Source organism: Anabrus simplex, chromosome X, assembly GCF_040414725.1.
Source record: "Anabrus simplex isolate iqAnaSimp1 chromosome X, ASM4041472v1, whole genome shotgun sequence".
Lineage (NCBI taxonomy): Eukaryota > Metazoa > Arthropoda > Insecta > Orthoptera > Tettigoniidae > Anabrus > Anabrus simplex.
Window position 1 is genome coordinate 12506974 of NC_090279.1, and position 121896 is coordinate 12628869.

A 121896-nucleotide genomic window follows, 5' to 3' on the forward strand; every position below is an offset into this window, starting at 1 on the left:
GCAAAAAAGCTAGCATTAAGTAAGGGCTGTTGATGGGGACGTTAAACCTTATGCAGACTCCTTCGAAGATTGTGAGTACAAGAGTGTTGAGGGTGATTCATTTGTCGGATGGAGGCGTTAAGCCTTGTGCAGGCTTCTTCGGTAGGAGTAGGCTATGTGCCGGCACCGGGTTTTACCCTCTCCCTACGGTAGTATATTACATTCTTAGGTAGTTTCGAGGGCGTGCAAAAAAGCCAGCATTAAGTAAGGGCTGTTGATGGAGGGGTGTTAAACCTTGTGCAGGCTCCTTCAACAGGGGTAGCGTACATGCCGGCACCGTGCAGGCTCTTTCGATAGGAGTGAGCTATATGCTGGTACTGTGTTTTAACCTCTCCGTACAATCACAATATGTTAGGAGCTTACATGGGCTGAATGCTACTCAGCTAAGAAGACGTTCGTGAGCTACAAGTCGCTTATCAGCACACCGTGTCTTCGTTCAAGGTTACACAAGCCGGAAGATACGTGTACAATTTCAGCCAACACATGCATTCCGCAACTCGCTCTGAATGACTGCGCCGATACAACTTCAAAGACTGTGGAACAAAAAAAATGTAACCCATAGCCTACAGTTTAGTTTAGTGTGCATAGCTCTCACCCGACAGTCTCGGGTTCGATTCTCTTGGGATTAAAAATGTGTTTTACAGATTTTAAATCGCAAGAATTAGTTTTAAGCCTAGTTACCCTTCCTGATGCAAAACTAGCAGTATCTAGCCTCTTACATCATTCACTATGGTTTTCGACCGGTTGCCCTTCCTGACGTCAAAGAACTAGGATTAAGAATCTGTTTTGTTTTAAGACTAGTTGCCCTTCCTGACGCAAAACTGGTAGTATCTAAGCTCTTACATCATACACTATTGTTTTCGACCGGTTGCCCTTCCTCACGTCAAAGAACTCGCATTAAGAATCTGTTTTACAACTTCTAACACGTGAATCGGTGATTTACAGCTAGATGCTCTTCTTAAATTTTAAATCGCTGTATCACGAATTATTGTTTTACAGCCGGATGCCCTTCCTGACGCAAAACTAAGAGTTTAAATCGCAAGAATTTGTTTTAAGACTAGTTACCCTTCCTGACGCAAAACTGGCAGTATCTACCCTCTTACATCATACACTATGGTTTTCGACCGGTTGCCCTTCCTGACGTCAATGAACTCGGATTAAGAAACCGTTTGACAACATCTAACACGAGAATCGGGGATTTACAGCTAAATGCTCTTCTTAGACTTTAAATCACTGTATCACGAACTATTGTTTTACAGCCGGATGCCCTCCCTGACGCAAAACTAAGATTTTAAATCGCAAGAATTTGTTTTAAGACTAGTTGCCCTTCCTGACGCAAAACTGGCAGTATCTAGCCTCTTACGTCATACACTATTGTTTTCGACCGGTTACCCTTCCTGACGTCAAAGAACTCGGATTAAGAATCTGTTTTACAACTTCTAACACGAGAATCGGGGATTTACAGCTAGATGCTCTTCTTAGATTTTAATTCGCTGTATCATGAACTATTGTTTTACAGCCGGATGCCCTTCCTGACGCAAAATTAAGATTTTAAATCGCAAGAATTTGTTTTAAGACCAGTCACCCTTCCTGATACAAAACTGGCAGTATCTAGCCTCTTACATCATACACTATTGTTTTCAACCGGTTGCCCTTCCTGACGACAAAGAACTCGGATTAAGAAACTGTTTTCAAACTTCTAACACGAGAATCGGTGATTTACAGCTAGATGCTCTTCTTACATTTTAAATCACTGTATCACGAACTATTGTTTTACAGCCGGATGCCCTTCCTGACGCAAAACTAAGATTTTAAATCGCAAGAATTTGTTTTAAGACTAGTTGCCCTTCCTAAAGCAAAACTGGCAGTATCTAGCCTCTTACATCATACACTATTGTTTTCGACCGGTTGCCCTTCCTGACGTCAAAGAACTCGGATTAAGAATCTGTTTTACAACTTCTAACACGAGAATCGGGGATTTACAGCTAGATGTTCTTCTTAGATTTTAAATCGCTGTATCATGAACTATTGTTTTACAGCCGGATGCCCTTCCTGACGCAAAACTAAGAGTTTAAATCGCAAGAATTTGTTTTAAGACTAGTTACCCTTCCTGACACAAAACTGGCAGTATCTAGCCTCTTACATCATACACTATTGTTTTCGACCGGTTGCCCTTCCTGACGTCAAAGAACTCGGATTAAGAATCTGTTTTACAACTTCTAACACGAGAATCGGGGATTTACAGCTAGATGCTCTTCTTACATTTTAAATCACTGTATCACGAACTATTGTTTTACAGCTGGATGCCCTTCATGACGCAAAACTAAGAGTTTAAATCGCAAGAATTTGTTTTAAGACTAGTTACCCTTCCTGACGCAAAACTAGCAGTATCTAGCCTCTTATATCATACACTATTGTTTTCGACCGGTTGCCCTTCCTGACGTCAAAGAACTCGGATTAAGAATCTGTTTTACAACTTCTAACACGAGAATCGGGGATTTAGAGCTAGATGCACTTCTTAGATTTTAAATCGCTGTATCACGAACTATTGTTTTACAGCCGGATGCCCTTCCTGACGCAAAACTAAGATTTTAAATCGCAAGAGTTTGTTTTAAGACTAGTTGCCCTTCCTGACGCAAAACTGGCAGTATCTAGCCTCTTACATCATACACTATTGTTTTCGACGGGTTGCTCTTCCTGACGCCAAAGAACTGGGATTAAGAATGTTTTACAAGAAGTTGCCTTTTCTAACATGAGAATCGGGGATTTACAGCTAGATGCTCGCCGGATGCCCTTCCTGACGGCATAAGTTGCCAGGATTTGAATCGCGGTATCCATTATTGTGTCTGACTTGCAAGCTCACGCGTATTTTCTTTTTTTTGCTGAGATATCATGCTACTTCCGTTCGCCAGCTAGAGCGGAAACTCGCAGTACTGCGTCTATTTCGTCTTACAACTTGGAGGAGACAACATGTATACATATAATTTATGATCTTTCATCCCCCAGTATATTTTTTTAACATGTAAGTATGTAGTATCTCGCAACATTCTTATCCGTGTGTGTATCAGTGTTCTAGTCGTGTTGCAATTACTAAGCGAGTGACCGAGCGAGTTGGCTACGAAGTATGCTTTCTTGATTTTCGTATGACATATATCAGTGTATTTGCAATTACTAAGCGTCTTAGCAGTGCGATGAACGAGTTAGCTACGCGGTATAGATTTTTTATTTTCGTACTAAGCAAATCATTTGAAGTGTTGCCGAGTTAGCTATGCGATATGTGCACAGTGTGTTTTTGATTTTCATACTAGGCAAGTGATAGGCGAGATAGCTATGCGATATGTGCACAGTGTGTGTGTTTTACACTAGGTAAATCATTGAAGTTGTACTTTTGCTCTGAACACATCAAACAATGTTCTTACAGTGTTCGATTCTAGTCTTGCTATGATTCAATCAAATTTTCCTAGGACAAAGGTATCCCCCTTACATGTTGTATCGGATCACATGTTAAGGTTAACGACATCGAGTGCAGTGTTCGATTCTAGTCTTGTTAGTTTCAATCTAATTTTCTTAGAACAAAGGTATCCCCTAACATGTTGTACAGTGTTCGGTTCTACTTGTTTAGTGATCTGAACACATCAATCAATGTTCTGATTACATGTTGTATCGAGTGCAGTGTTCAATTCTAGTCTTGTTATGTTTCAAGCTGATCTTCTTAGAACAAAGCTATCCCCTAACATGTTGTACAGTGTTCGGTTCTACTTGTTTAGTGATCTGAACACATCAATCAATGTTCTGATCACATGTTAAGGTTAACGACATCGAGTCCAGTGTTCAATTCTAGTCTTGTTATGTTTCAATTTGATCTTCTTAGAACAAAGGTATCCCCTAACATGTCGTACAGTGTTCGGTTCTACTTGTTTAGTGATCTGAACACATCATTCAATGTTCTGTTCACATGTAACGACATCGAGTGCAGTGTTCAATTCTAGTCTTGTTATGTTTCAATCTGATCTTCTTAGAACAAAGGTATCCCCTAACATGTTGTACAGTGTTCGGTTCTACTTGTTTAGTGATCTGAACACATCAATCAATGTTCTGATCACATGTTAAGGTTAACGACATCGAGTGCAGTGTTCGATTCTAGTCTTGTTATGTTTCAATCTAATTTTCTTAGAACAAAGGTATCCCCTAACATGTTGCACAGTGTTCGGTTCTACTTGTTTAGTGATCTGAACACATCAATCAATGTTCTGTTCACATGTAACGACATCGAGTGCAGTGTTCAATTCTAGTCTTGTTATGTTTCAATCTGATCTTCTTAGAACAAAGGTATCCCCTAACATGTTGTACAGCGTTCGATTCTACTTATGTAGTGTTCTGAACACACCAAACAATGTTTTAATCACATGTTGAAGTTAACGACATCGAGTACAGTGTTCGATTCTACTTATTTTGTGTTCTGAACACATCAATCAATGTTCTGATCACATGTTGTATCGAGTACTGGCTGTCTCATAAGGAGCTATGTATAGCCGCCATCTTGCGTCCGCCATCTTGCGCAAGCATCCTTAGGGAGTCTCTAGCCATCTTGTGCAAGGATCCTTAAGCCGCCTCATAAGAGCAACCACCATCTTGCGCAAGCATCCCTAGGGTGTCTCATAACGAGCCTTGTATAACCGCCATCTTGCGCAAGCATCCCAAGGGCGTCTCATAAGAAACTATGTATAGCGATCATCTCGCATAAGCACCTTTAAGGAGTCATGTATAGCCACCATCTTGCGCAATTAGCGTAAGAGATGGCTGCTGTAGAATTTTTCTTTCTAAATTATCCGCCACCATTTTCCAACTAAAGAGTGTAGCACTGAGGTTTGCGATGTAAGATGGCGGGTGATTGCTGACAAAAAGCGCGTGAGTTTGTTTACTAAACAAGAGCACGTAGAATTTTCCGCCACCACCTAAAGATAGCAGCACGGTGCTCTCTTGATTAAAGATGGCGGATGACAGCTAACAGAACTTTTCAAATTACCCGCTACTACAGAGAGCAGCACGGTGCTCTGTTCATTAAAGATGGTGGATGACAGCTAACGAAATTGCCCCGCATGAGGGCAGCACGGTGCTCTGTTCATTAAAGATGTCGGATGACAGCTAACGTAATTGCCCGCATGATAGCAGCATAGTGCTCTGTTGGTTAAATATGGCGGGTGGCAGCTGTCAAAAGAGCATGTGGCTTTGTTTCCAAACAAGAGCACGTGGAATTTGCCGCCACAACAAAGAGGGCAGCACAGTGCTCTGTAGTTTAAAGATGGTGGATGATGGCTGTCAATAAAAGCGCGTGGGTTTGTAAAGCATGTAGAATTTGCCGCCACCACATAGAGGGTAGCACGGTGCTCAAAGATAGCTGCTGTCAAAAAGCATTTTTCAAATTATCCGCCACCACGTTTCAAAGGTATCTAGCTAAAGATGGCAGCACGGTGCTCTCTTGATTAAAGATGGCGGATGATAGCTAACAGAACTTTTCAAATTGCCCGCTACTACGTGCTTAAGGTAGTAGCCATAAAGAGGGCAGCACGGTGTTCTGTGGATTAAAGATGGCGGACGGCAACTGACAAAATTGCCCGCAGCACGGTGCTCTGTTGATTAAAGATGGTGGATGACAAAAAAGCACATGGCTTTGTTTACCTCGAGCTAGTGAGGTTAAGTTGGTAGCACTAAGGTTTAGACCCGTCAAGATGGCAGCACTGCGGATGACAGGTGACGAATTTGCAGCTACTGCGATAAAGAGGGCAGCACAGTGCTCTGTAGTTTAAAGATGGCGGATGACAGCTGTCAAAAAAGCACGTGGCTGTCAAAAAACACGTGGCTTTGTTTATCTCGCGCTAGTTAGGTTATGTTGGCACTACTGAGGTTTAGGCCCGTCAAGATGGCAGTACTGAGGTTAGCGATGCGTTGTTGTCTGTCAAAAAGCACGTGGCTGTCAAAAAACACGTGGCTTTGTTTACCTCACTCTAGTTAGGTTAAGTTGGTACCACTGAGGTTTAGGCCCGTCAAGATGGCAGCAGTGAGGTTAGCGATGCGTTGTTGGCGATGACAGCTGTCAAAAGCACGTGGCTTTGTTTACAAATGCAAATCTCGCGCCAAAATTCAAATTTCGCGCCAGAATTCAAATTTCCCGCGGGAGGAGGCGGCAGAACCCGCTTATTATACTACTAATACCGATCTTGGGCTGTTCTGAGATTTAATTAATCATTTTATAATTAATTATTGAAGTTAATCCACTCACTTAGACTAATAGATACCGCATGATTTTGCAACTGGATTAGGTAAGTTATACATAAAATACATATTTTTAAATGTTCTTAAATTTCGTTAATCATTTTATAATTATTCAAATTAGTTACTGTTTTAGTGTGCATTTAACGGCAAATTTGATTCCTTTTATTACCAATGTAAGCGCTTAGGGAAGAAGGAAACGCTGTTTATTACCGGTACTATATACTGGTACTATTATATTGTGCATCATACATTTATCATACTGTACGTTGTACATTTGCTCATTAAATATTTCACGAACCTCATATTTTATCTGTATCAGGACGTCGAATATTTTAGTCAGTGAATTGGAAGCGTGGTTCAAGTTCGGTCACGCCAACGCGAAGCACTGTTTCTCTTGCATTCCGAGACGGAAGTGCGCCGTGTGTCGACACACTGCTTCCAAAAATGCACTGCACCGTGTGGATGTTTCGAAACATTCAGCAGTTACAGTTAGGCCTTGTCTATTATTAAAACAGTATTTAAGCCACACGAGGCGGAATAATTCAGGTTTATCACATGCTACGTTGGACAGGATTTTTGCCTTGGCGTTGATGCATTGATACTTGCAAAGAGTGTCATTAGATACTCAAGTGTATCAATGTGTTCCAGTAAATTTCCCAATCACTTCACCTGCAACTTTAAAGATGCTCCTTTATTCCTCACGTGAAAAGCATGTGCCTGGGTGTTTGATGGATTTGGTTTGAAATTATTATTCTCTAAATGTATAAACCACTTCAGTAGCTTATAATTTCGAATGACATGACCAAAGTACTCTACTTTATAATATTGTACATGAATACTGTAGCCCCACATCTCGAAGGATGGTGTTCAGACCTCATACAGGACATACACAACACCGAAGTAAACAGGGGTGGAGAACATGAAGTCATTGTGACAGAGGATTTAAATCATTCTCTTGAAAGCAGTTCTTGGAACCTAGATTAGACAGGACTGCTCAAGCTATGATCAAGTAAGCAGGTGAGAGACCTAAAGCACTGGACTTGCTTCAGTGATGTGCCAGCTACGTCAAGTTCATAGGTTGAATTACATGTTTTATTACGACCATTAAATAGTCTTTTTCGTGTTTAAACGCAGAACTGTGTTTGACCACACAGTTCGCTAATATCTGTGGACCTTCAGCACTTATTGCAAACAGAAAAGTATCATATGCATATGACAGGTTATTTATTACGATTCCAGTAAATTTCCCAATCACTTCACCTGCGACTTTAAAGATGCTTCTTTATTCCTCACATGAAAAGCATGTTTCTGGGTGTTTGATGGATTTGGTTTGAAATTATTATTCTCTAAACGTATAAACCACGTCACTAGCTCATAATTTCGAATGACATGACCAAAGTACTCTACGTTATGATATTGTACATGAATATGTAGCCCCACAGATATCCTGTTTCCCTTGCAGTGCTTTAGAAAAAAACACCCTTTCACAGCAATTATTGAAGAGGAGTGGAGTTATAGCACAGCCTTGCCTCATCTCTCACTTTATTTCTAAAGCACAGATGTTGGTGTTATCAACGTTAACAGATGCGGACAGATTCTAATATAGGTTGGCAACGGTTCGTTTGTCTTTTCCATCAAGACCAATACCATATAGTATAGTCAGTTTACCATGTAAACCAAAAAGTCTCTAGACAACCGGGAATAAAACAACACCAAGATGAATTAGTCTCTTCTGCAAGGAAACAACCTGCCTTTCATGAACAATGATAACTTGATCATGACCATTGGTTTCTAGTTTAATGTGGAATCCGAACCAAAGGCTGTTTTCTTCATCTCATAACTCACATATTCCGTGGCCGCAACTCCAACCGCAGCCAGCTCAGCGACAATGATTGTAGACTATCATGTCCCCTGATCTTTATCGTCAGATTAGGTCAGCAATACCCTTATGATAGAAACATCGGTCCTGGTCGGAATTGGCCTGTACTTTGTGTCGAACTTGGATGTCATCATCTAAGGCACCATTTGGATGGTCCACTGACAGAACACTAGAGAGGGAGATGTGGAGCTATAGGCAAGAGACCAAGAGAATTTAGAGTTTTGGTAAACGTGTTGTAAGGAAGACATTTTAATATGTCCTTGTGACGCGGGTGGTCACTTCAGCACAGCCCGCTCCTTAGGCTCGAGAGCTTCCTCAGCTCTTTGAGATTGTCGTTTAGTCTTTCACGGCCGGTATCTTCGCTGTAAGCCATGGTCGAATTGCGTTAGTAGCTGCCAATGTTTCGCCCGAAACTGAGCGAGGCATTCTCAGGAATCCACTCTGTATGAAGGTCTGTAGCGTACTGAAGGTGTGGCATCCAGTAAATGGAAGAGCAAGCCGAAGTGCAAGAAATGTCTCTGAAAGGAAACTTAAAACACTTTGTTGGTGTAGCTCTGACGATGTAGCAGAATGAAACTGCCGTGAAAGTGCGAATCTGGCAACGCTTGTGGCCGTCGAGTGGAATGGACGTGTTCCTACAAGCTGTGGCTAAGCTAACCTCGCCCGTCCGTTATATATAACAGAGGAAGGACTGTTCAGAACCCGGCCATGTGTAGATATTTCAAACTGCACTCAACGTATAACAGCCACACCCAAAAATCTCCTGAGCTGTATAGTGATTACTTTTCCCATGACTGAACTACAACGTGTGTAACAATCAGCCAAGTTTACTCCAACAATTCGATGTAAAAAGATTTAAAAGTCCAAAAATTCATCCTCTGACCAGAATTCAAATCTTGATTGTGAATAATGAATGGATGAAACGAATGTAAGATAATCAGCGGATCGAAATCACAATATTCAAAATTTTAAAAAAATCCAAAATCAATCCTCAGACTAGAATTAACAAGCACGACGATGAACAGCGATTATGAACATAAAACGATCAGCGGAACCGATACGCAATGGCCCACCTTCCCTGATGCCAACTTATAACAATGGTATGCACTAACCAAGGGGCTGCCTCCAAGGCACAGCCCTGAATCAAAGATTCTTTTTGTCTAAAGAGGTAAAATCCAGGTCAACGGCCCCTCATGAATGTCCGCATCGATAGTAAAGCAGAACCATGTTAATTCTCACGTAGCGGTACTAATTACAAGTAACGTAGACTCACGGTGTTTTATAAACATAAGGGCGCAACCCAAAGGCAACGCAAACCAATGGCTTCCCCAGATACGGGTACGAATCTCAGGGACGCGTACTAAAGCGTGGTGTTCCTCACATTGTGGGTACTCATCACAGGTACCAGTATCATCCCGCGGTGTTCCTCGCATAAGGGTACAAATCTCAGGGACCGGTAGAATCCCGTGGTGTTTCTCACATAGTGAGTACTAATCACAGTAACCTGTACTATCGAGTAGATGTTCATCACATAGCGGGTACTAATCACAGTAACCCATACTATTCCGCGGTGTTCCTCACATTGTCAGTACTATCCACAGTAACCCGTACTATCCCGTGGTGTCCCTCGCATTGTGGGTAATAATCTGTCCCAGAGGGGACAAGTTTTAAGCCTTTCCCTTCAACATTATAGACCTGGGCAATTCGCCACTGAAATGTGTATCACTTTGGGATCTTATTCGTACTCTGTCGTAATTTTTTTTGGTGCAACTTAGGTCGCTAATTGTAACTGCCATCGTTTATATGCGATGTGTTTCCTTTTTTCTTCCCTGATTTTACGTCTTTTGTTTACTTGTCTGATCTCAGGCCGGGTAGAGAGCGAGTCTGCTCTGTTGGTGTACCTCGCCTTGTCGGGAGCCATGCTGTTTGCCGTCGCTCTTGACAAGAGCAATTGCCTGGGTAACATGTAATAAAGTGCCTTATTCTTTTAATTTACTATTATCTTCTTCAAAGGAGTGGACGTGCATTATTTAACTTGTTTTGAGCTCTTCAAGAAGGTAAGTAAGCTGCTTTTCTATCTGACGTCATGCATTAGCTGGGCTTCAAAGACCAAATGTAAGTTATGTTACTCAAATATATTTTATTTAATTTTCCACTGGGGCTGGACTGAATCGTCTCGAAACCCAAACTTAATTCGTGGACATTACTAGGTTATACGATCCCCTATTCTGGTAATCCTTCATTTCGAGCCTCTTGGCATAAAGAAACTTTCGGCTTAATGACTGCTCGGTTAAAACCGCATCTGTGTGGGAGTTACACCTTTCGGCTAAGTGTTTATCGGACTAAAAGACTTTTCTGTTTCAACGGTGTTAAATAAGTCTGGAGTTATGAAAATTTTATTTTAAAAAAATTATGTAATGCTATCATTTATATAGTATGAGATTGCAAGATTATCTCTGTGGATCGGAATCTGTTTTTGCTTAAATTTTTTTACCTTATTTTCTCTTGGTGTTAATTTTCCTTATTGCTGGGTAAACGCTCTATCTTGTTTACGTTCCTACGGTTATTGTCGCCCATAGGAACTATTGCTCGAGATAATTGAAAAATGTTTGATTATTATGGCCCTTGAATATTAATTGGTGATGTGCGCGTATTTATGTTGAGAGCTGTGGGCTATTTATTCTTCTTCCTAAGTGAGCTGTGATTTAATTACGGGAGCTTTTCCTGGTGGATTGAGCTGCCTGGCGTTTAATGCCAGTGGAATACTGTGTACAAGGATACTGACTGAAGGGTGATTGGGGATTTAAATGAGACTATGGAGTGGGTATGTGGGAAACTGGGAGTGAAATTTCTAGATCCTAATGGGTGGGTAGGAGATAGGGATCTGCGCTCAGATGGCCTTCATTTAAACCGCAGTGGTACATATAAGTTAGGAAATTTGTTTGGAATGGTAATAGGGAGGTACATTCAGGGAAACGGGATGGCCTAGGGAGCGGTGATAAGGGAACAGGGAACTGGAAATCAAGTAGGGATGACGTAAAATTGTTAGTGTTGAACTGTAGAAGTATTGTAAGGAAAGGAATAGAATTAAGTAATTTAATAGATATATATTTACCAGATATTGTAATAGGAGTTGAATCATGGCTAAGATATTATATAATGGATGCAGAAATTTTCTCACGGCACTGGAGTGTGTATCGTAGTGATATGATAGGAAGGGATGGGAGGGGGAGTGTTCATTCTGGTGAAAGAATAATTTGTAAGCTACGAAAAAGTTAAAGATGAGACACATGAAATTCTAGGTGTAAGGCTCATTTCTAAAGATAATAGGCAACTTGATATATTTGGAGTGTACAGATCGGGAAAAGGTAGCACTGACGCGGATTCGGAATTATTTGATAGGATAGTCAGCTATGTGCGAAACGACATGGAAAGAAATGTGATTGTAGGGGGAGATCTGAATTTGCCAGATGTCAATTGGGAAGGAAATGCGAACGACAGGAAGCATGACCAACAAATGACAAATAAGTTAATATGGGGAGGACAGCTGATTCAGAAAGTGATGGAACCAACCAGAGGGAAAAATATCCTGGATGTCGTGCTGGTAAAACCAGATGAGCTCTATAGGGAATCGAAGTAATAGATGGTATTAGTGATCATGAAGCTGTTTTTGTGGTAGTTAAAAATAAATGTGATAGAAAGGAAGGTCTTAAAAGTAGGACTGTTAGGCAGTACCATATGGCTGAGAAAGCAGGCATGTGGCAGTTTCTAAAAAGTAACTATGATCGGTGGAAAACGGTAAATAAAAATGTAAACAGACTCTGGGATGGGTTTAAAGAAATTGTTGAAGAATGCGAAAACAGGTTTGTACCATTAAGGGTGGTAAGGAATGGTAAAGACCCACCTTATTATAATAGAGAAATAAAGAGACTAAGAAGGAGGTGCAGACTGGAAAGAAATAGAGTTAGAAATGGCTGTGGAATTGAGGAGAAATTGAAGGAACTTACTAGAAAATTGAATCTAGCAAAGAAGGCAGCTAAGGATAACATGATGGCAAGCATAATTGGCAGTCATACGAATTTCAGTGAAAAATGGAAGGGTATGTATAGGTATTTTAAGGCAGAAACAGGTTCCAAGAAGGACATTCCAGGAATAATTAATGAACAAGGGGAGTGTGTATGTGAGGATCATCAAAAGGCAGAAGTATTCAGGCAGCAGTATGTAAAGATTGTTGGTTACAAGGATAATGTCAAGATAGAGGAGGAGACTAAGGCCAAAGAAGTAATAAAATTTACATATGATAACAATGACATTTACAATAAGATACAAAAGTTGAAAACTAGAAAAGCGGCTGGAATTGATCAGATTTCTGGGGATATACTAAAGACAATGGGTTCGGATATAGTACCATATCTGAAGTACTTATTTGATTATTGTTTGGTCGGAGGAGCTATATCAGATGAATGGAGAGTTGCTATAGTAGCCCTGTGTATAAAGGAAAGGGTGATAGACATAAAGCTGAAAATTACAGGCCACTAAGTTTGACATGCATTGTATGTAAGCTTTGGGAAGGCATTCTTTCTGATTATATTAGACATGTTTGTGAAATAAATAACTGGTTCGATGGAAGGCAATTCGGTTTTAGGAAAGGTTATTCCACTGAAGTTCAACTTGTAGGATTCCAGCAATATATAGCAGATATCTTGGATTCTGAAGGTCAAATGGACTGTATCGCGATGGACCTGTCTAAAGCATTTGATAGGGTGGATCATGGGAGACTACTGGCAAAAATGAGTGCAATTGGACTAGACAAAAGAGTGACTGAATGGGTTGCTATATTTTTAGAAAATAGATCTCAGAGAATTAGAGTAGGTGAAGCTTTATCTGACCCTGTAATAATTAAGAGGGGAATTCCTCAAGGCAGTATTATCGGACCTTTATGTTTTCTTATACATATATAAATGATATGAGTAAAGGAGTGGAATCGGAGGTAAGGCTTTTTGCGGATGATGTTATTCTCTATAGAGTGATAAATAAGTTACAAGATTGTGAGCAACTGCAACGTGACCTCGAAAATGTTGTGAGATGGACAGCAGGCAATGGTATGTTGATAAACGGGGTTAAAAGTCAGGTTGTGAGTTTCACAAATATGAAAAGTCCTCTCAGTTTTAATTACTGCATTGATGGGGTGAAAGTTCCTTTGGGGATCATTGTAAGTATCTAGGTGTTAATATAAGGAAAGATCTTCATTGGGGTAATCACATAAATGGGATTGTAAATAAAGGGTACAGATATCTGCTCATGGTTATGAGGGTGTTTAGGGGTTGTAGTAAGGATGTAAAGTAGAGTGCAAGTCTCTGGTAAGACCCCAACTAGAGTATGGTTCCAGTGTATGGGACCCTCACCAGGATTACCTGATTCAAGAACTGGAAAAAATCCAAAGAAAAGCAGCTCGATTTGTTCTGGGTGATTTCCGACAAAAGAGTAGCGTTACAAAAATGTTGCAAGAAGAGCTGCTCGACTAAGTGGTATGTTCCGAGCTGTCAGCGGAGAGATGGCGTGGAATGACATTAGTAGACGAATAAGTTTGAATGGCGTTTATAAAAGTAGGAAAGATCACAATATGAAGATACAGTTGGAATTCAAGAGGACAAACTGGGGCAAATATTCATTTATAGGAAGGGGAGTTAGGGATTTGAATAACTTAGCAAGGGAGATGTTCAATAAATTTCCAATTTCTTTGAAATCATTTAGGAAAAGGCTAGGAAAGCAACAGATAGGGAATCTGCCACCTGGGCGACTGCCCTAAATGCAGATCAGTATTGATTGATTGATTGATTGATTGACTGATGCCCATTTGATTTAATGTGTGCTCACTCTGTTATGATTTGAGCTGCTCGCCCTGTGAAATGACGTTTGAACTCTGATTTGGTGGGCGCGTTATCCACCTGGGTGATATCTTCTCCTATTTTGAAGTGTGGTGGATTTTTAGAGGTCATTTTTGTGCCCTGTTTCGTGGCTATTTGGTTTGAAGTGTGCCTTCCGATTTGGATATGCCTTCCGGGCGTGTTAATTCTGTTTTCCACTTGTATCCGTTGTGAACCCGTTTAAGAGAAGTATCTCGCGGTCTCACCTTACCATATTTCACCTGATGTACAAATAATTCCTGGAGAAAGAGTTTTTTTATTTATTAATTTTCATGTAAATCCTTGTAAGTGCAAGGTACCTTCTTGAGCACTTCTGACGATCAGTAATAGATGTGACCATGGACATTCTTGACTTTTAACTACCTTGTACTTGATTTTCTTTCAAGTTTACCTTTAATTCATTTTGAAATCTAAAGGCGTCCCTCTACTGCAGGTACCTATTGATTTTTCAAATCTAATCTATTTGGTTAAAACAATTTATTGTTACATTAATTCAGTTCAAAGTTTATTTTATTAATCTATTGACCCTTAGGCAATTAATTCGATAGTGTTTTAGAGTTAGTCAATGTAGGTTTGTTCTTTTATCATGTGTTAATGTTTTTAAATCACAGCAATTAAATAATCTATTTTTAAAAGAAATTAAGCAGTGTTTTTCTTTCATTCTTCTATTATTTACCACCGCGAAAACCGCTAGGTTACGATCCGACTTGCCTCTGTTTTGCGGTCCCGTTGCTGCATTTTGGTGAGTATTGACGATTCCTGTTTAAATATTTTTCCTGGTTGTGCTATTTCATGGCCTTGTTTACTTGTACCAGTGAGTGCCGGTACGAGCTGGTAAAAACCACATTCACCCGTACTATGCAGTGGTGTTCCTCTCATTGTGGGTATTAATCACTGTCACTCGTACTACCCAGTGGTGTTCCTCACATAATGGGTACTAATCAAGGGACCAGTACTTTCCCGAGGTGTTGCTCACATAGTGGGAACTAATGACAGGCAAACCCCAGACCCGTGAAGTTCCCGGGAACGCAAACCCATGGTATTCCTCACATGGTGGTACTAATCACAGGGACCTGTACTATCCAGTGGTGTTACTCAATAATGGGTACTAGTCGCAGTCACCCGTACTATCCAGTGGTGTTCCTCACATAATGGGTACCAATCGAGTGACCCGTACTATCCCGTGGTGTTCCTCACATAGTGGTACTAATCACAGAGACCCGTATTATCGCCTGGTATTCCTCACAAATATTAATCAAGGGATCCGTCCTATCTCGTAGTGTTGCTCGCATGGTGGGTACTAATCAAAGAGACCCGTACTGTCGCGTGGTGTTCCTCACATAGTGGGAACTAATGACAGGCAAACCCCAGACTCGCGAAGTTCCTCAGAACGAAAACTCATGGTGATCCTCACATGGTGGTACTAATCACAGGGACCTGGTGTTCCTCACAGTGGGGACTAATCGCAGGTAAAACCCAGAACCGTGGGGTTCCTTGGAACTCGGTCCCATGTTGCTCCTCACATACTGGTAATAATCACATGGAGCCGTACTATCCAGTGGTGTTCCTCAGAGAAGGGTACTAATCAAAGGGGGGCGTACTATCCCGTGTTGCACCTAACATAGTGGGTACTAATCACAGGGACCCGTACTATCCCGTGGTGTTCCATGGAACAAAAAACCATGGTGTACCTCACATAGTTGCACAAATCTCAGGGATCCGTACTCTACCGTGGAGTTTCTGACATAGTGTGTACTAACGACTGATAATCCCCAGAATTCTTATGTTCCTCGGAACGAAAAACCAAGTTGTTCCTCACATAGTGGTATTAATCACAGGGGCACATGCTATACCGTGGTGCTCATCACAGAAGGGTACTAATCAAAGGGGCGTGTACTATCCCGTGGTGTTCATCACATCGTGGTACTGACAGGTAAACCCCGACCCATGGTGTTGCTCGGAATGCAAACCCATGGTGTCCGTCACATAGTTATACACGTCTCAGGGACCCCTGCTATACCGTGGTTTTCCTCACATAGTGGTACTAATCATAGGGACCCGTAATATCCAGTGGTGTTCCTCGAAACGACAATCCATGGTGTTCGTCACATAGCTGTACAAATCTCAAGGACTCATACTATCCCGTGGTGTTCCTCACATATGGGTACTAATGACAGGTAAAACGTAGACCAGTAAATTTCCTCGGAACGCAAACCCGTGGTGTTCCTCACATAGTAGTACTAATCACGGGGACCCGTACCCTGGTGTTCCTCATATAGTTGTACATGTCTCAGTGACCCGTTCTGTACCGTGGTGTTGCTCATATAGTGGTACTAATCACAGGGACCCGTACTATCCTGTGGTGTTTCTCACATCGATCTACAACTCGCAGTGACCCGTACTATCCCGTGGTGTTCCTCATATCGTTGTACACGTCTCAGGCACCCATACTATACTGTAGTGTTCCTCACATAGTGGTACCTATCACAGGGAGCCGTACAATCCCGTGGTGTTCCTCACATAGTGTTACAAATCTCAGCGACGTGTACTATCCCGTTGTGTTCCTCGGAAGGCGGACCCATGGTGTTCCTCACGTAGTTGTAGAAATTTCAGGGACCCGTATTATCCCGTGGTGTTCCTCGGAACGGAGACCCATGATGTTCACAGACGATGCTGAAACACACGAGCGAGATTAGCCAACCTAATGCGGGCAAAGGGATAGCCTCCGTCATTATGGTGCGAACTATACACTGGCACATTAAACAAATAGTCATCCCCCAACAGACCAATGGTATTCGTCTCTTTGTGGTACTAATCACAAGGATGATGGATCAAAACACAGGTAATTCGGTTCAAAATTCAGCATGCCTTGGTGTCTTCTAACACCCACAGGTGTTTGTGTGTTTGGTCCACGAGAGCTATTTTATTTCGCTCATGTCGGCCGGAATACCAGGTGGGACACCCTACACGTCACCTGGGACGGAGCTCGAGGGAGTCACAGCTCTCCCCCTGCTACGACACCCTAGCAGGTTCCCTCATTCTCGTCCTGCCTCGACCCCCCATCTTCTTTGAAACCTTGTGCGATTGTACGGTATTAGGTATTTAAAATTTACACCTGACTTGTAATGAACTTAACTATCGCTTGTTCATTCTCACTGTTGCTTCTTTTGAATTGTGTTACTCATTCAGTTAAATTTATATCACTTATTAACGATTTGACATAAGAGTTTCCACGTCTATGCATCTGTATTAACTATATAACGTTTTAAAACCTAACACGTACCATACATTCTCAATATTTGTCCCAGTATCCATCGAATTATATTTGTTATACATTGTACCCGCTGGTCGGTTGTGTACACACGCGTATATCTATTCTAGTGAAAGGTTGTTGTTATGATTATTGAAATGATCTTTTCATTTAGTTGTATACCTTATCACCATCCTGTATGCCCCGGTTCCCTCTAGGCTGTATTCCACTGCGCACAAAAGTGTTTAATTATTATGAATATTATCAGCAATGTTAAACCTGTACTCTGTCACTGAGCAATAGCACCTGTATAACATACGGTCATCACATGGTGCCAGAATACCAATATAACCTAGTAACAAATGATAACGTACTAACAGTTTATAAGAACATGAAAAGGAACAACAACTACGAAATGTAACATGGTAGCAGGGATTCACTAAATCAAAACTCATTTCTTTGCTTCGCTGTAATTTCCATCGTACTTAACCTCACATTACCTTACGAAATATTTTAAATCAATCACTTTTCCGACGACTTCGTCAATTGTTTGACATTAATAACACTCAACCCCGGCAATTACCTCAAGGTCAATCGTTACCTAACCTCATATTAATCGAACATAATTTCCCTCATGAGTTAAATACTCCCTCCACCTATGACAACGATCGCTAATCTAATTTGCTCTTTCTGATCGCCAGGCATTCGTTCCTATTCTGCGTCTTTTTCCCTCTTTCATATTTTCGACTGTTAAGAGTAAGCACAACCTTGATAAACTAACACATTTCCTTACACATTTTCCACAGTTACTTACTTTCTATCTATTTGCGCCTCCTTATTTTGTGCTTGTTACCTTTGACTCGAGGTTCTGTGTTTTTTGACTGGGCAGTGATTGCCGGTTTAGGTTAGGTTCTCGTATATTAAGAGTGATAATAGTAGTATAATACAGGGATTCTGCGGCCACCACCTCCTCCGGCTCCCAGAAGCCACCTCCACCACCACCACCACCACAGGCTCCCAGATGCCTCCTCCTCCACCACCACCACCACCACAGGCTCCCAGATGCCTCCTCCACCACCACCACCACCACCACCACCACCACCACAGGCTCCTAGAGGCCACCTCCACCACCACCACAGCCAGAGGCCTCCCAGATGCCATCTCCACCACCACCACAGCCAGAGGCCTCCCAGATGCCTCCTCCACCATCAGTACAGCCAGAGGCCTCCCAGAGGTCTCCTCCACCACCCGCGGGAAATTTGAATTTGTAAACAAAGCCACGTGCTTTTTGACAGCTGTCATCGACAACAACGCATCGCTAACCTCAGTACTGCCATCTTGACGGGCCTAAACCTCAGTAGTGCCAACTTAACCTAACTAGCACGAGATAAACAAAGCCACGTGTTTTTGACAGCCACGTGCTTTTTGACAGACAACGCATCGCTAACCTCAGTACTGCCATCTTGACGGGCCTAAACCTCAGTAGTACCAACTTAACCTAACTAGCGTGTGGTAAACAAAGCCACGTGCTTTTTGACAGCCACGTGCTTATTTGACAGCTGTCATCCGCCATCTTTAAACCACAGAGCACTGTGCTGCCCTCTTTATCGTAGTAGATGTAAATTCGTCACCTGTCATCGGCAGTGCTGCTATCTTGGCGGGCCTAAACCTTAGTGCTACCAACTTAACCTCACTAGCGTGAGATAAACAAATCCACGTGCAGCTGTCATCCGCCATCTTTAATCCATAGAGCACAGTGCTGCCATCTTTAGCTACTTACCTTTGAAATGTAGTACGTCACAGCTGTCATCCGCCATCTTGCATCCGAAACCTCAGTGCTGCACTCTTTAGCTAGATACCTTTGAAATGTAGTGGCGGCAATTTGAAAAATTCTTTATGCTCCTGTTTGGAAACAAACCTATGCGCTTTTTTGTCAGCTATCATCCGCCATCTTTAATCTAGAGAGCACCGTGCTGCCCTCTATGTGGTGGTGGTAAATTCTACACGCTCTTGTTTGGAAACAAACACATGTCCTTTTCTGACAGCTGTCAACCGCCAGAGAGCACCGTGCTGCCCTCATTATGCCGGTGGCAAATTCCACGTGCTTTACAAACTCACGTGCTTTTTGACAGCTGTCATCCGCCATCTTTAATCAAGAGAGCACTGTGCTGCTATCATGCGGGTAATTTCGTTAGCCGTCATCCACCATCTTTAATCTACAGAGCGCCGTGCAGCTCTCTGTAGTAGCGGGCAATTTGAAAAGTTCTGTTACTAGTCATCCGTCATCTTTAAACAACAAAGCATCATACTGCTATCTTTAGCTACATACATTTAACATGTGGTGGCGGATAATATGAAAAAAACTTCCGTTAGCTATCATCCACTATCTTTATTCAACAGAGCATCGTGCTTTTATCTCTAGCTACATACATTTAACATGTGGTGACGGCAATTTGAAATTCTATCTAGATGCCATCTTTAATCAACAGAGCACCGTGCTGCTATCCCTTTGAATTGTGGTGACGGATAATTTGAAATTCCGTTAGCTATCATCATTAAACATTAGTGCATTCGCTAACCTAACCTCTCATCTACTATCTTGAAGGAGACTATACGACACCTCCTCTACCTCCTCCTCCTCCTCCTCCCCTACCACCCCCGCCTCCTCCACCTCTGTCAAGGCATAACTTTATCGAACACGCATCGCGAAGGCAAGAGTGTGCAGCGATATGCATGTTTAGACTTGCGGATTACGAAAGAAACATAACAAGACTTGAATCAAACACTGCACTCGATGTCGATAACTTCAACATGTGATTAAAACATTGTCTGGTGTGTTCAGAACACTACATAAGTGATCAAGACTAGAATCGAACGCGGTACTTAATACAACATGTTAGGGGATACCTTTGTTCTAAGAAGATCAGATTGAAACATAACAAGACTAGAATTGAACACTGCACTCGATGTCGTTAACCTTAACATGTGATCAGAACATTGATTGATGTGTTCAGATCACTAAACAAGTAGAACCGAACACTGTACAACATGTTAGGGGATACCTTTGTTCTAAGAAAATTAGATTGCAAAATAACAAGACTAGAATCGAACACTACACTCGATGTCGTTAACCTTAACATGTGATCAGAACATTGATCGATGTGTTCAGGTCACTAAACAAGTAGAACCGAACACTGTACAACATGTCAGGGGATACCTTTGTTCTAAGAAAATTAGATTGAAACATAACAAGACTAGAACCGAACACTGTACTCGATACAACATGTTAGGGGATACCTTTGTTCTAAGAAGATCAGATTGAAACATAACAAGACTAGAATTGAACACTGCACTCGATGTCGTTAACCTTAACATGTGATCAGAACATTGATTGATGTGTTCAGATCACTAAACAAGTAGAACCGAACACTGTACAACATGTTAGGGGATACCTATGTTCTAAGAAAATTAGATTGAAACATAACAAGACTAGAATCGAACACTGCACTCGATGTCGTTAACCTTAACATGTGATCCGATACAACATGTTAGGGGATAACTTTGTTCTAAGAAAATTAGATTGAAACATAGCAAGACTAGAATCGAACACTGTAAGAAAATTGTTTGATGTGTTCAGAGCAAAAGTACAACTTCAATGATTTACCTAGTGTAAAAATCAAAAACACACACTGTGCACATATCGCATAGCTATCTCGCCTATCACTTGCCTAGTATGAAAATCAAAAACACACTGTGAACATATTGCATAGCTAACTCGGCTACACTTCAAATGATTTGCTTAGTACGAAAATAAAAAATCTATACCGCGTAGCTAACTCGTTCATCGCACTGCTAAGACGCTTAGTAATTGCAAATACACTGATATATGTCATACGAAAATCAAGAAAGCACACTGCGTAGCCAACTCGCTCGGTCACTCGCTTAGTAATTGCAACACAACTAGAACACTGATACACGTTACTCTGTTTTTTCTCGAAACACACACACACACACACACGCACGGATAAGAATGTTGCGAGATACTACATACTTACATGTTTTTTTAAAAAAAATAGGGGGATGAAAGATCATAAATTATATGTACACATGTTGTCTCCTCCAAGTTGTAAGACGAAATAGACGCAGTACTGCGAGTTTCCGCTATAGTTGGCGAACGGAAGTAGCATGATATCTCAGCAAAAAAAAAAAATACGCGTGAGCTTGCATACACCCAAGTCAGACACAATGATGGATACCGCGATTCAAATCCTGACAACTTATGCCGACAGGAAGGGCATCCGGCGAGCATCTAGCTGTAAATCCCCGATTCTCATGTTAGAAAGGGCAACTTGTTGTAAAACATTCTTAATCCCAGTTCTTTGACGTCAGGAAGGGCAACCGGTCGAAAACAATAGTGTATGATGTAAGAGGCTAGATACTGCCAGTTCTGCGTCAGGAAGGGCAACTAGCCTTAAAACAAATTCTGATTTAATATCTTAGTTTTGCGTCAGGAAGGGCATCCGGCTGTAAAACAATAGTTCATGATACAGCGATTTAAAATCTTAGTTCCTGCACTAAGAAGAGCATCTAGCTGTAAATCCCCGATTCTCGTGTTAGAAAGGGCAAGTAGTTGTAAAACAGATTCTTAATCCGAGTTCTTTGACCTCAGGAAGGGCAACCGGTCGAAAACAATAGTGTATGATGTAAGAGGCTAGATACTGCCAGTTTTGCGTCAGGAAAGGCAACTAGTCTTAAAACAAATTCTTGCGATTTAAAATCTTAGTTTTGCGTCAGGAAGGGCATCCGGCTGTAAAACAATAGTTCGTGATACAGCGATTTAAAATCTAAGAAGTGCATCTAGCTGTAAATCCCCGATTCTCGTGTTAGAAAGGGCAAGTAGTTGTAAAACAGATTCTTAATCCGAGTTCTTTGACGTCAGGAAGGGCAACGGGCCGTAAAAAATAGTATATGATGTAAGAGGCTAGATACTGCCAGTTTTGCGTCAGGAAGGGCAACTAGTCTTAAAACAAATTCTTGCGATTTAAAATCTTAGTTTTGCGTCAGGAAGGGCATCCGGCTGTAAAACAATAGTTCGTGATACAGCGATTTAAAATCTAAGAAGAGCATCTAGCAGTAAATCCCCGATTCTCGTGTTAGAAAGGGTAACTAGTTGTAAAACAAATTCTTAATCCTAGTTGTTTGACGTCAGGAAGGGCTACCGGTCGAAGACAATAGTGTATGATGTAAGAGGTTGGATACTGCCAGTTTTGCGTCAGGAAGGGCAACTAGTCTTAAAACAAATTCTTGCGATTTAAAATCTTAGTTTTGCATCAGGAAGGGCATCCGGCTGTAAAACAATAGTTCGTGATACAGAAATTTAAAATCTTAGTTCCTGCATTAAGAAGAGCATCTAGCTGTAAATCCCCGATTCTCGTGTTAGAAAGGGTAACTAGTTTTAAAACAAATTCTTAATCCTAGTTCTTTGACGTCAGGAAGGGCAACCGGTCGAAAACAATAGTGTATGATGTAAGAGGTTAGATACTGCCAGTTTTGCGTCAGGAAGGGCAACTAGTCTTAAAACAAATTCTTGCGATTTAAAATCATAGTTTTGCGTCAGGAAGGGAATCCGGCTGTAAAACAATAGTTCGTGATACAGAGATTTAAAATCTTAGTTCCTGCACTAAGAAGAGCATCTAGCTGTAAATCCCCGATTCTCGTGTTAGAAAGGGTAACTAGTTGTAAAACAGATTCTTAATCCTAGTTCTTTGACGTCAGGAAGGGTAACCGGTCGAAAACAATAGTGTATGATGAAGGAGGCTAGATACTGCCACTTTTGCGTCAGGAAGGGCAACTAGTCATAAAACAAATTCTTGTGATTTAAAATCTTATTTTGCGTCAGGAAGGGCATCCGGCTGTAAAACAATAGTTCGTGATACAGCGATTTAAAATCTAAGAAGTGCATCTAGCAGTAAATCCCCGATTCTCGTGTTAGAAAGGGTAACTAGTTGTAAAACAGTTTCTTAATCCTAGTTCTTTGACGTCAGGAAGGGCAGCCAGTCAAAAACAATAGTGTATGATGTAAGAGGCTAGATATTGCCAGTTTTGCGTCAGGAAGGGCAACTAGTCTTAAAACAAATTCTTGCGATTTAAAATCTTAGTTTTGCGTCAGGAAGGGCATCCGGCTGTAAAACAATAGTTCGTGATACAGCGATTTAATATCTAAGAAGTGCATCTAGCTGTAAAACCCCGATTCTCGTGTTAGAAAGGGTAACTATTTGTAAAACAGATTCTTAATCCTAGTTCTTTGACGTCAGGAAGGGCAACCGGTCGAAAACAATAGTGTATGATGTAAGAGGCTAGATACTGCCAGTTTTGCGTCAGGAAGGGCAACTAGTCTTAAAACAAATTCTTGCGATTTAAAATCTGTAAAAAATATTTTTATTCCCAAGAGAATCGAACCCGAGACTGCCGGGTGAGAGGCAAGCACACTAAACCAAACTGTAGGCTATGGGTTACATTTTTTTTTGTTCTACAGTCTTTGAAGTTGTATCGGCGCAGTCATTCAGAGCGAGGTCGGAATGTATGTGTTGGCTGAAATTGTACACGCATCTTCCGGCTGCACTAACCTTGAACGAAGACACTGTGTGCTGATAAGCCACTTGTAACTCACGGAACGTCTTCTTAACCGTGAAGCATTTAGCTGGTGTAAGTTCCTAACATAAAATATGATGATTGTACGGAGAGGTTAAAACACAGTGCCAGCATATAGCCTACCCCTATCGAAAGAGCCTGCACGGCGCCGGCATGTAGGCTACTCCTGTTGAAAGAGCCTGTACAAGGTTGCACCCCGCCTCTTAGATCATACACCATAGTTTTACGACCGGTTACCCTTCCTGACTAGGATTTTAAATAGCAGTATACGCGATAAATTTGTTATAGCGGGTTTTATAACTAGATATCCCGGTACCGGCACATAGCCTACTCCTACCGAAGAAGCCTGCACAAGGCTTATTGCCTCCATCCGTTAGATGAATCACCATCAACGTCTTGTACTCAAAATCATTTTCGAAGGAGTCTGCACAAGGTTTAACGCCCCCTATCAACAGCCCTTACTTAATGCTGGCTTTTTTGCACACCCCGCCTCTTAGATCATACACCATAGTTTTACTGACTAGGATTCTATATCGCAGTATACGCGATAAATTTGTTGCAGCGGGTTTTATAACTAGATATCCCAGTGCCGGCACATAGCCCACTCCTACCGAAGAAGCCTGCACACAGCTTAACGCCTCCATCCGACAAATGAATCACCCTCAAACACTCCAGTACTCGCAATCATTCTCGCTACTTCGGGAGATAGCGGGTTCGAACTCCTACTGTTGGAAGCCGTAAAAAATAGCAAATGTTAGGCGAGGGACCTGCGCGATCGTCATAACATGATCTAGCTGGATGCCCTTCCTGACAGCATAAGTAGCCAGGATTTGAATCGCGGTATCCATCATTGTGTCTGACTTGCGTGTATGCAAGCTCACGCGTATTTCTTTGCTGAGATATCATGCTACTTCCGTTCGCCAGCTATAGCGGAAACTCACAGTACTGCGTCTATTTCGTCTTACAACTTGGAGGAGACAACATGTGTACATATAATTTATGATCCTTCATCCCCCTATTTAAAAAAAAACATGGAAGTATGTAGTATCTCGCAACATTCTTATCCGTGTGTGTGTGTGTTTCGAGAAAAAAAGAGTAACGTGTATCAGTGTTCTAGTCGTGTTGCAATTACTAAGCGAGTGACCGAGCGAGTTGGCTACGCAGTGTGCTTTCTTGATTTTCGTATGACATATATCAGTGTATTTGCAATTACTAAGCGTCTTAGCAGTGCGATGAACGAGTTAGCTACGCGGTATAGATTTTTTATTTTCGTACTAAGCAAATCATTTGAAGTGTAGCCGAGTTAGCTATGCGATATGTGCACAGTGTGTTTTTGATTTTCATACTAGGCAAGTGATAGGCGAGATAGCTATGCGATATGTGCACAGTGTGTGTTTTTGATTTTTACACTAGGTAAATCATTGAAGTTGTACTTTTGCTCTGAACACATCAAACAATTTTCTTACAGTGTTCGATTCTAGTCTTGCTATGTTTCAATCTAATTTTCTTAGAACAAAGTTATCCCCTAACATGTTGTATCGGATCACATGTTAAGGTTAACGACATCGAGTGCAGTGTTCGATTCTAGTCTTGTTATGTTTCAATCTAATTTTCTTAGAACAAAGTTACCCCTAACATGTTGTACAGTGTTCGGTTCTACTTGTTTAGTGATCTGAACACATCAATCAATGTTCTGATCACATGTTAAGGTTAACGACATCGAGTGCAGTGTTCAATTCTAGTCTTGTTATGTTTCAATCTGATCTTCTTAGAACAAAGGTATCCCCTAACATGTTGTATCGAGTACAGTGTTCGGTTCTAGTCTTGTTATGTTTCAATCTAATTTTCTTAGAAAAAAGGTATCCCCTGACATGTTGTACAGTGTTCGGTTCTACTTGTTTAGTGATCAGAACACATCGATCAATGTTCTGATCACATGTTAAGGTTAACGACATCGAGTGTAGTGTTCGATTCTAGTCTTGTTATTTTGCAATCTAATTTTCTTAGAACAAAGGTATCCCCTAACATGTTGTACAGTGTTCGGTTCTACTTGTTTAGTGATCTGAACACATCAATCAATGTTCTGATCACATGTTAAGGTTAACGACATCGAGTGCAGTGTTCAATTCTAGTCTTGTTATGTTTCAATCTGATCCTCTTAGAACAAAGGTATCCCCTAACATGTTGTATTAAGTACAGCGTTCGATTCTAGTCTTGATCCCTTATGTAGTGTTCTGAACACACCAGACAATGTTTTAATCACATGTTGAAGTTAAGGACATCGAGTGCAGTGTTTGATTCAAGTCTTGTTATGTTTCTTTCGTAATCCGCAAGTCTAAACTTGCATATCGCTGCACACTCTTGCCTTCGCGATGCGAGTTCGATAACGTTATGCCTTGACAGAGGAGGAGGAGGCGGGGGTGGTAGGGGAGGAGGAGGAGGAGGAGGAGGTAGAGGAGGTGTCGTATAGTCTCCTTCAAGAGAGTAGATGAGAGGTTAGGTTAGCGAATGCACTAATGTTTAATGATGATAGCTAACGGAATTTCAAATTATCCGTCACCACAATTCAAAGGGATAGCAGCACGGTGCTCTGTTGATTAAAGATGGCATCTAGATAGAATTTCAAATTGCCGTCACCACATGTTAAATGTATGTAGCTAGAGATAAAAGCACGAAGCTCTGTTGAATAAAGATAGTGGATGATAGCTAACGGAAGTTTTTTCATATTATCCGCCACCACATGTTAAATGTATGTAGCTAAAGATAGCAGTATGATGATTTGTTGATTAATGATGACGGATGACATGTAACAGAACTTTTCAAATTGCCCGCTACTACAGAGAGAAGCACGGCGCTCTGTAGATTAAAGATGGTGGATGACGGCTAACGAAATTACCCGCATGATAGCAGAACAGTGCTCTATTGATTAAAGATGGCGGATGATAGCTGTCAAAAAAGCACGTGGCTTTGTTTCCAAACAAGAGCACGTGGAATTTACCGCCACCACATTTCAAAGGTATCTAGCTAAAGATAGCAGCACGACGCTCTCTTGATTAAGGATGGCGGATGACAGCTGTCAAAAAGCACGCGAGTTTGTAAAGCACGTGGAATTTGCCACCGGCATAAAGAGGGCAGCACGGTGCTCTCTGGCGGTTGACAGCTGTCAGAAAAGCACATGGGTTTGTTTCCAAACAAGAGCGTGTAGAATTTACCACCACCACATAGAGGGCAGCACGGTGCTGTCTAGATTAACGACGGCGGATGATAGCTGACAAAAAAGCGCATAAGTTTGTTTCCAAACAGGAGCATAAAGAATTTTTCAAATTGCCGCCACTACATTTCAAAGGTATCTAGCTAAAGAGTGCAGCACTGAGGTTTGCGATGCAAGATGGCGGATGACAGCTGTGACGTACCACATTTCAAAGGCAAGTAGCTAAAGAGGGCAGCACGGTGCTCTCTGGATTAAAGATGGCGGATGACAGCTGCACGTGGCTTTGTTTCCAAACAAGAGCACGTGGAATTTGCCACCACTACATTTCAAAGGTATCTAGCTAAAGAGTGCAGCACTGAGGTTTGCGATGCAAGATGGCGGATGACTGCTGTGACGTACCACATTTCAAAGGTAAGTAGCTAAATAGGGCAGCACGGTGCTCTCTGGATTAAAGATGGCGGATGACAGCTGCACGTGGCTTTGTTTCCAAACAAGAGCATAAAGAATTTTTCAAATCGCCACCACTACAGTTCAAAGGTATCTAGCTAAAGAGTGCAGCACTGAGGTTTCGGATGCAAGATGACGGATGACAGCTGTGACGTACTACATTTCGAAGGTAAGTAGCTAAAGAGGGCAGCACTGTGCTCTATGGATTAAAGATGGCGGATGACAGCTGCACGTGGATTTGTTTATCTCACGCTAGTGAGGTTAAGTTGGTAGCACTAAGGTTTAGGCCCGCCAAGATAGCAGCACTGCCGATGACTGGTGACGAATTTACATCTACTACGATAAAGAGGGCAGCACAGTGCTCTGTGGTTTAAAGATGGCGGATGACAGCTGTCAAAAAAGCACGTGGCTGTCAAAAAGCACGTGGCTTTGTTTACCACACGCTAGTTAGGTTAAGTTGGTACTACTGAGGTTTAGGCCCGTCAAGATGGCAGTACTGAGGTTAGCGATGCGTTTTTGTCTGTCAAAAAGCACGTGGCTGTCAAAAAACACGTGGCTTTGTTTATCTCTCGCTAGTTAGGTTACGTTGGCACTACTGAGGTTTAGGCCCGTCAGGAGGGCAGTACTGAGGTTAGCGATGCGTTGTTGTCGATGACAGCTGTCAAAAAGCGCGTGACTTTGTTTACAAATTCAAATTTCCCGCGGGTGGTGGAGGAGACCTCTGGGAGGCCTCTGGCTGTGGTGGTGGTGGAGGAGGCATCTGGGAGGCCTCTGGCTTTGGTGGTGGTGGAGGTGGCATCTGGGAGGCCTCTGGCTGTGGTGGTGGTGGCCTCTAGGAGCCTGTGGTGGTGGTGGTGGTGGAGGTGGCCTCTGGGAGCCGGAGGAGGTGGTGGCCGCAGAATCCCTGTATTATACTACTGATAATGTTGATAATACTGTGCTTTACAAGCGTTTAGTCGTAAGTTCAGTTTTAAGTCCCAACATCCTCAACTTCGAGTCAAAGTTTTATAAAATTGTTTAACCCTTTGTTGGCAGATAGTAATTGGTTATTTTTTCATCTTGTGCTTTCTCCAACTCGAGTTCTCTTTCCATCCACCCAATTTCATCTCCCCTTTCCACCTTTCCCCCGGGAGAACGTCGGCGCTTGTTATTGTCTCTGCTATTATATGTCGTTTTGATGACATGTTTTACTTGTTTCTTATGCCCTCTACTTGTACGGCTCTTCCGGATCCAACCCTCTTGTATGCAATGTTCATTTCCCTAATTTTTTCTCAGCATAGTTTATATTTGTAAAAAAAAATCCTCTATCTCCCACCTGTTTCCTTCATGTGTGTGCTCGTGCATCCACTCATCCATGGCCTTCTTTACATTATCACTCCTCTCGTTTTTCTTCAGGTATTTCATTCTCATGTCAAAAACATTTCTCTCTTCTATATTTAATTCTGATGTAACAAAATATCATCTTAAAAGTTTAATTTTCAAGTAAAACACAAAAAAATGTACAGTGCATTTCCATCTAACAAAAGTGTTTCTTCTTCAAATTTACTCCTTATACCAAAAAATGTAAAATATGTAAGATGATCTTCAAAGTCCATGCTCAATTGTTATGCCGAATGTAACTAAAATGTTACATCATGTTTATTATATCCCCCTTCTTCTCACTTTTCTACCATTTGGAGCGCTCCACATTCCCTGTCGCCCTTTTCCCTCAAAAACACTCCTGACACCCTTGGACTCTTAAGCGTAAATTAATTTTGCTCCCAGTGTAAAATTTTCTTTCTCTACGGACATACATGCTGCTGTCTCCTTGTTGGCACCACCATTGATTATGCACGATATCTCGTTCAGGAACACCATTCTTCGCCTACTTCTGCAAGCATTTACCATCTCCTACCTACTACGTTGAATCATCGCATAAATCAATTATTTGGATCCCTGCTTCTGATGCTTGCACAAAGAAAGAGTTTCTGTGGCCTCAACTATTTTTCTACGAGCGTGGGGATATCGTGCTGTACCTTGTGTAGCAGCCAAGCACATTACACTACCATCCACCGGACATGTTTTCCACAGAGTGACCGCCATTTTGAACAATCAGCTGACTGTCCCGCTCACCTGACGTCGCTCTAACGTCTCACACATTTTAGAATAAACTGTCGATCATTCCCTTCGACTGCTGCTGTTTTGGTTTCAGGTGAGACGTAGAGATCAATTCATGTACAACATCGTGCATTCATATTTCAAAACAATGACGGACTTGGGAGTCATGCAACTGCACGGCACCAAAATTCATTTGTGTTTTTGGCTAGTGAGCCTTAACTTACACGCTTTATCGTATTTTTGAACTACTTCACTCTTAGAGGAAATGTTATCTCCATGTGTCTGCCATTACTCATATTGGAACTCTTTTCGCGTCAATCGTGTCTCTCGGTTCCCTTATTCGCGTCCTGCCTCGACCCCTCATTTTCTTTAAACCTCGTACGATTGTACGGTATTAGGTATTTGAAATTTAGGCCTGACTTGTTATGAACTTAACTATCGCTTGATCATTTTCACTGTTGATTCTTTTGAATTGTGTTGCACATTCAGTTAAATTTATATCACTTGTTAACGATTTGGCGTAAGAGTTTCCACATCTATGGATCTGCATTAACTATATAATGTATTTAAACCAAACACGTACAATATACTGTCAATATTTGTCTCAGTATACATCGAATTAGATGGTCGGTTGTGTACACACACGTCTATCTATTCTAGTAAAAGGTTGTTGTTATGATTATTGAAATTATCTTTTCATTCAGTTGTATACCTAGTTACCATCCCTCACGTCCCGGATCCCTCTGGCTATATTCCACTGCGAACAAAGTTCTTAGTTATAATAACAATTATTATTATTATTATTATTATTATTATTATTAAACCTGTACTATTTCACTGAGCAGTAGCTTCTGCCTAGTATATGGTCACCACATGGTGGCAGAACATCCCCGAATGTAATAATGTTGACCATTTTCCACGAGCTGGCGGGCAATCTGTTTAGCTGTTACATACGCCTGACCATCTCTAGCTGTTGGGTAACAACTCAGACGCTTAAGGGACCTTCAGGATTTCTGGATACTGTTCCTCAGATCAGTCTCCTCCATCGCTCCTGTTATTAGATATCGCTTTTAAGAGATCTTCCCCAGCTTGGACGGAATCGGAGCTCAAAGGACCGTTGTCTATGAGATCACGTTAGTTTCTCAATATTTCCCTAGTTTACGTATAGGTATATAGTGTGCAGCCTCAGGGAAATGAGATACGAGAACAATGCTTGATGATATTTACAAAATCATTATATGATTCAAGAAGAGACTCTATATTCAGAATTTTATCGTCCAGTGTAATGGTACATTTCTCCCAATCAGCCTTCTTAAAATGATATCTTCTTCGAAAAGGAACTCAGATTTTAATGATTTAGAGGTACGATGTATAGAAGACGATGCCACAGAATTAGCTGCAAATAGAGGATTGTGGTGGCGCTTTGTAAATTCACAGTGGGTCGCAGACTGATTGCTGAAAGGCATAACAGTCTGTAATGAAGATGTCTGTAAAGGAACTGTCTGTGGTCAGATTCCAGCATATATCTGGCATATAAGAGGACTATGCAGGATTGCTTGACCCACTGATATCGCTGATAACTGAGATATGTCCCATATACAGTAAGTTAATATTTGGATGATATCTAAGCCTACATCTCACAATGTTGAATGATGCTGGAAGTTTGTTATGCAGTAGAATTATATCACACGAATCTGCCCATTATACCCCAGCATCTCCGCTTCTGTCGGTACGTGCGTAGCCCCATGTTGTATTATGACTGTTGAAGTCACCAACAACAAACTTCACATATTGATGCTGGAAGGCTGCACAAATCTAAGTACAGTACCTGGTAGCTTATTAATTGAGCTCTACTGTGAGAGTTTCAATGTGATCATGGGAGAGGATCTGGATGTTGGATAGCACTGAGGGTGTTCAACCACTAAATGCATGCCCTTGATTTTTGGATGGCGAAGATTCTCGTTTCGGCGAGTTTCCTGTATGCATATTATTAGCGTGTGGAGAAAACTGCGAGGGTTGTTGAACGACAGATAACGAGTAGAAAGTGGACCAATTTATCCTGTTTTTACTACTTCATTCATTTTTTAAACGGCCAGTTATATTGGGTACATTTTTATCTAGATACAAACTTTAAATATTGTATATCTCAACATCACAAATGTAAATAGTAACAACCTCACAAATATTAGTGTACATAAGTAATGTAAATTTTAATTGATTTTCACTAGATTAATGAAGTAATGAAGTGGTATACCTCTCACAACATGTAACTTTAAAGTTAAAAGGAAAAGTCCATTTTATTCTCATCATTTTAACACTAACTTTTCTTTAATAAGTTGTCAAATCAGGTCAGTTTTTATGCATGTACATCATTTGTAATGTGATGTTTTTGCAAACTAGTTTGATATATGACAGCTGAGGATGACCCCATAGGGGTCGAAACCAGTACTGGATTTACTGTAATTAATACTAAATAAACATTGTATTGATAAGGTGGAGGCTTCCATAGCATTTTTATGTTGAAATGTTTGATATCGTGCATAGTCAGGCGCTTACACTGAAATGCTTGACGTAGCTTCCCAGCATGACTGCAAGTTGGATAAAGCGGCAATGACTTTGCAGAATGTCTGTAACACTAATAAACATGATTGCCAGATGGTGGTTTACATTACAGCTTTGACTCAAAATAGTACTAATGTAGAGTAGAAAATGTCATAGCTAAACATCTAAACATACATACCCTATCCTCTTTTCTCTCTCATGTTTCTGGTTGCTAGGATACGCTTTCCGCTTCCAACACCTCTCCTTGGATCACATGGAGTTATTTAACAGAACAATCTTCCATGTTATTAACCACTTTGTTCATAGGGCACGTTCAATTACATTCAATGAAGGGTCACTTTGGTCATCAGCTATGTTCAATTAACTTAAATTCAATGAGACTTCACTTTCATCATTAGGCACGTTTCCTAAACCTTAAACATTAATTTTACCGGGCGAGTTGATCGTGCGATTAGGAGCGCGCAGTTGTAAGCTCGCTTCCGGGAGATAGTGGGTTCGAACCCTACTGTCGGCAGCCCTGAACATGGATTTACATGGTTTCCTTTTTTCACACCATGCAAATTCTGGGGCTGTACCTTAATTAAGGCCACGGCTGCTTCCTTCCCATTCCTGGGCCTTTCCTGCCCCATCATCGCCTTAACACCTATCTGTGTTGGTGCGACGTAAAGCAAAATAGCAACAAAATACATTAATTTTATTGGATGACCATGATAGCTGAATGATGTAAATTGGAGGTTACTCAGATTCAATTTTAGGGTCCAGGTAACTCATCCTATGCTGATGGTCAGATAGTGGACAGCCCCAATTAAAAAGGTGTGGCGATAACTTCCTGATAATTAAATGATTGTGAAACAGGAAGCATAGTGCACAGTTGTTTATGGAGCAAAGCAGATTAAATCCCAAGATGTTATTTTCTAGTCAATCACAAAGTGGTTTCCTATAAATAGCCCTTCAAGCTTTCTTTGTGGTGGATATTAATTACATCCTGAAATCGTCCAGCTGCAGCGTTATATTAATGTCACTGACCGCATACCACTGTTTAGGCCATATTTGTAAACATGCCCGCCATCACATTTCATTGTTTTTGATTGAACATAGTCATATAATGTAAGTACTTAATTTAAATAAGCAGGCCATCCTTGGTACCCGACTGTAATGTCTGGAAGTGACGAAGAGCCATTAACCCTTTCATTCCCACATTATGAATTCAGCTGTGGAAAATTTTTAATTCAGTATTTTCTGTATTAATACAATGCACTAAACACAAACATTTGTTGTTTAATATTTTTTATCAAATAATTTATTTTTTACATCATGTTGTTCAGGAACAACAATGGGACTCGACGGTCAAATGAAAAGGGAAATATAATACTAACACAACAGATGGAAACTATTAAAAAACTGGAATAATATACACATTATTTGGTGAAATTTTCACTCTTAATCATACTAAGTACAAAAATGAAAATAATAATGAAAAATAAAATACAAACATTATGAAACAATTACATCCGAAATAAAGACACCAACGTTTTTTTCAACATGCAACGACTACTTCTTGTGATAGTCACTGAAGCAATTCTTTTTTGCTGTCAAGCACAAATGAACACCACATTTTCTGCACATGATATGTGCAAAGCCCTTTGGGCAAAGTTTGCACCGGCCTTGCTTCACATCATATTCTGGCCAATGGCCAATATTGTCATATCTGACATCAGCAATTGGATTTGTTGATACTTGCACCTTCCTCTTCTTTGGATTCTTCTCACTACTGCTGGGTCTCCCTTTCCTTTTCGCATCGACTTTCCCACTCTTTGTCAGGCCTGTTGATATATCAGCCTGAAATTGCATCAGAGAGTACTCACACTTTTTCCCTAGTTGCTCTTGATGTCGCCTGTACAACAGCCAGCTGTTTACGACTGCTACCCCTAGACACCAGAATACCAGTCGCATATGCCACTTCTTCGATCGTATGTCAATTCTATAAAGCTCCAGAAGCATGTCAGCTTTATCGACCCCTCCCATGAATGTGTTGTACTCTTTTACAACAAATGGTCGATCCACCTCCACAGTCTTCTTTTCTGTAGCACACCACCTCTTACATTTCGATTCAGGCTCTATGGCAGCATATGATGATATGAAATTGATGGCTTTCCGATCGAACCACCGAATCAGGGAAAGGTTAGACTTGGTTTCAACTCTCCAGTCTTTACTACCACGCCCCATTTTCTTCAGATCTTGCTCATTTGCCAAAGGACATTTTCCCATTCTATCCTGTCTAATTGTCCCAACGCAGAGTATACCTCTAGCTTTTAGTGCTACTGCAAGTTGCAGGGATGAGAACCAGTTATCAAAGAAAACTTTGAAATTTTGTCCTTCGGGTAAATCTTGACAAAGTGCCATTACGATGTCCCCAGAAAAACCAAGTCCGAAATCACCACAGGTGCCTTTGCCCACATAAGGACGAAAATTATACATAATTCCAGATGAACCTGCTCGCATGAAAATTTTGAACCCCCATTTGTGGGGTTTGTTTCGAATATATTGTTTCAAGTAGCTGCGACCTTTGAATGGCACAATCTGTTCGTCGACAGAATTGTATTCTTCGACTGGAATTGCATTCATACCTTGAAGAAGAGTGTCAAGCAATGGCCTTATTTTAAATAATTTATCGTGTTCTGGGTGAGTGCTTGGTTTTTGTTTAGTGTTATCCACTATATGAAAATATTTCATAAGTTTTTGAAACCTATTTCGACTCATTATATCTGCAACAGGAGAGTATCTACATGATGAAGACCAGTACATTTTGGTAGCTGCCATTTTTACAATTCCCATATGGAGCAAAATCCCCAGAAGCTGCTCAGTTTCAACCTCAGTACAGTTGAGTACCTCTCCATCTTTTTGATGAGCATACAAATTGCTTTGAATACAGATTTCTTTTATAATATCATTTGTAATAAAAGTTTTAAAATACATTAGAGGAGTTTCCAAATTTGTTGGAGACGGGGGTAAATAATTGCCCCATGTGGTGTTCGGAGGTTCAAAATCTACTTTTTTGAATCTCCACTCATCTTTACGTTTAATTGTTTTGTTGGGGACACTGTTTGTTATTTCTGCACTTATTGTCTTAGACAATGAAGCACCACTGGATAAATTTGAAGTTATAGTAGTCCCTGGTGAAGACGAATTTACATCAGATACACTGCAGGTAGTTATTTCAGGGTTAAATGGCAGAGACTGCTGTGAATGAACTTCACTAATGGTATCGACATTCTGAGCTTTGTCAGTACCACACACTTTATCACATATACGGAAGAGCTCATCATCATCAATATCATCTGAGAAATCACTAATTTCTGATAAATTTCCATCATTTACACCATCAACAAGTTCATGAATTTCCTCAATAGTCATATTTTCTAAATCCAAATGTTCCATTGTAAAACTGTCTTTAGCTTACCAAAAGTTATAAACATACACAAGCTTTCGTAGTTTTAGCCTATAATTGAAACCCATCTAGTAGTCCAGTAATAGTACCACCTGAAATAAAGTAAATGGAATACTTGTGAGAATTGAATCTCCACTTTTCACTCATTTTATCAATCTAAACAGCCAAATATAGTATTATTTGGATCTTGACAATTACTAACCTTGTAGTCCCAATGTTGTTCATGGACAACACACATGTTTATTGAGGTGTATTATCAATTCATAAACTATTTAGTTGATAATTACTATATCACAGCAATAATGCAGGCATAACCTTCACCAAAGTAACAAAGAAATAACAATTCACTGCTGAAATAACAATCAAAAGATTATAAATACACTACACAAACAGCCATCCCTAGACAGCAACTTAACCTGACATCCAAGTCAAAGAGATTAATACATCTGAAGTAGATTCACGCACCACCAAGTGGCAAAATACCATACTAGAAGCTTGTTGTCCCTCAACAACAAGGGTATTTAAAGGATTGATAAACATAATACTGTACATAACAGCTTTAAATACGATGTTGTCTAGGAACAACACTGGGAATGAAAGGGTTAACAACCCCCCATACACAAGAGTTGACAATTCATGCTGAAGGCCTTTAACAGGCAAATATCAGTTTGACATGATGGAAAGGGTTCAGTATTCACTATGTCCCTTCAACACATGCAACTCTGAGATATAAGAGATTCTTAGTGACTTATTTGAGGTTCCAGTAGAGAAAAGCGAGTGGCCAATTCTCCGCCACTCTTTAAAAATGAAGAAACTTACGGACGAGTATACTGCAACTCTCACATACGAACCTTTGCTTACACACGCCTCCTCCAGAAGTACGTGATCTTGATTAACGGCTATGGTCACTAAAGCTGAACTTTCAATTTTCATTCAGAACAGGTTGACAAAGTATTGTTGTTCTAGAGTTGCGGAAACAGGTACAGTTTTGAGCTACAGGTCTACTTATAATTAAAAGAACACACTAGTGACACATAGGAAGGGGAGCAAAAGGAGTGCTTGATTTTCAGCAACAATTTCTTCAATTGCATACCCTATTATGACTTGACTTGGCACTTATTTATTCCCCTGAAGTATTTATTCAAACGTTTGAATATTATTTCGTGCGCTCCTACTATTTTACTAACTGTCTTTGCCATATGATTCTTCCGTGTTCATACGGATTACTTCTTATTCTCGAACCTATACGGCTCTTCAATGAGTGTTAATGAGCACACTTCTACTGAAGTCCGAAAACAGAAAAAGCGTCGTCCATGGTGTCATATATCTGTGATTGATGAGGAGATAACTCATGAAAAGTCCTTTGATCCTTCCGCACACGGACCTGGCATTGTCACCACAAGATTCCATCTCAGAGAAAATGGCACAAACGGACGAACCGCTGTCCGGCGTACACCAAGAGTGTGCCTAAAAAGTGCCGTTCTGGCCGAGGAACTTTTTTTTCTCCGTTGTGTGCGATCGCATGTTCGTGGCTGTATCTACAGAATTGGAGAAGGTCGTACGGAACATCAAACTCTCTTGCAGTAGTTAGTGGGATGTAAAATAAAATACGAATAAAACTGTTCACATGTGCGGCTTCGGCCCGGCGGGCAGGTTTTAAATGAACGCAACGCCCATGCTCGAAACACTTCTTAGCTCTGCGACGAGAGACCCATGAAAATAATTGTTTCCCCTCTCACTCACCGTGGAGAGAACGATGAAAACAGGAACAAAACAACCCTGAACAGTCGATCACTCGGCTCGTGAGTCGATGAAGAACGCAGAAAATTGCGCGTCGATATTTGAACTGAAGGATACATTAATATTGACATTTCGAACGCACACTGCTGTCCATGAATTCCGTTCCACGCCTGGCTGAGGGTCGGTCGCTAAAACTGAACGCGGAGAGTTGCTGCACTGCTCCGTGTTTTGTGACATCGTTCGCACGCAGTTGGTGTACACCGCCGAGACGGCGCACAAGCAGAACTTCACGCCGGAATGAAGCTGCACGAGATTAAATAATAATGTTACGAGTACATGATCCTTGGAATTTTTTAACGCAATAGCGAACATTCGTGTGCCGTAGCATCCCTGTGCATTCGGGTGCGAGCTCTATGATAGATTTTTCGGCTGAAAAATATGCCACGGACATTTCACGGTATGGCTTCTCGTCTGTGTGCGGCGACGTGTTGCGAGAGTACAATTCTCCCGGAGACATACTGCACCACTGTGGCTACAAGATCGTGTCAGTCTGCAAATTCCCTACTAGGTTTCCTTTCCGGTTGGATTTGCCACAGACATTGCATCAGTCGACTTTACGCCCGTGTGCGTCCGCACATGTAGTGCTACGTAGGATTTACTGCTGAATGATTTGCCACAGATACTGCACCAGTATGGCTTCTCGTGTGTGTGAGTCCGCATATGATATGCCAGGTTGCCTTTCTGCGTGTAGGATTTGCCACAAACATTGCAGGAGAACGGCTCGACGCCGGTGTGCGTTCGCACATGTAGTGCTACGTAGGATTTACTGCTGAATGACTTGCCACAGATACTGCAGCAGGATAGATTCTCGTGTGTGTGAGTCCGCATATGATATGCTAGGTTGGCTTTCTGCGTGTAGGATTTGCCACAAACATTGCATGAGAATCGCTTGACGCCAGTGTGAGTTCGCACGTGTCGTGCTAGTTGAGGTTTGCTGTTGAAAGACTTACCACAGACCTTACACCAATGTGGCTTCTCGTCTGTGTGAGGTACCATGTGATTCGATAATGTACTTTTATGGGCGAAGATTTTTCCGCAGATGCTACAGGAGTATGGCTTTTCGCCTGTGTGAATCCGGATATGTCCAGTTAGGTTGCTTTTAGATATGAAGGATTTGCCACAAACATTGCATTTGTTTGGCTTCTCGCCTGTGTGAGTCCATTTATGATCTTTCAGAGTGGTTAAATGACTGAAGAATTTGCCACAGATATTGCACTAATAAGGCTTCACGCCTGCGTGAATCCGCATGTGAACTTCTAGACTGCTCTTCCTGGTAAAGGATTTGCGACAGATATTGCAACAATGTAGCACGTGAGAACGCATGTGGTTCGTCAAGTAACACCAATTCCTGAATCTTTTAAGACATACTGAGCACTCGTTTGCTATCCCACTTGTATGTAACCGCATGTGTTCTGTCAGCATGTTCCTCTCTGTAAAGCATTTATGGCAAAATCCGCACTCTAGGAGCGGGTGGATCCTCAAGTGTTCCGACAAGATGCTTCCGCTATCGAACAGCTTTCCGCAGTGACCGCACTTGAAGGGACGATCTTCATTGTGTCTCTTCAGATGTTGTAAGAGGCCTAAATTCCCGGCCAGGACATCACTGCACACATTACACCAAAAACAAGGTGCTCCACCATCCGGAGGTTGATGATCTGCATAGCTTACCTCAGGTCTCGATCTACAGTGAAAAATTAATACCATGTGACCAATAGTTCAATAGCCACCTATCACATAAAGGAATTCCTAATGAACATTCCACTCACTGATACCCCATGCAGAGAGCTTGTTACTCATGAACATCACATTCCTGAGGGTAAACATCATCTTAGGTTAAATTCAGAGTGTAGACTTAAATTTCAAAAGTTCTCATTTGTTACGAGGTTGTGTTGCATCTTTTCTCTCGAATCACGATATCACGCGCAAGAAACTTCTGACCATTTTGGAATGAACGAGTTAACAGACCTCATTTAAAGAATGCATGAGAAGTGGTCCAGCCTCAAAGGAAAAATGCAAGCCCTTTAATCCGGCACACATTTAGCTATTGAAATCTGTATATTCTGTTCTACATAAATGATGGCACATGGTTTGGAGCTTTTATCTTCTTCATCCACACAGTGCTTTGTGGCATGCAAGTAACATTTTTTGTAAAAGCTCTGTTAAGGTTGTGAGATTCGCAGTGATGTAGATATTAGTAAAGTTGAGAAAATTGTTTGCCGATAGTCAGCTAGATCTGCTGAATCATGGCTAATATTTTATGAATGTTATTTACTGTCATGCAAACACACATATTGTATTCGTACATTGATATCATATCAGTGTATAGCATTCTATTATGTCACAGTGCGGTTATTTCTAATTAGGTAGATTTGATGTGCAATCAAACAGAGCCTACCTATATATAGGACAGTAGGTTCATACAAGGAAGTTCATACTTACTACCTTCTATTATATCAGCCTACCTCTTAATTGCTGTTTTAACAGAGGCCGTATGCAACATGGAAACCACTAATCCTGATGAAATCCTGGAAAGGCTGAAATAAAACAAGCAGATGACCGCTCGTACCCTAACACTGACACTTTTTTCTCACCCGGATACTGCTGTCATAGACATTATGAAGGCAACAAACAATATGGCTTTTATATTAGTGTTTTATTACAAAGGGCACTAGGAAAGCTTTGCAATGTGAGTGAACGCTTTAGACTTCTTCAAAATAATTTCCACCACACTCAATACACTTGTCGAAACTAGTCACTGAACCAACTCTGTCACGTTTTTCAGTTACATTTTCACACTCTTCATCCAGTGGTGCCAGAAGCTCCAGGTTGGATGCAAAACGCCGCCCTCTCAGCTTCATCTTCACTTCTGGGAAGAGTGAGAAGTCACATGGGCAAGATCAGGACTCTATGGAGGGTGATCAAGCACAGTCAACCCGGATATGGCAAGAAAATCCAGTTACATTAACATGATGTGCTGGCGCATTGTCGTGATGCAAGAGCCAAGTGTTGATGCGTCACCCTTGACAGAGCTGCTTGATAGCCTGGAGGACCTGAGGCAGAAAAGTCTCACTGTACCACTTCGCAGTAACTTTCCTTTGTGTTTCTAGCACATCCCGAGTCAAGATGCCCCGTTTAGTGAAGAATACTGCAATCATCCTTTTCTTCACTAACCTTGACTTTCGCACAGTCACACGAGTGCCCTCATCTTCACACAGCCACACCTTTTTCCGAGATTTTGTTGGGACATCGTAATAATAAAGACAAGTTTCGTCACCTGTAACGATGCTACTGACGTTACGCGAAGTCCCATTTTCAAACTTTTAGCATTTTTCGGCACCGTTTCATTCGATGTGCCCCTTTGTTCCTCTGAAGGTGAATGGGGCACCCAAAGGGAACAAACCCTCTAACATGGAGATGGTCGTGTAGCATTGACTGAAATGCAGGTGCAGGGATGTCGAGGGACTCTTCTATCTGCCCATAGCAACCGCCTCTCTTGATGCAACCTTTTCCTCCCAGCTTCAATGTTTTCCTCAGTCACTGATTCAGACGGTCGCCCAGAACGATGATCGTCTTCAACCCCAGAATTTCCCCTCTGGAACTGTTTGTACCAGTATGAAATTGTTGTCCGATGAGGAAAGTCTTTCCCCAGCACAGGAGTCACTTCCTCCAGGCACTGGTCAACAGTTAATCCATGAGCAAATCTGTAGCGGATAATTGCGTGATATTCACCTTTAGAACACACTGACATCTTAACTTGCTTTCAATTCCATTGCTTGGTAATAACTGGTGTGAAGGTCGCACCATGCTCTCCTCTAGAGCGGATATCACCCCTCTTTTCATCCCTCACCATAACAGGGGTGACCGGCAACCGTTTTTGCGTATTGCAAAACTTTCCTAGTGCCCTTTGTACAATGTTCTCATATCCTGAATTGAACCCAAATGCAAGCTATCATGTACTTGAACATTCACACAAGTTTTCCCCTAACACTACGGTAAGAAGGAGCACGAAAAACAAGACTTGAGCCAAATTTCGAGATGACAGAACGATGAGTTGCAGCTTAGCGGATATTGTTCCTATGTAAAGTAACGAATGAGAAGCCTTTTATTTCAAAAGTTCACTGACAACCTAATTACTTTTAGTGGATTGATAACACAGTCAGACGGCATCCAAGTCTGTGCCTGTCTCCCCACCGCAAGTGGATCTACATATTCTACGAAAGAAGAGCAAGAAATAATAATTTCTTGCTTTAGGGTGAGATCAGGCACATGGGAAATAACAGTCACGCAGAGCAGGGTACATCGTAACACGAAATGGTACTTTCTAATTCATATTGTATTCACTGAATTCACATGGCCGAGTCGAATGCATGACTTCTTCTCAAGCAAAGTAATGGGAGGCTCGACCACATGTTCTTACTGCACACTTAGGAGCAAATGAGTGGATAAATAAAAGGGGGACATGGATTCCAGATACGACAGGATAGACCTCTTGATCATCACACAACATATTGATGTAGACAACAGGGGCAGAAAATACGACACTTGATTGTACGTCATACGTTTTGTGGCATATCATGCCAAGCAAAAGGTGCAAAAGTCTCTGGCCATTCTTTTTTACCAGATTATGTGATTTTTGTGACAAGTGATTTATCAGGTTCACAATTAGTTTTTCAGTAATATGGCATTTCATTTTTTATTGTCAAATTTGATGCACGAACCAGCTACATTGCTGTAACACGTGACGCGTCCCAGGTGAAGGATACAGTTTCCGCCCTGGCCTGCCGGTAGAATTGAGCGAAATTGAATATCTCTCGCGGACCAAACACGCACAAATTCTTAATGACAACTTTGGCAGAGATGGAGACGTTCCGTACGGAGCAGTTGACAGAAGAGGTACTCTATCTTTTGGGAAGTTAATTCAGAATGGAGCGTAGCGTTTCATCTCCACAGGAGCAGCTGCAAAAAAGGCGTCTGTTCCCATGTCCGGAGCGGCGTAACTCCCTGCTGTCATGAGCTCTGAAATGCCTCACGACAAGCCAGCCATAAAATAACACCACACACATGATTACAGAAATGTGTCTCATGGAATCGGAACCAATGCTAGGATGTCAGTAGTATAATGCAGGGATTCGGCGGCCGCGGCGGCGCACGCCTCCTCCTCCGCCGCCTCCTCCTCCGCCGCCGCCGCCCGCGGGAAATTTGAATTTTGGCAGGAAATTTGAATTTTGGCGCGAGATTTGAATTTGTAAACAAAGCCACGTGCTTTTTGACAGCTGTCATCGACAACAACGCAACGCTAACCTCACTGCTGCCATCTTGACGGGCCTAAACCTCACTAGTGCCAACTTAACCTAACTAGCATGAGGTAAACAAAGCCACGTGTTTTTTGACAGACAACAACGCATCGCTAACCTCAGGACTGCCATCTTGACGGGCCTAAACCTCAGTAGTGCCAACTTAACCTCACTAGCGCGAGGTAAACAAAGCCACGTGCTTTTTGACAGATTTGTAAACAAAGCCACGTACTTTTTGACAGCTGTCATCGACAACAACGCATCGCAAACCTCAGTACTACCATCTTGACGGGCCTAAACCTCAGTAGTGCCAACTTAACCTAACTAGCATGAGGTAAACAAAGCCACGTGTTTTTTGACAGCCACGTGCTTTTTGACAGATTTGTAAACAAAGCCACGTGCTTTTTGACAGACAACAACGCATCGCAAACCTCAGTACTGCCATCTTGACGGGCCTAAACCTCAGTAGTACCAACATAACCTAACTAGCGCGAGATAAACAAAGCCACGTGCTTTTTGACAGCCACGTGCTTTTTTGACAGCTGTCATCCGCCATCTTTAAACTACAGAGCACCGTGCTGCCCTCTTTCGTTACCTGTCATCGGCAGTGCTGCCATCTTGACGGACCTAAACCTTAGTGCTACCAACTTAACCTCACTAGCTCGAGATAAACAAATCCACATGCTCTTTGACAGCCACGTGCTTTTTTGATAGCTGTCATCCGCCATCTTTAATCTATAGAGCACAGTGCTGCCCTCTTTAGCTACTTACCTTTGAAATGTGGTGGCGGATAATTTGAAAAATGCTTTTCGACAAGCAGCCATCTTTAATCCGGAGAGAACAGTGCTGCCCTCTATGTGGTGGCGGCAAATTGAAAAATTCCACGTGCTCTTGTTTGAAAACAAACTCACGTGCTTTTTTGACAGCTGTCATCTGCCATCTTTGAGCACAGTGCTGCCCTCTTTAGTTTGAAATGTGGTGGTGGTAAATTCCACGTGCTCTTGTTTGGAAACAAAGCCATGTGCTTTTTTGACAGCTGTCATCCGCCATCTTTAATCAACAGACCACTGTGCTACTATCATGCGGGCAATTTCATCACCTGTTATCCGCCATCTTTAATCCACAGAACACCGTGCTGTCCTCTTTATGGCTACTACCTTAAGCACGTAGTAGCGGGCAATTTGAAAAGTTCTGTTAGCTATCATCCGCCATCTTTAATCAAGAGAGCACCGTGCTGCCATCTTTAGCTAGATACCTTTGAAATGTGGTGGCGGCAAATTGAAAAATTCCACGTGCTCTTGTTTGGAAACAAACTCACGTGCTTTTTCGACAGCTACCATCCGCCATCTTTAATCAACAGAGCATAGTGCTGCCCTCTTTAGTTTGAAATGTGATGGCGGCAAATTCCACGTGCTCTTGTTTGGTAAACATAGCCATGTGCTTTTTTGACAGCTGTCATCCGCCATCTTTAATACAGAGAGCACCGTGCTGCCCTCTTTATCGTAGTAGATGTAAATTCGTCACCTGTCATCCGCAGTGCTGCCATCTTTAGCTAGATACCTTTGCGTAAGATGGCGGCTATACATGACTCCTTAAGGGTGCTTACGCAAGATGGCTGCTATACACAGGTTCTTATGAGACGCCCTTGGGATGCTTGCGCAAGATGGCAGTTATACATGGCTCCTTATGAGATACCCTAGGGATGCTTGCGCAAGATAGCGGCTGCTCTTATGGGACGGCTTAAGGGTCCTTGGCTAGAGACTCCCTAAGGATGCTTGCGCAAGATGGCGGACACAAGATGGCGGCTATACATAACTCCTTATGAGACGCTTTAAGGGTGCTTGCGCAAGATGGTTGCTACTCTTATGAAGAATGCTAGCTTGGAGGCTAACGTGTCGTGATAGTTCGATTCATTAAATTTAGGGCTTAAATGCAAAATGTTAAATATATCGAAAACGGTGCACCGTAGAGCAAAACGGACAAAATTTTTCTGCCCAATACCTCGGTTCGCAGTATGAGGAACAAGAAAATCATAGTCTAATGATGGGATCAACGGTTCGGTTCCTACTTTGGCCCTTTGGCATTTGCTCTGTTTTAGCTTGTATTGAAGCGAGTCTTCGTAACATGATCAGGTCTAGCTATGGTAGAGAGTATAACGTACCGTGCAGGTTCGATTCATTAAATTTGGAGGCTTAAATGCAAAATGTTAAATATCTCAAAAACGATGCATCGTAGAGCAAAACGGACAAAATTTTTCCGCCTAATACGTAGGTTCGTAGTATCAGGAACAAGAAAAAACCTAGTCTAATGATGAGATCAACGGTTCGATTCCTACTTAAGCCCTTTGGCATTCGCAGCTATCTATTTCTTCAAGATGGTGGCTGCTCTTATGAGAAACAAGATGCCTTGAGACGTCCTAGGGATGCTTACGCAAGATGGCAGACACAAAATGGTGACTATACATAGCTCCTTATGAGACGGCCTAGGGGTGCTCGCACAAGATGGCGGCTACTCTTATGAAGAAAGCTAGCTTAGAGGCTACTGCGCAAGATAACAGCTGCTGTTATGCATGTGGTGGAGGGCAATTTGAAATTCTATGTGCTTAATCAACAGAGCACCCTGCCGCCCTCTTTAGCTGAAATGTGGTGGTGGATAATTTGAAAAATTCTTTTGACAGCTATCATCTTTAAAAACAATGGCGACTATACATAGGCTGTTAAGGCCTTATCATTCTCCTCCTCCTCCTCCTCCTCCCCCTCCTCCACCTCCTCTACCTCCTCCTCCGCCTCTTATGTCAAGGCATAGCTTTATATCGAACAAGTTTAAACCTGCATCGCGAAGGCAAGCGCGTGCAGCGATAACATTATTGTGCATGTTTAGACTTTCGAAACATAAGAAGAGTAGAATCAAACGCTGTACTCGATACGACATGTGATCAGAACATTGATTGATGCGTTCAGAAAACAAAATAAGTGATCAAGACTAGAATCGAACAATGTACTCAATACATCATGTGTTTAGAATATGTCAGGGGATACGCTTGTTCTAAGAAGATCAGATTGAAACATAACAAGACTAGAACAGAACACAGTAATCGATGTTGTTAACTTCAACATGTGATCAGAACATTGATTGATGTGTTCAGAACACAAAATAAGTGATCATGACTAGAATCGAACACTGTACTCGATACAACATGTGATCAGAACATTGATCGATGTGTTCAGAACACGAAATAAGTGATCAAGACTAGAATCGAACACTGTACTCAATACAACATGTATTTAGAACACGTTAGGGGGTACCCTTGTTCTAAGAAGATCAGAATGAAACATAACAAGACTAGAATCGAACACTGTAATCGATGTTGTTAACCTCAAGATATTATCAGAACATTGTTTGATGTGTTCAGAGCAAAAGTACAATTTTGATGATTTGCGCAGCTAACTCGCTCGGTAAACGATGCGGCCAAAGTATAACTTCAAATTATTTACCTTCCATCATTCGTCTTGTGTGTAAAAATCAGTCGAACAAGTTATCGCATAAACATAGCTGAAAAAAATCGTGATAGGGTATGGAACCCAGGGGTTACATCTTGTCAGAAGAGCAAAAAGGATGAAAGGACTCTTCCTCCTCCTTACCGCACATTCCTTGGCTAAAGGGCTAATGGGCTAAAGGGCTAATGGGCTAAAGGGCTAAAGGGCTAAAGGTGCAACAACCTCGCCGATCGCTATCAGCAAGAACGCTTGTACTTTGTAGAAAATTAATCTTTATTTGTAAATGGTTTCATGTTCAGAACAAGGAATGGAACCTAGGGGTTACGTCTTACGTAATAAAATCCCCGAGGTGCGATGAGTTACGTTTTTCGAACTAGTGTTTGGAACACTGAACTTTTCAAGATGATAGCAGAGAGTTTAGCAATGTTCTGTTGTTGGATTTTAAATTCCGCGCTACAACATGCATAAGGTGGTAGCCCTTGAGGTTTACCGCCGTAAAGATGGCAAGAGTGAGGTTAACAATGTTCTGTTGTTGGATTTTAAATTCCGCGCTATAACATGCATAAGGTGGCAGCCTTGAGGTTTACCGCCGTAAAGATGGCAGCAGTGAAGTTAGCGACGCTCTATTGTCCTTCAAAGTGAGGTTAGGGTTCGTCAAGAAGACAGCTGTCAAAAAAGCACGTGGCTATGTTTACCAAACAAGAGCACGTGGTCGTGACGTCACGGTCACGTAATCAATCCTTAGCTCGACGTCGTTAAGAGCAGTATTAGGGTTAGCTATGCTTAAAAGTCTTGGGAACAGAGCAGCAGTATGAATTGCTATGTTTCAAAGCGTGTACACATGACCTATCGACTTTACATGCATCGACCATTGAACTAAACTTCACCCGCTAGATCGTGCTGCTATCTTAGCATAACCTATACCCATAAAATTAAAGTACAATGAATAGCCATGTTTCAAAGCGTGTACACATCACCTATCGATTTTGCACACATCGACTCTTGTACTAAACTTCTTCCGCTAGATTGTGCTGCTATCTTAGCATAACCTATACGCATGACCTTAAGGTACAAAGAATAGCCATGTTTCAAAGCGTGTACACATTACCTATCGACTTTGCATGCAACAAATATCGTACTAAACATCTTCCGCTAGGTTGTGCTGCTATCTTAGCGTAACTTATACACATGAACTTAAAGTACAAAGAATAGCCATGTTTCAAAGCGGGTACACATTACTTATTGATTTTGCATGCATCAAATATCGTACTAAATTTCTTCCGCTAGATTGTGCTGCTATCTTAGCATAACCTATACCCATGAACTTAAAGTACAATGAATAGTCATGTTTCAAAGCGTGTACACATCAACTATCGAATTTGCATGTATCGACTCTCGTACTAAACTTCTGCAGGTAGATTGTGCTGCTATCTCAGCATAACTAAGACGCATGAACTTAAAGAACAAAGAATAGCTATGTCTCAAAACGTGTACACATTACCTATCGATTTTGCAAGCATCGACTCTCGTACAAAACTTCTTCCGCTAGATTGTGCTGCTATCATAGCGTAACCTATACGCATGACCTTAAGGTACAAAGAATAGCCATGTTTCAAAGCGTGTACACATTACCTATCGACTTTGCATGCAACAAATATCGTACTAAACTTCTTCCGCTAGGTTGTGCTGCTATCTTAGCATAACTTATACACATGAACTTAAAGTATAAAGAATAGCCATGTTTCAAAGCGTGTACACATTACTTATTGATTTTGCATTCATCGAATCTTGTACTAAATTTCTTCCGCTAGATTGTGCTGCTATCTTAGCATAACCTATACCCATGAACTTAAAGTACAATGAATAGTCATGTTTCAAAGCGTGTACGCATCAGCTATCGATTTTGCATGTATCGACTCTCGTGCAAAACTTCTTCAGATAGATTGTGCTGCTATCTTAGCATACCTAAGACGCATGAACTTAAAGTACAAAGAATAGCCTTGTTTCAAAGCGTGTACACATTACCTAATGATTTTGCAAGCATCGACTCTCGTACTAAACTTCTTCCACGAGATTGTGCTAAAATCGTGTAAGTGTGCTGCTATCTTAGCATAACCTATCGATTTTACATGCATCGACTATCGCGAGCATAACTAAGACGCATGAACTTAAAGTACAAAGAATAGCCTTGTTTTAAAGCGTGTACACATTACCTATCGATAATGTATGTATCGAATATCATACTAAACTTCTTCCGCTAGATTGTGCTGCTATCTTAGCATAACCTATACGCATGACTTTAAGGTACAAAGAATAGCCATGTTTCAAAGCGTGTACACATTACCTATCGACTTTACATGTATCGACTCTCGTACAAAACTTCTTCCGCTAGGTTGTGCTGCTATCTTAGCATAACTCATACACATGAACTTAAAGTACAAAGAACAGCTATGTTTCAAAGTGTGTACACATCACCTATCGATTTTGCATGCATCGAATCTCGTACTAAACTTCTTCCGCTAGATTGTGCTGGTATCTTAGCATAACTTATACCCATGAACTTAAAGTACGAAGAATAGCCTTGCTTCAAAGCGTGTACACGTCACCTATCGATTTTGCATGTCTCGTACTAAACTTCTTGCGCTAGATTGTGCTGCTATCTTAGCATAACCTGTACGCATGAACTTAAAGTACAAAGAATAGCCTTGTTTCAAAGCGTTTTCACATTACCTAATGATTTTGCACGAAACGACTATCATACTAAACTTTTTCCACTAGATTGTGCTAAAATCATGTAAGTGTGCTGCTATCTTAGCATAAGCTATCGATTTTACATGCATCGACTATCGTACTAGACTTCTTCCGCTAGAGCATGTAGCAATCGCTTTTGTGTATCCCAAACCCATGTGCACGAACTTAAAGCATAAAGATGAGCTATGTTCTAAAGCGTGTACACATCACCTATCGATAATGTATGCATCGAATATCGTACTAAACTTCTCCTGCTAGAACGTACGAGTATCGCTTGTGTGTGCACGAACTTAAAGCAAAAAGAATAGCAATGTAAAAAAATCTTGTAAACAAAGCAGCAGCATTACGTATAGTCAAGTTTAAATGCGTGCACACATCATGTATCCATGACGCACACAGTACTAAACTTATTCCATTAGAATGTACAAAGTTCGCATGTGTTTGTGCTGCTATCTTAGCATAGCCTATGTGAATGAACTTAAAGCATAAAGAATAGTTATGTGTAAAAAATCTTGTGAACATAGCAGAATGTTTACTACGTAGTTGTAGACATTAAACTTTGCATGCTGAGGCGGCATACTACGTGACCGTGACGTCACAGCCACGTGCTCTTGTTTGGTAAACATAGCCACGTGCTTTTTTGACAGCTGTCTTCTTGACGAACCCTAACCTCACTTTGAAGGACAATAGAGCGTCGCTAACCTCACTGCTGCCATCTTTACGGCGGTAAACCACAAGGCTGCCACCTTATGCATGTTATAGCGCGGAATTTAAAATCCAACAACAGAACATTGTTAACCTCACTCTTGCCATCTTTACGGCGGTAAACCTCAAGGGCTACCACCTTATGCATGTTGTAGCGCGGAATTTAAAATCCAACAACAGAACATTGCTAAACTCTCTGCTATCATCTTGAAAAGTTCAGTGTTCCAAACACTAGTTCGAAAAACGTAACTCATCGCACCTCGGAGATTTTATTACGTAAGACGTAACCCCTAGGTTCCATTCCTTGTTCTGAACATGAAACCATTTACAAATAAAGATTAATTTTCTACAAAGTACAAGCGTTCTTGCTGATAGCGATCGACGAGGTTGTTGCACCTTTAGCCCTTTAGCCCTTTAGCCCATTAGCCCTTTAGCCAAGGAATGTGCGGTAAGGAGGAGGAAGAGTCCTTTCATCCTTTTTGCTCTTCTGACAAGATGTAACCCCTGGGTTCCATACCCTATCACGATTTTTTTCAGTAATGTTTATGCGATAACTTGTTCGACTGATTTTTACACACAAGACGAATGATGGAAGGTAAATAATTTGAAGTTATACTTTAGCCACATCGTTTACCGAGCGAGTTAGCTGCGCAAATCATCAAAATTGTACTTTTGCTCTGAACACATCAAACAATGTTCTGATCATATCTTGAGGTTAACAACATCGATTACAGTGTTCGATTCTAGTCTTGTTATGTTTCATTCTGATCTTCTTAGAACAAGGGTACCCCCTAACATGTTCTAAATACATGTTGTATTGAGTACAGTGTTCGACTCTAGTCTTGATCACTTATTTCGTGTTCTGAACACATCGATCAATGTTCTGATCACATGTTGTATCGAGTACAGTGTTCGATTCTAGTCATGATCACTTATTTTGTGTTCTGAACACATCAATCAATGTTCTGATCACATGTTGAAGTTAACAACATCGATTACAGTGTTCTGTTCTAGTCTTGTTATGTTTCAATCTGATCTTCTTAGAACAAGCGTATCCCCTGACATATTCTAAACACATGATGTATTGAGTACATTGTTCGATTCTAGTCTTGATCACTTATTTTGTTTTCTGAACGCATCAATCAATGTTCTGATCACATGTCGTATCGAGTACAGCGTTTGATTCTACTCTTCTTATGTTTCGAAAGTCTAAACATGCACAATAATGTTATCGCTGCACGCGCTTGCCTTCGCGATGCAGGTTTAAACTTGTTCGATATAAAGCTATGCCTTGACATAAGAGGCGGAGGAGGAGGTAGAGGAGGTGGAGGAGGGGGAGGAGGAGGAGGAGGAGGAGAATGATAAGGCCTTAACAGCCTATGTATAGTCGCCATTGTTTTTAAAGATGATAGCTGTCAAAAGAATTTTTCAAATTATCCACCACCACATTTCAGCTAAAGAGGGCGGCAGGGTGCTCTGTTGATTAAGCACATAGAATTTCAAATTGCCCTCCACCACATGCATAACAGCAGCTGTTATCTTGCGCAGTAGCCTCTAAGCTAGCTTTCTTCATAAGAGTAGCCGCCATCTTGTGCGAGCACCCCTAGGCCGTCTCATAAGGAGCTATGTATAGTCACCATTTTGTGTCTGCCATCTTGCGTAAGCATCCCTAGGACGTCTCAAGGCATCTTGTTTCTCATAAGAGCAGCCACCATCTTGAAGAAATAGATAGCTGCGAATGCCAAAGGGCTTAAGTAGGAATCGAACCGTTGATCTCATCATTAGACTAGGTTTTTTCTTGTTCCTGATACTACGAACCTACGTATTAGGCGGAAAAATTTTGTCCGTTTTGCTCTACGATGCATCGTTTTTGAGATATTTAACATTTTGCATTTAAGCCTCCAAATTTAATGAATCGAACCTGCACGGTACGTTATACTCTCTACCATAGCTAGACCTGATCATGTTACGAAGACTCGCTTCAATACAAGCTAAAACAGAGCAAATGCCAAAGGGCCAAAGTAGGAACCGAACCGTTGATCCCATCATTAGACTATGATTTTCTTGTTCCTCATACTGCGAACCGAGGTATTGGGCAGAAAAATTTTGTCCGTTTTGCTCTACGGTGCACCGTTTTCGATATATTTAACATTTTGCATTTAAACCCTAAATTTAATGAATCGAACTATCACGACACGTTAGCCTCCAAGCTAGCATTCTTCATAAGAGTAGCAACCATCTTGCGCAAGCACCCTTAAAGCGTCTCATAAGGAGTTATGTATAGCCGCCATCTTGTGTCCGCCATCTTGCGCAAGCATCCTTAGGGAGTCTCTAGCCAAGGACCCTTAAGCCGTCCCATAAGAGCAGCCGCTATCTTGCGCAAGCATCCCTAGGGTATCTCATAAGGAGCCATGTATAACTGCCATCTTGCGCAAGCATCCCAAGGGCGTCTCATAAGAACCTGTGTATAGCAGCCATCTTGCGTAAGCACTCTTAAGGAGTCATGTATAGCCGCCATCTTACGCAATTAGCGTCGAGAGAGGGCTGCTGTAGAATTTTTCTTTTTAAATTATCCGCCACCACTTTTCAAAGGTATCTAGCTAAAGATGGCAGCACTGCGGATGACAGGTGACGAATTTACATCTACTACGATAAAGAGGGCAGCACGGTGCTCTCTGTATTAAAGATGGCGGATGACAGCTGTCAAAAAAGCACATGGCTATGTTTACCAAACAAGAGCACGTGGAATTTGCCGCCATCACATTTCAAACTAAAGAGGGCAGCACTATGCTCTGTTGATTAAAGATGGCGGATGGTAGCTGTCGAAAAAGCACGTGAGTTTGTTTCCAAACAAGAGCACGTGGAATTTTTCAATTTGCCGCCACCACATTTCAAAGGTATCTAGCTAAAGATGGCAGCACGGTGCTCTCTTGATTAAAGATGGCGGATGATAGCTAACAGAACTTTTCAAATTGCCCGCTACTACGTGCTTAAGGTAGTAGCCATAAAGAGGGCAGCACGGTGTTCTGTGGATTAAAGATGGCGGATAACAGGTGATGAAATTGCCCGCATGATAGTAGCACAGTGCTCTGTTGATTAAAGATGGCGGATGACAGCTGTCAAAAAAGCCATGGCTTTGTTTCCAAACAAGAGCACGTGGAATTTACCACCACCACATTTCAAACTAAAGAGGGCAGCACTGTGCTCAAAGATGGCAGATGACAGCTGTCAAAAAAGCACGTGAGTTTGTTTTCAAACAAGAGTACGTGGAATTTTTCAATTTGCCGCCACCACATAGAGGGCAGCACTGTTCTCTCCGGATTAAAGATGGCTGCTTGTCGAAAAGCATTTTTCAAATTATCCGCCACCACATTTCAAAGGTAAGTAGCTAAAGAGGGCAGCACTGTGCTCTATAGATTAAAGATGGCGGATGACAGCTATCAAAAAAGCACGTGGCTGTCAAAAAGCATGTGGATTTGTTTATCTCGAGCTAGTGAGGTTAAGTTGGTAGCACTAAGGTTTAGGTCCGTCAAGATGGCAGCACTGCCGATGACAGGTAACGAAAGAGGGCAGCACGGTGCTCTGTAGTTTAAAGATGGCGGATGACAGCTGTCAAAAAGCACGTGGCTGTCAAAAAGCACGTGGCTTTGTTTATCTCGCGCTAGTTAGGTTATGTTGGTACTACTGAGGTTTAGGCCCGTCAAGATGGCAGTACTGAGGTTTGCGATGCGTTGTTGTCTGTCAAAAAGCACGTGGCTTTGTTTACAAATCTGTCAAAAAGCACGTGGCTGTCAAAAAACACGTGGCTTTGTTTACCTCATGCTAGTTAGGTTAAGTTGGCACTACTGAGGTTTAGGCCCGTCAAGATGGTAGTACTGAGGTTTGCGATGCGTTGTTGTCGATGACAGCTGTCAAAAAGTACGTGGCTTTGTTTACAAATCTGTCAAAAAGCACGTGGCTGTCAAAAAGCACGTGGCTTTGTTTACCTCGCGCTAGTGAGGTTAAGTTGGCACTACTGAGGTTTAGGCCCGTCAAGATGGCAGTACTGAGGTTAGCGATGCGTTGTTGTCTGTCAAAAAGCACGTGGCTGTCGAAAAACACGTGGCTTTGTTTACCTCATGCTAGTTAGGTTAAGTTGGCACTAGTGAGATTTAGGCCCGTCAAGATGGCAGCAGTGAGGTTAGCGTTGCGTTGTTGTCGATGACAGCTGTCAAAAAGCACGTGGCTTTGTTTACAAATTCAAATCTCGCGCCAAAATTCAAATTTCCCGCCAAAATTCAAATTTCCCGCGGGCGGCGGCGGCGGCGGAGGAGGCGGCGGAGGAGGAGGCGTGCGGCGGCGGCGGCCGCCGAATCCCTGCATTATACTACTGATGTCCTCTGAAAGGGACGCGCATTGGCAGGGCCCAGTCACCATGAAAAGTATGCAAGGGTTGCCGTCGCACGGGCTTGACGGCTAAGCAAGCGAGTACCCCCATTCTGTATCCCCTCACTGAACTACCTCTGAATGAACTGGCAAATTACCCACAGCACATCAGAGAAGGCATATAGGCATCTGTGAGTTGCAGGAATAAAGATGGAGTGGAGAAAAGTCATGCAAAATGGGGAGCAGTTACTAACTTATGTTCAACGGAAGCCGAAGAACCACTAATGGTGTTGGCACTGTTTTATCGACAAAATTTAACGGTCCAGTCTCCGAGGTGCAAAAGTATGACAATCACTTGATGTAACTCGTCCACATTGGAGAGAGAAGGAAATTCAAATTTTTCAGTGGAATGCTCCACACACTGGCCTGGGCACGGAGAACAAACATGCCTTCCAGGCACTGCCTGACGAGAAGACCGCAGACAATCTTATCGTTGCTCGTGATCTAAAAGGAAGTGTCAAACGGAGGAAGAACACACAGTCCATGGCGTTCATGAATATGGACAGAGGCAACAAATTCCCGATTATGCAGAAACCGATTATCGCGAACACACGGTTCAAAAAGCGTGATATTCATCTAATCACATACTACAGTGGCTCCCATCCAACTTACACTGACTACATCCTTGTGAGACGAAGGAATCTCAAAGATGTTCTAGAGACAACAGTTGTTCCTTACGAAACCGCTGCGATGCAACGTCGACCAGTCATCTGTAAGCTTCAGATAAAGTCATCAGGAGCCCAATACTTCACAGGAAATAGGTCAAAAGGGATCGAATCGTGGCACCTGAAGAAGGAGGCCAACTTTGTTGGAAATGTTACAGTGCCACAAATCACTATAGCTGAAGTGAGTCGGAAGGCGCACGCACTAATCTTGAAACAACTCAGTCAGGGCGACGACAACGAAGGGTTACCTATGACATGTGGCTTCGAAATGACCATGTTAAGTATGCAGTAAGGTTGAAGAAACAGCTGTACCACGAGTTTCATGCTCCTCGGAATGCCTACAAAGCAGCAACTAGTAAACTGAAGGAGGTCGTTGCACTATCACAGGCAAACCGGTAAAGAGGTCTATATGTGAAACATGACACGCGCGGAATATTTACCGGCTACTCAAATCGAAGCATTGCGAAACGGCAGAAGTCCAACGTTTTTACAGCATCAATGAGGAAGCAGACGATTTGCTACTGGACTGACGGGAAGCGCGAGTACACTAGCGGAACTGTTTGTTAAGAGTGAAGAGATGTTTTCCAGTGTTGATTTAGTTAAATGTAACAAAGGCTTTTCAGTCTGTCAAACACACTGCAAATACAATGTAAATTATAACACTATGAACATACATGTAAGATACACACAAACATGGAAAGAATGACATGTTTCGTTCTACAAGAACATCCTCAGATTCTATCAAATCACTTAAAGCTTATATATATTATGACCTTCCAATGAAGTGCAATTACATGTCAGGGAGTCATTGAAGGTCATAAGGTCATAAGTATGATAGATGCATATGGACGGTATGGACGTAAGATAAATTGTTGATGCACGGCGAATTTAAATATATTCGTAATATATGAGCCGACACAACTCGCGAACTGATGGTAGATCTTATGGAAGAGAATCGGTAGATCAAGCTCAGAACCCCGTGGTATACATCGGACCGCATGAAAACAGTGTAGTCACAAGCGGGTATCAATAAATATTTGCAGTAACAGCTGAGGAGAAGAAAGGCCAGACATTACATCTAGTATTACAGACGTCAAGGAGGCCATGGATTGAGCCGGAATTATACACAGTTAATCATCTAACAGGCGTGTGGTATGACGTACTTCAAGTGGAGAAGAATAAACAATAGTAGCATGTGTTCCTTTGTGAATCTCCGTGATAACGTTTCCTCAAATGTCAAAATCATATGTAAAGAAGTCAGGATTGTAGTTATGTGGTTCATGGAAAGCAGCCTCATTATTATTATGGTAAATAATGAAGTTAGAATTTGTTTCAATGTTAATTCTTGAGTAGCAGAAAAAAGATCGAGAAGCAAATAGTGAGCACAGCTCTTGTATGCGAGTTAAAGTCTTTAAAATTTAAGAAGTTGAGGCCTAAATAACGTTTGATAAACTAAATATAGCATTGAGCGACACTAATTTATACAGCCCAGTATTAATCTATAACAGTGGACTTGTAAATATGTATGAATTCGGTCTAATTATTTTGTTCGAGTTTCAGATTGAACCCAAGATGTTGCCTATATTTGTGAATAAGAAAGTCCATATAGAGGAGATGTCCGAGTAAACCAGTAGGATCCTGGTGGGTCCGCGCTCTGCCGAAATGGATGAGATGGCTGAAAAAAACCTGACTACCAATACCTATGGAGAAGCGAGGAAGTCAGATGAGTAGTCGAACCTTGCCCTTCTTGTTTACTTGTAGATGCTTATAGTATTAGTAGATCTTCTTAAATGTCACACGGGTGATGTAAAGTGAAATAACTTGAATGTTCTAACGTGCTAACGGTGTTGGTTTAACGTCATATAATGCTACTGCGTATATTAGAATATCGTTTCCGTCGGTGAATATTAGGGTTAGGCGATCTTTCCTGCATTGTTTTCCGTGTTAGTGGAACAGCTATGAAGCGAGTGTGATCTTGAATGCCACAGGTAAGTTTTTAAGTACCGATGTGTGAGATATTTGATGTGGTGATCTTATAATATGAATAATTCCGCGGAGTGTTGTGACGTGTTTAGTGGATCGATTCAGTGATGGTTGTATGAATAATAGTGAAACTCTTCAAATATATTTTAGCTCATTTATGTAGGGAATGATGATTGTTTTCATTATGTGGTGGACATTGTGTGGCGTAAAATATGTAGGGTCATCTAAAGGTATAGTTGACGGTATAATTAGAGAATGATTTATTGAGTGGTGAATTGCGGTAGTAATTTAATTCTTTGAGATGGCCAATGGTTAGGATAGTGTTATTGAGAGGTATTTCCGCCGCGGATATTTGACTTTATTAGATGAGCGAGTTTCGTAGTGTTGATTGGATGCTTTTCGAAGAGATTGGTTAGGCATACGAGCTGACTTGAGTTTAATTTGATATCACATGGATAGCGGAATGTAATTTACGAACACACGAGTAGGATCTTCGACAAGCTACACGAACGATAATTAGATTGTGAGAGTATTGTCACCTGTACTGTAGATCAACTTGTGGCATTGCTAGATGTAGTAAGTTGGCGCTGTAGAAGTATTTTCCAGCAGGATGGAGTGGAGCCGATGCAACGCAGATCGTCTGGCGTTTGATCGTTCACTTATTTATGACAGTAGTTAGTACTTTATTTCAGGTCCAGCCATATGATGCCGTTCGTCGGATGAAGACATGCAGTTATTTAATTATGGAGCAATGATATTATTATTATGTATTTGAAGGATTTTCGGTGTTTATCATGCGCCGTTAGAAAATTCAAGTTATTATTAAGTTAGTTAGGAGGTTATAATGAAGCAATAGGAAAAGTAGAGCAGGGAGGACAGGTTCGTCTAATAAATGCGGCAGCGAATGAACAAACAAGATGAATGAATAGAAACTGAAATTGCTGATTTTCCATTATATTAATTTATATTTATTTAAGTGAATCAATGTTGTTTAATGATGAGATTTTAATTTAATGACTGACAATTATTTTTCAAGATGGACTTGATTCTTTTAATACAGTGCGATAAGAGATGCACAAGGATAATTTATTTTTACGTTGCATATTCAGTTGTTCAATTGTAGTCAGTTAATTTCACTTTATTAAACTTATTACACTTCCAATTTTTCATTGCAATTTTCATTTATGCCTAATTTAAGTGAACTTATTATTTTGAGACTGATGTTAGATCATTACCAGGTTAATTATTGATAGGATGTGACCGCTTTCTTTCAGAAGGGCCATGCCCTGAGTGGAGGATCATGTAAACACCTGAATTCTAGTCGAGCGCATTATGAAATTTATTATCATCTTCGAACTAGGCGTCCCACGAACGGTCACAATATATATATATATTGTACCAGGAAAAGTTCTTTGGTAAAGGGCATGAGTAGGACCTCAAGGAGTGGAACTTGGTTTTGGAGCCGATACAGAGTAGGATAGACTCGCAGAGCGAATAATAGATGGTTATACATTTTTTTACACAACTTATTGATTCATCACCCTGCAATATGGTTATTGGACTCAAATCTGGCATTGAAATTAAAAGTTTAAACGTAATCTTCTCGAATTCTGTTCATGAAAATTAAATAAATATCACTGATTCCAAAGTCTTTCATATGTGAGAATTAGATTTCCACCTAAAGTCTTTCTAAATATGAGCACACACTTGTAACTGCAAATTGACATGAGAAATTAAATTTCTGTTAAAAGTGTTCAGTTTTTCAGTTTGTAAACGTTGATGTATAGCACACTAGAAAAGCCTAAAGTCTTTCTATGAGATATGAAAATTAAATTTGAAAATTAAATTAATCACAAAAGAAGAACTTCTGAGAAATTATGAGAACTCTGAAATATTTGTTTCCACGCGGCACTGAAGTTTCCACTGTTCAAAATTAATGAGAAAATTTTAGTCAGTTTGTTACTACTCAATTAATGAAAGAAATGTTGCTACAAATGTTGAAGGATGGACATCTAGAATGTTCCGTGGAGAATCAGGATCAGCGATGTTCCCTTAACACACCATGTTGACGTCCCCCGATGAGGTGATGATAGCTGGAACTGGATCGTGTAGAATTGCAGCTCGTTAAGGTGATTTTGCGCACACGGAAAATTCACTTGGTGCGAGTAGTTATCACTGACACTGTCATTTACTGTTGAACACAGTTTATGGTGTAATTGAACTTTAAGACGTTAAATGAATAATCACAGTCCTTTCTGTATGAAATACTATTTAAAGTCGTTACTGAAAACGTCCATAATGACACAGTTCACACTTGAAAAAGCACAGTCTATAATCACAGTCTTTGAACACGGTCATTAAGTCACTAAGGATTATTTTCTGATTATCTTGTTATTATAACGTCATATTACCTCAGAAAAAGTTCTTAGTATTCACCCAGTTTACTACTGTAAGTTGTATACTAATATGGCATGAACACTATATGAATAAAGAAACACAGTTCGATGCTCGAAAAGAAATGAGTTCTGGTAATTCTACACATTAGTTACTGTTCATGGTAGAAGGTCAATATCATGTGAGGTAAACTAAGTCTACACGTAATGATATATTCTGTGAACGTTAAATATTTGGGATTTGCACTTCAATAAATTCACTCGTATTATATTCTCAAATGTCTCTAGAATTAGACCGTAGTCGCGACGTGATATACTAAATACAGTGCGACGTCTTTTATAATTTTGTCGGCAATATAACTTCGTATTCCGGAAACGCGACGGCAAGTACTTTCACCGTGACTGCGCGGACATACTGTACGAGTGTCGGTCGCTCCTCTGTCTCACTCACACACATCTGTGTACTCGTCCTTGTACTGCTCTGCTCTGATTGTTAGCCTTGACATATATACTGGCGCTGGGAGGGGTGGTATCTCTTGGCCATGTGACCGCGAGTGCGTAATTTTCTTAGATTTTAAATTATTATAACTCAACAACCATGGGATGGATTAATTTGAAATTCACAGGGGTTAACTTTTATGACGTCCGCTACAATTCAGCGTTTGTCCCGTTGAAATTGGTTCAGGCGTTGAAAAGCTTGCGAAAAGAAAATTATTTTCGAGAAATATCTGTAGGGGAGGTGAACTTCGAACGACAGGTGGCGTCACTTGACTCCGCCTAGTGCACTCGTGGAGTCTGGCACATGCTGGAACATTCCTTTACTTAGATGTTCGTACGTCGGACGGATATTTTATGCTGGAATGACGTTTCTTTCGATTGATATGGACCAGGACCTAGGCTTTCCTGGTACATCTTCCCCTTGGTTGGACGAAAAGAAAATACGCAGGATTTTCTTTTCCAGGCTTTACTCTTCCTGTGATACATATTGTTTTAAATTGGCTCTCTGGAATTGGATATAGCTTCTTCTGATAAGGAGACAAGTCATTTTCATCAAGATGATATTCGTAGCCAGCTATCTCTCCAGGCTTGTCATCGAACACACTTGCAAATTTTTGTAGAACATCATTTTTGGCCTCCTCCAATTTTAATTTAATTTCCGGGTCTTCAACCCCGCTGGCTATTGACATTATATAATCCGGACCTATGATGGAGTTCTCATTGAATAGGGACTCTGCATCGTCCTCACTTTGGTCACCCTTTCTACATTCTGCTACGGCTGGCGCAACCTCGCTTACAGCGGGCTTAATTGTGTCACCACCGGCTTCTTCAAAACGGGCTCCATTCTCTTGAACTTCAGGTCGCTTGGTCCTACCAGCTGTAGTCCTACTGAATTATTCTTTAATCTTACGAGGTTGGCATCATAATCAATGGTTCCTTTGTATTTGATCATAAAATCTGATCCAAGTATTAAATTGAAGTCAAGACGTGATACTACCAAAAATATGTGTTCGAATGACTGACTTAATTTCAAACTCTAAAAATGCCTGGGATTTACGCTTAACAACTTTATCAGGAACTATCCCTCTTACTTTGATCTGAGCTGCAGGCAATAACAAAACATTGTTCTGATTTTTAAGTGAGTCTACAAGCCTATCAGAAATTAAAGAAGCTTGCGCTCCAGAATCGATGAGCGTAATCACCTGTAGGTTGCCTGTGCGTACTGTATGACAGGTAACGAACGTGTAATGATTGCCTTGGTGTTTGTGCGTCGGAATCGTCAATGTGCCAGTATTTGATAACAGCAGTACAATAGTTTGTATTCTCGTCCTCATCGTGTTCTGTAGTCAATCTCCCTATGGTGAGATCGGCGTTCTTTTATGGCACCTGTTGATTCAGGATCAGGTGATCTTTGTTCACGTGGTCCGAATTGACGTTGGTATTCCAGGGATGTGGCTCCAAGCTCATCAGGATTACGATTTCTCTCCCTGACGTATTCCCGTGTATCCTTCCATCCACTTTCGAGTTCTCGTCGTCTGGACTCACGATTTCCTTCAGGAGTGCTTTCACGCTGTCTCCATAAATTCCTAGGTTGGTAAGGGTGTCTATCCTGATTCCTCTGACGTCTAAAATTCCGGAATCTGGTTGGGTTGGTAGGGCTTAATCTGCCTTCTTCACGTGTCCTGGGTTCCTCTCTCTCCGGCGGTTTTATTTCCGCAGAGTTCGTATTTATTTCTCGACTCCTGTTAGTTATCGGACTAGATTGGATATTAGCCGTATCTAACCTGCGCAAAGTAGCGTCGAAATGTTCCAATGTTTTAATGTTGGCAGCGACTAGTATCTCTTGAACATGAGGCGGATATTGAAGTGTCAGGATCTGAATGAGTTCGATATCTGTCAAAGGTGGATCTAAAAATTGTAATTTCTTTAATTGCATTAAACAATAATCTGAATATCGGGAAGTATTGACTGAAGTACTGTATTTACTAGAGTAGAGTTGCATCTTGACGAGGTGTTGTCTTTCAGAATCCCAAAAGCGTTTAAGAAGTGCCTTTTTAAAGTCGTCATAGTTTTTAAAGTTGCTCTTAAAAGCTATGAACCATGACAAGGCTCGTCCTTCTAGAAGCTTGGATACTACTCTAAGTTTTCTATCGTCATCTACCCTATTCTCTTCTAGGTAATCGTCGACATTTAACAAAAATTCTCGAGCAGTATACTCGTCATGTCCTGAAAATTTGACTGGTTTGTCATCTGGTACTTTAATGAGGGTTGTTATGTTGTGTACTTCCCTCGAAGAACCAGGGATTGTGACGTCAGTCGTATGTTCTTTGAGTTTAATTTGATTCAATTCTTCAGACAAGTTTTAAATTTTGGAATTAATTTAGGCGTCTAAATCTTTTATTTAATTTCTCAAGTCAGTTTTAATGACTTGTACGTCTTTACAGAAAGCAGCTATCTGGGTATTCGTGCTGTCTAGCTGTCCTGTAATACGCTTGTCGAGTTCTCCTTGCGTGCTCTTAATTAATCCTTTCTCGTTTCGTAATTTGCCCACGTCGTTCTTTAATGCAACTCGCAAGTTTTCCTGCACCTGAGCTAGCTTTACTTGAGCTTGTGAGATGTTACCATGAGATTCTTGAAATTCTGTCCGTAAATCTTTGAGTTCGGTGGAAAATGCTTGAACGGAAGGAAGAACATTTGTAAGATCTTTGTCTAAAGACTTGACGACCTCTGTCTTTATTTCTTCCTTGATAGACTCTAAGTTTTCAACAAACTGATCCCGCATGTTTTTCAATGTGGCTTCGACTTGTGCACTAGAATCAGTAAGTTTCTTTTCGAGGCGAGTTCCAGCTTCACAGAATCGTTGCTCGATAAGGGCACTGGATTCAGTGAGCCTTTTATAATGACTTTATCGGCCTCTGCAACCTTAGTGTTCAAGGTCCTGTGAATTTTAGAAGTTAAGTCTTCGACCTTGCTGCTTGACTCATTTAACTGCGTTTGCAGTTGAGTATTAGAATTTATTATTTGAGCCTGCAATTGGGAATTAGAGTCAACTATCTATGACTGTAGTGCGGTTATTTGTGTATTCATTTGAGTCTTCAATTGGTTATTAGACTCTACCATTTGCGTATTAACTCGATCTATTTGCGTGTTCATTTGTGCTATCTGGCTGTTAGACCTACCGATCTTAGCATTCTGATCATTAACTCATTGCGGACCGCGGACGGCGTAAGACGTTTAAGCTTGCTCCTATGCTGTGGGCCGTGGACGGCGTAAGACGTTTAATGTTACGCGCGAAGCAATGCTGTTTATATTCGTCATCTATGCATTCTTACACCTTAGTCAGCGTTACTGGTTGTAGCATGAAGTTGGTTGACCTTTTCGAGATAACCCTCGCGTTGAGTGGGCTCATGTTTATCTTAGCTGTCTTAGCGGGAATATCTGAACACTTCCTCGCGCGTCAAGACGGTACTTGAGGTTCCAATGCAGTGCGTGTAGTTCTTGCCGAGTGTAGTATAAAGGTTTATAAAACGAAATTTCTTACGAAAATTATTAGATATTGTTCACAATGATTCTGGTGATGAACTTATACCTGAAATACTCAGATAGTGAAAGTGAGAGTGACGACGAAATTCCGATTCCCGAATCCGATAAGCCTATAGAAAAAGTGAAGTGCCTGATGCATAACATCCTAGTTATTGTCCACCCGTTCCACCATTTACAGAGAATTCAGCTATAAACGTTCAAATAGAAAATAAGCAGGATATTTTGAGTTATGTGAGTATTTTCATGAATGACAAATTTTATCAGTATGTGTGTGAGCTGACCAATCTATACGCGAGTCAAGTGATAAGTGCGGTGCCCCGGCCTTTCACAAAGAAATCGATCATGCAATCGTGGAAACAGTCCAAAATCCTGATATAAAAATGTACTGGATCCAAGACCCTGTTTTTCAGACTCCGATATTTTCTAATACAATGTCCGAACACGCTTCCTTCATATTCTTTCATTTCTTCACTTCGGTGACAGTAATCATTATGCCGAAAATACAGATTGGCTGTATAATATTAGACGTATTTGGAACCTGTGACACCAGATATCACACCCTAAATATTTACTAGAGGTAAGGGCAAAGTATCATTTTCCTAACATTTATAGTTTAGGAGTAATTGTAAATTGTATTGAGTGATGCACGTCAAGAGGGCCGGGCATCAAAATGGCTGGTCCAGGCATTCAAGTGTCCCGCTCAGAAGCAGGCACTGAACGTGTTAATGCTAAGCCTAAGAGCTTCGATTGCTGCAAGTAAGTTATCTATGTTTCCGGAATATTCGAATAAGTCAAATACAACAAGTTCTTCGTGTTCGTAATAGTTGCAGTCGAATCCTGTACTCAAACTGCAATTTATTATGACTTGAATCGAACCCTGAATGTTGCGGTTATATCTATTATTACTGGCGCATCATCTATTATTATGGCAAGGCTCCAAATCGAGCCCCACGTTGGGCTCAATCTATTATATATTCTATCCTCTCTGTACCAGGAAACGTTCTTGGGTAAAGGGCATGAGTAGGACCTCAGGGAGTGGAACTTGGTTTTGGAGCCGATACAGAGTAGCATAGACTCGCAGAGCGAATAATAGATGGTTATACATTTTTTTAAACAATTTATTAATTCTTCGCCCTGCAATATGATTATTGGACTCAAATCTGGCATTGGAATTAAAAGTTTAAACGTAATCTTCTCGAATTCTGTTCATGAAAATTAAATAAATATCACTGATTCCAATGTCTTTCATATGTGAGAATTAGATTTCCACCTAAAGTCTTTCTAAATATGAGCACACACTTGTAACTGCAAATTGACATGAGAAATTAAATTTCTGTTAAAAGTGTTCAGTTTTTCAGTTTGTAAACGTTGATGTATAGCACACTAGAAAAGCCTAAAGACTTTCTATGAGATATGAAAATTAAATTTGAAAATTAAATTAATCACAAAAGAAGAACTTCTGAGAAATTATGAGAACTCTGAAATATTTGTTCCCACGCGGCACTGAAGTTTCCACTGTTCAAAATTAATGAGAAAATTTTAGTCAGTTTGTTACTACTCAATTAATGAAAGAAATGTTGCTACAAATGTTGAAGGATGGACATCTAGAATGTTCCGTGGAGAATCAGGATCAGCGATGTTCCCTTAACACACCATGTTGACGTCCCCCGATGAGGTGATGATAGCTGGAACTGGATCGTGTAGAATTGCAGCTCGTTAAGGTGATTTTGCGCACACAGAAAATTCACTTGGTGCGAGTAGTTATCACTGACACTGTCATTTACTGTTGAACACAGTTTATGGTGTAATTGAACTTTAAGACGTTAAATGAATAATCACAGTCCTTTCTGTATGAAATACTATTTAAAGTCGTTACTGAAAACGTCCATAATGACACAGTTCACACTTGAAAAAGCACAGTCTATAATCACAGTCTTTGAACACGGTCATTAAGTCACTAAGGATTATTTTCTGATTATCTTGTTATTATAACGTCATATTACCTCAGAAAAAGTTCTTAGTATTCACCCAGTTTACTACTGTAAGTTGTATACTAATATGGCATGAACACTATATGAATAAAGAAACACAGTTCGATGCTCGAAAAGAAATGAGTTCTGGTAATTCTACACATTAGTTACTGTTCATGGTAGGTCAATATCATGTGAGGTAAACTAAGTCTACACGTAATGATATATTCTGTGAACGTTAAATATTTGGGATTTGCACTTCAATAAATTCACTCGTATTATATTCTCAAATGTCTCTAGAATTAGACCGTAGTCGCGACGTGATATACTAAATACAGTGCGAAGTCTTTTATAATTTTGTCGGCAATATAACTTCGTATTCCGGAAACGCGACGGCAAGTACTTTCACCGTGACTGCGCGGACATACTGTACGAGTGTCGGTCGCTCCTCTGTCTCACTCACACACATCTGTGTACTCGTCCTTGTACTGCTCTGCTCTGATTGTTAGCCTTGACATATATACTGGCGCTGGGAGGGGTGGTATCTCTTGGCCATGTGACCGTGAGTGCGTAATTTTCTTAGATTTTAAATTATTATAACTCAACAACCATGGGATGGATTAATTTGAAATTCACAGGGATTAACTTTTATGACGTCCGCTACAATTCAGCGTTTGTCCCGTTGAAATTGGTTCAGGCGTTGAAAAGCTTGAGAAAAGAAAATTATTTTCGAGAAATATCTGTAGGGGAGGTGAACTTCGAACGGCAGGTGACGTCACTTGACTCCGCCTAGTGCACTCGTGGAGTCTGGCACATGCTGGAACATTCCTTTACTTAGATGTTCGTACGTCGGACGGATATTTTATGCTGGAATGACGTTTCTTTCGATTGATATGGACCAGGACCTAGGCTTTCCTGGTACTATATATATATATAAACAGCATTTTTTATGTAGCGTAAACTTGTCAGTGATAGAGAGTTTAGTGATAACATGAAACAGTAATGACAAAAATAAATATATATACAAGTATTAATATAGTGAAAACTTACGTACTTATCTAGACTGCCGATGTTAAGTCCGTTGTCACCAAACGCTATTCCAGGACTGCGGTCATGGAAAGTTTTTGGTGAGGCACGCTGCGCGTGGAGAGGGGAGGGCAAGAATGGGAGGGGCCTTGTAGAGCGATGTGGATCTCTCCTATTGGATGATTAAATCGAGTATACTGTACAGCGGAGAAGGGAGAGAGAAGTAGGGCGGAGCGGCTGGAGCGCTGTGGAACCTTCCATCAACATTGGAGAGGGGAGGGAGGTTATTGACCTACTTCATGTTAAATGTACATTTATGTACTATGGATGAATGCAAATTAATAACTTAGGTGAATAAAGTAAGGGACGGTATTATTCTTCTTCTCCTTATTATTATTATTATTATAAACGCAATTTAATGAGTAGGTGTTGCCAGATATTATGTGAGTAGAGCGAATAGGGGAGATTATTTAAATGTAAATGCTCATTCAGGTTATTTGCATTAGCATTTTTTGCGACGTAAACATCTATTGCTTCTTTTATATTCAAAGATTTACTTTTATTTTCGAAGTGTAACATTTTTAGATCAGTTGTGATGTCTGTGAAATGGTGTAAACAGTCGTAGATGTGCTCCCCGAAGGCTGAATGCCGATTATATCTGATCGCGTATTTGTGTTCTTTGTATCTTGTACGGAAATTACATTTTGTTTGACCTATATATGTGGCGTTGCAGTTAGGTTCTTGGCACTTGAGTTCATATATTCCTGACTTTGAGAATGGGTCCTTTTTGTTTAGGTTGCACCTGCTGATGTGTCTCTTTAGTGTGTTATTCGTTCGAAAGGCTACTTTACACCTTGTTTCTTGAAAATGTTAGCTACTTTATTATATATGCATATGACGTCATCCACGTATCTGCTCCAGTGTAAGATTCCTTTCGAAAGCTGGCCCATTAAGAAGATGTTTTCGAAGTTATTCAGAAAAATGTTTGCTATTATACCTGATAACGGTGAGCCCTAGGCTAACCCTTCTTTTTGGCAATATATTTTGTTGTTGAATGCAAAGCAATTTTGGTGTAGTGTTGTTCTAAGAAGGTTAATAACTTCTTTGGTTTCTTGTAGAGAGGTGTTTTCTTTAAGAAGTTTTTCGATAATTTTAATGGATTCATCGATTGGTATGTTGGTGTACATGTTAGTGATGTCAAAGGATATCATACGTGTGCTCTCTGTTATTTTAAGTTTATTTAGGTCTTTAAGTATTTCTAGGCTGTTTTTAATTGATCTGTCTCCTTTAAGTGACATTTTCTCTTTTAGAATTAGGTTCAGTTGTTTGCTAAAATTGTAACTTGGCGCATCTTTAAAATTTACTAGTAGTCTAATGGGACACGGCTCTTTGTGTATTTTGGGCAGGGCTCTTAGTGTGGGGAGTTTAGGATTTTTGATGGTGAGGCTTTCTTTTCATTGGTTTGTGAAAACGAAGACCGTTTTCTTGATAGCTTGCTTTATTTGTAGGGTCGCGTTGCAGTTCTTGAATACCGCTGTTGTTGATAAATACTATCGTTTTTTCTATGTAATCGTCTTCCTTCATTATGTGTTACCTTTATCCGCTTTCGTGATGATAAGGTTGTCGTTTTTAATTTTGTTCTTAACTGTTTTCAATGCCAAGTATTGTGTGGCGTAATTCGGTTGTTTGGTGAAATTTTCAGGTGCGATTATTTTTAGGCCTTCGTAGGTGGCTACGTTTTTTATTATTTCTCTTTGTTGAGAGGGTATTTTGTTGTAAGCAATTTCTAAGTTAGTGATGAGCTGTTTTATGTTGTTTTCGTTATGACGTTCCTGGCAGTTGAATTTGAGAGCTTTATCTAGCAGATTTATTTCATTCATTGAAAAGGTAGTGTCTGATCTGTTAATTCATCTAGGGTGAAAATTCGCGAGTTTGTTGTGCTTAGCGTTTTCTGGATTTTTCTGTTTAATCATTAGGTTACGTATTTTATTGTCAATGACCTTCTGTTTCCGGATTGCTTCCTTTTTAATGTAATCGTGTAAAAAGTTGAAGTAGGACGTCCATTGTGTGTGATGCCGGAAGTTGCTTAAGTTTAAATGGATGTGTAGAATTTGTTTATTGATTTCCTGTTTCTTTATGTACGCGATTTTGTATTCGTTTCTGATCCATAGTAATTGTAATTGAGAAGTTGATATTTTAGCCGAAGTTGTTGTGGGTTTAGCTTTTATGGGCATGTACTTAGGAACGAGCTTCAATTCTAGACATTTATTATTGAAAGTAATTGATTTGTCAATGTTCATGATTTTAATTTTAAGTGATTTGGGGTTGTTGGCTTCTAAATTTGCCTGACTGGACGAATTAAGTGATTTGATAGAATCTGAGGATGATCTTGTAGAACGAAACATGTCATTCTTTGTATGTTAGTGTGTATTTTACAGGTATGTTCATAGTGTTATAATTTACATTGTATTTGCTGTGTGTTTGACAGACTGAAAAGCCTTTCTTACATTTAACTGGCGGAACTACTTCGTCAAATTATCTATCTAGGAATCTCCGTATCTCCCAATCCCAAACCCCTCCGCTGTTGAAGGACCAATGTAGAAATTTGACGTCACCGAAATCCAGGCTATGCTGACGGAAATGAAACCAGGGAAAGCCATCAGTCCTGCTTATCTTCCGGCAGAGTTTTGTTTCTCTCAATGGGGGGATGTAGCAGTGTGGCTAAAGCAAGCTTTCCAATCATTAAATCAAAAAAAGGTCCAAACCAACAAATTGGTAATGGAGTATCCATTCAAAAATAAGGGATGCCCTGCAGATTTCAAATTACCGCCAATCATGCTTTTGAACCACGTAATGACAGATTTCAAACAAATCTGCCACAAAAGGATTAGCGATTTAGCCCAGCATACAACAGGCCAAACTGGATTTGTGTAAAACTGTGGCGCAACAGGAGCAACCCACGCTGCATGGCTATTATTTGAGAAACAGTGTGAAAACAATAACAGGCTTCATCACGACTTTCTGTACCCTGAGAAGAACATCCATCGGGTACCTCATAAGCTTATCAGTCAGCGCTATAAGAACATGGCATTCCAGAGCATCTTGCTGAGAGGGTATAATTGCTCTGCGAAGAACCAAGGAGTTATGTTCAAGATGCCGCAGTAGCGTCTGATGACTTCCGCATAATTGCAGAATTCCACCAAGGCCATGCCTTATCACCACTGCTGTTCTTTCTTGTGACTGACACCATTACATCAGACATGTACAGTCCAATACCATGGACAATTCTCTATGCTAATGATATAATTCTGGCTGCAGACAATAGGCGCCGAAAAGAAGACTGGAACAATCGACTTAAGCAATATGTCCCACGATTCAACAAAAAGAAGACAGAATACCTGACATTACATCGTCAAGAAGTTGGAGCAATGCATGTTGACAGTGAATGTATAGCACGAGTATCTTGGTTCCGCAATCTCTGATGAAGGCCGACTTTACTGAAGAGGTCAACTTACGGATATACAAAGCCTGGCCGAATTTGAGAATGAAAACGTGCGCCCTTGCGATGCTCAGATGAAGGACCATCTGAAATCTAAGATCTACTGAACTGTTATTCTTTGTGTGGTTTTCTACAGCAATGAATGCTGGCCAGTTAAAGAGGAGGTACAGTGCCAAATAAGCATCATGGATACGATGGTGCTTAGGTGGAAGGCTGGCATAACTAGACTGGATCACATTTCAAATGATGTTTTAAGAAAATATTTTGGTATTGCACTGATCCAGAAGAAAATTGAGGAAAGGCCTGTGCACTGGTTTGGGCATGTGTTGATTGCAGAGGACAATATATTGAGACAGTCAGAGTATACACAGATAGTCGGTGAAAAGAGGCGCAAGAGAGCATAAGACAGATAAAGTGCACAACGACCTGAAAGCTGTGAGACTACATACAGACATGGCCCGAGACTGAACTAACTGGAGACAATGAATCACAACAATGGACCAGGCAGGACTAACACTAAAGAAGCAGAATAACAAGAAGCAGACTGATGAATATTCTGTTATAAAAATGGGATACAATGGATATTTTACATATCCTGTCATTTAACTTCCTGTGTCTCAATTCTCTCTCCTAAAGCCTTTGTCCTATACCAATAAAGCATTATTTTTGCAAAATAGTATTTGAAGGACAGAACGCTTCTGGATTTCATGTTTAAGTAACTCCAAAAACTGCATTATAAATAAAAATATATAACTCAACAAAATAAAAATTTCAGGATTATCTGTGTTAATCGGGAGTGACAAATTGAATATCTGGTAAAATTTTACTAGTATCCACGAGTGGGGAGTTCGTAAGTGAAATCTAGCCTGAATGGAATTTTGCAATTCATATTTCTGCTTACATCAGTCGCAGATGGCAGACGACCATAATAATTGTTATTTTCACCCCGATCATGTCTATAAATATGAAAACCATGGAGGAGTTGCACAAAGTGGTCAGCTCAGGGCCATATGACACTCTACAAGAGGAAGGAATTATTTAACACAGGGTGATGTGTCTCTCCACAAATGGCAGGTAATCTCATCACTAATTGGTAAGATCAGAAATATGTGTCTTTGCACAAGTCAGCAATTAGGAAATGTTATGAATCTTAAAACCTCTTCTTATGTAATTCAGTACCAAATTGACACGGCAATTCTCTTAGCCATTTTAAAAGAAGTCATTTAAGTTGCTGCATGATATTTGTAGACTGTTGAAATGAGAATCAGTATAACATAGTGTCTGAGGTAAGATCAAAGTGGGAAGCAGCAGATAAGATCTGGCCGACTGAATCCTACAGAAGCATCTAAAATCTATGATATACAATGGACTAAGCTACGTAGTCAATGGACTACCCTATGCCATGGAAAAAAGAATACACACAAAAGGCCTTTGCTGGTTTGAGAGTGTCTCTGCACAAGACATGTTTAGGAAGAAGAAAGCTAATATAAACTCCATCCAAAAATAGAAACATGCGTTTAGTGTGTGAAAAGTATTTATAAGCAACATTTATATGGTGATCATGATACAAGATTGTACTGTAAAGTAGCCTATTGTGTCCTATTAGTCAAGAATTACAACAGCAAAATTTGAACCTCAAAGAGTTAACGAATTTGAGCAATTCTCAGTTGTGTGCATGGTTCTACTCTGACTAATGAGAGAGTGTAACCAGGTACTGGGTAGTTCTGAGGACTGAAATGAATATTTCTTGCCGTTAGTTGTGAATGTAGAGTAGGAACATGTCAATGCATCACATAACAGATGACATGACTCTAACCACCTACAAAATCAAATACAACTTTCAGAATTCATAATTTCCATCACAAATCATGTTTGTGAGTCAAACCTTAGGCTATGGCGAGCGATTGCAGGACCTGCCGATACAAGGGCTCGGTTAAGAGCACCAATCCAAGATTATACAATTATTTTCCAGGGATTATCAAAGATCGTTTCACATAGTAGCCAGTAAAGGTAACCTACAGTTCAAAAATCACTACTGCATTAAATGTTTGAAAACAGGATATGCACTTGTGCTACTTTGTAACATCAGTGATTAAGATAACAATTTTGAAATAATATCATTACCTAATTATTTATCTAACTTTACAAGATAATAAATTCACTTACTTGAAGAATTTTGAATTTTTTAGGGAACCTGCACGAATTTGAAACTTCACTTGTAGCTGCCCATTTTATTAGTTTATACTAATTGCGTAAAAGTGTTTGCAATCAACACACTACAAGCACTTGACTAAAATGAAAAGTGGGAATTGGTGACAATCAGCAAGTGTGAGCACAACAATGGAGCAAACATAAATTCCATACCGGGTACCAAAATTTTTAATGCTTACAACAATGTGGAAGTACTGCTTGATAACTATATCTAAGATGTAGCACTATTGATCTGAACATTTCATTACTACAAAGCATTATCTGCTTATGCATCCACAAATGGAGGAATCTGACTTAACACACAAGAGAACAGAAAAGGAATCTAACCAAATAAATAATTTAAAATGACATTTTTGATTTATCGCACTAATGAACTCAGCCAGCATTATATTGATTAACTAGCAAATGTACCCGTGCTTCGCTACGGTATTCTACAATGTATACGGATATCAAAGTAAATTGCTATACATGAAGTGAATAAAAAATTTTAATTGCATGTCCCTCGGCGTTATCCGACAGAAAGCATAGGGCGGTCCGCAGACGTTGTTTCCAATGTGAAGTGTGAGTTGCGAGTTGTGATGATAACAACAGGTTGACTTGACTGCCGCAATTCACTATGCGTAACGTCAGTCACATTTTGATGGGTAAATTTGTTTATAATCGGGAGCACCTACACATAATGATAAAGAAAACCTGGTAAAGGAGTTTTTAAAAAAAAATGCATGCTCCCTTGCCTTCTGCTAGTCACATCAAGAAGGGAATTGTGCATTACAGTGGTACACAGGCAATGGAGAACTACCCCACTCCTATTGCTAGTTAAATCAATCGATACTGATCTGCATGTAGGTCAGATTCCCTATCTGTTGTTATCCTAGCCTTTTCCTAAACGATTTGAAAGAAATTGGAAATTAATTGAACATCTCCCTTGGTAAGTTATTCCAATCCCTCAGTCCCCTTCCTATAAATGAATATTTGCCCCAGGTTGTCCTCTTGAATTCCAAGTTTATCTTCATATTGTGATCTTTCCTACTTTTATAACACCACTCAAACTTATTCGTCTAATAATGTCATTCCACGCCATCTCTCCGCTCACAGCTTGGAACATACCACTTAGTCAAGCAGCTCTTCTTCTTTCCCTCAATTCTTCCCAGCCCAAACTTTGAAACATTTTTATAACACTAGTCTTTTGTCGGAAATCACCCAGAAAAAATCGAGCTGCTTTTCTTTGGATTTTTTCCAGTTCTTGAATCAGGTAATCCTGGTGAGGGTCCCATACACTGGAACCATACTCTAGTTGGGGTCGTACTAGAGACATATATGCCCTCTCCTTTACATCCTTACTATAACCCCTAAACATCCTCATAACCATGTACAGAGATCTGTACATTTATTTACAATCCCATGTATGTGATTACCCCAATGAAGATCTTTCCTATCATCGCCATAAGACCTATCTGTGTCGGTGCGACGTAGAGCCCCTAGCAAAAACAAAAGAAGATCTTTCCTTATATTAATACCTAGATACTTACAATGATCCCCAAAAGGAACTTTCACCCCATCAATGCAGTAATTAAAACAGAGAGAACTTTCCCTATTTGTGAAACTCACAACCTGACTTTTAACCACGTTTATTAACATACCATTGCCTGCTGTCCATCTCACAACATTTTTGAGGTCACGTTGCAGTTGCTCACAATCTTGTAACTTATTTATTACTCTATACAGAATAACATCATCTGCAAAAAGCCTTACCTCTGATTCCACTGCTTTAATCATATCATTTATATATATAAGAAAACATAAAGGTCCAATAATAATGACTTGAGGAAATCCCCTCTTAATTATTACAGGGTCACATAAAGCTTCACCTACTCTTAATTATATGAGATCTGTTTTCTAGAAATATAGCAACTCATTCAGTCACTCTATTGTCTAGTCCAATTGCACTCATTTTTGCCAGTAGTCTACCATGATCCACCCTATCAAATGCTTTAGACAGGTCAATCGCGATACAGTCTATTTGACCTCCTGAATCCAAGATATCTGGAATACTACAAGTTGAGCTTCAGTGGAATAACCTTTCTTAAAACCGACCTGCCTTCTATCGAACCAGTTATTAATTTCACAAACATGTCTAATATAATCAGAAAGAATGCCTTCCCAAAGCTTACATACAATGCATGTCAAACTTATTGGCCTGTAATTTTCAGCTTTATGTCTATCACCCTTTCCTTTACACACAGGTACTACTATAGCAACTCTCCACTCATCTGGTATAGCTCCTCCAACCAAACAATAATCAAATAAGTACTTCAGATACGGTACTATATCTCAACCCATTGTCTTTAGTATATCCCCAGAAATCTTATCAATTCCAGCTGCTTTTCTATTTTTTCAACTTTTGTATCTTATTGTAAATGTCATTGTTATCATATGTAAATTTTAATACTTCTTTAGCCTTAGTCTCCTTCTTTATTTGGACATTATCCTTGTAACCAACAATCTTTACATACTGCTGACTGAATACTTCTGCCTTTTGAAGATCCTCACTTACACACTCCCCTTGTTCATTAATTATTCCTGGAATGTCCTTCTTGGAACCTGTTTCTGCCTTAAAATACCTATACAAACCCTTCCATTTTTCACTAAAATTTTTATGACAGCCAATTATGTTTGCCATCATGTTATCCTTGGCTGCCTTCAATTTTCTAGTAAGTTCCTTCCATTTCTCCTTACTTCCACAGCCATTCCTAGCTCTATTTCATCGATATGGGGAGTACTGATTACAACAGCAAACGCCCTCCTTCTGAGAGTCACTACTGATTTATAAAGTATTAATTACAATGTACGACACAACCCTTTCTAGATCACCACAAATCGACTTAAATTAATAAATGTAGATCGACATACAGAAGTATATGCATGTTCACCTTCAGTTACAGAATGACTGCTGCTAAACGGTGTATTCATATTGGAAAAACAGATTGTATTAAAAGATGATTCTGGCCTCATTTAGCTATCTAAATGGCTGGCCCTATGATATTTCCTCGTATCTCATCTATTAAAGGCAAGATTATTTTAGAATCGTTCAATAGGGCGAAATTTGTGTAAGGTTTTCACACAGTGAATTACTTTTCACATATGCGACGGGTTCAAACATAGAATTTGGCTGGGTGGGCCAATATTCATGTACAATTTGATGATCCCATCTTTCCTATAAGTGACTCAAATCATCAATTATACGTGTACAAAGAGCAAAATTTAGGTAAATCCAGAAATAGAGACAAATTTAACATAAGGGATAGAGATACAACAAAAAGTCATAGGACGAAAGTTGTAGATCACTCCAAATTGAACGGAGACTGTGCCATCCGTTTTGTGATACGACTTACCGTTTAGCCACCAAATACTTCAAAAGGAAGGTCTGCACCATCATAAAATTGCCTCCTTATTCCGATATTTTTGGGGGGTTAAAAAAAATTTTTTTGAAAACATCTCGTAAAATTTCCATCGGTTACAGGCAAAGAGTTATAATTTTGCCAAATTTCTATTTTCTAACTCATCTGGGAGGTTGTGCTGCCATCTTGATATGGGGAGGGGGTTAAACATTAGGACTTTCAGGAAACATTTAAGCTCATGAAACCTATAGTTTATCATTCAGGATAAATATCACCGACTGTGTTCCTATGCAGATTTAAAATCCCAACATGTCCCTCTCAGAGAATTTTGAGAATTTTAGATTTTTCTAGGGATCCTGAAGTCATCAGTTTGTCTGCTAGCAAGTTTTAAGTTTTTACGATGCCTAGAATGGTCTCATTAATTCACGTCTGTTTTCATTTTTATGCCTTAATTTATACATGTATAGTACAGTATATACGGATCGTGCCAAACTGACTTCTATTTATTAATATGGATTATATATTTCACCCACTTCCGAAGTGGTTCTAGGGGCGTCTTACTCCCACAGTATGTTTTCCAGGTAGAAAGTCATACTTGAAAGTCATACTGGAACATACACACATCTATTATCTTGGGCATTCTTGACCATTTATTCTTTCACCCTTTCTCAGCCTCTATGCCAAAGGGGGGCATTTTTGAAACTGGACTTTAAAAATCTGGAATGTTACTATTCATCTCAGCGACCTGGAAATCTATGGAATAGGCAGTATATTCAATTATTATTATATCTCACTTCCCCCAAGAGGTGGTTAAACATTGAGTTTTAAAAATCAGGAGTGTTGCTATTCATCTCAGCGACCCCGAAAACTATGGCTTCGACACTATTTTCAATTATTTTAAAATCTGAATCATTCACCCCCACCAGAAAGGGGGATGAACTTGGACTTATAAAATATCCGGAGTCTCACCATTCATCTCAACGACACAGACAACTATGGAGTCAACATTATTTTCGTTTATTTTTATATATCACTCTCCAATTGCCACCCACCACGAAGGGGGCTGAACTTTAAAAAATTCCGGGGTGCCATTATTCATCTCAGCGACCCCGAAAAGTATGGATTCGACACTAGTTTCGATTATTTTATATCACAACCCCTTCGCGCCCCCCACTGCCCGTAAGGGTTCCTGGGGTGTCCTACCCCCACGTGGTTTGTCTCCTGATACTAACACTTTGAAGTGTACAATTCACCTCGGCAAAATCGAAAACTATGAATTCGACACTATTTTTGATTAATTTTATATATCACTCCCCCCTCGCTCCCGATCCCAAAGGGGGATGAACTTTGGCTTATAAATAACCGGAGTCTCACTATTCATCTCAGCGACCCTGACAACTATGGATTTGACACTTTCGATTATTTTTATATATCACACTCCCATCGCCCCCTACTACTAAGGGGGCTGAAGTTGGACTTAAAACTCAGCGACCACGAAACGTATGGATTCGACACTATTTTCGTTTATTTGTATATATGACCCCCTTGCCCACCCTGCCCCTAAGTTTTCCTGGGGTGCGACGTAAAGCCCCTAGCAAAAAAAAAAGTTTTCCTGGGCTGTCTTACCCCCACGTGGTTCATTTCCTGATACTAAAAATCCGGAGTGTTCAATTCACCTTGACGACCCCAAAAACTATGTATTCGTCACTATTATCAATTATTTTTTACCTGACCCACTAACCCGCCAACCCTAAGGGGGCCAGAGGTGGCTTACCCCCACAGTGCTCGTCTCCAGATAGCAAAGAATAAGTTTCAAAATTTGACTGAAATTGCGCCAGTGGTTTAGGAGGAGGTGTGTCATTTACACACATACATCCATCATCAGTCCCCCCTCCCCCCATCCAAATGGGAGCAGAAATTTGTCTTTTAAAAATCGGGAATGCCACTATTCACCTCCGCGACACCAAAAGCTATGGATTCGACACTATTTTCGATTATGTTCTTACCTGAACCCCATAACCCCTCCCCTAAGGGGGCTAGTGGTGGCTTCCCCCACAGTGCTCTCTTCAGATAGCAAATAATATGTGTTCAAAATTTAATTGAAATTGTTCCAGTGGTTTAGGAGGAGATATGTCATTTACACACATAAATCCATCATCAGGCCCCCTAGCCCCCCACCCAAATGGGAGCAGAAATTTGACTTTTAAAAAATCGGGAGTGTCACTATTCACCTCAGCGACCCCATGAACTACGGATTTGACACTATTTTCGATTAATTTTTTTCCTGACCCCCCTAACCCCCCACTTTTAAGGGGGCTAGAGGTGGCTTACCCCCACAGTGCTCATCTCCAGATAGCAAATAATAAGTGTTCAAAATTTGATTCAAATTGCTCCAGTGGTTTAGGAGGAGATGTGTCATTTACACACATACATCCATTTTTATATATAGTAAGATAACATGAAAATTATTACATTAGTTTGAAAATATTACATTGTTTACAATGTTCATCAAACTTAATCATTTTGAATTTGTAGATTTAGTTGATAACCAACAAACATGATTGTTTCTGTGTGTCACTGTTGGTATGAAAGTACACAAATACTGAGAATATCTGGGGTTAATAGCTAAAGATGGCATTTCAGATGATAAGAATGTGATGAACAAATGATGCGGTAAAAGTGAAAGGAAGAACACATTTTTCATGGTTGCTTAACGGTATTGTAAACAAATATATTTCAATAATATCTAGGTTTAGCAAAGATTATTTTTGTAGATATATATTCAATAAAACTACAGGACAGAACATTAAATACGATCTTAAAATTTCTGAAGGTTTTAAACAATTTTAACCAATAGAATTTTAAGATACTAGTGTGTAAATGTAACCTTGTAAAGAAAGGATTAAACTGATGAAAATGGGCAGTTTTTGGAGATAAACCAACTGCTACTGGACACAACTGAGAATAGGTACAACATATTCCATATTGTATAGGATCTGGAGTGTACGTACTGAAACGGTAACACCCTACGAGCATTCACGTTTCATTCTTTTATTAAGAGAAGCTCGCTAACACCCGGCCGTAAGCCTTTAAAACTTGCGCCGAGCGCACAGGCATAATGGGAACTGCGAGCAAGTTCGCGACGTTCCAGAACACCGGCCAAGGACAAGCGACGTCACGCAGAAGGTTCCTTCGTGTTCCATTGCTGCATGAACGAAATATAAGCGAGTCGCCAGCCTGGGGTAGGGCAGAATGTAAGCAGAGAGCCTGCAGTAAAGCAGAAAGAGAGTGTGCGGTATGCGACGGCAGTGTGCTGAAGGCAGAGAGTGGAGTGAGTCGGCAGTAAGCCGTGAGTCAACGAGTGTGTGCAAGTAAGCACGTCGCGACATAATTCGTCTCTCGGTCCGGCTGTATATTTGAATTCGTTTAAAGACTGTGTTCTCGCCAACTTGAATTCATTTAAAGACTGTGTTCTCACATAAACTGTGCCAGCTTTGAATTCGTTTAAAGACTGTGTTCTTGCATTAATTGTGTCAGCCTTGAATTCGTTTAAAGACTGTGTTCTCGCCAACTTGAATTCATTTAAAGACTGTGTTCTCACATAAACTGTGCCAGCTTTGAATTCGTTTAAAACTGTGTTCTTGCATTAATTGTGTCTATCCGTTGAACTGTGTTGCATTATGATCTTAAGTGCCAGTGATAATCTGAAAATCACGACGTACTGGAACTTGGACTGTCATTTATTTCAACAAGTGTATTATGCTGGTGGAGTACAGTGCAGAGACTGTACTCGATTTTCTTTATGAAGTGCTTGATCACCGCACCTCGGAAGGTCCTAGATTGTTTCATTTGCGTATTATTCCAAATACGAATTGTGACTCTAACTTTATCCTTGCTGCTGTGGGAACTATTTCGGCGTGCTTCGCCATAGGGAAGTGTCACACCAGCACCCCATGACGTCAAATGTGGCAGCTCCACATTTCCCCGTTCCTGCCTCTGGTTCGAGTCATCAACACTAATACAAACACCAACGACGGAAGACAACGCCGACGTCGACCGCAAGACGACGCAGCCGCCGCGGGGCTACATCCTCTTCACGCCATCAGGGACAAATCTACAATTCAGCTATAAAAGGTGACATAATTATTTGCCTATTTATTGAATAAACTGAAGGATCCACTTAATCATGAATTTTTCTTTCACTACCCTTCTCTCTTACTCTCTTAGCATGGGCCGTACACGCCTTGTCGTTCCTCATGTTCTCCGATATACTGAAGTACGGGCGTTCCTGTTACAGAGAGAAGGTAGTGAATAGTGGCACCCGTGACGTTGGGGCCAGATTAAAGAGAGTAAAGTGATAAAAATTAACTTTGAAATCAGTGATATCTTAACTTACCAATTCAAATAAAAGTGCATAGTACGTACGTTAATTCCAGTTCAGTGAATATGTTAAAATTTTACGAAGTTCAAATTCAATGACTTTGACGAAATTTTAAACTTTTGGCACAGAACTCTGATTAAGTTTATGGCACAAGTGATTATTATTTTTTTTTCTTTCTCTTGCTATGTAAAACATTTCAGGCATAATATTTATGCACAGTCTTATATAAATTTTGATATTTATGTCAGTGAAACATTGAACTTTACCATTGGACAATAATGGTGATATTTAATTTTATGCACAAGTGTTTGATATTTTGTGTTGGTGAAATTTTGAACTTTACCATTGGACAATAATGGTGATTTTACGTATGAAGTGAATGATTGTATTTTCTGCATTTTGTGAAAATAACGACATTAATATGGAAAATATACTAGCTGCCATTGAGGCTTTAAAAATCAGTCTAAATGACAGGATTACGGAAAGTAACGCTAATCTCGGGCGTAGGATTGCTGAATCTAATAACACTTTAGGAGCTCAACTTAAAGAATCTAACGCGGCCCTGGAAGCCACTAAGGCTAGTATAGGTCAACTTAAGGAGTCTAATGAAGTAACTAACCGTAATATCACTCAACTAAGGGAGGCTAATGAAGTAACTAATCGTAGTATCACTCAACTAAGGGAGGCTAATGATGCCAACATTGTAAAATTGACAGAATCTGTTGATCAAAAGTTTGCAGAAGTTAATAATAATTTGGAACGTAGGCTCAATAGTGCAGGTGCCGAAATTGAAAAACGATTTAAAGAATCTAACAAAAGAATGGATTCTAAGTTTACGGAAATAAATGAAAGATTAACACGTGACTTAGAAACCATTAAGCAAGACATAAAATCACAAGTGGCGGAGGACTTAAAACTTGCTTTCCCGTCTTCTTCTCAGGAAGTCCTTAAAGAAGTAGAAAGCTTAAGGGAAGAATTTCAAGAGTCCCATGCTCAATTATCTCTTGCGCAAACTAAAATCGCGTCTATTCAAGACAAACTTCATGAATCTGTTAAAAATAATTTCATGAAGTTGGGAAACGAAATTACTCTTCTGAAAAGTCAGCAAGAGGAGGCCGATAAACGTGTCAAGACTCAGTTAGATAATGCTCACACGCAGATTACTCGTATCTGTCGCGATGTAGCAGAAGTCAAGACCGACATAGAGAAGGAGGTCAAGGAAATTGAGAATTCCGTACAGGGGAAAATTAAAACCCTAAAACTTGAACTCCAAGGAGATATAGAAGCTCTCAACAGCAAAGTATCGCAAATCGAACAGGATGTTTCATCATCTAGCCTTCACAACACTAGTGGAGAATCCATGAATGTTTCCACAGTTTTTAAAATAACTGAGGAAAAACCAGCCAAATTTTCGGGGAAGGAGGAGTATACTGCTAAGGAGTTTCTCCTCAACCTCGAAGAATTCTTTCAAGAAAATCACGTTAAGACCGACCGTCGTTTACGAATAGCATCTCGATTGTTAGAAGGCAAGGCGTTAATGTGGTTTACCGCTATTAAATTCAGTATTAACACTTACGAAGAATTTAAGGAAGCCTTACTTAGACGATTTTGGAGTGCTGAGGCTCAGCACCTGATAAAACTTCAATTATACTCTAGAAAGTATAACACGTCCGTCAATTCCTCGCGATATTCAGATTATCTCATATCTCAGCTTAAAAAGATGCAGTTTTTCGACCCTCCTTTACCGGAGCAAGAAATTATTCAGGTCATAACGCTGCAATTTCCACCAAATGTTCAGGAAATATTGGTGGCAGCAAACGTCCAGGACTTGGAGCAGCTCGATGATGTCCTGAGGAAACTCGATACTGCGCACACTCAGAGCGCAGCAAAAGCAGGTCGAACCAAAGAAACTACAACCAACTTTACGGAAATGAAAACTCCAGTTCAAGTATATCCAGAACCGCGAGAAGAAAGAGAAACTCGCCGAGATATTCCGTTTCGGTATAGAAGATCTAGGAATCGCCCCTACGAAGGGAGGGCTAAGTTTCAACCTGGACCTTCATGGAGGCAGGCAGCTAATCAACCCAATGATAATAGGAACTCCCAGCGGGAAGAATTAGAGAAACGTTGGAGAGAGACTACGGAATATGTAAGGAATAAGAACAGGGAAGAGGGTTTACCTGGAGCAGCTTCTCTGGAATACCAGGCAGAGATACAGAGAAGAAATGAGAGAACGGAAATGGATCCAAGAGCTACGGGTACAAAAAAAAAACTTTGTCGAAGCAATAAAGAGACTGCCTGAAAACCCGGAGGGAGGAGAAGTAGTATGTAGTGCACTCATTAACCATTGGTATTTAGAGGATGCAGATTTACTATATGAGGATTCAACACCACGACAGCCTCAGATACAACGCGGCTTACCGATCATTATCATTAAGTTAGGCAATATGATTGTCCACTCTTTAGTAGACTCAGGATCGCAAGCCTCCCTAATTTCGCAGAAATTAATAGACGTGGCGCAGGAGACGACCTACATCTCCATCTTGCCGGTTGCTCAAGTTAAGGTTAAAGGCATAGTTCCTGACAAAGCTATTAAATGCAAATTCCAAGCGTTTCTTGAGTTAGAAATTGGTGGTGTTAAGTTCCAACATCTATTTTTGATTTTGACACAAATGAAATTTGACTTAATTCTTGGATCGGACTTTCTCATTCAACATGGGGGAATCATTGATTATCCCGCTAATGTAATTAAATTTTTCCACGTCGAATCTGTAGGGCTACAGTTGGTTACCTATAATGACGTGAAGAATCCGGAATGTGAGACCCCGGTGGACATAGTAGAAGGCAAGATGAGCGAGGCTCCGCCTGTCGAAGAAAGCGTCCACGAAGAGGGGCGACCTGAGGAAGTGGGACCCGTAGAGGACCAGATGGCGTCCATTATCGATGATGAGTTTAACGAGGACCACTACAACTTCACGCTTTACGCCAATGTAGCTGAAAGCCCAGATTACGATGATGAAGTAATAAAGGCAATCCAAGAGCTTTTCAAGAAGTTTCCAGATGTATTTTCCGAGAAACCTGGAGTCATTAAGGGTTTCAAGCACCACTTAGATGTTACTGACACATCACCTTATAAGAAACGGCCTTATCCGATACCCATGAAGTACTTGGAAGAAGCACGGGTCATCATTAAACAGATGGAGAATGATGGAATCATATCAAAATGCGTCACACCTTATATTAATCCTCTGGCTATAGTAAGAAAACCAAATGGTAATCTGCGCATATGCCTCGATGCGAGGGCTTTGAACGATAGGCTTGTGCTAGAATATGACCACCCTCCCCTACTCCGGGATGTAATTAGGAGATTTCATAACATGAAAGTATTTTCTGCTATGGACATGGCTTCTTCATATTTTCACATTTTATTGGATGAAGACAGTCGGAAATTTACCGGATTCATCTTTGATAATGTCACTTATGCCTTTAATAGACTCCCTTTTGGCATTAAGAACTCTGGTGCAGTTCTTATCAGAGCCTTAGAGGAACAACTCTCCGATGAAGTAAAGGCAATCACCACCATTTATGTGGACGATATCATCATCGCGTCCGAGTCCCTGGAACAACATGTACGAGATGTTCATAAGGTGTTGGAGGAATTACAGACCAAGAACTTTAAAATTAACGCCAAGAAAAGCCAGTTTTTTAAAACTGAAGTTTTGTTTTTAGGCCATCTTATTGGAGGGAATGGGATCAAGCCCAATCCGGCTAAGATTCAATGTATTCTAGAATTTCCTAAACCCACAAGAATGAAACACATCAGGCAATTCTTAGGCCTCTGCCAGTTCTTCGCGCAGCATTGCCCTAATTTTACTGAAACGGTAGCACCCCTGCAGCAGTTATTGAGGAAGAACAACAGGTGGAAGTGGACTGATGTCTGCGATAAAGCATTTGTGGCGACAAAACAGATGTTGAAAGACAATGTTCAACTGGCCTATCCTAATTACGAGCTACCCTTTTATATTGAATGTGACGCCAGCCGCATAGGGATCGGTGCGGCTCTTTTCCAAATTGATCCAAGGGAACCTGAAGTTCGCATCTTTCTCTCGTTCATGAGCCGCAAGTTGAGACCCCATGAAAAGGCTTATACGATAACAGAGTTAGAAGCCCCTGCCGTAGTACATTCTCTCATTTACTGGAAGAAAATAGTCTTTGGATATCCGGTGATTATTTGCACAGATCATCAAGCACTGACATTTATTCTCAAGTCAGACATTATAAGCGAACGGATAACCCGATGGGCGCTGTTTATACAGCAATTTGATATCACCGTTGTTCACAGGCCCGGAAGGAAAAATATCCTAGCCGACGCATTAAGTCGGAATCCGACAGATGAGGTTTCGATCCATGCGATTGAAGTCATGAATGATGAAGATGAAGAGTTCTTGCGACGACTAAAGTATCTAGCGCAAGCTCAAGGAAGAGATCCTCTAAGCCATGAGCTGATTCGTTTTTTTAAAGGATTTATCCCTCAAGACGACGACGAGTATCCTCGTATATCTAGGATAGCTCAAAATTTTTGCTACCATGATGGCCTACTTCACAAGTACGTCGACCTCGCTAGAACAACAGATCGTATTTATGCCCCTCCTCGAATAAGGACTGCTATTATATGGCATTGCCATTCCATTTCTGGACACGCCGGTACGGACAAAGTCCTAAACCTGGTTAGAGAAAGGTTTACGTGGGAATACTTACGCCGTGACATCCGTAACACCATTAGGACTTGTGATATTTGTCAAAGGATCAAGCCCAATAACAGGCTCCTCCGGGAATATCCACGACCTCTAATACCTGAAAAACCTGGCCAGATCTTCGCAATGGACCTATATGGACCTTTACCCAAGGCGTTACGTGCCAACAGATACATTGTTGTCACCATAGATGCATTTTCTAAATACACTATGTTGCTTCCAATTCAGAAGGCAAATACCGGGAACATTCTCCGCAGGATTCGTCGAAACATCATTCCCGAGATGGGCAAGCCGGAATTTCTCTTAACAGACCATGGAAGTCAGTTTACCTCCATGGAATTCCAAGTTGCACTGGAAGAACTTGGGATAAGGCATATCATGAACTCCATCCGACACCCGGAAGCCAACCCAGCCGAACGGGTTATGCGCGAAATTGCCAGATTCTGTAGATTGTATTGTGGACAACAGCATTGGAAGTGGGTTGAAGTTCTGCCCATTATGCAAAGGATCGTCAATACCACCATGCATGAGTCTATTCAGGACATCCCTTTGAGTGTACATAAAGGCCTCACCCCTGACAGACCTTGGGATCGAGTTTTGCCTGATCAACCTGACGCAGCAGTGAGCCAACAAGCTCGCATTACCAAGGCACTTCGGCAATTACGACATGCTGCTCAAATCCGAGAAAAGAAGTTACGACATCACAAGTTTCGACAACCCTTACAAGTGGATGACCTAGTATTAATACGCAAGCCTGCAGTTTCACACCCTGACCAGGGAATTTACGCCAAATTTTGTCCCTTGTTCATAGGACCCTTCAGGATACTTACCGCACTAGATAATGGTGCCTACGAAGTAGGAAGGGCAGATAGCGACGTTGAGGGAATCTTCAACTCGGCCAATCTCAAGAAATACTTTACTAGGAGATGAGCGAAAAGAAAATCGCCCAGCAATTTTCTTTTTCCCGAGCAGGGGGGGAGATGAAACGGTAACACCCTACGAGCATTCACGTTTCATTCTTTTATTAAGAGAAGCTCGCTAACACCCGGCCGTAAGCCTTTAAAACTTGCGCCGAGCGCACAGGCATAATGGGAACTGCGAGCAAGTTCGCGACGTTCCAGAACACCGGCCAAGGACAAGCGACGTCACGCAGAAGGTTCCTTCGTGTTCCATTGCTGCATGAACGAAATATAAGCGAGTCGCCAGCCTGGGGTAGGGCAGAATGTAAGCAGAGAGCCTGCAGTAAAGCAGAAAGAGAGTGTGCGGTATGCGACGGCAGTGTGCTGAAGGCAGAGAGTGGAGTGAGTCGGCAGTAAGCCGTGAGTCAACGAGTGTGTGCAAGTAAGCACGTCGCGACATAATTCGTCTCTCGGTCCGGCTGTATATTTGAATTCGTTTAAAGACTGTGTTCTCGCCAACTTGAATTCATTTAAAGACTGTGTTCTCACATAAACTGTGCCAGCTTTGAATTCGTTTAAAGACTGTGTTCTTGCATTAATTGTGTCAGCCTTGAATTCGTTTAAAGACTGTGTTCTCGCCAACTTGAATTCATTTAAAGACTGTGTTCTCACATAAACTGTGCCAGCTTTGAATTCGTTTAAAACTGTGTTCTTGCATTAATTGTGTCTATCCGTTGAACTGTGTTGCATTATGATCTTAAGTGCCAGTGATAATCTGAAAATCACGACGTACTGGAACTTGGACTGTCATTTATTTCAACAAATGTATTATGCTGGTGGAGTACAGTGCAGAGACTGTACTCGATTTTCTTTATGAAGTGCTTGATCACCGCACCTCGGAAGGTCCTAGATTGTTTCATTTGCGTATTATTCCAAATACGAATTGTGACTCTAACTTTATCCTTGCTGCTGTGGGAACTATTTCGGCGTGCTTCGCCATAGGGAAGTGTCACACCAGCACCCCATGACGTCAAATGTGGCAGCTCCACATTTCCCCGTTCCTGCCTCTGGTTCGAGTCATCAACACTAATACAAACACCAACGACGGAAGACAACGCCGACGTCGACCGCAAGACGACGCAGCCGCCGCGGGGCTACATCCTCTTCACGCCATCAGGGACAAATCTACAATTCAGCTATAAAAGGTGACATAATTATTTGCCTATTTATTGAATAAACTGAAGGATCCACTTAATCATGAATTTTTCTTTCACTACCCTTCTCTCTTACTCTCTTAGCATGGGCCGTACACGCCTTGTCGTTCCTCATGTTCTCCGATATACTGAAGTACGGGCGTTCCTGTTACAGTACTTTGTTTCTGCTTTGATGTATGGCAACAGCTGATCATCAGTATGTTCTTCTATGAATATTTCCTCCTTAATATCATTGGACGTCTGTAAGTAACAAATAGGAAGAGTAAAGGAATAAAAATATATAAGCCTAAACAATAAACAGATGAGAAAATAAATTTCATACTGGCAAAAAAGAGTATAATTAATTTATTTCCCATTTAAAATATATAAGAATGGAAAGGAACAATCAAATCAAAATCACTTTAAATGCAAAAGAGGTGTCTACCTTGGTGGCAAATGGTACACAAAAATACATTGTCAAGCACTAAATTTTAAATGTACAGAGAAGAAGACAATTTCACACAATTCAGCATTAAACAATTTACGCATTTTTTTTATTAAACACAAAGCTAATCCTTAATAAATTCATATTATTTACAAAATTCTACTTATAATATTGTCTGTATTTACAAACATAATCAACTCATATATAGCATGTGGAATTACTTCAAATAATACTTTACAACAGTTTGGAACGTAACTTGCATAACAACCTGCTGTGTCTTAACCTGAGTCCCTTTTGCCACTGCTTCTTGGACAACTGATAAGAGAGATAAGAACATGAAAAGGAACACACTGTAGGATAGCAGTACACAAGGTAGCATAGAAAAGGAGGAACATTTGTAAATATGTAAATTTAAATTTGCCTACATATTTGTGAATTTCAGCAGAGTATATGTACACATACATATGGGGATGGAAGCCGTGTATGTGTACATGTACAATTTATGGAAAAAAAATTAATAATTGTTACGGGGATACCGTGATATACAGAACTGAAATAAGGTGCGGGCATGAATGGGCGGATATACGAAAATAGAAAGATTAATTTAAACTCTTAAAGTTGGCAAATTTATTTTGGCCATTTAATTTCTTTTCCTGACCTCTCTCTTTTTCCAAATCTTAAATATTCACACTTTGCTGAGCAAATAACAATAGACTACCAACAAGGCTAGCACGTAATCTTGTGTGACAAAATTAGAAAAAAGAACAACTATTTACAACATGAGTTTGAAGCACAGCTGCTCCATTTCAATCAATAGTCAAGGAGACAGCTCTCCCAATTGCTTTTACACTATCAGTAAGAGCATATTTGCTCAACAAATCTAGCTAGGAGACTACTATCCACACATTACACCATTACAGCCTAACTAGACACCATTCACTCTTTACATCAATAACTTTACTAGGAAGAGCACCCTTGCTCCATGAATTTACACCTACGGATCCCTCTACGAAAATTCACACTTTCAAGGACTATCAAAGGCACACACTACATTTAACAAAGCCAACCGCTTCCACCGATACCAGAGTTTCAACAAGCAGCACACCGTCCGACACATTATCACTCAGTAGCAGTGCCTGCTGCGTTTCCAGTGCCCTATATGGACACCCCCCTTGGACGTTTTGCGGAACAACTCATCAGGGAAGGCGCCCGCCTTTCACGACCCACAGCGGCTCCACCGGACTTCATACCCAGAAAGGCATCTCCTCTCATGGACCAGGTAATCAACGATATGCAGGCAACAGGACTCTTGGAACGACAGGAGATCACTAATGCTCACCCTTTATTTCTCGTCACTAAGCCTGACCGCTCCGCACGAGTCATACACGACTTGTCACGATGGACATGGTATTATAATATTCCAAAGTTCTCTCTTCACAGCCCTGCACGGGCACTTCAACGTATACCTCCCTTTTCACTCATGATAAAAGTGGATTTAAAATCCGGATTTTACCAAGTGCCTCTTCACTACCACCACCGAAGGTTCTACGGTGTATATTACCGAGGACAGTCATATGCCATGCGCGCCTCCCGATGGGGCACACGCTAGCCCCATCTATTATGCAAAGGCGGGCTATAGCGGTCTCCGGGATACTGAAGGCACAGTTTAACGTTGACACTATCTGCTATTTAGATGATTGGCTGATCTACGGCAACGAGATCCTTGTGGACGATATAATAATGTACTTGGAATGGGTATTAGGAATTATGCTCAACAAACAGAAATCACATCTCCAGCCAACAAATGAACTCACCTTCCTCGGCGTGGTTATCAACACCAATAGGCAGACTCTTCAACTGACGCAGGATGTGCAGAGAAGAGTGACTTCCTACTTGACAGTGCTCCCAAGAGTGCAAACGGATGACCTCGCACGCATTGCCGGGTATTTGGCTTGGCAATGCTATGTCATGTCATGGCCTCTATTTCCAGTGCAACACATTCTATCAAGAGAATGGTACTGGCCACGACAATTATTCAACCCAGTAACTCTTGCAAGTGTTCGTTCTGTGCGTGTGAATAACCATGTAATTAGTGTTTATGCGGACGCCACTCCACACAGTATAGCTCACTTTTGCCTCAATTGAACTTGGCTTGGGCCCAACCTATCCAAGTGCCAACCCGGATTAATGTAGCTGAAACAAGGGCGGCCCTGTACGCCGCAAGCACAGTGGTAGACCATATCCTTGAAAGGAACATGATTTGTGATGAACTTAAGGTTTTTGTAGACTCTACCGTTGCAATGTATACACTTAGAACAGGTAGAGGACCCCTTTTGTACATGTATACTTGCATTTTACCTATGTATATCCTGCTCAACTGTCTGATAATTTTAATATGAAATAAATGGAGTTAAACAGGGGTAACAAGTACCCATTACAAAGCCTATGGTTAAAAAAGGTTAATTTACTGGTCCATAAACCAAACAGGTAAGGAGGCGAACTCTGGATCTCCTAGAATTTTACATTACATGCATAAAACCCTATTTGAGCTTACGGCCCGACGTTACAGAGGCTAAGCCTATATTACGGAGGTGACTAGGAGGAAAATGTTCAAGTTACAGAATTTACAAAACAGGAAAGGTCACAAAATCATAGTCACCTTATAATCACGTTGAGAGGGAACACAAGAGAGTACACCACGTTCTGTTCCCTGATTTCGGTTAAGTTGAAATTTCCATTTTTAGAAAAAGAAGTTACATTACTAAATATATGAAACCTTCCCCTGGAGCTAGCTTTGGAAGACCACTTGATTTTAAGCAGGATCTTCCATTACCTTAAGCTGGTGGACCTCTTGAAGTGGTATAAAAGTTCCAGATTTTATAGTACAGGAAAAGCTCCAGAAAACTCTGGGCTAAGACTCGACACAACCCCAATTTTTATAGGATAATCCAATAAACACCAGGAAAGTTTGATTGGTAGAAAAAATATACACAATTTTTCATTGGCCAACATCCTAAGTTGGCGGGAAGAGATAGAAGTGTTAAAAAAATGTGAACATGAAAAAACAAAAGAGAACATTCTAGTTTAGGAACCTTCACATACAAAATGTATCAAAAATTTTAATAGTTCATCTTCACATCAGAGGGCACATCGTAAAGTTTATAGTAGAGACATCTGTTGAGAAATGTTCAAACTTCTTGTAATAGTTGTTTCAAACTTTACTTTAACGAGGGCCTTAGCGAAGGCACTTAAATTAAATAAACCGGGCAGATGTACCTCCGGTACAGACCTCCCCACAAACGTCCTCCCTCAGGTGACACGTTTTAGAAAATTTTGCTTTTGGAAAAATTTGAAATTCGAGTTGGTAGTCGGAAAATCTGTTGATGAAAGTTCATTTGTAAGTAATTATGTCGAATACAAGTCTTGAAGTCTTCCTGAAGCCATAAAAGTCCGAGATGCACAGTTCACGATTGACAACAAGAGCGGCTGCCAATGCCGATACCTGGGTAGGGTCCCCCGAATCGCCAAGTACCCTCAGATACATCTCTCCCGCTACCTTGAGAAGGTTAGATGCACCCAAGGCCAGATATTGAGACACTGCTCTGAAATAATGTAGACAGTAGTGTTACCGCACCTCAGCCCTTTGCCGGCAAGGATGGTACTCAAGTATGCCGTCATGAAGGAGACTGGGCCAGAGCGGGGTGGGCCCTTACCACTCGCCAGAAATAACTCGGACGCAGATTGCAGAGAGGGCATTGAAAGAGTAATTAACTTGGTGACAGAGATTGTTCTTATGGACAGCGAGAGTATGTTTATTTTTAAGCTGCAGTTTCAGATGAGGTGGGCGGCATCGATGATGAGTGTGTGGAATGCAAGCTAGGTTTTGGAGGCGGGGGAAGGTAATTGCAGCCGAGCAACGGAGGAAAAAGAATTATTTTAGAGAGTAAGGTTTGTACACAGGTGGAACAAGAAAACGTAATACACAAGCGGCATATTAGTGGGCAGAAGGTCTCCACTTTCCAACTTAAAATTTTAAATCTCTGAGCTGTTAAGGAAAGGAATATAACTACTTCCTCACTGTCATAACTTAGTGGCCTATATTGCAAACAAAGAGATTTTACAGGTTTTATCTGAGAGAGGTGCACTCTAATAATCTTTCAGTGGCTGGGTTGCTCACCAAAAGAGTGACCAGTGTTAAGAAATCCAAAAGAATGCGTGGCCCGAGAAATCTGGAGGCAAGCTTGCCTGCCGGCACAAAATTCTTAACCATTACCTGATCTCCAAACTTTAGATTGGTGGGTCTCCGTCCATGATCATGTCTCCCTTTAACCATCTCATTTTAAGCCTTGAGGTTACTGTTAGCCTTCTTCCACAGGTCCCTGATGCTATCGGGATCTATGGTCTCTGGCAATACCTCATTTGACAAAGGCATGTTAGGTACAAACTAGAACACGAGAGAGGCAGGCGTAAAATTATGTGACTCGTGAACAGCTGAATTTAGTGAAAAGGCTAACCAATGCAAGGAAGTATCCTACATAAAATAATCTTCTTGGTGAAAGGCTATAAAAGCAGATCGAAGATTACGACTGACCCGCTCAACCAGAGGTGGCTGAGGGTAATATGGAGAAGTAGTTACATGTGACATGGACAAATCAAAACAGAATTTTTGGAATAAGATAGATGTCAAAGTCCTTCCAGTATCGTAAACTATATACTGACAAGGACCAAATGAATCAAAGATAGTATTAAGGCAAGAAATGGTCATCTGAGCAGTAGCCAGCTTAGTCGGAAAATCTAGTGAAGCCATCTACACATGGATGAACTTATTCCCGTAGGATCCAACGTAGTCTATGTAGAAATGCTCCATAGGGCGAGACGCTTGATGTGATGAAAATAGCCCTAGCTAGGTAGATTATATGGGATCACTAAGCAAGCAAGATTTACATGATTTAACTATTTCTCTGATTTCACTGTCCATACTCTTCCAGATAAACAGTTCCCTAATTTTCTCTCTAGTTTTAAAGATGCCTAAGAGCCCCCTAATGGGGTCTTTTGAGAGTACTTGAATATCATGGGCACAATAACAGCTGGAACAACTACTTTCATCATATGATCGGGCTTCGAACGGCAGCACAAAACCCCAATCCTCAGCACATTAGGGACAAGATGTTCCCCAGAAGAAAGGGTTTCAGTACTAGGAGCCAGCAATGGATCTTCCCGTTGATATATCCCGATATCACAAAACAACATAGGGGCATCCATCAAAATAGCATTAACACAAGAAGGTATGGGCATGGGAGGAGATTAATTATCGTCGTGTTCACTGGACTCAATGTCACTAGAAAACATGCAACTTAGTCCATCTGTGACCATTTTCTCTGATCCTGTAAAGTGTTGCACGTTGAATTGAAAAGCTGAATTTCTGATAGCGCAACAAGTGATACGCCCAGTATGGTGAGGCATAGCCAAAACCCGACTTAAAGCCTGATTGTCAGTTTCTCATTCGTATTTACCATGCTCTAGATAAAGGCGGAAATTCTCTAAGGCAAACAGAACTACCAGACCTTCTAATTCATAGATGTAGTACTTGGCTTCTTAAACCGACAAGGTCATAGACGCATACGCAATAGGCCGTCTTCCGAGTTTGGTTTCCTGACGGAGGACAGCAGCAACGGCAGATGAAGAGGCATCGGTTTGAACTAAGAATTTCTTAGAGAAATCGGGCATGGCTAATACTGGGGCGTTACAAAGAGCTAATACAAGATCTTCAAATGCATCTTGCTGCGAAGGTCCCCATTCGATCATGACACCTTTCCTACGAAGTAGGTTTAGGGGCGCCGCCCTATTAGCGAAGTTGGAAGTAAATTTCCTGAAGAAATTCACCATGCCTATGAACCCAGCAATTCCTCTGACGTCCTTAAGCCACTTGAAGTCGCGGTTAGCCTGCGTTCTGGAATGGTCGATAACAACACCATCGGACGACACAATATGAACTAAGAATGACACAAGGCTTAGGAAAAGCTACCTTAGATAACTTAACTGTCAAACCATCCTTACAAAGGCAATTTAGAACCTCCTTAAGATGATGTAGGTGTTCTTCAAAGGTCTCAGAAAATACCACGGCATCGTCGAGGTAATGACAAAGATAAACTTGATGTCGGAGAAGACCCTATCCAGCAGTCTAGTAAGGACAGCCGCGCCCATAGGGAGCCCAAAAGGCAAACGGTTATATTCATACAATTTCCAATCAGTGGTGAAAGCTGTCAAATGTTTGGATTTTTCTGCCATCGGAATCTGATTATATGCTTGGTTAAGATCCAATATGGAAAAGAACTTAGCCTTACGAAATCATTAAAAACAAGAATGAAAGTCAGGAAGGGGCACTGATTATAATACAACCTTACAGTTTAAAGTTCTGTAATCGATGACAGGCCTGAAACCGCCTTGGGGTTTCGGTACAAGAAAAATAGGTGATGAATACGCTGACTCTGAAAGTCGAATAATACCATCCTTTAACATTAAACACTTTTGCTGCTGTAATAGACTTTTGTCAACTTGGTAATTTCCTGCTATAGTTCAGTGTGCTTCTTTAAAAAAGGCACATTTAATAATACAAACATTGCTGCTAATACTGGACCTAGGTTTATTTATTTTTCACCAGCCTGCCCGACAACATTCCTGTCAGCTGTCTGGCTGATAGCAGGCTTCACTCAGCAGCTATGAGGGCGCGGATCAACAGTGAAGAAATCTTCAATCTTTTAGTGGCAGATTCTGATTCAGACTGTTCAGTAAATTTGGACAATGGAACAGGTGATGATGCGCATAGTGACTGTTTGGAAGAAAGTGCCAACGAGGAAGATCTTCAAGTTGTATCGGTCTGGCGGGATATCAGTGCTGAAATAAGAATGACAAAAATGAAATTATGTGACGGGGCTAATTTTGATATAACAGTGAAAAGCATGGTTTCTAATTTGATGACCCATACAAGGCATTACTTCAATTTATGACGCGCTCAGTGTTTGAGCATACAGTAATGGAAACAAATAGATATGCTGAGCAGTGTTTAGATTAAAAAATGATTTTCATCCACGTTCAAGGTATAATCGATGGACTGAATGCACAACAGAAGGTAATCAGGCAATGGTGGCTATTGATATTGGGATAGTATTGTAACATAAATCAACATTACAGACTTACTTACCGAGCTCAATAGCTGCAGTCGCTTAAGTGCGGCCGGTATCCAGTATTCAGGAGATAGTAGGTTCAAACCCCACTGTCGGCAGCCCTGAAGATGGTTTTCCGTAGTTTCCCATTTTCACACCAGGTAAATGCCGGGGCTGTACCTTAATTAAGGCCACAGCCACTTCCCTCCCACTCCTAGCTCTTCCCTGTCCCATTGTCGCCATAAGACCTATCTGTGTCGGTGCGACGTAAAGCAACTAGCAAAAAAAAAAAAATTAACAGACTTAATTTTCCGAACAATATTGGCTTACTGCTACGCCAAGTGATGTCGTGAGACAAGTACTGCCTTCTTCGAAGCTCCATACTGTAGCAGGAAAAAAGTCTGTCTGGCTAGCTTGAAGAGCATGGAATGTTTCTAAGGTGGTGGTACGTAAGCACTAAACTTGGAACAGAGAAGGATATTAGTTCATTGAATTTATATTCTTTTGAAAATATGGTTTTATTGTTCATTGCAAACAAATTCATATCACCTTTTACACAAGCTGAGTTGATGCGTTGTTGCAGGCGGGAATCTCCAGACTTCGGGATGGTTACTAGGCACGGTCTGGACGGGGACCACGCCCATCCTTGATGCGAAGTTCTCGACGGTCTTGAATATCTCGAATTTCTGGAATATCTGGAAGTTCTCGAATTTCTAAGTGCACAAGTTGCAGGGTCCGATCTCACACGGCAATACTGAGAGGTCAGGCGTGCCAAGCACACAAGTCCCCTGTATGGCATTCAACTCACTTGTAGCACAATCGAATAAATTAACATTGACCTTTGAATACTGCATTAATTCACTGCATGTGGATACGTCAAATGTTAATGAAAATGACACTTGAATCTATGACTAAAACACCTCGCTGAATCACAAAGATTCATGAAGTTAATACTTGAATAGAAAACAATTAAACTGAGTAACTGATCACATGTTGCATGCCAGACAAATTGACACTTGGGAAAACTATGTACAAATTTACAATGTCAAATTCGCGATGTAAGTCCGCTGATAATGGCACGACAGTCTGAATAATAGTCTATTAGTTCACTAACTTTTATCATTACTGTTCCTAATTGACTGCCTTTGTCAATTTTATGATTGGAACACAATGTTGAACGTAATATTTACAGTTCGTGAAAGTTCAGGACATATATGTATAAATTAAATTTAATGCCTCTCGGAGAATGTTCTATACTGTCTGTAATTAATTATTAAATTTATGTGCACTTGAAGACTGTTCAGCACTGTCTTTAAATCATTATAAAAGTTTACCTGCACTTGAAGAGTGTTTAACACTGTCCATGGATAATTATTACTAAGTAGAAAATATAAGTTTAAATGTGGCACCAAAAAATTCTATGTTCCCTCGGAACTTCACGAGAAGAAAACAGAAGTTCAAATATGGCATTAATATTCTAGGTTCCCACAGTTTGTTACGAAAACACCAGTTTAAATGTGGCACTCAGAAATATTCTAAGTTCCCACAATTTGTTACGAACCACAAGTTAAAACATGACACTTGGAAAAATTACATCACTCACGAGACAAATTCTATGTTCCTTTAGAAAGCTACTGTTAGTATAGAAAACATGAGTCCTAATATGGCACTTGAATAAAAATACTACAGTATGTTCCGCTTCCACTGGAACCGAGCACCAGAGATGCAGAGTCCCGACTGGACATAGATTCGGTTTGCCGCACTTGCAGAGACGTATCGCAGAGACGGTGGAGTATTACTGATCCAGTAGCCTAGATCGCCATGCTTTTATACCTGGAGCCGACAAAGTATCTCGAAACGTGGATATTATCCACCCCTGTAACTCCTAAAGTACATGGTAGATTTGCTCAAGAACCTGCTAGTTTGCATCTGTTATTATGGCCTTAACGTTGGCGGTGCAAAAATAATTGTTTCCTACAGTAACTCCAAATAGACTTTACAGATGGGTCAGAACATCATGCCTTGCAGCGTGAGGTCAGCCCGAGGCGGCCACGTCTACGTCAGCGAGATCAGCCGGATTGCCTACCCTTTCCCTCGCGTGAAGTTTAACTCTCATTCTTCGAACTTGCTTTCACGTAGCTGCGTTTCCGGTACAATACATATCAATAACAATGAAAACCACATTGCTAAGGGGGCGCCAGGTTATGGTCCATTATTCAAAGTAAGACTTGTCATACCTATTGTAGAAAATACGTACCTAGAGCATGCTACACCTGAAAAATGCGTATCAGTTGATGAGTCTACAGTATGCTGAAGTTTACGGGAAGGCTGTGGTGTAAGCAACACTTTTCTTCACAGCCATCGACAAAATGGGGTGTAAAATAGTGGTCACTATGCGACAGTAAAAGTGGTTACATTTGCAAGTTTCAGACTTAGGTAAGAGAGGACAGCGATGAGTCAGTTTCCGGGGAAACTTTGGGAGAGAAAGTGGTAAAAAGCCTGAGAGAGGGTTTTGAGAATACTGGCAGAATTGTGAATGCGGACAATTATTTATCAAGCCCAGCTCTTTTCACCCAGCTTTCTGAGAAGAACATAGGTGCCTCCAGGACAGTGAGATGTAACCGCAAAGGACTAGCTAAAGAGATGAAAATCCTGAAAATGACGAAAGGGCAAAAACCTAAGCTCTGGCATATTCCATCCAAAGAAATGCTAGCATGCGCGTGGCAAGGTACTGGCCGGGTAAACATGTTATCGACCGTTCACATCTGAGATCGTGAAGATTCAGAAGATGTCAAAAAAGGTGAAAGTGGCCATGTGACTGTTGAAAAACTCAAGTTAGTTGTAAATTACAACCATGAAATGAACGGAGTTGATAAATACTGATTAACTGAAAACTAACTATGCATTTGTACACAAGAAACTCAAGTGGTATCAGGTCTTGTGGTATTTTCTCATTGAAACTGCATTAAAAATGGAAGAATATTGTACAATAAGCTTCCAAAAAGAGTGCTCCTGACTTCAGAAATTCTGTCATAATGGGACTTCTACGAGAGTATCAGCGCAGTCCGGCGGCGAAACGAGGAAGACCTTCTGATTACATACCTCAAGCGCGCCTGATGGATGGGAACTTCCTTGAGGAGCAGCAGGACAAGAGTCAAAAACCTAAGTGTGTTGTTTGCTCCATATTACCAGCTAAATGTTCAAAGAAAAGAAAGGGACCCTGCAAGAGAAAACAGACAATATTTTTTGTAAGACTTGCCCAGGACAGCCAGCAACGTGCCTAGTTCCATGTTTCGAATGTATCAGAGTAATGTGCGTTTCAAGGTCAAATGTCATTGCTAGTTTGCCAAAGTTGAGTTTAAAATGGTGCAATGGTGTTGAATGTCACTAACTTTAAAAAGATAAAGTTTCAGTTTATTTAGCAATACAAAAAGATTACATCTTTCTGTATGTGTTCTGTTTAAAAATAAAGAGTTAAGAGCCTTCATTTTATGCGGAAGATGGCCTATATGGAGGAAACCTTTCAGGAATGGAATCCGTTACCTCAATCTTATACTCGATCAGGTCAGTAACACCAAGGGTTTCTGGAAATACATCAGGAAAGGTCTGACCCAATGTTCAAATAGTTTCAGCCTGGACCTCAGGTAGATGCCTAAGATCTAACGACATCTCACTCAGGCTAGGCGAAATAGATGAAAATGACAAAGGATTAGATTTCAAAAGGGGGATATTAACGTTACTATCAAATATGAATGTGCACGACTTGCTCTGAAGGTCGAGCAAATGTCCAGAATGAGACATGAAATCGGCACCCAATATTACAGGGCAAGACAACTGTTTAGCCCCCAACAACATAATTTTGCATGTCAATTTTGAGATAGGAACTTTATTAAAAATAAAATCTAAAATTTCTAATGGTGAAGAATTTGCCGAAACGCATATAATAGAAGACAAACAATAGTCTGGAAATTTAAAAAAGGCTGTCTTAGAGTACCACTCATCAGAAATGTAATAGTACACTGACAGGTTCGTTATTTACCTCAATTTTCAGAAATGGCATGTACCCTGGGGTCTCAAAAGCAATTGTAAGGCATTCTCTAGGGCCTTCAAATGATAAATTAGAAGGGGTTTCTTCCTTGAAGGATTCGTTGCCTGATTTAACGGGCGCTGAGCCTGGAGAAGATGAACCTTGTGACTCAGCCGACGACCCTAGTCGCCTCCTATCGCCTGAGTTATTGGAGGCAGCACCAGAAGAAGAAGAGGAAGTTGTGCTGTTAAGTGAAGTGCAATTTTTTTGCTCGATGGGAAAACGACCTGCACTTAAAACAACCTTGGGACGGACCTGCTTGTTTCCTAGTTCCACTAGATTCTAGCAAGGGACACTTATTCCTGAGGTGTTCAGTCAATCTGCACGCATAATACTTGCGTGTGGGAAAGGTTCGAAAAGGGGGTGGCCGAGAACTGTTAAATGACGGAGGGGGCTCCCTGCCTACTCGTAAGGTGTCAGCATTCCTCACTCCCTCGGCTGACAATGCCATTCGGAGAAGGTTTGACGTCGAGAAGCAAAACACAAGTACGAACTATAAGCTGGTGACATTTATTCGACAATGGTTTGCACAATTTCATCTTCGGGATAATGGAGAGCGAATACCCGCGTATAAAATTTTATATCCTGAATAAAATCGGCCAAATTCCCGTCCAACCTCTGTACTCAGAAGTAGTACTTCTGTATTAAGGATGACATTGCTCTACCTGGAATAAATTTAGGGAAAAGATGGGCATGAAAGTCTTCAATAGAGTATCCGTCAGCTATTGCTTTTACAATTATGACCGATAAACTCTTTCTCCCGCCATATGTAGACAGCATTCGGTCTGTGGGGCAAAATCTGCCATCCGTCTCTCTGTTTTTCTTACCAACGTGTCAGGCTCGATCTGCTTATATTCTTACTGTATTATACAATATTCACTCCCATGCCTTATTGGACTCCGGAGCTTCTATTTCACTTCTCAGTCCCACTTTCTTTCAGCAATTACTTCAATTACATCCACACTTTCAATTACGTTTTTCGAACTTAGTGTGTTCTTCAGTGTCACATCACCGTTTAAATATTCTTCGTCAACTTACTCTTACTGTAAAGATTTCTAAATTTTCATGGTCTTTTCCCTTCTACGTCGCTCAAGATCTTCCTATACCCCTGATACTCGGATATGATTTTTTCTCACATAACGGCTTAATTCTCCACACTCAAACCTCTTCTATTTCTTTTTGTTTTGATTCTGTGACTAGCATTCCTTTGATTAACCCTTCTGTTTACCCCAATTTATTACATCTTTCTAACTCACATGTTTATGTTACTGAGTCTCAGCAGGAAATTTTAAGCTTGCTATTCAACCAATTTTCTGACATTGATACTGGTACTGTCCGCAATTATGAAGCTTGTACTGATCTCTTCGATGTTTCTCCAGTCAGATCTCCACCTTATCATCTTAGACCACCTCGTATGCAACTTCAAGAGCAGCACATATCTCAGATGTTTGCTGATGGTTTAATTATCCCTTCTACATCGAATTATGCTTCACCTGCCTTTCTTGTCAATAAGCCTGATCATTCCATGCATTTTGTCATAGACTATCGTCATCTCAATAGCAAAATTAAATATGATGCTCATCCTCTTCCCAAGCTGAAAAACGCAATAATTTTTTTTACTAATGCTAAATATTTTTCCATATTTGACTGTAATTCCGCTTTTCACCAAATTCCCTTAGATTCTGCTAGTTCATCATGCCTAATGGTCTCTATCAATTTACCAAACTCCATACGTAGATGATTTATTGACTTTTTCTCCTGATTCTGACTCCCATATTATTCAACTTACCGAAGTACTTTATCGTCTTCGTATGGCAGGTCTTACTACCAGCCCTTCCAAACATTCTCATGCTCAAACTTCTGTTAAATTCTTTGGCCATATCATTTCTTCCCAAGGTTTTTCTGTTAATCCTGATCATATTGCCGCTATTATGCAACTCTCCCCCACCAAAAATATTAAACAACTGCATACCTTTCTTAGAATGGTTTCTTTTTATAACTGCTTTATTCCAAATTTATCTCATATTGCTGAACCATTGCAATATCTCAAGCATAAAAATGTTAAATTTGTTTGGACCCCTACTCAACAGTATGCTTTCTCTACTCTTAAGACTCTTCTTATCAATGCCCCCATTCTGCAGTTCTCTGATTTTTCTTTACCCTTCGATATACACACTGACGCCTCTGATTATGCTATTTCTGGAGTTCTTAATCCAGTTGTTGAGGTTACCCCTTTGCCTATTGCTTATTCTAGTAAACTGCTTTCTCCCAATGAACGTAATTATTCCATCTATGAACAAGAAACCCTAGCCTTAGTGACCACCCTTGAACATTTTTCTGAGTACCTCGATCACAAAAAATTTATTGTTAAAACCGATAACCAAGCCCTCTCCTGGCTTCCTTCTAATGCTCCTAAGATTGGCAAAACTGACCGCTGGTTGCTCCGTCTTTCTCGGTTTAAATTTTCCGCCAAATTCATTTCTAGTACCCATAATTGCGTTGCGGATGTTCTATCTCGTTTATATATCTCTTCATCTGATGCTTCTCTTCCTCCCACCGTTTTCCAGTCGTTTACCACCTCTAATTCAGCCTCATTGGATAATTTAATCTGTACTTTAATTGATTTCCCATTATCTTTTCATTCTTTCCAAACTCATCAACTTCAGGATGATTTCTGCATTCAGTCGAATACTTCAGTTTCTGACCCCTCCTATTGCGGTCCCTTTTGGTTTTCCAAAGGTCTTCTTCTTTTTAAACCCACCCCTAAATCTTCTGCTAGAGTTGTTGTCCCTTCTATTATTTAACCCATGATACTTTCTTATTATCATTCTTCTCCTGCGAGAGGGCTAAAGAAATCAAGGCCTTTCTGCAAAACAACCCTCAGAAAACCAACTCTTCACACAACTGCAGTCATGGGACTCACATGACATTTCATCCCTCCTGCAGCACCACACTTTGGTGGAATCTGGAAAGCAGCTGTCAAGATTCTGATATATCACCTCAGAAGAGTGAAATAATCTTATCGCTTCCCCAACAATGAATGGACCACCCTTATAACACATACTCACATCCTCTCACAAAATATTTTTTAGACGTGTCTTAATTGTGTAAATTGTCGTTTGTGAATTTACAGAGTTTCCTCATTTTTATAACATACATTCCTCTACGTAACAAGTTGACCAGAGTAATCAGGATCCTGATTTTTACCCCTCAGGCATGAGATCACGGCTGATGATGCCCACGCAATAGGCGAAACATGTCCCCTTAAATTAGTATTACGAGATATAAATCTTAATTTTAAGAACCCAATGTGTATTCAATATGTGGATTTCAATAAACTTTTGGTACATTGTTGAATTAATGTACATTTCAATACGGACCAGTGATGAGAATTGTAACATATAATTATCTAGAATTGTCGTAAACAACCCACAGAGTGAAATAGAGTCCACTGTTCGTATTGGAGTTGAACCCTGTATACAAATGTTACATTAATGTTGTGTAGGTAACTATTAACTCATATAAAGACTATAAATCCAATCATAGATCAAGAAGGCCATCTTCTTGTTAACGGAAGACTGTACAATACTCCAACACTAATGGAGTGGAAAAATCAGAAATACTGTTTCATGTCACAAATATAATTATGATGGCGGAACACCTTCGTCCACTTCATCCTGACACTCAACTCTCTGAAGACAAGATTAGGATCTCATCAGCAAGGGGGACCGATAGAAGCCACACTCATACACATCTCAAGTGTTCTAAGTTGAATGCAGACACCTCTGAACAATTAATGCGAAATACACCTATGTTCCCTTAACCCACAATTATCCATTCCTTAAAACTGCTAGCCAAATTCTAATAAAAAATCATGTGAAATCGAACAAGACCAGACTGCCTAGCTACCAAGGCTGTCTATATAGAAATGATACCTGATCTCACCACGACAAATTTTCTCTCTGCACTTTATCAACTTAGGTATCATAGAGGTCAAACCCTCAACATTTACAGCAATTAAGGCACAAACTTCTTCGGATCAGGTACAGAAATTAAGGCCTTCCTGCAAAACAACCCACAGAAAATCAACTTTGCACACAACTGCAGGCATGGGACTGAAATGGCATTTCATCCCTTGTGCAAAAACACACCTTGGTTGAATCTGGGAAGTAGCTGTCAAGAGTCTGTTATAACACCTCAGATGAGTGATGGATTCTTATCGCTTCACCAACAAAGAATGGACCGTTCTTACGACATATACATTATTTCACCAAAGCTAAATGATGATTGTTTTGACACTTCTTACCTAACTACATCCCATTTCCTTATAGGAGAGCCAATTACAAAACTCCTCGATCATGATTATACTTCCCCTCTCATCACAACCTTGCCCACATGGCTATATTTTCAGCAGATAACCAAGAACTCCTGGAAGAGATGGTGAAATGAGTATCTCAATAAACGGGCAATGAAAGACCCCATAGCAACATAGTCATACTGAAAGAAGATGATACTCAAGCTATGAAGTGGACAATGACAGTGGTAATGACTAATTCATTCACGCAACGAATTTTCAGGTGAGTAACGATGAACTTACAAGGCCTATCACAAACATTATCCCTTATGAAGTATGAAACGGAAAGGCAAGATAACTCTTGAATGGCTTATTTATTCCATTGCATGTTTAACCCATATGTGCCCACTGTCGACATTTGCCGACGTTAATATCTGAATACTGTTGAACTTATATCGGTAAACCGGAAGAATATTTTTGAGGTGCATTATTTACCGTTCATTATTTGATACTTACTGCACTGCACGAAAACAAGAAACACTTGGTTTCGTCCCTTATCGCGTGGCTGCGTAAAAAATATCATATACACACAAGGGGATGAAGCTTCTGTCACGGTGAGAAATATTTTCTTATAATATTGTTACAGTTGAAAATAAGATCGGACTGTTGTGTTAAACGTAATAATGAAACATGCCTTTAACAGATTTTGAATTCATTCATGGCTGATACGTAGTTGCTTTTGTCTAGCAGAGCACAAAAGTTCCACGTCGACACATGTCAACAGCGGGCACGAATGGGACTGCCTCAGTACTGATATAGAATTTTCATTTATCCTTCTCAGATTGACCATCAAGCAGATCGTAAGCATCCTGGAGGATTCACAAGACATCCTAGATGCTAATACAAACATAGAACCTCCCCAAAATGCTTTAGATAGTGACGGAGATAGGGATGATGATGAGTCATGTGCAGATATAAACAGACTCTCTGGTAATCAACTCCGGGCTTGTGCTGAACTAGTGTGCACAAAAATAAGTGAAAATGGTACAATGGTAATGCTGAAAAGAAATACATAACAGTAATTCATCTAGCATGAATAATTTTGTATAATATGCACATAGAGGGAATCGATCGTTTGGATCAAAATATATCCTGTTACCGCATCAGCATCAAAAACAAGAAATGGTACTGGCCTCTAATTGCGTTCCTTCTGAACGTTTGCACGAACAATGCATGGCAACTTTACCATTTGACCCCAAATTGCAAACAGGAAAATTTAGACCTTCTCGCCTTCACACGGTACATTGTTACGGCATATATCCTACGTGCTCTAATGCAGAAAGACCGAGTACGAAAGTATCTTCATGCGTGTTGCCAGAAGTGCGTTTCGATGCTGTATCCCACTAACATGAAACAAGAGAGAATCAAGTGCGGTGTGCTCAATGTGGTAAAACTGCCAGGAAACAGTGCAAAAAATGTAATATTGGCTGCCACGTCCTTTGTTTCGAGGCATTTCACTCACGCTAAACCAGACTGGATGATGAAAAGCAGAGTGTAACCTCAGAACACAAATTTAACTGTTTTAAAGTACTACTCATAGTTTTCCTCTTTTGCTATTTTCAGAGTGATCATACTTGCTCAAAATTTGGTATTAAGTGTATAACAAGTACTACAAACACACAAATATTGTCCTTTCATTTTGAAACAGTGTGCATTCTATATTGAGACAAAACTGTTCCTCATTTATGTTTTGAAACATATATTTTGTAATATTTTGTGCTTATTCAATACTTATGTGACTAATATTTACTAAGTGATTAATTATTACATTTACATGAACTTAAAATGCGAAGAAATGTTCCTTTATTCAGCATGTCCTTTATCCTACCTGTCCATGCTCACTGTCGACATATGTCAACACAGCAAATCTCTGCAAAAATATGGTAATGAAACCTAAAATCATCATAACCCTTTCACTTAGGTTACAAACAACTATATTTATGAAATACATCACAATATTCCACAAAAAAATAATTTGGGCAGATATGAGTTAATTAATATTATCAGTCACAATGGGCAAATATCACCACAGACCACATTAGGAAGAATAAGAATATTTTTCACTTGCCAAAAGATGGCTAAAATGTGTGTAGTATATAAGCGAACACTCAGTGTAAACAAGGATATCACCTGCAACTTGTATCAACAAATTACCGTATTATCCAGAAATCAATAACTAATATAAGGAATAAGATGAAAAAGGTGTTTCATTTGGAAACAACTAGTAAAATATCCTGTAACAGTAAGAAAACAATGTACCTTATAATTACTTTGTGTTCAAAACTATTTACAAATTCAAAAGTATTAGTAGGATTGATACCAGCTCCCAAATGATATAGAGTAGAGGTCTTTGGAATAATCCTAACTGCTGCACAATTCACAATGCAAGATTGTGGAACAACTTGAAGGAAAAGTGAAAATAGCTAAGTAAACAGTCAATCTCATAAAAAAGTATATTTTCTGTAGGACTATCATTCATGTGTACTGAAATGAAGGATCAAACACTGATATCTGTTGAGCCATTTTCTAACCATTTCCATTACCTGACAATAGCTTATCAAGTTATGTACATTACCTCAAGAGAGTTTTCCTGCATTGACTCTGGCTCTGTTAACTCTGATTTAATTTCTTCCTTCAGAGCTATCACTTCTGATACATGTTCAATATTTTCCTGTGGAAAATAAGATATATTAGGTATGCTCATAGCACACATCTACAGATATAGTCACCAACAAATGTGCATGTTAATTCATTAATTTCCAGTATTACAGTTACTTTCAGAATTTTACTAATGTTTAAGGAAGATTTCTACCAGCAGAGGATTGTTATAATATAACCAAAGAATGTTTTTCTTGCTATTTGTTTTACATCGCACCGACACAGATAGGTCTTATGGCGACGATGGGATAGGAAAGGTATAGGAATGGGAAGGAAGTGGCTGTGGCCTTATTTAAGGTACAGCCCCAGCATTTGCCTGGTGTGAAAATGGGAAACTACGGAAAACCATCTTCAGGGCTGTTGACAGGGGGACTCGAACCCACTATCTCCCGATTACTGGATACTGCTTACATGTGATAAATATAATTCTTGATCTGTATTGATGATCTCTAGTCAACAAGTATTGATGGTCACATGACCATATTTCACTATTATCTTATGCTACATTTTTATTAAATACGACCATCTTTGTCATTTTCGTTGTAACCGCTGGTCGGCCAACATAATTTTTAGCAATCCTATCACTCGTTTATGACAGACTGTTGCTTTGTTCTTTCTTTTTAATTATAATAGAAACCTTCTAATGTCATATCACCATTATTTTCACCAAATGTAATTATTACTGACTCATTGTAATATCTTTATAACAAACTTAACTTTAATTCTTTTACTATATGTTAATTGTAATTTTAGTCTCTCCAAGGTTTTTTGATTTCATTTCATGTATATATAAATCAGATGCCTGTTTCTATTTTAAAGTTAAGATAATGGCTGATGATGCCTAAATTCAAGGCGAAACATGTACCATTTTAGTTAATATGCCAAAGTAAACCAACTAAAGTATGACACTTTGTATTGATTAGGTGGTAAAATCAATAAATTAACTTATTGATATTATTCCATTCAAGTATCATCAATACAGATCAAGAATGATATTTATCACATGTAATATTAATGCCAACCAGGCAATGATAAAACCTAATAAGTATTTGAACCTAAGAATTAAAATAGGCAAGATTTCTATGGATATCAAGTTTCTTAAAGATTGCTTGAAATTAGAGTTGGTTCCTAAGTTTCTCAAATCTTTGCAACGAAAAGGTCATCCCCATTCAAAATCTAATGTCACTCAAAAGAAAGTAAACAGCATATGGTTAAAAAATGAAATCAAGCTTTTATACAGGAAGAAATCTCTATTGAATTTACAATTATATAAGGCACATTTGACCATCTCTCAAAAACTATCTCCACTTGAATGGAATTCATTTTTAAGGCACACTGACCTTAAACTATCTTACATATTAGACAGGAAACAGAAAACCCTAAACCATAAATTATCTTGTTTATAAGAAAACAAACGCAAAACCTCCGACCATAACACAACTAACAAAGTGCCCCCTTCCCATTTGACTAACATTTCCACTACTGTCAATCTTTCTAATACTGCCTTCTCCAAACAAGAGATGAATCTATTGGATAAGGGTATTAAATATAATTTGCCTAATCACAAAAAAGCAGACGACATAATTACTACCATCGCTGAAACCGAAACTAATATTGATAAACAAATTCCGATTGAGAAGCAAAATGACGTCCGTTATGAAGTATAAAAGAGACTCCCAACATCGTTTAATGAGATAACATCTAACAACAACTACAACATCTCAAAACAAATCCTAAATCTGAAATCTAAAATCCATAATAGTAATGTAGTAATAACCAAAGCAGATAAAGGCAACACCATAGTAATAATGAATAAAGAAGATTACATAGATAAAACAGAAACCTTTCTATCAGACAGAACCTATACTATAATTAATAAAGATCCAACAAACAAAATACAACGCGACTTAAAGAACCTTCTCAAAAATTCTACTTTTATTTTAAAGGATCAAGATTATCAGAAATTAACCATAATGAACCCAAAGTTACCTACAGTAAGATCATTACCCAAAATTCATAAAAAGGAAGTCCCCATTCAACCTATAATTAATAGTATGAATAGTCCTACCTATAAAACTTCTCAATTCCTACACAAATTCCTGAAAAAACATTTCAAATTCAACAACTCCAAAACCCATAAAAAACTCAATCAAACTTTGCAATTCCCTAAATAAATTCAATCTACAACAAAACCACGTTTTATGCTCTTTCGATATCACCAACATGTATACAAATAACCCTATCAATAATACTATTAATATCATAAGGAACAATTTATTGAAACATAGCAAATTGAGTAAAATCGAAATTGATGAGTGGTTAAAATTACTTAGTTTCGTTCTAAACAATAATTACTTCACCTTCAATAAGAAAATTTACAAACAAGAAGGTTTGGCGATGGGAGACCCGTTATCTGGAATATTAGCTGATATATACTTGGATAACCTCGAACACAGCAAGATTATCAATAACATCAACGGACTCTGTCTTGGGCATCGTTATGTCGATGATACCATAGCAATCATAGATAAACAAATCAATAACAGTGACAACATATTATCCTTCCTCAACAATTTGGACAATAACATTAAGTTCACTAAAGAAGATGAAATCAATAGCTCTTTAAGTTTCTTATACATCAAAATCACACGATTATCAAACAAGTTCGACTTCCAAATATACAGAAAACCCACCTTTTCTCCAACAACCATAAAAAATGATTCCTTACATCCCAACTCACCTAAAAAAGCCACTTATCACAGTCTAATATATAGGGCATTAAAAATCCCTATGTCCCCCACTAATTTAAAGAAAGAATCACAATTCATTAAAGGAATAGCTAAATTCAACGGATTTCATACAGATATAATTGATAAAATAATCAATAAAACCAAATTAAAATTAGCCACAAATTTAACCCCATTGAAACCCGTTAAACCAAAATACGCTAAATTCACATTCAATAACTATGGTATTTATCCGATATCCAATTCACTAATGAAGCACGATGTAAAAATAGCCCATACAACAAAAAACACTAATTGTAATCTATTCTTTAATCATAACTCTATTAACATCACAGACAATAGTTACTCTGGATCAGGAATATAGAGACTAAAATGCTCCACATGTAATTTTTCCTCTGTTGGCCAAACTGGCCGCAGCTTCTCCACTAGATACGACAAACATTATAATGCACAAAGACATAACAAATTTTCAGCAGTGGCCAACCACATGAGGGACACAGGACACAAATTTACCACTATAGAACAAGACCTTCATATCCTTAAAAGAGTCAACAAAAGTAAACTTATGACTGAGTATGAAAATTTATTCATTTTCCTAGACCAACATTTCAACAAAGATAAGAACTTAAATGATATCATTGATAAAAAAAAGCCCCTTGTACGAACAGACTTTATGTCTATTACAAGATTCAATTCCCCTCACCAATATATTCCTAAAAGTTTTCAACCTCAAATCAATAAGCCCACCCTACCTCCTCTACAACTAACACAATCCCCCCCTTCCCCTCACCGCCATTACCTCTAATTCAAATGCAACCAATAGACCCTTAGCCACACCCACTGTATTTTCGCTCCCTCCAACGGCATCTCACCGTTACAACACGCGCAACAGCACACTTCCCCCTCTCTCTTCCGCCAATAGCAACTCCTCTCCAAGTACTACAAACAAGCCCATAGTCACACCTTCGCAAACAGTTCCACCTCCAACTCAAACATACTGTTACAACACTCGCAGTAAGAAGCAGACAGTCGACAATAACGTTCAGTTAATAACGTAAGAACGTAACAAACTACCCTCTCTTAGTCTAATGGTAAGTGTACACAATCTTCACTTTAACATTCAATTACGATTTTTCACTCAATTAACACCACGTTTCTTGTTTCCTTTTACAGATTCAACTGTAACACTTCTGTTTCGACCCAAATGTCAATCATCCACACATTCTTAAGAACATTGCAGTATTTGCAACAAATTGAGATGGTCCATAAAGGCCCTAATTAAACTTCGTTATTCAACTTCGTATTTTTATTAAACTGAACCATATCACCATATGCCATTGACTTTCGATTTATCTCTAGTCAACAAGTATTGATGGTCACATGAGCATATTTCACTATTATCTTATGCTACATTTTTATTAAATACGACCATATTTGTCATTTTCGTTGTAACCGCTGGTCGGCCAACATAATTTTTAGCAATCCTATCACTCGTTTATGACAGACTGTTGCTTTCTTCTTTCTTTTTAATTATAATAGAAACCTTCTAATGTCATATCACCATTACTTTCACTAATTGTAATTATTACTGACTCATTGTAATATCTTTATAACAAACTTAACTTTAATTCTTTTACTATATGTTAATTGTAATTTTAGTCTCTCCAAGGTTTTTGAATTTTATTTCATGTATATATAAATCAGATGCCTGTTTCTATTTTAAAGTTAAGATAATGGCTGATGATGCCTGAATTCCAAGGCGAAACTTGTACCATTTTAGTTAATATGCCAAAGTAAACCAACTAAAGTATGACATTTTGTATTGATTAGGTGGTAAATTCAATAAATTAACTTATTGATATTATTCCATACTGGACACTGGCCGCACTTAAGCGACTGCAGCTATCGAGCTCGGTACCAAAGGATGTACTGAGAATTGTGTTACAATTATTGCTCACTCCTTATGTCAAGGGAAAGGATGAGACTGAGAACGAAATATAAAATACGAAACATTTTCTAGCCATATCAGAAGATATACTACCACGGATGGAATTGAGGCCATCTCACACAGAATTTGGAAGGAAGCAGCTATAGCCATAAACACAAAATTGTATGACTGTTTTCATATGTACAATCATATCAAATATTAAAAGTTGTTTGAACAAATTAAAAATGTTACAACTCTTCTAAATAATTTTTTGTTCTCAGCATAGAGTTTCTTTACAGACAGATTAAAATAACTTGAAATAATGGAATCACATTCTCTACTCTGGTTTTGCCGAGATCACAGGCACTACATAAAGCACTAAGACACTTCTGTTTCAAACAGCATATTTCAATGCTTCCAATTGTAAAATAAAATAAAAAAATATGAAAGAAGCAGGCTTATCACAGCCTTATACCAGCAAAAGATGTGACAAAGCCTGAAGTCAAAGCAACTAGAAATGAAATATTTCACTACTACAAGCATGTAATGTAGTGCTCTGTGAAGGTATGTGGGGATGAGGACACTGTCAGTGGAGGGTGAGCAGTGTTGGTGTGTGCATCTACTGTTTCAGAAGAACTTTTATGATCTACTACAAAATATTTAAATTTCTCACTTGGATTCATAAAACCTTTTCGGCACTAAATGGGAGGAGGGACTGTGATCAAAAGCTTATGTTCTAATATAACTTACTAATAAAAGTGGATTTAAGTATCAAGTTCTAGAATATACTCACTTAACCCATTCAATATAGAAGAGAACAGTAGCTGGAACTATGGAATGGATGGAATGGATACACAAAAAGGAGAGGGAAGTAATGAAAAAGAGGAAAGAAATTTTTTTGTTTAATGTGGCATGAGTCCTTAAAGTGTCAGAGCCCACTATAAAGGGGCATATTAAGCACATTTTTTTCAGAAATCATGCATTCTACACCCCTTAGATAAGGTACTGTATATAACATAGAATCTGACCTGCATTTAACCCCTCAGTGTCGCAGCCATTTAAATAGCTTCCTAACCCGCGGCCGGATGAGATTTCAACAACGCGCGACTGAAATACATCGATTCACTTAAAGCGTTACTACAAGTATAAGAGTAGCCTGATTTTCATGAAATTTGGAATTCCTTATGACAGAACTATGTATATGCAGATAATTACATAACTGTTTCACATTTCCTTAGTAATTTAGTTTCGTGTGATAGAGTTCGAAGCACTCTTTGAGACAGGGACTCAAGTCACACTGACGTCTTCTTTTCACTGTGTTTTGAACACAGGATACAATGTCTCTGAGGTTTGGATTTCCAACTCTTGGGTGCTATTTTCCTGATAAAATGTCTTTCCTGTTGGAACTGTATTATCTGATGCGCGCAGGCCTTAAATATTACGTTCCCCTCCCGAGCGAGCGTATTTTGTAAACAAACCTTTCACCAGCTGAAGCCGATAAGGTAATTGCTCAATATTTGTCTCTGTGACCTGTGTGAGTATTATTAGAGAATTTAGCAATCAGAATTCACCGTGGAAAACTTCTCTTTGACCTGTATAATGAATTATCTATAGTCTCTTACACGAAATTTCCAAGTACTGTTTCCTCCTCATCGTCACTCTCATATTTTACCACTGCTACATCATCTATTTCATTATCACTGCTGCTTATACTGTCACTACTACTTCCGACTAAACTTTCATCTGAATTATACAATATTTCAAGCACGTTACTGTCAGTCAAACCACGGCTGAGCGCAGCGCGTCACACGGACTGACGAAGCTGCAGCGAGGCCGAAAGCAGCAGGACGAAACTGAATGAGGGGAATAACATTTATGACGAAACAAACCAACTCGATACATATTTCAGATAAAAGGTCGAGACAACGTCTTTCAAACGAGATATATACCATGAACAACTGGTTCTCGTATCGTATGACAGAAAGCAGCACTAACTGATGCCTACACGGAGCGCTCGTGGAGAGTTACAAAAATATTACAAGCTGCGAAATAAAGACAAATATAATAAATAAACCGCACTCCCAATGTACAAATAGAGCAAAGAACATCACACGAAAAGACAAACTTCTCAGATCATCTTTTCTTTATTTTATTATGTGGGAAAGAATGAAACAAACAGACTTTTAAAAAAGCAAGAGATTAGTGCTCAGACTTATTTGACAAATAATTATCCTTGCAAAAACAACTGCATTATAACGATTTTTCAACTCTTATGTACAATGCTGAGAAACCCGAAAATGTCTTCTTGGAAACAAAACAAGTTGCATATCAATAACTCCAAAACTCTTCGCGCTATAGCCTTAAATGTGAAACCATGTATGGGTCTATACCACGTATAGAGGTCGGCGGCTACGGAAGAAAAGAGGGTCTATACCACATATAGATGTCGGCGCTGAGGGGTTAATTAGGAATAAAATAAGCTAATCACTATTGTGTCTTCTAAATGAGTTCAACGTCTGAGCAAAATACTTATTTTGAAAGAACATGCATTCAGATTTTGAGCTATTTTATCCCTCGTATGCCATAGGCAAATCTGCTCTTTCCTTAACACACATATATTCCAGCACATTGAGGATGCGAGGTTAACCCAGAATAATCACACCTGTGTTGGCAGTTTATGTAGCAGACTGGTGTATCCAGTCTCAAAAACACTAACGAAATATTTGTGATTTAACTTCTTCTACACTAATTACGATAGGAGTAATTATTTTTAACATGTGGTGCTAATGGTGGTACAGTAATGTTGGAAGATATTAGTTAAAAAACACAATGGGCCAACCTTTCTCTATTATAATCAGGGAGGAAGAACAGAAGAGGTGCAACCCTTAAACCAAAGTAATTTTGACACTGACAGTAAAAAGTGCAGACTAATCCAATGCCAACCGTAAGTTCCTAAATATTGGCAGCTTTGTGTAAAGCTTTGTGGTGTATTCCCAGACAAAGAAACAAAACAGAGTCATATCACGCATAGATGCTCATGCAGCAAATGGTGGAAGCACACAGGAATTTATTCCGCTGCCAAACTTATTCAGCTATTAAGGGTTAATTTCTGACCTCTATAAAGTTATCTAGAATGAGCTTACAAGTGATGCAGTTGTTGTTCCTTCAAGCCAGGCTGGTTCCTCTTTGATCTTTACTTCAAGGTCCATTTTGCACTACAACTGAAGTAGTCATAAGGTACTGGGATTGTTGATTACTTCCAATGAACTTTACACTGAAACATAAGCCAGAAAAATATATTACCTTATTGCTGTCATTGCTACTTATGTGGTTTGTCAACAGACTAAGCAACAAGCTTGTAATTTTATATGACCGTGAATATTATGATCACACTGAAAAACTTGAAATTTTACATGATTGTTGATATTGTGATCATACCTATAGGACCTCAAGGTTTTCTATGACTGATACTTTGGTCAAAGCTAAGGACCTCCAGTTTTACATGACTTCTGAAACAATGATCACTTCCATAGGTATATAAGTTAACATATCTGTCGATATGAAGATTAAAGCCAAAGAACCCTTAGTATTACATGACACATATCGCATTAATAGCTATATAACATACAGTTTTATATGGAACTGAAACCACAACAAGATGACCTTTCTTGTTAAAAAATCAACGCACATCGCTTGGGATCAAAATGCACAAAACTTCTTGAAAATTCAGTCACTATTCTGTTTGCATATCACTCTGATCACCCGGGCCCATACCTTGGAATCTTCCTACCAATTTATATCCTTTGCAATCAGCTTCAAAACTAACTAAACGTGTTCACAGTTATTGAGGTTTGGTCTATCGGAAATTTTCCTTCCCAGGATCAAATTCTCTCAAACCATTCTCCTCTCAATAAGCTGATACACTATCTCTGTATTTGAGACATGTTCTATCAATATGATCTTCAACAACCTCTGATAACATGGCCTTTCAAAGGCTTTAACTCTTTTCTTTCTTGGCACAAGTTATTAACTATATTTCACTTTCATATGGAGTTGTACTCCTTACTCTGTGTAAACATAATTTTTAAATTTTCAATCTGTTGAACCTAAAAAATGTGATGGAGAAGAGATGGGAATTTAGGTAGGTTTCAGTGATGATATTTATCGATATTGAGGAAGCATATGTCAGTGTACCAAGGCAAGTGCTCTCAGATGCATTGGTAAAAAAGAAGGCAGGGAGAGGACCAGAACCAGTTATAAAACCCATGAACGAAAAGTGAGTAAGTAGTATGAATACTCTGATAGGACAAACAAACTGGTTCAAAGTAGAAACAGGACATCAAAAAGGATGTGTTTCATCCCCTTCAATCTTCATTACAATCATGGATGAAATCCACAAAAGTATTCAACACAAAATGGGAAAAAAGGAGGCAAAGGCGTCACTCCTCGCAGATGACACAATAATATGTGGAGAAGATGAAATGAAAGCACAGGAACAAGATACTGTATGGAATCAGGAGATAGAGGAACATAAAAATGAAAATAAGTATGGAAAAGTGTACGAGAGTAGTGGTGACGAGTGGTAAAGGAGAAGGAAGTGAAAATATTGAAGAGTAAATGGAAGACCAAAAGCTTCAAATACTCATGGTGAATAATTGCAGAAGATGGGAAAATAAATTAAGAAATAGGAAAGAGTATTGAAGAAGACAATGAGTTTTACCAATGTGTGAGATGTATAGTCTGTAACTGGGTCATCCCAAAGGAATGCAAGAAAATTTTGCACCCAATGTATTACACCCCAATTTTGACATATGCATCAGGAACATGGATAACAACAGAACATGATGAAAGCAGAATGCAAGAGGCCAAGATGAAATTTCTCAGTGAAATAATAGGGAGGGCATGAAGGGATAAAGTCAGAAACATAGAAATTAGGAAGAGAATGGGATTCCCTGAGCTGAAAGGCAAGACAGAGACCAGTAAACTGAAATGGTATGGACACATGATGAGAATGGAAGAAGAGGGAGTTCCAAAGTAATTCAGAGATTCAATGGAAGTTTGTCAGGACTTGGAAACTGTAACAGAAGATAGAGAGGGCGACACACATAGGTAAACAAGAAGCTTCTCATTCACAAATGAAGATATTTTCAGAGAAATCCAACTGCTTCAGCAAGGAAAAGCAGCAGGAACTGAACAAATTACTGGGGAGGTATTAAAGACAATGGGGTGGTACATAGTGCCTTATTTAAAATTTCTCGTTGACTATGTTATAAATAATAGTGTAATACCAAAAGTATGCAAGGAATCTATAATAATACCAATTTATAAAGCAAAGGGTGATAAAAGGAAACCAGAGAACTACAGACCAATCTGCCTGACCAGTATAGTTTGTAAAATACTGGAGAGTTTAATAGCAAAGTACATCAGAGGGATATATGATGATAAAAATTGGTTCATGAGGAGCCAGCACGGATTTAGAAAGAAATTTTCTTGTAAGGCACAACTGGTGGGATTTTAGCATGACATGTCAGATCAGTTGGATTCAGGAGGCCAGTTAGATTGCATAGGCATAGATCTTTCCAAAGCCTTTGATAGAGTGGAACATGGAATATTATTAAAGGAATTGGAGGAAATAGGATTGGATGTAAGGGTTATACATTGGAAAAAACATTTCTAAATTCAAGGGTTCAGAAAGTCAAAGTAGGAAATAATATATCACAGAAAGGGAAAGTTTGGAAGGGAATTGCACAGGGTAGTATAATCAGTCTGTTACTTTTCTTAATATACGCAAATGATTTAGGGAATAACATAACATCAAAAATAAGATTGTATGCAGATGACATAATTGATTATAGGGAAATAAATAACATTGAGGATTATCCAGAAAGACAAACGGACCTTGAGGGTATCCAACAATGCATTGAAGAAAATAATATGAAGGTTAATGGAGGCAAATCAACTGTTACAACATTTACAAACATGAGCTTTAAAACTGAATTTGAATATCCTTTGGATGAGGTAGTTATCCCAAAAGATGGCAAGTGCAAATACTTAGGTGTGAGATTTGAAAGTAATTTGCACTGGAAGGGTCATGTTGGTGACATTGTTCGGAAAGCATACAGATTGCTACATGTCATAATGAGGCTACTTAAAAGATGCAAAAAAGAATTACAAGGAAAAAGTCATATAAGTATGGTTTGTCCATTATTGGAATATGCAAACAGTGTTTGGGATCCTCACCAAGAATACCTAATTAAAGAAATAGATAGTGTGCAGAGGAAAGCAGCAAGACTTGTAACAGGGGATTTCAGGAGAAAAAGTGGTGTATCAGAAATGTTACAGGAACTTGGGAGGAAAACATTAAGTAAGAGAAGGGAGAAAACTAGACTTAGAGAATTATATAGAGCCCGTACAAGAGAAGAAGCATGGGGAGAAACCCGTGAGAGGCTTTGGTTGGAAAATAATTATAATGGCAGAACTGACCACAAGTATAAAATTAGAAGGAATTTTAGCAGAAGCAATTGGGGTAAATTTTCATTCAATGGGAAGGGCGTGAAGGAGTGGAACAGTGTACCAGGGGTAGTGTTTGATCCTTTTCCAAAATCTGTACAGATATTCAAGAAGAGAATAAACAGCAACAGAGAAAATAAATGAAATGTTAGAGGGCATTTGACCAGTGCAGGTTATTTTAAATAAAAAATATGTGTGAATAAATTAATTCCACCCCCGGGTCTGTGGAGTTTGGACAGCTGAAGTAGCGAATTGCCTGTAGGGGTGAAGTACAGTGGGGACTTCAAGGGCCCTGGGGCCGCTACGGTAGCTGTGAAGACCCTTCAGGAACACTGAAAAGTGGTTGCAAAAGGGGCTCTGGTTAAGACGCAGCAGGTCGTAATGCTACAAAGGTTCCAAAATAGGTAAAAAAACAAATAAGTAAATAAATGCAATGAAAATTTTAATCTTATACAAGTTGTATAGTATCATTTGAAGTAATTCCACATACTGTACATGAGTTGACTTTGTTTGTAAGTACAGTAGAATTTTGTAAACAAAATAAATTTATTAAGGATGAACTGCGTGTTTAATAGAGAAAATTGTTACCATAAATTGTATAATATTGTATTCAAGGAAAATGTTCATCTTCTCCTGTTAATTTAAAATTTAGTGCTTGACAATTTTAGTGTACCATTTGCCACCGCGGTAGACACCTCATTAGCAAATAAAGATATTTTGATTTGATTTGAAGTAAGTATTTATAGAGAAAGTCATAGGAGAAAGACATTGGGGAATGCCCAGAATGGGCTGAATGGATACGGTGAGGAGAGTACAGAGAAGAGTGGAGCAAAAGTAGAAAAAATATTCGAGGAAGGAAGGGACTGGTGGAGAAAGGGAAAAGTAAGGAGGTTCTTGATTCACTTTTCAACCCAGGAGACTGGAAATGGAAAACTAAGAAAATTCTGTTGAAATGAAGACAAAAATTTACACAATACAGCTATCAGCACTTTTCATTGAACAATACCACCAACTTTTACTTTAAGTGTCCTTTCTTTATTTTTCTGTGCATGAAATGTCTAATGACACAACCGAGTGGTGTTTATCGGAGCGCCCCTTGTAGGGAGTTCCGTGTCAAACAATTGGTTTAAATGTTTAGCAGTTTTCATTGTTCCCCAGGTGGCATGAAACTTGTCTAGGTTGAATACCGCAAGTAGTGCCTCAGAGAAATCATTTCACCCAATAGCAGTGTTCATTAGTCACTTTGTGATATTTTGATGATGATGATGATGATGATGCTTGTTTTTTAAGGGGCATAACATCGAAAGTCATCGGGCCCTGTGATATTTTACTGTAAATGTAAACATACTGCACTAACAAGGAATACTACAATTTCCCCTACAGGTAATACAAGCTTCGTTCCTGTAGCTAATTGAGTCAATTCTTACACATTGCCAGGGAACAGATTTCTATGTATACACATATCTCTTCAGGAAAATATGCTCAATTGTATTTTGTTTATTTCAATGTAGGGGTCAATACTGAAGTGTGCCGTGTTTACATGTTCTGGCCATCACAGGTTATTCTATTAATATATTATTGGTTTCACTTTCAAGTAACTACCTTCTACAGTTTCCACAGCCAGAATTTATTCCTGAAGATTGTTCTTCCATTTCTGCCAGCAGTTTAATGTTGCACTAACAACTCCAAGGGAAAGGGACAATATTAGATATGCTGCGACAATAATTAAGTATAATTAATGATAAAATGGGGAAACCATGGAAACGCTTTTCAGGGCTGCCTATCCTAGGATTCGACCCCGTGTAAACTCACCGTCACTCGCGCCCAAAGATCTTTTCCACACCAGTAAATCAGAGGGGCAGCCTACATACTGTTATCTAAATCATCACGAATAAATACCGGATATAGCTGCCATGGGCTAATGAAGTGATACAAAAGAATCTCCATAACAACACTGATAATAACAAGATACAGATATCCTTAATCGAAACCTCTCAAGATTTCGAACCTACTACCATATGTCGCAGCCTACTGTGTAAAGAACAACTCATAATTCACAGCGTCACTATAAAATTGCACACAGAGGTAAATAACACAGAAAAACAATAATTAAAATTACACACTATATGTTGCGATATCTTTCTGAAACTACCGTAGCTCTTCAGTAAGAAATCCTCATTCCACTAAATTTTGATACACGGTACCGTACGACATATTGCTACTACACAAAACTTGCCGGAACTTGCAACGCAAATGCTGGGCGTTTTCTGAAAAGCAATCTAGTTATATGCGTATTCATTTTTAATGCTTAATTAAAAATAAATTTTAAGAAAATTAATAACATTAAATATGAAAAATATGTACAAATCTGAAACTGAGAAAGATAAGTATTACCTTCTAATATTCTCAATTGAGATCTATACATTTAGCAAAAGTAAATTATTGAAATTGAACATTACCGTCAATATGTCAGAGGTTGTGGACACAGTGTAAAATGATAGAAATCACAATTCCTCAATGAAGAAAATCCGTAACTCACTTAACGGAATAAGCTGTAGAATTGGCTAATACGCTCCATACATATCATACCAGCCACTTCGAAACAAAACTTCATATTTACTTGTTGATGAAGATGTATGGGCTTTTTTGCCCATTAAGTTAGCTTAATTAACTGTATACACTGCGCGATGTGCTCTATTATGACTCACGAAATAGCTAATCAGTAGGGGAGTAGTATCACACAATGAGATCACTAATACTGGTAGCACGTACACTACCTCCTCTTCTGCTGCTTCCTCAATTTATATGCACAGATTACAGCAGCAAAAAGTCCCAGACATCAGTATAACCGTCTTATAGAAATGTAAAACTTGGTGTTTTACTGATCAAACTACGAGACTAGATTATTAGGATAGAAAATATTAATATCCAGGGTATACCTACAAAATTAAAGGGGGAGACACAAATTATACAAGGACACAGGGTACTAATCAACGAGCTAGAATAACATAGAGAGGCGGAAGCGCTGCCTGGGTGAACCTAATAGAACGAACGTCCGCCATGTTTCCTGTTGTCACACAAGCAAGGGGGCATGGCCATTAAATGACGAAAAGTGTAGAAAATGCGCATTTTAGAATCGCTGGGGGAGAATTAAAGTCCGTTGCCAAAAGCTTGAAGCATGAAAGCGAATACCGCCACTTCATCATATTGCGGCACGAGGCCAACATCACGATCAGTTGATTGTAGGGTAGTTCGAAATCATCGCACACTGACATACGAATAGGCCTCGAAATCGGAACAAGAGCGTTACCCTGCTTGGCTGTTGTGGTTAAGCGTAAATTAGAATAAAAACGATGGACATAAATATTTATGACAGGAAACCTTAAAATCATAGGGACCTATAATAGGTTACAACCTCATTCTGTTAATATTTTTAAAATTATTGCATCCTCATGAGTACTGTGTTCCTTTCTTAATCTGTTTACCCTCCCGGGTTGGTTTCTCCCACGGACTCAGCGACGGATTCCATCTCTACCACCTCAAGGACAGTGTTCTGGAGCGTGAGACATTGGGTCGGGGGATACAACTTTGAGGGAGGGCTGCACCTGCTATGCTGAACAGGGGCCTTGTGGGGGGGGGGGAAGGAAGCGGCCGTGGCCTTAAGTTAGGTACCGTCCCGGCATTTGCCTGGAGGAGAAGTGGGAAACCACGGAAAATCACTTCGAGGAAGGCTGAGGTGGGAGTCGAACCCACTTCTACTCAGTTGACCTCCCCAGGCTGATAGAATCCCGTTACAGCCCTCGTGCCCCTTTTCAAATTTCGTGGCGGAGCTGGGAATCGAACCCGGGCTTCCAGCGGTGGCAGCTGCTCACGCTAACCAGTGCACCACAGAGGCGGCCCATGAATACTTTACCACAATAATCGTTTAGTGTAATTATTGATTATAATATAGGGGGATATCATGTTTCTCCCATTACCATATCATACTAGCTTGAAAGTTGTCCATTATGAAGTGTGGCGTAGTTTTAAAAACCAAGGCAACAGACATCTACAATAAAGGCTGTATACATTTCAAAAATAGCAGTAAAATGCTGTATTTATCATACTTGGTGTACGTTTGAACGAAATAAGTGATTTTTTGTGGTTACGTTTTCTTGGTGGTGGGTGTTCCATTTCCTTTATTTGTAAATGTGAATGAAAATTATATAGGGCAGGAAATGTACAGAGCATATGCAACTGAATTGAGTGGGATACCATTTACCTCTTTTCGCCCTCACAGCGCATTGTTCAGTTAATTCCTTGTTCTTTAAACGAAATCTGAAACAAAATTCGACAAATAATTACCGTGGCTATCCGTACGTTCGCTAAGTAAACAATAAAATGGATTTAATTACAAACAGAAATTACAAAAAGGAATCTCGGCTATAATGCAGTAATACTTATTTAAAGTAGGATATATCCTTGGTTTTAATACTCCGATTAGTACAACCATACGCTGAGCTTACGGCTGGCATTCTTGAAAGCGAGAATCTATCCTTTCACTTCTTAAAACTTAGGGAATTAAATTGGCATGCACGATCTCCCTGTCACCTCAACATATGCTCTCGCGCCAATTCGCTTTGTTTTGACAACCGTTAACATGGCTGCCCCTTATCAACTTGTTTCAAGCAGGGAGCACTGATGTCAGGTATACAGCCCCTCTATGTTATTCTAGCTCGTTGGTACTAATCTTCACACCAGAGTGGCCGTTCTCGGCGCCTTTTCTACATACACAAACTGGACCGGGCCGACATATAAAGGATAACACAAAAAACTTGATATATGAATGTTGTTTAACCCACCGCCGTCTCAATCTCTACTGTACATACTGCCTCCTCTGTGCCGCGGGAATTGCGTTTACAGCGACATTGCAGATGGCAGCACTTTACAGCACCCAGAGCACATGTTGGTTAAATGAGAGTTCGTACGTAAAACCAATATAAAATGAATAATAATAAATCTTAGCATGTTACTATTTGAGAAGATAATACACATACAGAAACTAACATCCCACATTTGAACTTGGCTTAAGATATAGAAACGTAAAATATATGAAATCTTAACAGTTACAGCAATTATATTAGAATCGTCCCACTGCTGCATGGTACATACAAATTTCAGAATTTTCTCGACACGAATGACGGAGCACCTTTTCAGTCTTACTGTTGCTTACCAACAGTGGACGGAAAAAAAACGTATATCAGTATTTCGCTGACCCTTTGTTCATGACCAGATTTCAGGATAACTTTTACAGCACATAATGCGTACGTTCGCCATGTCATTAAATCCACCACCCA

General features: G+C 40.0%; 1 protein-coding gene across 1 annotated transcript; it reads right to left on the reverse strand.

Annotated features, from left to right (window-relative positions):
* Positions 1-36070: 36070 nt before the first annotated feature.
* On the reverse strand, positions 36071-119136 carry LOC136886174 (zinc finger protein 184-like). The gene is made up of 6 exons (XM_068230760.1): positions 119020-119136; positions 113194-113324; positions 105294-105389; positions 86848-86930; positions 39044-39265; positions 36071-36134 (listed from the first exon to the last, which is right to left on the reverse strand). The coding sequence occupies exons 2-6, from the start codon at positions 113257-113259 to the stop codon at positions 36071-36073; spliced, it is 531 nt and encodes a 176-aa protein (XP_068086861.1). The 5' UTR covers positions 113260-113324; positions 119020-119136.
* Between the last annotated feature and the right edge of the window lie 2760 nt (positions 119137-121896).

Excerpts from the sequence above, each read along its gene's own strand:
- LOC136886174 (XM_068230760.1), bottom strand. The coding sequence starts at position 113,259 with ATGGACCTTGAAGTAAAGATCAAAGAGGAACCAGCCTGGCTTGAAGGA. Across the intron at positions 86,931-105,293 it reads TGCAGGAAAACTCTCTTGAG|ACGTCCAATGATATTAAGGA; the intron begins GTAATGTACATA and ends TGTTACTTACAG. Across the intron at positions 36,135-39,043 it reads AGGATCCACCCGCTCCTAGA|CAGTGAATTGTTATTTCTTT; the intron begins GTGCGGATTTTG and ends TTGTTATTTCAG.